Source organism: Trichosurus vulpecula, chromosome 2, assembly GCF_011100635.1.
Source record: "Trichosurus vulpecula isolate mTriVul1 chromosome 2, mTriVul1.pri, whole genome shotgun sequence".
Taxonomy (NCBI): Eukaryota; Metazoa; Chordata; class Mammalia; order Diprotodontia; family Phalangeridae; genus Trichosurus; species Trichosurus vulpecula.
This window is the reverse complement of record NC_050574.1, coordinates 347,751,441-347,864,574: the sequence shown is the minus strand read 5'-3', so window position 1 is coordinate 347,864,574 and position 113,134 is coordinate 347,751,441. Positions and strand designations below refer to the sequence as shown.

At 38.1% G+C, this 113,134-nt stretch overlaps 4 protein-coding genes across 6 annotated transcripts; 1 reads left to right on the top strand and 3 right to left on the bottom strand.

Annotated features, from left to right (window-relative positions):
* Nucleotides 1-28,321: 28,321 nt before the first annotated feature.
* ATG3 (autophagy related 3) lies at nt 28,322-54,218 on the bottom strand. Its single transcript, XM_036744268.1, has 12 exons — nt 53,731-54,218; nt 50,517-50,558; nt 45,241-45,290; nt 42,516-42,586; nt 40,713-40,820; nt 37,787-37,836; nt 35,694-35,772; nt 34,156-34,190; nt 33,697-33,852; nt 32,640-32,767; nt 30,200-30,268; nt 28,322-28,589 (listed from the first exon to the last, which is right to left on the bottom strand). The coding sequence occupies exons 1-12, from the start codon at nt 53,800-53,802 to the stop codon at nt 28,508-28,510; spliced, it is 942 nt and encodes a 313-aa protein (XP_036600163.1). The 5' UTR covers nt 53,803-54,218; the 3' UTR covers nt 28,322-28,507.
* Nucleotides 54,219-54,297: 79 nt separating this feature from the next.
* SLC35A5 (solute carrier family 35 member A5) lies at nt 54,298-96,992 on the top strand. Of its 3 annotated transcripts, none has more exons than XM_036744265.1 (7): nt 54,298-54,410; nt 69,023-69,184; nt 78,403-78,501; nt 83,010-83,143; nt 90,548-90,615; nt 93,839-94,622; nt 96,089-96,992. In XM_036744265.1, the coding sequence occupies exons 2-7, from the start codon at nt 69,055-69,057 to the stop codon at nt 96,155-96,157; spliced, it is 1,284 nt and encodes a 427-aa protein (XP_036600160.1). In that variant the 5' UTR covers nt 54,298-54,410; nt 69,023-69,054; the 3' UTR covers nt 96,158-96,992. The 3 variants fall into 3 exon arrangements, with proteins under 3 accessions (XP_036600160.1, XP_036600161.1, XP_036600162.1); XM_036744266.1 differs by having other exon boundaries at nt 54,332-54,677; XM_036744267.1 differs by lacking the exons at nt 54,298-54,410; nt 69,023-69,184; nt 78,403-78,501; nt 83,010-83,143 and adding an exon at nt 83,439-83,464.
* LOC118837407 (40S ribosomal protein S25-like) lies at nt 61,837-62,296 on the bottom strand. Its single transcript, XM_036744269.1, has one exon. It carries the CDS (start codon nt 62,240-62,242, stop codon nt 61,871-61,873), a length of 372 nt encoding a protein of 123 aa, XP_036600164.1. The 5' UTR covers nt 62,243-62,296; the 3' UTR covers nt 61,837-61,870.
* Nucleotides 96,993-102,784: 5,792 nt separating the features above from the next.
* On the bottom strand, nt 102,785-110,802 carry LOC118837149 (putative speedy protein-like protein 3). The gene is made up of 6 exons (XM_036744115.1): nt 110,794-110,802; nt 109,561-109,837; nt 108,729-108,787; nt 106,901-106,986; nt 105,833-106,007; nt 102,785-102,844 (listed from the first exon to the last, which is right to left on the bottom strand). Exons 1-6 carry the CDS (start codon nt 110,800-110,802, stop codon nt 102,785-102,787), a joined length of 666 nt encoding a protein of 221 aa, XP_036600010.1.
* Between the last annotated feature and the right edge of the window lie 2,332 nt (nt 110,803-113,134).

Sequence of the window (113,134 nt, the reverse complement as noted above, 5' to 3'; positions counted from 1 at the left end):
GAGTGTGTATAGTTATGTCCCTCCTCAGGTCAAATCCAATGAGAGCAAGATTCACTCATTCCCGCTCACCTGCCCACTCTTCCCTTCTTACAGAACTGCTTTTTCTTGCCACTTTTATGTGAGATAATTTACCCCATTCTATCTCTCTCTTTCTCCCTCTCTCAACATATCCCTATCTCATCCCTTAATTTGATTTTAGTTTTTTAGATATCATTCCTTCATATTCAACTCACCCTGTGCCCTCTGTCTATATACATATACATACATACATATATATATCTTTATATATATATATATATATATATATATATATATATATATATATATATTCCCTTCAGCTACCCTAATACTGAAGTCTCATGAATCATACACATCATCTTTCCATGTAGGAATGTAAACAAAACAGTTCAACTTTGGTAAGCTCCTTATGATTTCTCTTTCTTGTTTGCCTTCTCATGCTTCTCTTGATTCTTACGTTTGAAAGTCAAATTTTCTATTCAGCTCTGGTCTTTTCACTGAGCAAGCTTGAAAGGCCTCTATTTTATTGAAAATCCGTATTTTGCCTTGGAGCATGATGCTCAGTTTTGCTGGGTAGGTGATTCTTGGTTTTAATCCTAGCTCCATTGACCTCCAGAATATCCTATTCCAAGCCCTTCGATCCCTTAATGTAGAAGCTGCTAGATCTTGTATTATTCTGATTATGTTTCCACAATACTCAAATTGTTTCCTTCTGGCTGCTTGCAATATTTTCTCCTTGATCTGGGAGCTCTGGAATTTGGCAACAATATTCCTAGGAGTTTTCTTTTTGGGATCTTTTTGAGGACATGATCTGGGGATTCTTTCAATTTCTATTTTACCCTCTGGCTCTAGAATATCAGGGCAGTTCTCCTTGATAATTTCTTGAAAGAAGATATCTAAGCTCTTTTTTGGTCATGGCTTTCAGGTAGTCCAATAATTTTTAAATCATCTCTCCTGGATCTATGTTCCAGGTCAGTGGTTTTTCAAATGAGGTGGTTCATAGTGTCTCCCATGTTTTCATTCATTTGGTTCTATTTTATAATATTTTGATTTCCATAAAGTCACTAGCTTCCACTTGCTCTAATCTAATTTTTAAGGTGGTATTTTCTTCAGTCATCTTTTGGACCTCCTTTTCCATTTGGCTAATTCTGTCTTTCAAGGCATTCTTCCCCTCAATGGCTTTTTGGAGCTCTTTTGCCATTTGAGTTAGTCTATTATTTAAGGTGTTATTTTCTTCAGTATTTTTCTGGGTCTCCTTTAGCATGTAATTGACTTGTTTTTCATGGTTTTCTCACATCTTTCTCATTTCTCTTCCCAATTTTTCCTCTACTTCTCTAACTTGCTTTTCCAAATCCTTTTTGAGCTCTTCCATGGCCTGAGACCAGTTCATGTTTTTCTTGGAGGCTTTTGATGTAGGCTCTTCGACTTTGTTGATTTCTTCTGGCTGTATATTTTGGTCTTCTTTGTTACCAAAGAAAGATTCCAAAGTCTGAGACTCAATCTGAGTCCGTTTTTGCTGCCTGGCCATGTTCCCAGCCAACTACTTGACTCTTGAGTTTTTCAACCGAGTATGACTCCTTGTAGAGTAGAGAGTACTTTGTCCCAAGCTTGAGGGGATGCACTGTTGTTTTCAGAACTATTTCTATACAGCAAGCTCTGCCACACCAGCATTCCTCCTCCCCCAAGGACTGCCAACCTGGACTGGACTCAGATCTTATGCAGGCTCTGCACTCCTGCTCTGATCTGACACTTAATTCCTCCCACCAGGTGGGCCTGGGGCCAGAAGCAACTGCAGCTGCAGTTCTGTAGCTGCACCACCCCCGCTGCCTCTGAGGCAGTGACCGAACCACGGACTCCTTCACTCTGTCCCAACAGCTTTTCCCACTAACCTTCTCTGTTGTCCTTGGTGTTTGTGGGTTGAAAAGTCTGGTAACTGCCACAGCTCACTGATTCAGGGCACCAGGGACCGCTCCGCCCAGCCCCCAGCCTGGGCAGTTCCAGCGCAGCCCATGCTGGGCTCTGCTCCCCCCCACTCCCAGCACAGCATGATAAACCTTAGCCAGCAACCGTCCAGGCTGTCCTGGGCTGGAGCGCTGCTTCCCTCTGCTATTTCATGTGTTCTACAGTTCTTCTCTGTTGTCTTTGGTGTTTGTGGGTTGATAAGTCTGGTAACTGCCACAGCTCACTGATTCAGGACCCTAGGGCCTGTTCTGCCCAGTCCCCATTCTGGTTGGTCCAAGCATGGCTTATGCTGGGCTGTGCTCCACTCCACTCCCAGCTCCATGTGCAATAGACCTTACCCAGTGACCATCAAGGTGTCCTGGGCTGGAGCCCTGCTTCCCTCTGCTATTTTGTGGGTTCTGCAGTTCTAGAATTTGTTCAGAGTCATTTTTATAAGTTTTTGGAGGGATGTGGGGGGGAGCTCATGCAAGTCCCTGCTTTCCAGCCGCCATCTTGGCTTCACCCTCTAGCTTATCTTAAACATCAAATTAGGAGAACCAACATTTCGCTTGAAATGTAACTAGAATGAGTTCAATTGCCTAGATCTATGTTCTGAATGGTATTATACAGAGTCTGGGGTTAGGATTTTAATGTTGTCACACAAACCTTTTCTCTTTCTGTGACCCAGGAAAGGGTTAAGTGCTAGTCCTGTTCCAAAGTGCAGCCTTGAAACCTGCCTCTCTTTGATCAGTGAAGTGACCCTTTTTCTCTTAGATAAATCTAAGAGGAGAAATTCTACCTCCCTCTTTTTTTCTGTCTGTCCCTCCACATCTAGAACTTGGGCAGAGTCCAAGAATGGGGAGAGAGAGAAAGAGAGAAAGAGAGGGGGGGAACAGAGAGACAGAGACAGAGACAGGGAGACAGAGACAGAAAGTTTTTTTCAAAACAACTTTTCTATAAGAGGCACTCATCCAAGGGGCAGAGCCAAGACGGTGGCTGGAAAGCAGGGATATGCCTAAAGCCCTACCCCCAGGACCCACCAAACACCTATGAAAAACGGCTCTGAACAAATTCTAGAACTGCAGAACCCACGAAATAGCAGAGGGGAGCAGAGCTCCAGCTCAGGACAGACTGGATGGTAGCTGGGTAAGGTCTATCACACTGTGCTGGGTGTGGGGGAAGCAGAGCCCAGCGTGGGCCAGCTGGACCAACCAGACCAGGAGCCAGGCTAAACAGGCCTTAGTGCCCTGAATCAGTGAGCTGTGGCACTTACCAGACCTCTCAACCCACAAACACCAAAGACAACAGAGAAGGTTAGTGGGAAAAAACTGTGGGAACAGACTGAAAGGAGTTCCAGGTTATGCCACCGCCTCGGGGGCAGTGGAGGTGGTGCAGCTATGAGGCTGCTTCAAGAGCTACAGCTGCAGTTGCTTCTGGCCCCAGGCCCACCTGGTGGGAGGAAATAAGTGTCAGATCAGAGCAGGAGTGCAGAGCCTGCTTAAGATCTGACTCCAGTCCAGGTTGGCAGTCCTTGGGGGAGGAGGAGCGCTAGTGTGGCAGAGCTTGCTGTATAGAAATAGTTCTGGAAACAACAGTGCATCCCCTCAAGCTTGGGACAAAGTACTCTCTACTCTACAAGGAGTCATACCTTGATGAAAAACTCAAGGCTCAAGCAGTTGGCTGGGAACATGAACATGCAGTGAAAACAGTTTCAGATTCAGACTCAGACTTTGGAATCTTTCTTTGGTGACAAAGAAGACCAGAACATACAGCCAGAAGAAGTCAACAAAGTCAAAGAGCCTACATCAAAAGCCTCCAAGATAAACATGAACCGGTCTCAGGCCATGGAAGGGCTCAAAAAGGATTTGGAAAAGCAAGTTAGAGATTTAGAGGAAAAATTGGGAAGAGAAATGAGAAGGATGCAAGAAAATCATGAAAAGCAAGTCAAGGACTTGCTAAAGGAGACACAAAAAATACTGAAGAAAATAACACCTTAAAAAATAGACTAACCCAAATGACAAAAGAGCTCTAAAAAGCCATTGAGGGAAAGAATGTCTTCAAAAGCAGAATTAGCCAAATTGAAAACGAGGTCCAAAAGACGACTGAAGAAAATACCACCTTAAAAATTAGATTGGAGCAAGTGGAAGCTAGTGACTTTATGAGAAATCAAAATATTATAAAATAGGACCAAATGAATAAAAAAATGGGAGACACTATGAACTACCTCATTTGAAAAACCACTGACCTGGAACATAGATCCAGGAGAGATGATTTAAAAATTATTGGACTACCTGAAAGCCATGATCAAAAAAAGAGCCTAGATATCATCTTTCAAGAAATTATCAAGGAGAACTGCCCTGATATTCTAGAGCCAGAGGGTAAAATAGAAATTGAAAGAATCCCCAGATCATGTCCTCAAAAAGATCCCAAAAAGAAAACTCCTAGGAATATTGTTGCCAAATTCCAGAGCTCCCAGATCAAGGAGAAAATACTGCAAGCAGCCAGAAAGAAACAACTTGAGTGTTGTGGAAACGCAATTAGGATAATGCAAGATCTAGCAGCTTCTACATGAAGGGATGAAAGGGCTTGGAATATGATATTCCAGAGGTCAATGGAGCTAGGATTAAAACCAAGAATCACCTACCCAGCAAAACTGAGTATCATGCTCCAAGGCAATATATGGATTTTCAATAGAATAGAGGCCTTTCAAGCTTGCTCAGTGAAAAGACCAGAGCTGAATAGAAAATTTGACTTTCAAACACAACAATCAAGAGAAGCATGAGAAGCTAAACAAGAAAGAGAAATCATAAGGGACTTACTAAAGTTGAACTGTTCTGTTTACATTCCTACATGGAAAGATGATGTGTATAATTCATGAGACCTCAGTATTATGATAGCTGAAGGGAATATACATATATATATATATATGTATATATATATATATGTATAGATAGATATGTAGATAGATATGTGTGTGTGTATATATATATATATATATATATATATATAGAGAGAGAGAGAGAGAGAGAGAGAGAGAGAGAGAGAGAGAGAAGGCACAGGGTGAGTTGAATATGAAGGGATGATATCTAAAAAACTAAAATCAAATTAAGGGATGAGAGAGGGATATATTGAGAGAGGGAGAAAGGGAGAGATAGAATGGGGTAAATTATTTCACATAAAAGTGGCAAGAAAAAACAGTTCTGTAGGAAGGGAAGAGTGGGCAGGTGAGCGGGAATGAGTGAATCTTGCTCTCATTGGATTTGACCTGAGGAGGGAATACCATACACACTCAATTGGGTATCTTACCCCACAGGAAAGAAGGAGGAAGAAATAAAAAAAGGGGGGATGATAGAAAGGAAGGCAGATGGGGAAGGAGGTAATCAAAAGGAAACACTTTCAAAAAGGGACAGGGTCAAGGGAGAAAATTCAATAAAGGGGGATAGGTTAGGAAGGAGCAAAATATAGTTAGTCTTTCACAACATGAGTATCATGGAAGGGTTTTGCATAACTATACACATATGGCCTATGTTGAATTGCTTGCCTTCCTAGGGAGGGTGGGTGGAGAGGGAAGAGGGGAGAGAATTTGGAACTCAAAGTTTTAAAAGCAGGTGTTCAAAAAAAAGTTTTTACATGCAATTAGAAAATAAGATATACAGGCAATGGAGCATAGAAATCTATCTTGCCCTACAAGAAAGTAAGGCAAAAGGGGACGGTGGGAGTGGGGTGACAGAAGGGAGGGCTGTCTGGGGAATGGGCCAATAAGAATATACGCCATGTTGGAGTCGGGGAGGAGGGTAGAAATGGGGAGAAAATTTGTAATTCAAACTCTTGTGGAAATCAATGCTAAAAACTTAAAATATTAAATAAATAAATAATAATTTAAAAAAAGATAACCAAAGGTCAAATAAAAAAAGTAAAAGAAGTGATAATTCTATTTACAGCATAGTAGTTCACTATTTTACTGTAAATAATAAATTAATTGCTTTGCTAAGAATTTTAATGTACTAGTTACATCATGCTGATATTGTTTTACTTTCTTACATTTAAAATCATATTTGTAGGACCTTTACTAAATTATGAGCTGAATTTTAAGTAATCAGTCAACAAGCATTTATAATTCAGTGGCTATATTGTTACATTGAACATACGTTTGATTAAATTATCAGGACATAAATAATAAAAAAGGCATTCATCAATCTTTTCAGTCTAGCAACAGCCATCATAAGTTTTTCTTTTTTGGCTGGCTGTATTTTAAATTTTACAAGGTGGTAGACTTAGAGATTTTTACACAGATACAGAGCAGAGAAATACAAAAAGAAAGCACAGATAATGGTCACTTTTCTTGGTCTTCTAGATTATACTGAGACCAGTCTCTATCATAGTTCAGTAGTCCTGTGTGATGGGAGCTGGGACTGAATGTCAGCAAGCCTAAGGAAATGTCCCCTATAGCCACGTCCATCTCTTCAGTGGCATCCCACCTGAAGAATGAAGAAAAAATGAGTTCAGAAAGAACTCCTCTCAAAATTCACAAACAGAGCATATTCTGTTTAGGGAGAATTTGCTAGGCTGCAAGGTCCCCGGGAACTAGGGTCCAGATGATCCAATCAAGCTTTTGTAGGTGCTTGAAGGACCTCCCAGCTAAAAGAAGGGGAAAAGATAAGCTTACCTATGGATTAAAGGGTGTGCAAATCTGAGACTCTGCTACACATGGAGTGGCGTTCAGAGTCAGGTACTTGGCCCACCCAGGGATGGCAAAAACTGTTGTGGTTTAATGGTGTGTTGTGGTGGCACTGTCACAGACAGACCACCTCTAATCCAAGTACAGGCATTTATTGAGGATTGATGCCCCTCAGAAGTGGGATTGGTTCCAAGAGGAACTGCAACTTCAGTGAAAGCAAGATGGGTTTTTATAGGGTAAATATACAATTATGTAACAAAAATTATGAACATTTAAAAGGCAGAAGGGATTTCTTAAGGGATTAGGTAATAGGGGCAGGGTCTCTTCTATGACTCAGACATCCTGCTCATGCTGCTTTCTGACTGGTTGTCCATTATGGTCCTGTCTAGTCAAGATGGATAGTTAGGTATGGTGGTCCTGTTTTGGGGTAGATGGATAATGTGCTTGTGGTTGAGTACATGGACATACCTGTTTAAACATGAGAATTGGATCTGGGGGTAGTGACTCACTAGGGGCAGTGGCTACATTGATTCTGGGGGCAACTTTATTAGGGTTTCATCAATTGGGTTGGAATACTGTGGTGGTGTAGGAAATGATGAGCTGGTTGATTTAGAAAAGCATGGAACGACTGGGGCTTATGGAGGAAGATGTTGTCCACCTTCAGAGAAACAGATGGTAGGAGGAAATAAGCATAATACAGTCTTACATATATGTGTATGAGTGTACATGTGCATATATATCTCTATGTTTATAGATATCTATGTATATGTGTGTATATATATGTGTATATATTCACATATATATACATCCATACTTAATTGTAGCCTTCTTTAGGGTGGTGGGGGGAGGGAGGGGAAAAAATAAAGTAAAAAGTGCACGGCAGAGAACAAAAGAAAACCAATAAGGAAGGAAAGAAAAGCTAGGCACCTTTGAAAATAATGTGTAGTATTTATTATGTAGGTTTTCTTGGGAAATTTATTGTTTTATATTGAATACTCTCTTATGGTCTGCTGTGTGTGTGGCAAAATTTTTGTTTTCTTTTCTCCTCTTGTATTTCATAAATAAAAAAATTACCAAAATTATTAGCAAAAATATTAAAAAGAAAATACTAGAGGAAGTAACACAGCCATGCTAAGTCAATATTTCAACAATCTGGCTAGCAGCTGTTGTGGGGGTGAAAGACCAACACAAGCCCAACAACAGGCATGTTACCAGCACGCTGCAAAAGCCCAGGTTCTTTTGATCTTCTTTACTAAGGAAAGCAACGTTAAGGGGTTGACAAGTTTACTTTAATTCAGCATACAAATACCATTCACTTAGTTCAGGGGGAAAAGTCAGTACCCTGAACTTCGGAGCAAATACAAACAAATTACAAACATCGACAGACAGCCCAAATACAATTCATAGTTACCAACATCTAGATTCAGCCCAGGAGCTCATAACAAGGGCTGGCCCAGAGTCACGCATGCCACCATGGCTGTGGGCAAGAGCTCTGAAAAAGAGAAAACCAACCCCTGGTTTTATATCTTTTTCAGGGTCAAGGGTGAGTCACACATGCGACTCACCCACGTGACCTAAAATCATCACAAAGAGGCAACTTAAACCCACGTGGCCTAAAAGCCTCTGATGTCCCAAACATGTCACTCAAACTCATGTAAACTAGGCCCTCCCTTAGTTAGCTCCACCTGGGGCACCACCTTGGTTACCAATTCACACCCACATAGGTTTAGCACCTAATTGGGGTTTGGGCCTGGGGCTTAGCACCTAGTAAGACTCAAGGACATTTAATTAATCATTTTAAAACAGTAAGAAAGTCCCAACTTAATTGATATTGCAGTCAACTGCTGTATGGTAATGCTTTTAACTATTCTTTGACTGAGTCTTTAAGAGACTCTCCATATAGCATCTGTTCCAGGCCGCTTCTCTCCTCAAGTCAACTGTACTTTCTTCCTTCTCCATTTCAGAAGAGGAACTTCTCTCATATTTTACCGAAAAAATTGGAACTGTGCTACTTGGCCTCCATTTTCTGCTCAGTTCTAGACTTCAAAGCCACTTAATATCATGACCTAGTCTCTTTTTCTCTAGTATCAGAAGAAGTAGTCCTCCTTGCCAAGGACATCTCCCCTCCTTGTGCCCTTGATCCCATGCCCATTTCTCTTCTCCCCTTAAATTTTCCCCTCTCTCTTTCCCTAACTCTCATCTCTCCTTATGTATTGGTTTCTTCTGTGCGACTTACAAATAAGTCCAGATCTCTCCCCTCCTTAAACTACTTTCACTTCACCCTAAAGCTAACACCCTTTATCTCTCTTCCCTTTCACAGTTAAACTAAAAGGAAAAAAAAAGCTATCTATGCTCTTTGTCTCTAGTTTCTCACCAACTACTCACTTCTCAATCGTCTGGAGTCTGACTTATGTCTCCATCACTCTACTGAAACTGCTCTCTCCAAGATGATCAATGAGCTCCTTCTTGCCAATTCAATGGCCTTTTCTCAGTCCTCATCCTTCCTGACCCCTCCATGAAGTTTAGCTGTTGCCTTCCCTCTCCTGGACACTCTTCCTTCCCAGCGTTTTATTGACTCTGCTCTTTCATGGTTCCCCCCTATCTGTTTGATCAGTTCTTCTCAGTCACCCTTTGCAGCAGCATCATGCATATCCATACCATAAGGGCTCTTGTCGACTTTATTCAACCTCTATGCAAATCACTCCCAAATGTACATATCCAGCCTTCATCAGTCTTCTGAGCTCCAGTCTTGCATCTTTAATTGCCTATTGGACATTGCTAGCATGGAGTTCAATAGGCATCTCAATTTTGACATGTCTAAAATCAAATTCATTATGTTTTGCCAAAAAACTATCCCTATTCTGAAATGCCTGATTTATGTTGAAGGCACCATCATTTTCCTCTCACTCAGGCTCACAACCGAGGAATTGTATTCAACTCTTTATTCCTCATCCAAAATCTATCCGTTGCCAAATTTTGTCTGTTTTGCCTTTCCAACATCTCTTGCATATATGCCTTTTTTTCCACTCACACCACAACCATGATAATTCTGGCCTTCATCACCTCTTGCCTAGACTATTCCCATCCTAGCTGGTCTGCTTGCCTCTAGTCTCTCCCCTCTCCAATCTATCCTCCATCTAGCTATCAAAATGATATTCTTAAAGCCTACTTTTGACCATGTCACTCTCTGCTCAAGAAGCTTAAGTGACTCCTGATTTCCTCTAGGATAAAATCCAAACTCTCTGTCGTTTCAAATCCATCCCAGTTTCACTCCAAGCTGATTCTCAGGCTGATAACACTTTACTGTCCCTCATACATGTTGTATATTTCAGCCAAACCCACCTACTTATGGCCATGTGCCATTACATCATCCATCTCTGTGCTTTGTGTGAACTGTTTCTTTTGCCTGGAGGGCTCTCCCACCACACTTCCACTTCTTAGAATTGCCACCCTCCTTCAAGGGTCAGCTCAAGCATCATCTCCTACAAGAGACCTTATCTTGGTTCCCCCGGTTATTAGTCCCCTCCCACACCATAATCACTGTGGATACCTTGGTGATATTGTTGGTTTGGTTATAGACCATAACAATAAAGTAAACATTGTATCACATGAATTTTTTTGTTTCCCCTTGCATGTAAAAGTTATGTTTACACTACACTGTGGTCTAGTGTGCAGTAGTATTGTGTCTAAAAAAAAAAAGTATTTACTGGTAACCAAAAACATATCACAAGTCCATGAGATGTTGCTTTGACAAAAGATTTATTACAAGAGAAATGAATGTGCATGTGAAACCCAGATCCAGAGCAAAGGGTTCATAAATCATACAGAAGTTTACATATTTATAATAACATGACAAAAGTGGTACTAGAAATCCCTTCCTAAAGAGGAGTAGCATGGGAAGGGGGAAAGGTGCAGTAAAGGTGGAAAAAAGACCAAACAAGGTGATGAAAAAAGCAGCATTTTTTTCCCTTGGTAACTGCTAGATCATGAAGATAGGATGGTCTGCTTATCTACAAAGGTCCCAGTTACACAAGCAGTTTCTCAGTCTCGTGCAGACTGACTGGCACCTGTCTTGACTCTCAAGGATGCACAGGAAGTCCAGCTTGGGGTGCAAACAACAAATTATGTTAGCTCAGGGGAGGCTTCATCCTTGTCACATTCAAGGCCTCCTGCATACTCTGGGTCCAATGTTTCTGGAAACTATGGCAACTCAAAAGACAAGTTTAGGGGACCCTTAACATTCCTTAACAATACCTTAATTTAAAAATACTTTATTGAGAAAAAATGTTAACCATTATCTGAGCTTTCAGCAAATCATAATCTTTTTGCTGGTTAAGGGTCTTACCTTGATGTTGATGGCTGCTGACTGATCAGGGTGGTGGTTGCTAAAGACTGAGGTGACCATGGCAATTCTTAATATAAGGCAACAATGAAGTCTGCTACATCAAATGACTCTTCCTTTCATTCGAACACTTGGGGGCAGTGGTGGTATTCAGCAGGTTCACACTGGTTTGGGAACTGAGTTAGGCAAACTGGTTGTTAGCAGGGCCAGGGCCTGCACCTGCCATGTCAGCAGCAGTGGCAACGCCATGGCTAAGTTCCGTGGAGAACCAGTTGTTAATTTATTTGAATCCCACCACTGCTTAGAGGCCATTGTAGGGTTATTAATTAGCCAAATTCCAATATTGTTATGTTTCAGGGAATAGGGAGAGCTGAAGAGAGGGAAAGAGACTGGACAGGCAGGTGGTTGGGGCAGTCAGAACATGTAATACTTATCAATTAAATTAAGCAGGCATGGCTTGTTGCACACCAAAGTAACATCAAAGATCACTAATCACAGATCACTCTAACAGCTAAAATAATAAATAAAAAGTTTGAAATAGTGAGAGAATTACCAACGTGTGATACAGAGACATGATGTGAGCACATGCTGTTGGAAAAATGGAGCTGATAGACCTGCTCAATATATAGGGTTGCCACAAACCATCAATTTGTAAAAAATACACTATAATATCTGCAAAGCAAAATAAAGTGAAGTGCAATAAAAGGGGTATGTCTGTAATTTATTTGGCCCTGTGATTTCACTGGGCATATTAGCAAGGAAATAAACAAAACATCTATGATAATTGTGAATATGCCTATGTAATTCTGTATCGCAAAATATGAGAGACTCTCACTACAGACGGTAGAAAAAGTAAAACATTTATTCAGATATCAGAGAACCAAATCCCATGACCAATAAGTCCAACCTATCATAGCAGCAACCAACTCCCCAAATGAGTTAGCCCACTTTATCATAACAGCAAGGAACTTAAAACATGATATCAAAGCAGGGAGCTTCGCCATCCCATAATCTTCCCACCCCCTGCTTGGGTCTTCCCACAAATACACTCACAGCCACCACATCTGCTCTCTCCCTTAGCTCTAACTGCTCTATCTCCATTTCCTGTGACACACTTTCCTTTTCCTCTCAGTAAACTCCTCCTACCACATGTGACTTAAGCTTCCTGTGAAGTAAGCAGGTCACATGGCCTATTAATGGGTGAGAAAGATCTTCAAATCTAAGTTGTTATTACACCGGGGTAGGGAACATCTGGTGAATAATCTCCCTCTACCAAGAAACATTTACAACTGTTCTACAACTTGGGGTTTTAGAGAGTTTCCTGGGACAATGAGAGGATAAGTGCCTTACTCATGGTCAGATGGAAGTCTTAAATCAGTATCTTTCTCGCTCTTAGGCTGGTTCTATATTCTTAATTATTCAAATCTGCCTCATACAATTACACTGTCTAATTCAACTGTAATACTCTATACAACACAATACAATCCTGCCCATGTCCAATTCTACTTTATATATATTTTGTGATTATTTATCTGTGTACATACTGTTTTCTCCTATATAGAAGGTAAGTTTCTTGAGGTTATGTTCTGTTTGCTTTTTCTCTTTAGATTCCCAGACCAGCTTAGTACCTGACACACAAAGGACACAACAAGTATTTGTTGAATTGAATTGGATTGGACTAAAATAAGTAGCTTTGAATTAGAGACTGTGAAGTGCAGAAAGTGAAGGGGGGTGGACTAGGAAAATAAGGAGAAATGGAGTAAATTGAGAGCTCATTGAGGATAAACACGAGTTAAGGAAGGACTTGAAATTGATATCAGAGAGAATTTTAGAATTTGAGATCACAGAGGAATAAAAGTTAGGGGTGATGGTGAGATCGAAGGTGTGGCTAGCCCTGGTGAGTGGTTAAAGTAAAATGAAGATAGTACCATGGGAGTGAGGAGGGTGAGATCACAGTATTTTAAGGGGATTAAAAAGTGTTAAAGTCACTAAGGGTGAAGGCAAGGGTTGGTTGGGGTAGAAAGGAAGGCTATGAGCCAGGTACTAAATTCTTTGAAAAAGGCAAAGTTTCCACGAATTTCAGAAGATAAAATGTGTGCACATGGTCTAGGAAAAAGGAGAGTGCACTGATAATAGTGTGAGGAAATCCAAGGGTGCAATAAAAGAGGAAAGCAGAAAAGGATAGAAATTGAAGATGCACACGACTGAAATATATAGGTGTAGTGAAAGAGTGGTCCCCACATGTATAGTGAGGTCTTACATAGCAAGAAGGATGTCACTTTGTGGTTTGAGGAGAGGCAGAAGAGACATCTCAGTCTCTTCTCTAACAGAGACTTTAATTCTTGGGGAAGCAGGAAGTTGGGGCCAGTGGCTACCACCGTGAGTCCCATACCAATGGGCTTTGGGACAGGAATTATATATGGATGACACTTCTGATAGAAGTAGCAGAGGAATGGAAGCAGGTCTTTGCCCCTGAGAAAGTGACTCTGAACTACATGATTAGGGAAGAAGTAGAAAATTGTTACCCATACTACAGGAAAAGTCCCTGATGATCTAAGGGAGAGAAGGAAGGTTGAGAAGTGAATGATTGTTGATTAAAAGGACCAAATAATCAATCAAAGAATAATCATTTATTAAGAGCCTCTAATTTCAGGCAGCCCATAGTACAGGGTAGCAGGGATTCTGTTCTACTCAATGCGAGCAGCCATTACCTTCTTTTCATTGGGATGGAGAGAAGTTTCACTTATAGTTATCTTGATGAGAATTCCTGTAACATTCAGGGTATCATTTCTTTTTGTTGTTGTTGTTGTTTTATAAACAAGAGGCAAGAATTTAAAGAATTAAAGGTCATGTATGTGGGGTGGGGGGGATAGAGCTTTTTTTAAAAAAAATTATATATATATATGTATGTATAATATATATTGATCTAATCAATATAAGGAATTCCCAGTTTAAAAAAAAATCACCTTGTGCGAATTCAGGTCAACACCTGCTGCACAGTGCAATGTACAGTCATAGAGTTGCCTGGGGTACTAAGGTTAAGTGACTTCTCCTGGTTCACACAGCCTGTATATGTCAGAGTATCTAACTGTGAAGCCAGCTTTCTATCCACTCCACTACACACCTCAGGGGAAGAGCTATATGGGAAAAGTATGCTATTTTTACTTTTTTAAAAAACCACATTTATTATCAGAACATTATATGTCAGATTGAAGAGCACGGATACTACACTGCTGCCCTCTGCTGCACAAATTTTAAATTGTTAGGAAGCCCATTTAAATTGTTAGGAAGCAAAAATCTAGACAGGAGGATGCAACATCAGAACCTCAGGCACGAGGTCTATTTTGTGGCATAATGTGTTATAGTTTCACACCAGACTTCTCAGAGAGATACGTGTCCCATACAGCGAAGGAGGCAAGAACGACAAGATTGTAATACTGTGTTCAGGGAGGTTTTGGAAGATTTTACACAGCAGGAAATCACAGATATCTGGAGCAGGTTCACCTACAGAATGGGAGAATTGTTAATATCTTGGATGGTGAGAATCAGTGATGAAGGGACCACAGGAGTGTCTGTAGATACGGTGGATTGTATGAGATTCATAAGTATTAGTCAGAATTCTTTTGTAGAGCAAGCTTTTAGGGATTATAATTTGCAAAGAGGTAACCAAACAACCAATTTGTTGGCTTTGGCTGTGACAGTCTGTAAAGAAGAATATCCTGCTGATTCTATGTGGTCTATTCTATGTAGTCTTTCTGACTCCAGGCCTAGCCCTCTATCCACTGCACCACCTAGTTGCCTTAAAATGTGTAAAGACAAATTGATTAATATTAATAAACTGAACATGAAAGAATTGATTTGCTTTTCCCTATGTTTAGCAGATTGAGCAAATGATCATTTTTGAGGAAAGGGAAATAAAACCTCATTTGCCTAACAAGTCTAGGTTTCTGCATCTGTGGAACAAAAAGGTTCCCAGGACATTCATCCGTGCATTATTAAGACTTGCAAAAGAAATCAAACATACCGGCATGGGTAAACTGAACACATGGGAGGTGGTGGAAGGTAAGGGTGATTTTCGATGGTCACTGTTTTCTTCACATGATCTTGACTGATGTCTTCATACATATGTTCTACTGTTAAAGGTTGCCGTTGCTGAAGGCCCAGAGTATGTTTTGAAACTGCTTAGTATCCTTTAGTTTAAGGACTGCTATCTATGACAGGCTTAAAATTTTCCCGAATACTCTACAGTTTTCATTTCCCCTCCTTTAATCTCCAGATTCTGCTTTTGATAAATTTTATTCACCTATGATCAAAGAAAATGCCTTCAGAGCCAAGGAAAGTGACCGCAAAGGCTACCTTCGTGGAACTTAATATTCCAAAGATACAGGAGGCACATGATAATTCCTTACTTAACTTCAGCCAAAGCATAAGATTCTGCTCCAGCCCCTTGCCTTTACTCTGTGTGTCTCTGTGCTTCAAATGTGTTTCTTGTAAACAACACATTATAGAATTCTGTTTTTTAATACATTTTGCTATCTGCTTTTGTTTTATGGGCAAGTTCATCCCATTCACATTTACAGTTATGACTTGTTTATTCCCTCTCCCCTGTCCTATTTTCCCCTTGTTTATCCTCCTCACTCTCTAATCTTTCATCCTTCCCCTCCTCAAAATTGTTTTACTTCTGATAACCACCTCCCCCAATCTGCCCTCCTTTCTTTCAGTACCTCCCCCAACTTTTCTTATCCTTGTCCCCTTTTACATTCCTATACGGTAAGATAGATTTCTGTATTCAACTAATTGTGTATGTTATTCCCTATTTGAGCCAATTCTGATGAGAGTAAGGTTCAAGCATTGTCTGCCACTGCCCCACCATCTTCCCTTCCACTGTAATAACTCTTTTCCACATTTCATGTGAGATAATTTACCCCATTCATTCTCTCCCTTCCCTCTTCCCACAGTGTAATCTTTTTTATCTCTTAATTTTGGTTTTGTTTTTGTTTTTTGGATATCACTCCATCATAGTCAACTCACACCTGTACCCTCTATGTACACGCCTAATTGCCCTAATAGTGATAAAGTTGTTAAAAGTTATAAATATCTCGCCATGTAGGAATATAAACAATTTAACATTATTAAATCTTTGCTTTCTCTGGGCAGTTGAACCTTACTCTCATCTAAATTGGTTCAAAGAGCAAAGAATATATATACACGTTCAGTTGGGTATAGACATCTCATATTCAACAGGGAAGTAGGAGAAAAAGAGGGTAAGAAAAGGGGAATGGGGTGATAAACAGTAGGGGTGGATTAAGGGAGGCAGTGGTCAGAAACAAACAGACTTTTGAGGAAGGACAGGGTAAAAAGAGAGATGGATAAACAGAAGAAAATAGGAAACTTATCGTTCTGTCATTTCAATTGTGTCTAACTCTTCGTTTGACACCATTTGATGTTTCAAAGATACTGGGTGTTTTGCCATTTCCTTCTCTAGGTCATTTGACAGATGAGGAAACTGTGGCAAACAGGGGTGATTTACTTTCCCAAGGTCACAGAGCTAGTGTCCAAGGTCACATTTGAACTCAGATCTTCCTGACTCCAGGCCTGGTGCTCTTTCCGCTACACCACCAGTACAACACATATGGTTAGTAATAATAAATGTGAATGGGATGAACTCACCCATAAAATGGAAGTAGATAGCAGAATGGATTAGAAACCAAAATCCCAAAGTATGTTTACAAGAAACATATTTGAAGCGCACACACACACACACACACACACACACACACAGAGTAAAGGCAAGGGGCTAGAGCGGAATTTATTATGCTGCAGCTAAATAAAAAAGGTAGGAATCATGATCTTAAGCAAAGCAAAAGCAAAAGTAGACCTAATTAAAAGAAATAATCAGGGAAACTAGATTTTGATAAAAGGCATCATAGACAATGAAGTAATATCAAAAACTTTTACAATAAGTTTTTCTGATAAAGGCCTTGTTTCTCAAATACATAGGGAACTGAGTTAAATTTATAAAAATAAGAGCGATTTTCCAATTGATAAATGGTCAAAGGATATAAATAGAAGGTCTTCAGAAAAATCAAAGCTATTAATAGTCATATTAAAAAAATGCTCTAATCAGCACTTCTTAAACAGTTTAAGAAGCAATGAAGGGGTCATGAGTAGAAAAGGTTTAAGAAGACCTGCTCTAAATCACTATTGATTAGAGAAAGGCAAACTAAAACAACTCTGAGATACAACCTCACATATATGAGAAATGACAAATGCTGGAAGGGATGAGGGAAAATAAGTACACTAATAAACTGCTGGTGGAGTTGTAAATTGGTCCAATGATTCTGGAGAATGATTTGGAATTATGCCCAAAGGGCTATAAAACTGTGTATACACTTTGACCCAACAATAACATTACTAAGTCTGTACCCCAAACAGATTTTTTAAAAAAGGAAGAGTACCTATATGTACAAAAACTATTTGTAAGTTTTTTCTGTGCTGGTAAAAAGTTGGAAATTCACGAGGGGAGCAAAACCAGGAGAACATTATACATGATTACAGACACACAGTATCTCTGATGACTAACTTTGATAGACTTGGCTCTTCTCAACAATGCAAGGTTCTAAGACAGCTCCAAAAGACTCATGATGGAAAAAGAGATTCACATCCAGAGAGAGAATTACGTAGTCTAATGCAAATTGCAGCAAACTATTTACTCTCTTTTTTTGTTTGTTTCTTCTTTCTCGTGGTTCATTTCATTGGTTATAGTTCTTCTTTACAACTTGACTATTGTGAAAATATGTTTAGTGCGAAAGTATATGTGGAACCTATATCGGATTGCATACCATCTTGGGTGGGGAGGGGGGGAGGAGAGGAAGAGGGAGAAAATTTGAAACTCAAAAACTTGAGGAACTGAATGTTGTAAACTAAAACTAAATAAACTTTAAAAAAAGAATTGGAAAATCAGAGGATGCGTATCGATTGCGGAATGGCAGAAAAAGTTGTGGTAAATGATTAGGATGGAATACTATTGTGCTATAAGAAATGACAAGAGGGATGTTTTCAGAAAAACGTGGAAAGACCAATGTGAAGTGAAGAGAATCAGGTGATAATCATACACAGTAACAGCACCAGTGTAATGATGATTATCTAGTAAATACAACAATCAAAGATCATTCTGAAGGACTTGAAGATACTATCCACCTCCAGAGAGAAAACAGACGAACTGAGTACAAACTGAAGTATAATTTTCTCAATTTATTTTTCTTGCTTTTTTGTGATGTGGCTAGTATGGAAATGTTTTGAATGGTTTTACATATATAATTGATGTAATGTTGCTCACCTCTGTTGGTGGGAGAGGGGCTGGAAGGAGGGAAAGAATTTGGGACTCAAAAAACTTTTAAAAAGAATCTTAAAAATAAATTTAGTTTGAAAAACCAACTAAACCACCACCAAAAAAGGAACAAACAAACAAACAAACAAACAAAAAAACCCAACCATGCAATGGCCCAGGGTCAGGATCTGGAAAAATGGATGTTGGGGTAATTAAGGTAGGCATTGGCTGGATGAGATAGGCAAGTGCTTTTAGGATTATACTATTAAGTTACTGAACTAGCAGAATCAAGGCTTCCTAGGTGAAGTCTTTAACAAAAATAGTCTCTGCTGTTCTCCTGAATTTCTTGGCGCAGCAGATGAATAGGCCCAGATGGTCCAGGTATGAAGTCTCTTCAATTATTCATATATTCATTTACTCCAATATATTTAAATGATCAGTAATTTTGTAGCTATGAACACTGTTTCTGATGTGGACTGAAGCACTTCTATAACTTACATCAGTAGTATTTAAGAGTTACTATGGCCAAAAGACATCACCTGCTGGCCAACCTCTCCAGACAAATACAGGCAAGCTTTCCAACAACATGTATAATGTTCCATATCCATCATTCAGCATTATTTACCTGCCTTCCCGGTCTGGTAGGAAAGTCTCTGCTCTCCTGGCAGTGGGAGGAAGCATAATATAGTGGAAAATGCATTGGTTGTGTTGGTAAAAGCACTGGATTCAAATCTCTCCACTGATTATTATATGAATTTGAACAAGACACAACTTTCTAAGGCCTCAACTACCTCTCAGCTGTAATAGGATGAACCGGATGTCCTCTCAGGTCCCAAGGACTGGGATGAGAACACAGGGTCACTTGAAACAGTTTGACTTTAGGGTAAGTGAAAAATAGGAAGAGGTTTAAGGAAGTAAGAGTATTACCTATAGTTTCTTTTCCTCTACTTGGGCAGAAGTTAATGATAAAAGGCCATTTTGGCAGCTTTGTTTCTTTCCTTATTACAGGCAGAGGAGATCTTCCCACACCATTTTAAGCAGGACTTACTGGTCCAAGTTCATGTTGGTCAACAAAGGGTTTCACGTGAATCAACTCCTCAGCTCTAAACTATATTCTTAAATAACAGCTAACTTCTTTGTGAATGAGTTTCTTAGATTCATTTTGCTTTTTACTGACTTCCTTCAAAGCTCTCATACTTAACTTTTCTGGGGACATAGATTTAGTTATATAGATTGTATTATCTTTACATGAAATAGAATGCATTCAATGTTATTTATGATTACTAGGTGATCTATGCCATCTAGTGGGGACTAAAGGTAGGAGCTACATGTTTGATACCCAAATTTCAACTTATCTCTAAATCTTAAGAACTGAATAGTTGGTCAAATATGATCTTCAGAAATCATGAGATTAGAAGGATTTCTATACAAAATAACTAATTCTTGTTCTCACAACCTCATTGGTGTCTAGAAGCAACTAGTGGTGCAATGGTTAGAACACTAGATCTGGAGTCAGGAAGATGCGAATTCAAATCTGGCTTCAGACATATACTAGCTCTGTGACCCCAGGCAAGTCACTTAACTTCAGTTTAACCTCAACTGTAAAGTGGGAATAATAGCACCAACCTCCCAGGGTTGTTGTGATGATTAAATAAGGTAATATTTGTAAAGTGCTGAGTATAGTGCCTGGCAAACAGCAAGTGTTATATAAATTTCAGCTATTCTCATGATAATAATAATGATGATACTGGTTGACATCATTTTGAATTTACTTAAAAAGTGAAGTATAATGGATAGGGAGCTAACCTGAAAGCCAAGAATACCGGGGTTCACGTCCTGCCTTTGAGATACTAGCTGAGTGAGGAAAAAGTCATTTAACTCCTCAGTTCACTAAAACAATCTCTAAGACTCCAAGTTGCAGAGAAGGTTCCTCACGTCGGAATTCCCTATACCAGTGGTTCTCAAGGTATGGTCCTGAGACACTTGCAGGGAGCCTGGGAGGACAAAACCATTTTCATTATAATGCTAAGATATTTTAATTTCTAACATAGCATGTATCAATGGATATAACCCACATAAACAAAAGTTTTGTTGGGAAAAGTAAGGGAGGTCTTCAATAATTTTTAAGAATGTAAAGAAGGCATCCTGAGACCAAAAAGTTAGAGCACAGTTGCTTTATACCAAATGAGCCAGAGGTTCAGTCCCTCTCCCTAATAACCATCTCCAAAGGTTCTTCAGGATGTAGAAGTGGCCCTGGATTAGGACGAAGTGGAAAGGATCTATCAAGATATCTATTAAGAAACGCTTCTCTCAATCACTAAGTGAAAGGGAGCCACCGTATTACACATGATCTCAGAAAATGCTCTAATGGCTTCCTTGTGGTTGGAGACACCAAAGCAGAAAGATTAGAAGGGACCAGGAAGACAACTGTAGAGAAGAGGGAAAAGGCATATCTGAGTTGTAAAAGAAGCATGGAGGTTTGAGGATTACAATGGTTTTCTTCCACAATCACCTGTGCTACGGGCTAGGCAGATGAGACAAGCTTCATGCCCCTGCTTCGGATTGAATTTCCCCTTATTCTGATTCTGTATTTTCCTTAAAGAAACATCCACCTGCCCCAGGGGGTGGAGACAGTGGGCAAAACTCCAAAGAGCAGTTTCATGGAAACATAGATTATAGGCCCTTTTAGCCCCCAGATCTGACCTTTATTAATACCTGTGTACCTCCACTTAATTTCAACCTTGTTATTTTGTTTACAGATACATCTATGTACATGTAAATGCCTTAGTGGGTCTGAATTTGTGCTTCTCTTGGTATGGAGGACTAGGGAGGTGTAGTAACGATTGAGATTTGAAGATCTTTCCCACCCATTAATAGGGCATGTGACCTGCTTATGTCACAGGAAGCCTAAGTCACATATGGTGGGAGGAGCCTGCTGACAGAAAAAGGAAGTTATGTCACAGAAAATGAAAAAAAGAGACAGAGCAGTTATGGCTGCTAATGGCCACTGTTGTGATAGTTAGAACTGAACAGGCTGACTTAGCTGTACTGTGAGTTTGTTTTTGGGAAGACCCCAGCAGGGGGTCAGAGAGGTTTTGGGATGGCAAGGCTCTATGTTGTGATATTATGTATGGAATGTTTTGCTGTTCTGATAGATTGGATAACTGGCTTGTGGGTTATGGTTCTCTGCTGTCTGAATAAATGATTTATTTCTTCTACCATCTATGTAGAGAGTCTCACATACTTTGCAATAAAGAACTACGTAGGCATTTTGACAATTATCATCTATGTTGTTATTTTTGCCTTACTGATACATTATTTGGCATCACCAACAGGATCACAAGGTATAAGATCTCTATTTAGAGGTAGAAGGGCTTTGGAAGAAGAAATGGTTATCCCAGAATGGGAGGATGTAACTTATTGTTCCCTAACAAGGGAATGGTCTAAGGGCACTGGTCTCTGTGAAGACTGGAAACAGAGGCTACACAATGGAGGACCTAGAAATTTGGAGCAATGTCTCAGAGAGGGTACTGTTGAGCTAGGAATGGGCGTGCCAACAGAGATCTCTAGATGAGACTGGATTTTACTTACAGCCTATTGCATCGTATGTGAAAAGAGGGAGAGATTATTATGAGAGAGAACTCAGACTGAGACAGTTACTGAAACATTTGATAATACTTCTCCTATACCACAGCAAGATGGAGAATCTCAGGTGGTAGAACAATAGGAATCTACTAGCTTTGCTGTAAATTCAGCTAGAAGGAGCCAAGGAGGTCAACAGTGCACCTCAGTTCAGCTGAAGTCCAGTCTAGCAGCCAGTCCAGTTACCATGGTAATGGGAAGAAAATCTAGACAGGAGGATACAACATCAGAACCTCAGGCACCAGGTGTATTTTGTGGCATAATGCTACTTTTAAGCCACCATTGAGTGTTATAGTATCACACCAGACTCCTCAAAGAGATACGTGTCCCATACAGCGAAGGAGGCAAGAAAGACAGGATCGTAATACTGTGTTCAGGGAGGTTTTGGAAGATTTTACACAGCAGGAAATCACAGATATCTGGAGCAGGTTCGCCCACAGAATGGGAGAATTGTTAATATCTTGGATGGTGAGAATCAGTGACGAAGGGGCCACAGGAGTGTCTGTAGGTACTGTGGATTGTATGAGATTCATAAGTATTAGTCAGAATTCTTTTGTAGAGCAAACTTTTAGGGATTTTAATTTGCAAAGAGGTAACCAAACAACCAATTTGTTGGCTTTGGCTGCGATAGTCTGTAAAGAAGAATATCCTGCTGATTCTATGTGGCCTACTGCACATAGACCCTGATATTCAATTAGGGACTGTATGAGAAAGTTAAAGGAGGAGGTAATGAAGACTGTTATTATGTTAGGGAACGCCAAAGTTTATTATGAAACTCCCTTGGGAGTCTCTCATAGGAATTTGATCGTTAAGACACCAACCCCACTTACAAACATGTAATCCTGGCTCAGCTGATTGCAGAAGTAGGGAACCCTTTTTCAGAGGTGCTGGATAAGATTTGATAGTTCAGTGACTTAGGAGACTGTGGGAATAATAAATTTCTGAGAGAGAGAAGGGTAAATAGCAAGCGGATTCAGCGTGGAGTTACAAGAAGAGAAATGTTTACTGTTCTATTGAGAACAGGGGTAGATTTTAGAACAGATGGTATTCCAACTGATGAGTTATACAAAATGTACCAAGATAAGGGGCTTAATAGCAAATGGAATAGAGAAATAAGAACTGCCCCTACAAATCCTATAGATTTTGAACCCCTGTATCCAAGTGAGTCACACCTTCAAGGGGACGAGGGAATAGGCCGAGCCCCAGCTCAGATTAAAGAAACACACAGATGGGATTACAGACTCCATATTATTCTGAGTATATATTGGAAAAATGGATCATATACTATAACTAGGGCATTGATAGAGACTGGGGCAGAAGCCACCTTAATTTATGGAAACCCTGACAAATTTAAGCATGGAACTCCAATTACCATCACAGGACTAGGAAAGGCTAAAATATCAGCCAAACAAATCAAACTGATGATGAAAATTGAACAATTGCCCAAGAATATACCATGGTCATTGTACTCATTCCTGAATACATCATTGGAATAGATATATTCAAAGGCATGACTCTGAATTTGCCTGAGGAGAGATATCAATTTGCAGTAAGGAAGATAGGAATTAATACAGTTTTAGTGGGAAAAGTAAAGATGGACCCAATCACTTTACCTGAACTTTCTAAAGTAATTACTTTGAAGCAGTATTGTCTGCCAGGTGGGTAAGATGAAATTGCCAATACTATAAAGGTGTATGTTGACGCAGGAGTGTTAGTTCCTACAACCACTCAAGGGAATAATCCTGTATGGCCAGTATGAAAGTCAGATGGAATGTGGAGAATGACAGTGGATTATAGACAACTGAACAAAGTGACTCCTCTCTTGCATGCTGCTGTTCCAGATTCTGTTACCTTCATAGAAAGGATCCAGAAATATGATGGGACTTAGTACACAGTTATTGATTTGGCCAATGCTTTCTTTACGATCCCAATAGACTCCAAACAATGGAACCAGTTTGCTTTCACATGGCAGGGCTGACAATATACTTTTACCTGATTGCCGTAAGGATGTCTGCATAGCCCAACTATTTGTCATAGGATTGTGGCTGAACATTTTGGATGAATTGAAGTTACCTGATATACAGCTTACCCACTACAAAGATATTATGATACAGGGAGAAAATGTAAAAGACATGGAGAAGAGTTTGATACTTTTAATTGAGCATATAAAAAGCAAAGGATGGGACATTAACTCTGCAAAGATTGAAGGACCAGTCCAAACTGTAAAGTTTTGGAGCAAACAGTGAAATAAAGGACTATCGGAAATTCTCCCACAAGCATGACAGAAGATTCAAGATTTTCCTATCCCCACCAACAAGGAGGCCCAAAAGTGTATAGGACTGTCTGGATATTGAAGGCACCATACTCCACATCTCAGACAAATTTTGAAACTTTATATAAGCTTACTGGGAAAAAATATGAATTTGATTGGGGACTTGAACAGAGTAAAGCTTTTGAAGAAGTTAAAGCTGAGATACAATTGGCTCTGGATTTATGGCCTGTGCAAAGTGGACTGGTGGAATTACAAGTGACTATACAAGACTGTGAATTGGAGTTTATGGCAGAAACAACAAAGCCAAAATGTACCCTTAGGATTTTGGTCTAGGAAACTACCTTCATCTGGATTACAATATATACCTTTTGAAAAGCAGTTGTTAGCTGTGTACTGGGCTTGGGTAGAGATTGAACAACTGACTGGGCCACGAAGTGATGCTAAGGCCTGGAATCCCAATTATGACTTGGGTAATGAGTACCCCAGCATCTCACAGAATTGGACATGTGCAAGAGGCTAGCATAATTAAAAGGAAATGGTATATTCAGAATAGATTGAAGACAGGCAAAAGTGAAGTTTCTGCTCTACGTGAATCTATAGCAAGCATCGACATTGATGGAAATGACAAATGCTCTGAACCCAGGCCAACAATTGGTACAATCCTCGGTAAAGTGGAATGATGGATATGATGGACTAACTGAAGAACAGAAGAAACATGCATGGTTTACTGATGGGACAGCTAAATATTTGAGCCATAAATGCCATTGGAAACCAGTAGCCTATAACCCATGTACTAAGAGAACTTTGGAAAATACTGGGATAGGTGGAAGTAGTCAATATGCTGAACTTATGGCAGTACATCACCATATATTCACTGATTCGTGGGCACTAGCTAATGGGTTAGCTACATGGATGCCAACGTGCAAAAATCAAAATTGGGAAATTCACGGTAAGCAAGTTTGGGGCAAAGAACTATGGGAAGATATATGGGACATGTCTTTGGTTACTAATTTGTCAGTTTTTCATGTAGATCCTCATGTGGCCCTCACCACACCAGAACATGAGTACAATGCACATGCTGATCAACAAGCAAATATTGCTACTACACATATTGTCCCTACTCTGACACCAACTGATCATCCGGTACTAGCAAAATGGGTCCACCAAATGGCTGGACATTCAGGGGTCCAGGCCACAAACCGGTGGGCACAAGATCGAGGTATTAGTATCTCTTATTCACTGTTAAAGCAAGTAACAAAGGAATATATATGTATATATGTGTATATGTCAATTGGAAAAGGAACGAATTGTTTCTCAGGTAGTAACTGGAGAAATAGCAAGGGGAAAAGTTCCGGCCCAGATATCGCAGATAGATCATATTGGACCATCACCCCAAGGTAAAGGATACAAGTTTATACGTACTTTTGTTGACACCTAGTCAGGTGTACTAGTGGTTTGTCCTTATAAGAATGCAACCCAGAAAAACACTTGCAAAACTCCAGATATAATAAGTCTGTACTATGGAACCCCAATGCAGATTGAAATGGGTCACATTTCAAAGGTAATGAGATGAAGAGATATTGTGTATTGAACAATATAGAGTTGATATATCATATTCCAGATTATCTACAAGCATCTAGGTTGACAGAAAGAATGAATGGATTGATGAAAGTACAGTTAAGAAAGTTGTTCTAATAATTCGTATCAACATTGGAAGGATGATTTGTTCACTGCTTTATGTAATTTGAATAGACCATTAGAAGGAAGTACACCTCTAGCCAGAATGATGACCCCAAATCTGCAAATTAGAAAACATCAGACACAAAAGATCCAAATACTGAGTATTGGACTGAGGGAAGATGTACCACCACCGTATCCAGGAATACCTGGTTTGGCAGGATATTATTTGCATTATTTAAAGAACTTTTGGTTGGAGAGAAAAGAGATAAGAAAAATCTCTATTGGGATACGTACGAGAATCCTTAAGAATCATTTCGGACAGCTATTACCTAAACCAGGATTAGCAGCTCAAGGAACACATGTATTGGCTGCAGTGACAGATTCTAGAGAAGAAATTATTGTGACATTCCAGAACTTAGGTGAAGAACCTATACAGTTGTGTAAAAATGATAGAATAGTTCAACTGATTATTATTCCTGGTGAAACAATACCTCTTGTGAAAACTGACCTTCCTTCCAAAATAACTATCAGAGGAAAGGAAGGAATTGGTTCTACTGATAGAATAAAATTGGGAGCTAAATTACAGGTAAAATGGAAGCCAGACAATGTTCCAAGGGCTGCAGAAATTATAGCACATGGGAAAGACAACACTGTAGCAGTGGTTTATTCAGGAGAAAATGATTGACATTGTACCCTTGACTCATGTATTCTATCCTGAATGAGGCTATGATATTTGTTTCTTATTAGCTTTTGTCTGCTAAATTTGTTTGTGAGATTTGTTTCCTGCAGGCTTATTACCATCCACCTGCTGAAGCCTGATGACTTAAGCCAGATGTCACCCTCTCATGTACTCGGATGTCGCCTCTGGACCTGTTCATGACTGTAACGTGTCATCCCTGGACCTGGCATCAACTGAGTTCCAGATGCCAGTTTGCTAAAGAACTGACCTCTTCAAAAGGACTCAATCTCTTGCGGCAGGGACAGTTCTACGTCCAATTTCAGCAGGAAGAAGCTTTGGAGGATGAGACCTTCGTCCCTTACCCCAACATTTGAGCCCCATTCGTTTGAGGGGGGAATGACAACATTGTTTTACATGCTTATCTTGTTACCCCTGTTATATTGTTGTGTAAAGTTCTGTTGACATCAGTTATCCCAGAATTCCCATTGCCCCATGTAATGGATAAGAGAGATCTTGAGGCTGAATGTAGTAGCAATTTGGTTTTGAAGATCTTTCCCACCCATTATTAGGCCATGTGACCTGCTTACATCACAGGAAGCCTAAGTCACATGTGGTGGGAGAAGCTTCCCTACAGTAAAAGGATGTCACAAAAAATGCTGAGAGAGAGAACAGGCTTAGTGGTACCGTGAGTTTGTTTTTGAGAAGATCCAGTAGGAGGTTGGAGAGGTTTGGGGATGGCGAGGGCCCGGGTTGTGATATTGTGTATTGAAGTTTTACTGCTCTGATAGATTAGATAAATGGCTTGTGGGATGTGGTTCTCTGGTGTCTGAATAAATGGTTTACTTCTTCTACTTTCTATGTGGAGAGTCTCATATACTTTGCAACACAGAACTAAATAGGCATTTTGACAATTATCATCTATGTTGTTATTATTGCCTTACTGATACAGGAGGAAACTTCCCTGACCAGTGCAGATGGTTATCTGTTCTGCAATATAATGTATTAGAGTTCAAGGGGCATCATGGATAGTGGATTTACCTGAGCCTGACTCACTCCTCCAAAACTTACTGTATGACCCTGGGCAAGTCCCCTAACCTCTCCCAGCCTTAGTTTACTCATCTATAAAACAGAGATAAAAGAGCATCTTTTTCACAGAAGATAATGAAAGCACTTACCCCGTAGGATCAAATGAGATCTACTTAAAAGCACTTCTCAAATCTTAAAGGACAATATAATTACTAGCCATTATCATTAGAGAGAGCTTTGCCAGGAGGGGAGGAGGACACTGACAAATTAAGGGACTTGCTCATAGTAACAAAGCTAGTATATGTCAGAGGCAGAACTAGAATCCAGGTTTTTATCTTGAAGTTCAGGTTTCTATCCATTGTGCCATGCTGCCTCTTATTTTTATGTAATCCATATAAAATTATCAATGAAAACATATATTTTTACTACTTATTCAAGCAACACTTAAACTAGGTAGAACACCTAAATTTATTCTAGTAGTCATAGAAAAATTATAATCTTTTAAAAAAAAGGGTGCTTTATTTGCATTAAGACAGACAACTACTATTTAAAACTTTCTAAGTAAACCATAAGAGGTTTATAAACTAGAAAACCGTGTAGAGCAAGCGCATATAAGCTGCTCCTTATAGATCTGAGTATGAAAGTTATAATACTGTATCATCAGAAAGCCAGCATAAAAGGAAACATTTTATAAAGCAAGCAAGCTAAGTTAGTTTCTTTGCACACAGGTTTTTATTAAACAAGGCTGGTAATGGAACGTCTTTTTTTTTTTTGTTAAATGAATAAACATAAGTCCCTTTATTACAGAAATTGTATTCATTGGTGAGTATGGTCACATCTATGGGTTAAATCTTTTAAAATTAGAATCAATAATTAGCATAGAATTTATTATCTCTTCATTACATTGTGAAGTGTCTTGTGTAGTCATATTCTATTGTTGGAATGACAGCTTGTACAAATTTCAGGAAAATGAGAAGATACCTAAAGGAATTCAGCTAAGGAAAATAAGATCTATAAACAGGTTACTTGTTTTTAAGGCAATGATAGTAGTGGATTTAATAAACAGTACCATATTATAAGGACAACAGTTGGTTCTAAAAAGTAAATATTTTCACAAATACCAAATTGCTATATATTCACCTATTATTCCCTTATCTATCCTGAAACCGAGGATTCTATTGCTTTTAACATCTATGACCATTTGATCCCATTCAGTACCTTTAAGCTTTGAAAGGAACTAACTAGGTTCATAGTTTCTGTTTTTTAAATCTGAAGCAAGAACAAGGAAAAATCATTCCTTTAAAAAAAAGGAAGAAGATGGTCACTTAACTTCAGAAAACTAGAGGATAGACTTAAAATCTGAGATGGGAGGCTCACAGAAAAGGAGAATAGGAATTCGAAAATAAGGAGAAGCTGTGGGATATAAAAAGAACTGAAGCAATGAGAAAAGCAGTTAATTAAAAATATTTAAATAGAAGATTTCTAAGCTCAATGGCTTCAATGAAATCTAGCAGCCAACATGCAAACTCAAAAAACCATGTAAAACTTACTGACATTCGATGGTGTGACAGTTCTATCTAAAACACCAGGATGTGTTCAGCATCAGTTCAATATAAGGTTTTCCCAGAGGATCTATTTTACTAGCCAGGCCCAGGCTGTCTTCTGCCAAAATTCACTGGGAATATGGACTGACTTACTGGGATCTCCCCAATAGTAAAACAAACCAAACACTAGGTTTCATGGAGGTGGATACTAGGAAAGGCTGGCATCATAATTTAAACTAAGAAATTTGGAATACTACCTTTGAAGTTTGTATTACCATGAGGTCTCAAAGTAGGATGTGCAGTAAATAGTAATAATCAGAAATGAGTTAATATGTTTTGGCATCTCTATGTGCTGTACTCTCACTCAACAGCTTCAGGGCAATTTGTCACCACTCCCCTAACTTCTCCCCTCTTCTATCCTTCGGAGATTAACAGGACTAATTGGGGCTATCTCCAGTCATCCTGATCTTTATATTGCCACTGGGCTCAGATGGCTCCAGGGGAGATAGTGAAGCTGATGAATCTGCACAGGCCTGCCTCTTTTAAATCCAATTCACTTACAAGACATGGTCCTCTTCGGGAACAAAGGCCAAAAATAAAACAACAGTAAACTAATAAAGCATGGTTATACCAATATGCTAAATTGTAGGTACAGTTGATGGATAAAAGAAGTACTCTATAAGTTATCTTTTTTATATACAGATAATATTACTGATCCAACGATCATTCTTTGACCTCTTTTTTTTCTAGCATGAGCGAAAAGTTTGATGAGATATTCACATACATTTACTTATTCCTCTTGAACAAAAACACACATATCTAAAGTTAGAGGATCAGATCATGGCCATCAAACAAAGCAAAGTTTAACTCACTGCATATTCGAAATAAATTCTAAGATCTCTCATTAGGTCTTCAAGATATAAAGGGAAATTTCTAATAGAACAGGAACTTTGTAACTTTAAAGCTATAATGTCATATGCAAAAATAAATCCATAAGAACTATAAGTAATCTGCCAAAAATTAAAGACTTCTATTAGCCAAGGATACATGTGAACACCAAGTTCTCCTCCACCTTCTGCAACTGTCTCAATGATTTTTTTCATCACCTCAGCATGCCTGAAAAGCAAAGAAATAACAGATGGCAAGTATACCAAAGTGAAAAATGGCATTTTCTCAATGACACAAGAAAGAAATCTATTAGGCTTAAGCTTATGTTGTGGCTTTTTGTTTAACACATTGGGTCAGAATTACTGTTATTCACCTAGTTTGGTTTGGGAGGGAAAGGTTAGCCAAAAACAGCTAGGGACAGATACAGACATCACACACCTCCACTATAAAAAGGCAGAAAGGAACCAGAGGTGGAGAACACTCCAAAAGAAAGTATACTTCAGAAGAAATTAGTTTATTAACAGGTGACCTTGTCTGATATATCCAGAATCAGAACTGCTGAGCTGAAGCAAACTGTTGAGACACTATGGCTCTTAAAAGCAAAGATGGTCTCATATTGAAAAAAATAAATTTAACTGTATAAAAGCCAAGAATAATCTGAGATCAAGTGGGCCAAAGGAGATTGACTAAAAACAAATGCCAGAGTAGACTTATTGGACTCCTAGGTTTGTTTGTTGGTTTGATTTTTTTTTTTTTGGTACTCTCTTCTGTAAGTTATTTTACTGTACAATTCTTTTCTTATTGAAAATTACCTTTACTTTTGTGGTAAAGATTTATGCCTGTTCTCCTACCTAAAGAGGAGAACCAACATCAACTGGTGACAGCAATCAGAGGCAAATTCTACAGAAGAAACTAAAAGCACTTAGCATAGCACCCAGCACACAGTAGGTCCTTCGAAAATGTTTACTGACTGATGAATTAAAAGGACATGCCCACAAACCTCAAATCAAGAGGAAATCTCTTAGAATATTTACTTTTAGATAATTCAGGCCCAACAAGAGTTCTAAGTCACTAACATTAAAGAATTACCAATTTTTTTTTACCACTCTCCTGTTGTTCATAATGACCAAGCAACAGTGAGTTACCACTTTTTTTGGATACAAAAGTAATGGTAAATGAGAAGAACTTGCTACAAGAAAAACTTCTGAATAAATTAAAGAACTTTATTCTATTACAACTATGTATGATTTACTTGAATAAACCTCTGTAATTTGTGTGTAGATGTATTTTTTAAAGGAACACTTGTAGGAATCATTGAAAACAACTAATGACAAACTCACGAAAGCAAAGCTTACGTTTATGAAGCATACTCAATATGACTTTGGCAGCAAGTATGCTTAAATTATGCTTAGCATTTGTTTTCCTTGCTTATGCCTTGTTCTTACTTGTGTATCCTTTGATACACAAGTCTTGAAGCAGAAATTAGTATTCATTATATATTATTTTAATTAAAATCTTTTTATAGGAAAAGGATGACTCTTAGAGCATTGCTCTTTTTCCACCTCTTCAGACCTAAATTAAGTTTAACCACTGTTGAAACCAAGATGTAAAACAAAAACAAAAAACCAGGAGTGCCCCTGATACTCTAGCCTTCTATATCCTAACCAATTTTTGTGTCAAATATATCCACAATATATAAAAGGTAAGGTTTTTCACTCCTGTCTAAACTGATGTAATTTTATACCTACATCGGATCCCCCAGATCCTCAATGTTACAAATAGTTCCAAAGCAGCCTTACGGGGTTATTAACTAGGCGGCTTTGTCTGGGAATCTAAAGGTAGGGAAAGAGGTCTGACTGGTAACAATTAACTCTCACACCAGCCTGTTTTCTTCATGTATGCCAATTTAACAAGTAACTGATTAAAAATATTACAACTTTACATATTTTCTTTTATATGCCTCTACTAGAATAATCTAGACTGTTCCAAAATAATCGGGTTAAAAATAGTCATAAAATCTGAAAGTTCTTTTTGATTCTTTAGACACAAAAATGGTAGCTATGAAGCCTACAATTCAAGAGCCTAGTGAGATACCTGTGAGCTAGGACATATGCACAAACTAAGGGAAAGCCAAACAAAAATGTATAAATGTTCATTTGTTTCAGTCATGTCTGACTCCTTTGGGGTTTTCTTGGCAAACTGGAATTATCTGTCATTTCCTTCTCTAGCTCCTTTTACAGATGAGGAAACTGAGGCAAACAGGGTTAAGTGACTTGCCCAGGGTCACAGAGCTAGTAAGTGTCTGAGGCTGGATTTGAACTCAGGTCTTTCTGACTCCAGGCCTAGCCCTCTATCCACTTCACCACCTAGTTGCCCTAAAATGTGTAAAGACAAATTGATTAATATTAATAAACTGAACATGAAAGAATTGATTTGCTTTTCCCTATGTTTAGCAGATTAAACAAATGATCATTTTTGAGGAAAGGGAAATGAAACCTCATTTGTTTAACAAGTCTAGGTTTCTGCATCTGTGGAACAAAAAGGTTCCCAGGACATTCATCCGTGCATTATTAAGACTTGCAAAAGAAATCAAACATACCTGCATGGGTGAACTGAACACATGGGAGGTGGTGGAAGGTGAGGGTGATTTTCGATGGTCACTGTTTTCTTCACATGATCTTGACTGATGTCTTCATACATATGTTCTACTGTTAAAGGTTGCCGTTGCTGAAGGCCCAGAGTATGTTTTGAAACTGCTTAGTATCTTTTAGTTTAAGGACTGCTATCTATGACACGCTTAAAATTTTCCCAAATACTCTACAATTTTCATTTCCCCTCCCTTAATCTCCAGATTCTGCTTTTGATAAATTTTATTCACCTATGGTCAAAGAAAATGCCTTCAGAGCCAAGGAAAGTGACCACAAAGGCTACCTTCGTGGAACTTAACACCCCAAAGATACAGGAGGCTCATGTTAATTCCTTACCCCTAATTTATTTTGACTCACTACTTTGTCCTTGCTATTCCTTTGAGTGTATGTTGTGTTTTCTTTTATTTCATAAAGACAAATATTTAAGAAGGCTTGAACAAAAAAACCCAACCACATGACCATATGGAAAGGTACCTATGGTAGAGCAGGAAGCCCCAGAGTTGTCCTGGCTCTGTTACATACTGGGGATGTGAATGTGGGCAAGTTTCCTTAGCTCTCTGAGCTACAGCCTCCTCATCTGTAAATCTGGGGGCAACAAGACTTGTATTACCTTACACAGATGTTGTAAGGAAAGTTCTTTCAAAACTATAGGGTGCTATAAGGTTTTATGAGATTTCTCTTATTTTTAACACCAAATCTGGGGGAAAAACCTAACTCTGATTTTCTCTCAAATCTTGGAGATAAAAGTTCAAACATATAACATTAGAAGGAACCGAGGTGCTCAATGGTAATAAAATAGTGATCTTTATGTGTTTAAAACATTACTAATACAGTTCTATACAGCTGAATTTATAGTTCCTTCAAAATACAAACCTAAGTTCCAAAGCATTAGGTATAAAACCAAATCAGATTCATGAAATCATAAAAATTAGGCATATGAGAACAAAAAAAAAATCTACCATCAGTGCAAATTATTTTCATTTAAAAAATATTTCCTTATAGGTTTACCTCATCATAACCAAATAACCAGAGTCTTGGCGTCTGGTAATATTTGTCGTATGTGATATAAAGGTCATAAGTTCTGGTTTGTAAAATAGCATCTTCACCTCCAGCATCATTTTTAGCTTTGCTAGCTTCTACTATTTTTCTTGTGTCCAGAGTAGCCTGAAGTATAATGCCAAACAAACAAAAATAAATAAATAAATATGACATTAACAAATAAGATAACATGCTTTGAAAATTTAAAACATAAATGTTAGCCATCATTTATGACAAGTCCTAGAAATTGTTTCTGCTATCCTGTTTCTTTTACATTTAACTCATTTTCTCAAAGGGAAATGATTTAAATCAAAATTAAAACTTCTCATTAGAAATTTTAAAGGTTACAAGAATGTGGATTTATGAAAGATTCTTTGGAAGATGAACCGACCTACTAAAAAATACCAATCGAGAAGCCCATTAACGAACCTCATCTGTCTCCAAGAGTCCACTCTCTTCATACTCTGTTAGGAAACGCAAAATACAACTAATGAAAACAAGGAATAAAAATTTACCAAGTACAAAACAACACATTATCATTTCAATGTATCAAAGAAAAAACATGTTTTAGAAGACAGTAAAAAAAAATCCTCTCCAGAAGTTCCATTCCAATACCACACTGTAATGTGAAGTTAACCTGGGCCATTACAAGGTTGTCTGCAGAGCACAAGCTGATGTCCCTTCTACCAAGTTGGAAAAGCTCAATCACAGAACCTCTGAGCAGAATTTTTTTTTTCTAAAGGTAACTAGCTCATTTGGAGAGACTTGTTCACCAGAATTTTGGCCATGAGATACCGACTTTTTTTTAAGAGCCCAGCAACTAACAAACTACTAAAATACAGACTGCTGCAATCTGCATCACTGGAGAAAGTACTACTCCGATACAATCATAGATCTTCAAAGTATTGATGTAAACAGAAAAAGGATGGATTTATAACATAGCACTCTTACACAAATTTCATCTACCTGGTAAAAGACAGAATAAAACATCTGGAACCTTTTAGCCTGGTACAGATCATAGCTCGTTAAGAACAATCAGCATGACAAAGCTGGTCTTTCCCCACTGGTCATTACACTTAAGATATAATGTGAAAGTTCCAGAATCACAAAACAGGAAGATGTTTTCAGTCTTCTCTGTAAACTAGGAACAGATTATACAAGGTTTCTGACTAAAGAACACAAGTTTTAACCATGTGATTCTGCAAATAAGCAGACACCCCCATAAGTCAGTGAAGTATATAACATTATTTCTTTATGTAATAGCGGCAATTAATTTACTACATAAATAGTGTGTGTACACACACACACACACACACAGCTCTCATATAACATAAATTCACATTACACAAATTCAATTTTACATAAGGAATTCTGAAAGAAACACACATTCCTAAAAAACACCTGTGGTTACTTGACTGTACAGTACTGTGGTCTCTCTCTCTCTCTCTCCACTCTTGTCTCAGCTCAGTGCTCTGTGCTCATTCCCTTCCACTAAAAGATAAACAAAAACAAAAAAACCCTCCAACTGAAAGCAGAAGAACAGAGACATGGAGAGATACAAGACAAGAAGGAAGGGAGGCTTGGCTAAAGACCTCAGGCATTGAGAGAGGAGACCTTTGCCTGCTCCACCCACCTGCCTAAATGTCTCTTCCCCATCTGTTTTCCATCAATCCACACTGGGATACACCTGTCCCAGTGCTAAGTGTTCCCCCTCCTGCTCTTCCTTCTGTCCCCAGTCCCCACTTGGCCTTGAACCGTGTGCAGGCCCCTCCTCCTATAGCTCTGCAGCCCCTTTCCTGCTTCCTTCTCGTCCTTCCCCAGTCTGCAGGTAAATTCACATTACGTACCATTCTATACTTTATTATTTCAAGAATGTTATCTGGTTAAGGACTTTGCTACATCTATCACATACATCATTCTCAAATTAGTATTCTATAATGATTCAGTCAAATCCAAAGGAAAAATACCTTCCATATCTGCTGCTTCTCCCTCATCTTCCTCTTCTTCCTCATCACATAAAGCTGAGCAGTCTCGTTTTATACTATCCTTTGAAAATGACATTTAAAATCAATTATAGTATAATGTAAAAAAATCACTTAAAAACAGAGATTGTCAATAAAATAGAAAATATTTTCAGTTAATCTAGTCCCTCATGAGAAAAAAATGTTAAACTTTATCTCTGACATAATTTATCTCAGGGTGAAATAAATATCTTGTTCTATAAGTACTAAAAAATGTACTTACCTGCTAAATTCCCAACAATATCCTATTTCTAACTAAAGCAAAAATTATGCTTAATTGCAACACTTTAGATGCTTAAAGTCCTCAACTTAAGTCTTCCTAAATTAATTCTAGGATGCAACAATACTGTTTACCATGTAAACTACACCATGTATGGTTGAAGCTACATATATACTCCACAAAGAACCATCATTTTTACATGAGTGACATTCAGTAAATCTCAATTGAATATAATAAACACGATAAAATCTAAATCTATATTCATCTACCTTATCATTTTACCTATCCTGCTTGCCACTAAAACAAGTGCTATTATGCCATCTTTTAATGACAAAATATCTCAAACAGAAGTGAATCTGCAAATGAGGAAACATCTGGCAAATGATTACAACATGGGAGGTTTTATCCCATATGGTAGAAACAACATACAAACCTGGATGAAAGTGAAATAGCAACAGAAAGTGGAAATATTCATAGCAGCGGTCTACTCATGCCTGACAAATGTATTTGCTTGCAACAGCCAGGTGATAAATGACAGAAGTCGTTTGCCAAATGCAAAACAGAGATAGAAGCAAGGAAAGATTATCACAGTGAACAGAAACTGCTTCTAAAAAAGTAAAGTCATCAGAGTAAAGCTTTTAACTAGCCTTCATCACCTCTTTAAAAAGAAGTTTGTCAATGTTAGCCTCCATGAGTTACTTATCAATCAGTACAAAGCTTTATCCTAAGGGAAAACTAAAGTTTGTCATGCAGAAATTTAAAAATAAATTTTAACAAATTTTCTATTAAACCCAGCATAATACTCAAGAAATAATGGGAGATCAACATTACACCAAAATAAAGGAAATGTCTACTGCTTAACGTATGAGAATGAGTCATGACTTTTTGTCTACTATTATTAATTCAGATATTCTTATGTTCTTTTATCAAGTATCTCTAGTCATGTCAGAATAAATGAGCAACTTTCTCTCTCTATAATATGTATATATACATGCATGCATACATACATATACATGTACAGTAGGGGCTGTATAATTTTTTAAAGAGTGGTTTTTACATGGTTGAAAAAAAAATACTAAAATAACCACACACCTCTCTAATTTAGAGTTGGCTAGATAGTATAGCATATCCATTTATTAAGTAAAATCCTCAGCATAAGAAAACTATCTCCCTAATCTGAATATCCTTCCACCAAAAAATTTAATAGAAAAAACATATTTACCTTAAAGTAAAACCTCACTAATTTGAAGTAACTTCCTCATAATTTGTGATAATTTTTAACAACCACTAAGCTAAAGTGTCCTTTTTCAGTTTCTAGGAAGAAAATGCTTTCTAAATTAATACTACATAAAAAATTGCTGAGAGAATGTTTAAAGTACCTCGAGAAATACTGACCGGTACAATTTTCAAAAGCCAGTAAACATCTATTTACGTCTGCTTATCATTTGCTTTGCACATGCAATCTTATTTTTAAAGCAAGAAAATCCACCAATAATTTCTATTAGCTACTTGAACATGAAATTACTTTTATCTTAAAATAGTCTGTAATTCAGACTGAACTTGCCAATCTATACGAACCAGTGAGGTTTTCCCACATCTAGAATATCAAAAACCTCCTAAACAAGATAGATTTAGGAAAATAAGGAGAAAAGCTTAGGAGGAAACAATAAAAGTTTTATACAAGAAAAAAAATTACACAAAAAGCTGAATTTTGATAGTAGATTAGTCCAACATTTGAATTAGATAAATTGATGTGAGAATTTAACTTAAAAAAAAATTTAACATACTCTTCATATTAAATAAGAAATGAAACTAATACCTTGCTTTCCAGGGTAATCTCCTTAACTACTTCTGTCACTCCTGTAATACCTATAAAATTCAACAGGTCAGAATTACTAATATTAGATTAAAAATTCTCCATTATCTGGCATGAATATAGACTCTTTTGTTTAAGGGAGCCAATATATTTTAAAATGCTAATGAAATCCTCACAACTTGCTTAAAAATTAAGGAGGAGATAACTGCACTTTACAAATATAGGCACTGGAAGCCCAATGAAATTTCATATCTTATAATTAATAAAATTATGTCTATTCACTCATAGTCCTACACTTCAAGTTATATTATTTCTCAATTAGTTTTATGTGCTAAAATAACTTATTCTATTCATGGATATTTCTATTAACAGATTAAAGGTCTAAAAAATATTCATCTGTATCAAACTCATTTCCAAAAGATTTTCCCAACAAAACTTGAACTATTGCTTCAGAAGAATATAAATAATCCTAGATATGTGTAAAGAGAGATACTCTACAATCTCCAGGACCTAGATATCTTGAGAAGAATATACTATAAAAATGTTTATTTTTGAGCCAAAGAGCTGGCAGCAATAAACTATTCTATATTGCTTCCAAGTTAGAAATCTGCCAACACTTTGACTAGCTGCTTTGACAAGAATGGAAAGAAAATACACATTAGGGAACCAGAAGTCAACTGCCAACTGTCTTTAGTGCTTATACTATTTTTATAATACTTGGATATATCAATCCTCCAAATGCCTGCACTAAAGCCTAGGGGCATAACTCATACTACTCTAGAATAAAGATTCTACTGGCGGTTGGGTTTGTTAACAATGAAATAATGGCTACACCCAGATTCATTATAAAATTCATTATAAATGTTAAAATATTATGAAATGATTCTCAGAAATTATGCAAGAGCTAAATGTACTTTTATTCCCTTAAAAAAAGTGGTTCAATGTAAATACAATAGTAATCCCAATTCAATCAAAATTTCTTAGAAGCAGAACTACCACTGACAATGGCAGGAGAGAATAGGCTGAAATTACTCTTACATATAAGGTCACTTTCTCAAGGGCTGTTGGAAAAGCACATGGCATTAAAAAAATCAATTTTAGGATTTAAGGTCAAAGATATTTTTTCTAAGAATTAGTGTTTCCTATATACACAAAAATACATTATAATATAAACTGTGTAGCCTTTCACACACAAAAATTATGCTTTTGGACCATCACAACAGAATCTCAGAGCTGGAAGAGACCCAACAAATCATCTATCATGAAGCATGAACCATCTAAACAATAATCAGCTTCTGCTTGAAGGCATTTGGTGATGGGGAATTTACTACTTCCTGAATGGTTAGGTCATGCACTGAGCTGTCTTTTCTGGTAGAAGTGATGAGTGTGTTGATTCCACTCCTTTCTGCAACCAATGATATGCATTTGCAAGACAGCTGGCCTAGAACCTGGGTCCAGCTCATGGTAAGAGAATAAACTAAAACTAACTGGCTTACAAAGTGAATGAACTTAAAATCTCATTAACATTAACACAACTCTCTCACCAAAAGAAATAATCAGAGACCACAGAGCACCTTACAATACTTTCTCTTTGATATATCCTCTAGGCACAGTAAAATTCTAATATTACAAAACACAGTAGCTCAAAACTTTTGGGAAAGGTTAAGATAAAAGGAGCTCCAAATGCCTACCAGTGTGGGAAAGCGTCAATATATTTTAAATTTAAATGTAGCCGTGAACTTTGGGATTAGAGGTGCTATCCAACTAAGAAAATTTAATTTACCGATGACACACAGAATAGGTATGGAAAAGTAATCCCTTCCAACCTCCACCTCCCCAAACTTCCCTTTATACCCATTTTCTGAACACGGAGGAGATGACCAACCTAGAGAAGTACCTTCTCTTACGCAGATGGCGACATGTAGAGAGGTGCCTTCTCTTAAGGCAGATGTATGTAGAATTGAAGAAAGGTGCTTTTTCTCTTATGTAGACTTGGAGATGTAAAGAGCTGTCTTCTATTATGCAGAGGTGTAGAAAGCTAACAAGTTACTGAGTAGGAGGATATGTTCCTACTATTACAAGTTGGGACTCAAAATATATTCTTCCATAGAAACAGTGTTATAAATGGTAGCTAGATATAATTAAAATAATACTATTAGTACCATACTTTTGCTATACTACAGATAAAACAAGCTTAGCCATTTATAATGTTTCTATGGGAAAATGGAGTTCCAAATAACCAACTTACAACTTGTGGAAAGAGCACTGGATTTGTAGTCAGAAGACCTGGGTCCAAGTCCTGGCTCCACCACTTACTGGCTGTGTGACCAAATGAGACAATATATGTAAAGAGCTTTGTAACCATAAAGTGCTGAATAAATGTAAGCTATTATTATTTTTAAACTGTTTGCAAATGAACTGCTTATAATGTATAGAGACATAGGTCAAAGCAGAACAATCAGCTGAGAACCTTTTTAAGATTCATTCAAACATCCATCAAGTGCCTACTATTTGCAAGGTATTGGGGATGACATTTAAGATAAATAGAACATGAACCCTGACCTCAAGGAGGTTACATTCTAGGAAGTCAGCTGAGGGAGAAGTACAGAAAGGGAAACAAGTAAACTGCAGAACTGTTGTCACTGAATATGTAACTTAGCTATTTTTTAAAAAAATAAGAAAAGGGAAATGAAAGAAGAACTAATTCTAAAGAACAGCTGGGATTACAAGTTCTTTTGGAATCTAGTACTCTTTAGAGTAAAATTTTTATATCTTTTATTCCTATTTGCTTAAAAAAGTTCTTTGCAGGTAAAACTAAACCTCATGAAAAATTTTTGCTTAAAGAATGTTGTAAAAGATTATGAAGCTTGTTCAAATTTTATATACGCCACTCTGTTGCCCTTTACTAAACACCAATTTCTTTACTTACCTGAGTTGTGATACGTATCTACCCATCCCCCATCACCATCATCTTCTTCAATTATAGCTTCCAATTCATCTGAATATTCCATTTGTTTGCACCGCTTATAGCAAGGCACTAAAGAAAATTGACAAATGCAGTTATTAACTGATCCTTTAAGGAAAAAGGAGTTTTTTCCTGGTAAATCTTCAGTCCACAAAGGAAGAACACAAATACCTTCAACAGACACCATATTTAAAATGCTCCTAAAAAGGGATCTGAATCATTATCTATACTTATTTTGCTGCATAAAACTCTCTGACTGGCAAAACTGCCAGGAAAAGTGCTAGAAAGGTTTGATTTTTGGTGATGCCACTATCTTATCTGCCCAGACATGGAAGGAAGTGGGTTGACAAAAGAGGTGACATTGAGGCACTTGGCTGACATTGTACAAGGATGGCTCTAATGGTCCATACAGGGAAACAGGAGGCAGATGTGAAGAAAGAGAAAGGTACCATCTGCCAGTCAACAGGGTGGTAGAGGTGCCTTTCAGCTTGCTAGGTTGCTTTACAGAATCTCAAACTAGTTTTTTTTTTTTTTAATAATTTTACATTCATTTATTTAAAGGGAATAAAACTGATGAGGTTTGGGGGAGGAGATATTTGGGAGGTTCAGGGACCCCTCGAGGACCGGAGTACAGGAGAAAGTCATCTGGAATGAATTCACTGACTCAAGCATTCTTCAAATCAAGGTGGCAAAGATTGATAGTTACACTATTATAGAGGGCAGAGCTCCTTAAAGAACTTGCAACTTAACAGGAATGATGCTAAAGCTTATATAGGAAAAAGAGTGGATTATTTGGCAGATATGCTAATTAGGTGGTAACTTACAACCTTGGTCACAAGAGTCATTCACTACTGGAAACTAGGGGAAGGGGTTTCTCAGGGGTATACTTTTGGTCTGTTATGTCTGTAGTGCAATAGTTTTGAGAGTTGATATCTATAGTTTGACCTCTGGATTGAATATGATAACTTTGGGAATCAATACATGATAATTCTGTGGTTACAAGATAGCCCTGTTTTTACAAGAGAATTTCTTCAGAGGTCAGCTTGTTCTTGTGATGGGGAAAGATAGTTTGTTTTACTAGGGCCTGATTATGAGTAACTGTGGGGAAAGGTAGTTTGTCTTACTGGGGCCCACTCATGAGTTATTGCTAAGCATAGTGTCCTTGGGCTAGGGAGAAAACTGTCAGGGATAGTGTTTTGAGGCTAGGGAGAAATGTGATTTTTAAAACTGGGGTCCAAGCACAAGCACCCCATCAAAACTATGATAAAAGCACACTTAAAACTTCTAATGTATACTATTTCATGAATTCAGCTGTCTTGCTATCTGCTTTTTTTAATGTCAGTTAACAACTCTTAATCTTCTCTTTCTAAACTCTAAGTAAAGTGCAATTTACTCTGAATAGATGCAATGAACATCCAACTATCTTGTCAGTGTTATGCCGAAATTAAACTAGTTAAAGATGAGATGCAACACAGATTCTGATTTTTCATGGAATAAAGTAAGTGAAACTTTGGTGGAAAAAAAAAAGAGAAGCAATTAAGAAGACTTTCTAAAACTTCAGATAATCCATTTTTATAGTATATAATTTCACTAGTTTTCATAACTTTTCTCAGAGTTAAGAAGGCAAGTGTAATTGTATTACCAATCCATGTAGAATTAGCTTGATGACCACAAATTTTTTTTGTTTCTATGTTTTTGTGCAATTACATTTATCTGATAATTCCAGAAGATTTATACTATTTCATTAATATTTTAAAAAAAACTTACCATTTTTAGTTACCAAAAACTGTTTGCCAGTTGGTAGGTATGCCTTGACTTTCAATTCTTCCCCTGAAGCCCTTAAAAGAGTAAAAAGTAGCAAATAAATAAATCAAAATCAACATAAAAACAAATTACAAAGTATCATGTTTATAAGCCTGAAAATGAAGCACAGAGAACTCTTAAAAAATGGCCTAGTACAGTACCTTGCTGAACTAATATTATTAGCACTTTTCAGAGTATGTATAAAAGAGAAATATGGAAAACATGGAAGTGATTTGCTTAAACATTCAACAGATGATATTTATACTACGAACTACATAGGTATTTTATAATGACTAGATATGCATTAAGACATACCACAAAAGAAATATTTAAGAAAAGGGAGTGCAAATAAACATAAACATAGATATAATAGGATACAATAATATGGAACTACTTAGCAACTACTTTTGCTCTCAGAACAAAAATCATTACATCACCCATTCAGATTCCTTATCCTATTTGTTAACTTTTGAGAGAAAGGCAACATAAAAGGATATCTCGTGCCAAGTATAGTTTGGACAGTTCATCTCTACCAAATTTAAAATATATTAAGTCTCTGTCCATGGCCTTGCTTCTGAATTAAACATCAAATTAGTGGCTAGAGTCCCAGATAGGAAGCTATTCTGTTTGCTGGCATTCTAGCCTCTGATTAGTAGGTCTGTTTCATAAACACTTGTTAAAAATCTGTTGGGAGGTTGATCACTCACTGCAGTTGAGGTGGACAAGCATAATTATGGCTTATCTGCATCCCTGGCCCTTCCACATGCTGGACTCTATTACAGCAATGATACCAGCACCCTGTCAACCTCACCTTTCACCCTGTCCCCTCTCACCAAGCTTAAGAATCGATTATATTACTTTATCAGGTTCAATGCCAATCATATTGAAGTTAGAGCAAATGATCTAGGAGTAGCATATTCAAACACAAAACTTGTGTAAGCTAGTCCCATGCCTATTTAGGGATGTCAAGCAGAAGTGTGGATCAGGAATCAGGACTATGACTGAATTCAAAGCAGAAACAAAACAATTCTACACCACCAACTTTACTAAACATACTAATTAGCATTAAATGTACCAAAAAAAAAAAAAAAGAATAAATTCCATCTATGGATTAAATATAGGCTACCAACCCTTATATTAATCAAGGAATTTAAAATTTTGATCAGGCATTCTGATTATAAAGGAAATATAAAAGAACATTATCTTCACAATGGCAAGTATATCTAATGAAAATTTTAGATGCAAATAAAAGGGTTTACTGAACGTGTTTTCCGTGAAAATAAAAATTTTTTGACAAGTCAAACGGTCTTGAAAGCTACTTAAGGAATTACCACATGCTTGGTAATGGGTATAAGATAATTTTTTTCAAATTGCCAGATACCAAATCAGATGGCTTCTAAATATGAACTCAACTGTAAATTTAAAACATACATAAAGGCGGAAGAAAACAGTCATCAGAATGATCAGTAATGTGTTCCCTATTGAGCCTCAGGGAGGGAAAATCCCAAGAAGGTGGCAAATGTGATTGAAAAGTATGTAAGTGATCAAAGGTTCTAGTTTAAAAATCAAAACTAAGGTAAATGCAGAAATTTCCTATCCACAAGTGGTAGAGACCACAGTTGAGAGAAACTCATCTAAAACCCTTATCTAAAACTATTTAGTTAATTAAGCTTTGAGGATAGCATATAGCAAAACACAAATCAGGATCCTACAAATTTATGACCAGTAGACAGGAATTTATCTCCGTAAATTTACCTCAGGAATTTATCAGTGGAAAAGATTTTTGCTAGAAAAATATAGAATGTAAGAATAAGTACTGATATATTTCTCCACCTTTGGGAGACTATTCCAGTAGCATGCACTTTCACACAAAATATTAAGTACAAACGATCCTGATCCATGAAAGTGGTTCTTAGGAAAACTATTTTAGCCATTATAGATTGTTACTGTCTATACACTTAAAAATAATACTTTTTTCCTTTATATATTCTATTATTTATATTTGTCTTTCTTGAAATTTTACTTCAATTTATTGAGATTTTCCTGTTAATTACTTTTAAAAGCCTTGAAGTTAATAGACTCCACTTTATAATCACCAACTTACATCTGCAGACCAAAGTAGCCAAGATGTGTTTTAATGACTATTGCAGGTCTTTCAAAATATCAATTCCTGAAGAGGAAGTTGTACTTTTGAAACCGCTGAGCCAAATGTGTCCCTATCTTGAGTCTTAAATAAATTGAGGTATATAACTCAAAACTCTCTTTTTCCAAAAAATTATTCTGGGAATTAAAGGCACTACCTAAAACCTCGCTCTCTGATAAATGTTTTTAAATTCATTTTGAAAAAGAATAGTCATGTTTCAATGGCATTTGAGCTTTTAAAACAAAATAACCAAAAGCTGAGGTATACAAATTATTAACAAAGAAATTCAAGGAAGAAAAAGAAAAGGTTTTTATCTAAAAATCTAAAACCATTTCTGTTTTCAGAGTGAAACAAAACTAATTTTCACTTCCTTCTCTATTAACTACACTTTGAGAAATACTGAAACACTTTCAGTATCAAAAGCTCCTTGGTAAATACATCAAAACCCTAAAGCTGCATATTTTGCAATTGTGTAAAATTCAGCTTCCTATAATTTTCAAACCACAGCCTATGTCTAAACTTAAATCTCCACTGAAGTTTACTTACCATTGCCATGTTGGACAGTGATGGACTAAATGGTCTCCAGCTGCAACAAACTATTCAGAGTTTGTAGGAAAGATAAAAGAAAGAAGAGGAAAGGAGAAAAAAGGTTGAATATCATTGGATATCGTGTGGCAAAATGCCAATCTGATTACCCTAGGTAACCTTAGCAGTACATACAAATTTAAAATGCATTAAGACACTAAACCTGTTCTACCTGTCTTTAGACCTATCACTGATGATTATTAAATTTCAAGTGTTTAAACACTGAAAAAGGTTTAAACTAAATTCGGAAGTGAAATAAAATATGTGAGTTCACGATAACTATCACTGGATTACAAAACCACCATCTATGAAGATCAAAGCATATAGTAAATAAAGCTACAACTTAAAATGGTTATGAATGAGTAACCATGAGAAGCAATGTGGCATAATGGATAGAGCTAGCCTTAGAATCCAGAAGATCTGGGTTCAAGCACAGTACCAATAGATTATTTCCTGGGCGACTACTGTCAACTTCTCAGTGCCTTTTAGGGAACGCTAAGACTACAAGTTATAAAAGAGCTGTCTATATGAATCAGTGAACAGTTTCCACATTGGGAGTTTCTTACATTGATGCAATCACAAGTCCCCACATATATAAATATGAATTTATACATTTTGAGATATGGCATAAAATGCATTTATTGACAGTTGGGAAATTAGAATTTACTTAATTCAACTGCCTACCAAATTCAGAAATCTTTTCTATATTTGACAGGTGTTCATCTAACCGTTGCTTGGACACTTTTACTTTACATTCACTAAATCACAAACTTCCTAGACCTGAAAGAGTTTTCATTTATTCCACTGCTCCCAAGCAAGATCACATCTAACCTGTTATATGTATTCTAGTGTCTTATATTTGTTATTAGCTGAAAATTAATTAAGAAAAACTTACAGGGAAAATATTGAATTAAACTGATACTAGCTACACAAGAATTAAGTTTACATACATTGTAGTATGTGTTTTTCATTTCCAATGTGCTCAATTTTAAGAGTACATTCCAGTGTCCAGTGATGGACACACAAAGAAGAGATATATGGAGTAATAAGGTTTAAGACTTACTTTTGAAGTTTGAAGAACTTCTAGACATTGTATGAATCAGAATCCACCAACTACACAAACTGCATAATATGCAAAGGCAAACATGTATTTCTAAACCAAAATAGTATAACTTTTTAAAAGTGTCATACCTATTATTTTATTTTTCAGTCTGGTCAACAGATAGGCTCATCTTAATGTAAAATAGAGAACATATTCTTTAGACTAGTCTGATATCCTGACAAATATACTTTGTGGTGAGAACTAACTTGAGCAAGGGACATGCACATTTTCCCAACTACTACTAGTTCCCCAATCATTTATTGCTAAAGAGTATACTGCACTGAAAAAGAGACACATCTTCCATAAGCTTTCAATATTGTATAAAAAGAATTTCTTTTATGTCGATTCATTATGGATTAACATAATATTATCAAACACTTTGAGAATAACATTTTAAGAAAAGGATAACAGTAAGATAATTTTATACTCTTAAGCCTGGAAGGGATCTGAGGTCACCTAATCCAACAAAATTCATTTACAGATGAAGAACTTGTGGCTCAGAAAAAAGAAGCAATCACATAGCAAGTAGCAGTAGAATTGAGAATAGAATATCTTCTTAAAACGTTAATAGCGAAGTTGAGACACAAAATTTCAATATATCTATGTAGAATGCATAGCCAATATCATTGTATCTTCCTTTCCATAAGTGTCTCATAACAAGTTCTAAGGAAAGGTAATACCATAAAAAAGCTGAGATTTATCAGATAAATAGGGTACCTTTGCATTCTTACTTCCTACCATGAATGGCTTCATACCTCAGACATTAAATTTCAGTTACTGACTTGAATGCATCAATACTACTAAAACTTTAGCTTTTATTTAGTGACTTTTATGCAACATGCTATCAGTTCATAGTACTCAACAGAATCAATGCCACCTTACTCAATGATAGACAGAATTCATATTTAATCCTGTTTTGCTTTAAAAACATTTTTTTTTGCTCAAAATATTTTTAAGCTATAGTTCTCCCATCAATGTTCAAAGTATTTTTTTTACAGGCAGGTAAGTAATGCATATTTTTAATCTCTCTCCTCTACCATAATACCTCCACAATATGCAATTAGATGGAAAGAGTTAGAGATATTTTAGCCCAAGAGAGAGCAAGATAAAAGACACAATCCCATCACATCACAATTTTGCTGTTCCAACTTGCTTTCACTCAACCATATTAGAGAGCCACAGAGTAAGGAAGCATTTGCTCATAGCAGCATCCCCTTTGTAAGCTAGGAGGTTTCAGGGACTTTATGTCCCCCCTCTATTCCAGTTACAGGTCTAACCTCACTCCTATAATTGCACCCTCTTCATCCAAAAATCACTTAACATTTGTATAGTTGCTACCAGCTGACCTGGTTAAGCCTTTTATAAAAGAGAGCACTTTAGGAAACAAGCTTTTATTAGATGTTTTAGTGAATGGTACCAAGGCCATGAGCTCAGCCCCTGATGTCAAACAGCTAGAAAGACAGTGGAAAGTTGGGCTTGAAATCTAGGATGTCTGGGCTCAATTCCCACCTGACATTTCATGACCATGGGCAAGTCACTTACTTTCTCTCAACTTCAGTTTCCTCAACTATAAGATGGAGATTATACTGACACTATCTATCAAGTACAGCTCTTGTGAGGAAAGTGCTTTATCAACTTTAAAGCACTATATAAATGTGAGCTATCATTCAAACTGTTCAATAGCCCTTAACTACAAATGTCTTATAAATGAGCAAACACCCAGCCATAAGAAAGACCAGATAAAGCTGCGCGCACTGGCTTAGCATAGTCCATCTACACTACAATCATTTGTAGTAAAATAGAGGAAAAGGAGAGGGTAGGCAATAAAAACAATCATATAACTGTACCATGTTATCTTAGACAGTGAAACTTGTCTGGGAGACCACCTATATTAGAAAAATATCTGCTCTATCAACCAGTGAATGGACAAGTTGTAGTAACTGCATGTAATGGACAATAACTACACTATAGGAATATGGAGCATGGGAAAAATCATATGAAGCGAGCATAACTGGAAAATAATATATACAACACTTACAAAAATGTTAATAGAAAAAACTGTGGGGGGGGGGGGCGGAGAACTGATCTCTAAATAATTACAATGATTTCGTTTGGTAGTGAAGAAAAAACATGACAAAATGTACCTCCCTCTTTCATAGAGGTGGAAGGCTATGGTGTGGAAGAATGCATATACTCTCAGACTTGGTTAGTGTGTTGCCTTGATGTGCTGAACTAACTTTTATCGTGTACTCTTTGTTATAGAGGATGGTTCTCTTGGTGGAGGAGGAGGGGAAGGACAAATATACATATATACATATATATATATATATATATATATATATATATACATGCACACACATATATGTATACGTGTGTGTGTGTGTATGTGTGTATACGCATACACACATATGGAAATGAAAGTGATGTAAAAAAAGATATCAACAGAGTTTTGTTTTTTTTTTTTTTAAAGAAATCTATCTTCCCCAAACTCAATTTTCTTAGCATGGATTTTAGGCTTTCGACTCTTTAGAACCACAGTCAAAAAATCATGCCTAAATACATTTTTTGTACGTGTGTAAAAGTGAACTGTATTAAAATTAAAATTTTATTAGCTTTTCTCAAAGGTTGGTCAAGAAATTAAAAATATATCATTGCCTTCTTGGCACTCACACTTTCTTACTGTGTTAAGCATGGTACTACTCTTCTAGAAGAACCAATTCTCTCACTGAAGTCTGCCATGCTCATAAAATTATCCAACACAATTCATTTTAAAAAGTGACAAACTAGTTTTTTTCCTTCAAAGTAACAAAGTTACATTGTCAAACTGCTTATGACAGTTTTTTTCTCTTTTGGAAGGAAAGCCAATTGGGAGAAGCTTAAATAACAAAAGACCTCAAGATCTGTACTACTTCGAAGAATATTTTTAAAAAAGAACCAGATGTAACTTTTTCAACTGTTCATAAAACCTGATATATGGGTCAATGGTATCTAAAAGAATCAAAGAATAAAACTGATACATGCTTATAAAATTAAATCATATGCTTATGTAAATGGTAAATTTAGATTGCAAATGGACCAAGACTTGTTCCACCCCTCATTTGCTCCCCCAATAGACTAAGAGACCGTCAAAGAAATGATATTCAGATAGGTAGGAGACATACTAAAGCACACAGGGTATATGAGGGCAGCTATATAACAGGCTACCACCCTCTGCAATGGCTTTTATGACTTCTTGGTCTAATTTTTAGGCTCTTAAGCATTACAGTATCAGCTTAATCAGGACATATGCCTATAGTAAGAGACAAACAAAAGCAAACTGTCTAGAATTTAACAGAAACTCACTATTACACAGATTTTTGGAATGTACTGTAGGTGGATTCATATTCCTTATAACACAGCCTCATCATAAAAAAACCTAATAGAATATCACTATATAGTCTGTAGCATGTATATTACCTTCTATTCCCTTAGTCCATCATTAAAGGGGTTCCACTTTATTTGTTAAGAGTGAATACTGAAAGGGTGCAACTATTCAGTATAATAAATAGAAATATTCAATTTAAACATTTAAGCAGTGCCTAACATTGTAGCTTGCACACAGTAGAAGCTTTATACTTGTTGAACAGAATTTTGGAACATTTTTAGAAAAGCTTAAGAAAATGTAAACGTTGTAGAACAGTCTCTAAAAAGGGGATGTGAAAACATGCTGCTTTGCACAGGTAAAGGTAAATCAAGCATCAGTGCCACATAAACCTGAAAAGAGCTTGGATGACCTGATTTTCTACATATGCAAAGAGGAACTATAAAGAAATTTGGTAAAGTAGAAAAAGAGGAAGAATTAACTCCTTCTACAGAAATAGTCCTAAGCTGTACATTTTTGTAAAATCAGTAATCAATGGAGGAAAGGGATGAATCTTACTCCAAGCAAGGTAAGTATTCAGGATATTTTTAACATGAGAAGGGAATACAACCAATAATTTACTACAATTAGGGCTTATGATTCAAATGGATCATGATCTTATTGATGAGGACAACCCCTTCAATGGTACAGAACTGCAGAATTTATCAAACTATGAAAATCAGAGCTAAATACTACAAATCTTCTACAAATAAATCTAAAAGAAATTAAACTTACCTCTTCTGGGGTGATCACACCTGTTTCCTTAAATTTTGATTCCTAAAATAAACCAAAAAAAGAGTTCACTTTGACATAGCATAAAACTAGAGCTCTTTATACACAATAAGCCTTACAAATTCACTATGTTTACTACACAAGCAAGTGAAATGGTATCAAAGGCATTTAGAGATCTTTAAAAGTACTAAAATCTTATCTAATTTCTCCTCAATTAGATTCTGGAAAAATCTTAGTAATGGAATTCAGAAACTTAGTACTATTTTCAACCTTCCTTGACAACAATCAAATTGCTCAGAAATAACTTTCCTGCTGATGATGTGAAGTCTACACTAGTTTACTATCACTTTACTATCAATTCTGTTTAGCCTAAATTAAAGGATTTTAATTTAATATTAAAAGTCTCAAAGTAATTCATTAAAAGTTTTACTCGAGTTTTCCAACTAAACGAAGTTTTTTGCTTAATTTTCAAAATTTATTATTCATTTTATACAGAGTTGGAAGTTTACAATCCCCTAAAAAAATTAGACCCAGAAAAGTGACTTAGCCAAAGTTAGACAACTAGCTAATTATACAGAGTTGGGCCCAAGAAGCCAAATAGATGTTCTATGCCCTAATCTACTTGCTTTCCTAAATAACATGTAATTTAATATTTTAAAGATTCTTATTGTTAACTTTAAAAGTAAAGAATTTCTTTCCCCCCAAAAAAATCCAAAGTTACATTTTATTTGTGATTCTCAACTGATTTTCTACAGGCCTATGGTCTTTCACAGAAAAAGGCGTCCTCATTTGTGTTTACTGCATTTCTAACAGTATACGCCATACACAATAGCAACTCCCATTCGACTCAACTAAGTTACCTCATTTTTCTTTACTTTCAAGGCAAAGGTTCCTTCTAAATGCTTGGTTCAACACATCTGTATTTTAAATAGTTAAAATTATATGCAAAAGCAGTATTTGTTTTTGACATAGGTGCAAACTATTATTCTCATTTTTTAGATAATTTAATGATTTGCTAGACGTCATACCGCACAGAAAATTCAAAGCTGAGCAAGAATTTAAATTCTAAGTCCTAGGTTAAAAAAAAAGTTTTAGGCAAAAGAAACATAAGCTCGAAAGAAACTTGTAAATGAGTATGAAAATACAGCCCAACAAACATTTTCCCTCCATGATGACCTAATGTTCTGAGCTATAGCTATGGACTTAAATTGTTTCTGGCTTGCCAGGTATAGCTTTCTATTTGTCTTAAATAAACTAGGTCTTAGATATTTTCAAAGAAGTTTAAATTCTCACTAAGAATTTTAACATATTTCTTAAAAATAAGACTAAAGGAAAGTCAGATACCCCTAATGACCATTATTTGTTCTTCAGTGGGAATATACAAAAAGCCATTACACAATTCTAATGGCATATAAGGTACAAAAGCAGGAAGCAGCCTCATTATCTACAAATTTGTTTTCTAAAAAGGTAATGAGAAAACAATTTTTATAATTCCTGCAATATGCATTATAATGCAGTTAATATTTTTCATTAGAAAAACTATCAATAATTTAAGAGGGCTAATTTTACATCTGTTCCTACTAAAGTCCACAAGATTACATCTGGTGCTAATTATATTAACCAGAAATAGCTAGCTGAGGAAAAGAAAAAAACAATTTAGAGTATTTGTTATCTTAAGTCAGTTTAGGGTCATGTTTCCCAAAAACCTGTCTTCTGAACAACTCTGGTGACTTAAGGTGAAATGATAAAGGGATATACTGCATAGAAAAGTTTTCCTCTCTATTCACTAAGGCTGTAATGCTGAGGGGTCAAACCCCAGCAGCAAAATTCCCAAGTGCAGCCCCAACCAGATTAAAATGTTGTGCACTCAAAGTACTTATTGTATTTATGAAGTACAAACAACAATTTGTCAGTGAGTGGCAGCAGGGACATAGTAGATAAAGAAAAGGGCCTCCACAATACCAGCCGTACAAACCTGGGCAAGTCACAACTTCTTAATCCGCCTTGCCTTCCCTCTCCCCCCACCCCCAACTCTCTAACACTAAATTTCAGAGGGAATGCTCATATAGATTGGCAGAGGGAATTTCACAGCCTTATACAACTAAAATCAAAAGTCCAGTAAATACTTTTTCAGCATGAAAATAGGTTTAAATTTCTCTACTTTGCTCCAAAACTTCCTTGACCCCTTTTAATCCTAGCAGTCCATACCCTTAGATACCACATCTACACTACCCAACAACTTGTGAGTTCAATCAATGTATTTCAAGTTAAGTCAAGAAACTTTATTCTAAACTATTCCCAATATGACCGTTTTAAGCTCTAAGTTTCTGAGTCAACAGCCCTGCCATCCATTACAGAATCTCAGTACCTCAAAGCAGAGGTGTCAAACTCAGGTAGCAAAACTTCCAAGTACTGTCAGGAGCACATTAAAACGTAACTGGGAAATGTTTTACAAAATAAATCAAAAACATAATACAACACAATGTTAATTTTGTGGTTTTCTAACTCAATATGTGGCCAGCAGGGATCGGTTTTCTATTTGGGTTTGACACCGCCGCTGCAAGGACCTCAAAAGTTGGCTAGTTTCAAGTGGTACCTAAGGAATTCCCAAGCCTCTGACGTTGGGCATTAATGGTCATGAAGACCTCCAGAAAGAGATGAAGTACACACTTACTTTCCAAGGCACCCCATCCCATCTTTTGATACGACTAGTTTTCTGGACGTTTTTCCTTACAGGATGCCAAAATCTGCCCCTCTGCAACCCTCACCCACATTTGCTCCTGGCTCTGCGGTCAGACGACCACGTAATCCCATTATACGCTTAAGCACTGAAGTAAGGACTGGAACAAGGAACATAATAGAGGCCAAGAAAACCTAAAAATAATAGTGTGAACAGCAACGGGAGCAGGGAAGAGTGGAAGGAGAGAAGGGAGTCTGGCAGCAGCAGCAGGTCCTAAGGAAATCCTTTTGAGGGAGGGTCGCCCGGGTAACAGGAACCATGGCTTTCCCTAGTCCTGACTTCCCGGCGGCATCCAGGCAGTTCCCTAGCATCAGCTCAAGGGTCGCACACCGACTTGTGCAGTCTCTACCAAGTGTCCCCTTCGGGGGCAGCGGGTCAATGGATCCCCATCCCCCATCCCACCAGCTCTCCCGGGCGGGGGCGGCGGGACAGGAGTCCCGGTTAGTCGCCCTCTAAGCCGGGGCCGAGGCCGGTTACCTTAAGCACGGGGGTCAGGTACTCGGCCACTTCCAGCGCCTTCCCTTTCACCGTGTTAATCACGTTCTGCATCCCGGGGCCGGGGCCGATGGCGCGGGGTGCGGGCCGCGCACTGGGCTCCGGGAGCTCGGGGCGGGAGGTGGGGGAGGGGAGCGATGGGATGGGACCGGAACCAGAGCGGATCGGGGTGTCCTGCCCGCCGCGGACGCCTCACACCCCACAAGCGGCCCCGGCGGGGGATGGGCAGCCGGCTCCCGGCGCGAGAGCGCGCTACCTCACACCGCACCGGCCGCCAGGAGTTAAACCAGAGGAAAGTTGGGGGAAGAGAAGCGGTCGAGCGCGGCGGCGCACCCCTCCCTCCAGCGCGCGCCTTCTTCCTGCTTCTCACGGGCTAGCACCCCTTCCTTCCTTCCCTCTCTCGCCGTAGTTTAGAACCCCACAGCCATCGGAGGGCTCACATGACCCCGGACTCCTCCTGCACGTGATGCGAGGAGGGAAGGGGCGGAGCCACATGGCCCTCCCTCAGCTCTCTCCTCCCAGTTCACAAACACCCCCCCTCCACATAAAGCGCCTGCGCAGTGGGTCCCTTTAGCGGCTCATTTCCTGACTGGTATGTTCTCGTACCAATTCTTCCGGCACTTCAAGAAGCTGAGCCTTAGGGAACAGAAACGATCTTATCGGTCCGTTTCTTCCCCCTTAACCCTTCCCTCCCCACCACTCCCTTATCCTTCTTCGACAATTCTCAAAATCTACGGCTGCTACACCTTGCCCGTCACTCCCCAGCCTGACATGTACCGCCAGGCCAGGATGGGCTTCTTTCTACGCAGGTGTACCCAGCACCAGGGATAGGTAACAGCGCCCAGCGCATTGGAAACCGCGCATGCGTAGGCAGAGGCGCCCACTGAGGGTTGAGACTTTATGAACCCACTGCGCATGTGTAAGAAGAGGTTTGTTGGGTGTTTTCTTTCCTCTTGGTTAGTGGAGGAGGCGAAGGGGGGTGGGGCGGTGTCCTTGCCACGTGATGCTGGGCGGAGCTTGTCGGTCCCTCGAACGCGCTTGCACATTTGGGAGCTGTCATTTGGAGCTGGTGGATGAGTGGTGCTGCTTTGCAGCTCTGGGGAAAAGCAGGTGTAGGCGGGGCGAGCTTGAGGGGCTGTAAGGAGGTACTCACAGCCCAAGTGGTTCAGGTGTAAGGGCCCAGGAGTCACCTCAGGCCTTTCTGCCTCCATCTGGAGCTGAATCCACTCTGGACTTTGGACTTAAGAAGAAAAAGCATTTACTTTTTTTTTTCTCCGTTTTAAAAAAAAATACCTGTTAGCCACGCATTTTTTCCCCCTCCCCTTCATTTTGGCGTCTGGCTGGGGTATCTCTCAGACCCTTTTGTGGGGGGCTACAGTCACAACAGGTGATCATCGACAATAAGAATGCGATTCTTGTGTTCCCTCCCCTCCCCACCTGGGGTTTCTGTTTATTTAAATATGTTATACCATCCTAACGGATTTTGTGGAAACATTAAAGTGCCCTTGCTTTAGTCTGAGAGGAGAGATAGAAGAAAGGGAGACAAATCCGCACAGACTTGGGGGTTTCTGCTTCTTAGGTGGTGGTTCCCTTTGATGGCAGGCAGCAAAATTCATTTCTTAGCGTCATTCTTAAAATTCATGTGGCGGAACTGAAGTGCTATCAGAATATTTTTTTCTGCTAAGGCCACCTTTCTAAGGGATGGCAGGACTGTAGCCCTGAAGTTATCCTTTCACTAAAAGGCCTGCTCTGACATCCCATCAGCTCCTACGTCTGTGCCCATAGTAGGTGATTTATAAATAAATGAAATTACGAATTGAAATGAATCATAGTTTTTAAGCCTCTGGGTTCTTGGAGGCTACACTATCACCTGTCCTGTAGAGTACCAGTGTCTAAACTTTATCTTGCACTGACATCAGTAAAACAGTTTTTAAGCAAGCATGTTCAGTATGTAAGGTATTTCACTGCATAATCATTGCCCCCTGGGTGGTTTTTTTTTTTTAGTCGAAAAGTTGATTTATAACCTTTCATCTTATAATCATCGCATGGTATAATTCTGTTTGTCCTGCTGCTTAAAAGGTAAACAGAGTAGCAATGTATATTTACCAGTGGCGTATGGGTAGGCATTTATCTCTTGCACATTGCATACTGTGAGCCTAGAATTCTCAGAGCATGCACATTGTCATCATCCCATTTTATCATATATTCACAGGTATTCCATTCATCCTAATCTTGCACCAAAGGCAGTTTAGTAATAAATAATTTTTAAGTAATACCAGCACAATTTTTTTAAAGTTTCACATAATGGTCGCACCCCACCATTTACAAAATTGCCATAAAATCTGCAATAATTATGCAGTGAAATATGGTATATGCTTTTTTATAAATTACATACAGGTACAATTTTGCTAGTAATTTTGTATGTCATAAAGCTTAAACAAAAAAATAAAAAGTAATATTTCATCCTAGAGTCAATAGGGAGTCACTGGAACTTATTGAGCAGGAGAGTGGCATGGTCAGCTGAGAACTAGGAAAATCACTTTGTCAGGTGCTACCACATAGAAAGCACTTAATAAAGCAATTTTTAGGCACTTGATAAAGCACCAATAAAAAAGTTGATTGGGAATGGATTAGAGAAAGGGGAGAGATGAGTCTGGGAGACCAGTTAGGGGGCTATAGAATAGTGCAGGTGGAAGATGACCTAATGTGGTGGCTGTGGTACTAGAGAAAAGGGGACAGATGAAGTAAATGTGAAAGAAGAAACAATACTTGACGATTGATTATGTGGGGTGAGATCTTTATGTTGAAACCTATTTATGTCTGTGTATCCTGTGCAATTTACCCATCCAGAACAAAAAGAGGGAAGGTCTTAGTCCCAAATGTCATTTCATTGTCCCAAATGCAAAGCCTGCTCTTGGAGGGTTATCTATCACAGTCATGAGGTGAGCTGGGGTCAGGGAGTGGATATATGGGAGTAGAGAGGGGAGGCTGAGTTTTCAAATGGCACCTGCTATTTAGTTACAACTGCCCTGAAGGGCTGAGGTCCAGTTCAGAATGGGGGAGGTGATTTAGTGAGGGAATCTTGGGGAGGTGTGGTTGTACTGCAGAGACAAACTTTATGATTGACTATCACAGAGATGATGGGATTTGACCCTTATGATCAGGACACTACACCCTTCTCCTCAGTGGACACCAGCTCCTACAAAGAGCCAGGTCTATCTTGACTTCATTGATGCAGTAGGCCACAAATTACATCAGCCGCTGGATGACTACAGTGTGCTGGAATGAAAAGAATATTTGACTTGGAGTCAGAAGACCTGGGTTAAAATTCTGAATCTGCCACATTTTACCCACCTTGTCCTCTGAGCTTTTCTTTTCTTGTCTGTAAAATCATAAAGTTGGACTAAATTACCTCAAGAGTTATTTTAGCTCTAATTCCTGTTTCTATGACCTAGGGGTATTATCTGGGTAAGACTACTGTATGGGGGTGGGAGGGTAAGTTGGAGGGAAGGCATTAGTACAGTACAGCACATCATTGGAGGTAATACTATCAATGAAATGACAGATCCTTGAAACATTGACTAATTTGCTTTTTAGTATCATAAGGGATAGTCCTGAGGGACTCAGACTTCAGTAATATTTTTTTCCATGTTTTCTGTGGCCTTGGAATTTATAAGCAATGTTTTCTTAAGGCTTAGTAAAGTAAAACAAATCGTCTCCACAATGTAGAAACTACTATTTCTATTAAAGAACAGGGAACAAAAGGCAAGAAGAGATTAAATTAATCATTGAAACTAATTAATGTATTTCATTCAATAAGCAGGTTCTTCTTTAATTTTTAACTAAAAGTAGGAAGTAACACTTCATACAAAAAATAAAGACTAGATTTTTTTAAGTATAGCACTTTATTCAGAATTCTCAAGGATTAATAATATGCTTATAAAGAAAACTGAGTTGAATCATGAATTATTCTATTATTAAAAATTTAAATCAGGTATTTACTATTTAGTAAGTATAAATAGATATAATTGTCAACAAAATGTAATAATTCCTGAGATAACCTATATTAATAACAGGTTTTCTTAAATAATAAATGGAATAATAAAAGTTCAAAAGTAGTCCTCAGTCTCTCTGGAACAATGAGCTCAGCCATTCTCTCATAAGCTAAAAGCAGCTTATAATATAGTGAATATTGCTTAGCTTTTTCAGCAACATCGTTATGAATATTAGCAACTGAATAAAGTGCTGTAGAAGTAGTTGAAGTTGCACTGTAGGTGCTCTGCTTGGAGCTGAATATTTACACTGGCCTATACCTTCTCCTTCAAGAGGCAAAACTCAGAGTACCTTCTTACTTGGTGGTGAAAACAGGGGAGTAAACCCACGTAAGAGACAAACCAACCAGCAAATTACAGATGGGAGTGGTACTGATAAAGCAAAAAAATGAAAGCCAAACAAATGTTTGGGCTCCCTTGGCTTCAGTAATAGTATTTGCTTTAGGACACTGCAGAAATTTAAGAAGGGGAAACTAGGAAAATTCTTTCTATATTCAATATTGTTGAGGTCCTTTATTGTAATAAATGTAATAATTTTTTGTTTCCATAGCTGGAATGTAATATAAATATAATATAATGGAAAGAGTGCCAGAGAGAGTCAAGAAATCTGGATTCTAGTCCTTGCTGTGCCACTGACCAGCTGTATAACTTTGGATAAATTCTTTACGTTTTTAGTCTTCAGTAAATGTTGGTTTAGCCCTAACAGTCTTATTATAAGAAATGCACAGCAGGTATTAAAAAGTTCGTTGTTCTACCAGGTACTGGCAGCTGTCCTTACCTTCTCAAGTATATCCTGAACGACGTACCCTCCATAATTAGCAGTGGTGGGCAATGCTCTAGAGGGTATATATAATTTGGGGTTGGGGTGATATCATCAGTCATTTTATTAAGCACCAACAGGGTGCCAGGCCCATTGGGGGTACAAAGATAAAAATGAAATAGTGCCTGCCCTCAGAAAACTCACATTTTGTCAGGGTAGAAAACATGAAAAATATACATGTATATAAAATAAGTACAAAATTGTTTTTCAGGGGGAGGACATCAGCAACTGGGGAAATCTGGAAAGGCCTCTTGTTGAAGGAGCACCTGAACTGAGTTTTGAAGGAAACAAAAGATTTTAAGGCGCATATAAGTGAGGAGGAATGTAGAGTGCGGTGGCCTTTTGAGCCTTATAATAAGCCTGTGAGGTAGATCCTCAGGTTTAATGACCTGAGAAACAGAAAAGTTGAGAGACTTGCCCATGGTCAGTTTTCTCTTTTCATTCTCAATCTGTGATCTTATCACCTCCATGAGATCAATTACCACTTCTGTATTTGATTCCCTATTTATCCAACCCTAGTGTCTCTCTTCAGCACTAGCCCAGCATCACCAACTGCCTGCTGGACATTTCAGACTTGATGACACATAAGTATCTCAAACTCAAGAGGTCCAAAACATTATTCATTACCTTTACCTTCAAATTCTTCATTTACAAAATTTCCCTATTATTGCCTAGAGGATGACCATCCTCCCAGACATCCAGATTTGCAACCTCAACTCTTCTTTCAATTACTCCACATATCTAATCAATTGTCTAATCTTGTAATTTCTCCCTCCATAACTCTTTTTTTTAAAGACATTCCCCTTGTAGAGCCACCATCTTCATTCAGGCCTTCATCACCTCAGGTGTGGACCACTGCAATAGCTTTCTAATTGCTCTCCATGCCTCAAATCTTTCTCATCTCAAATTCATCCCCGAATAGCTACCAAAGTGATTTTCTTAAAGCATAGCATCTTCCTACTCAATAAACTCCATTGACTCCCTATTACTTACAAGATCAAATATAGAGATCGTTGTTTGACATTTAAAACTCTTCACAACTTGTCCTTTTCCTACTTTTCCAACCTTCTTGCATTCTGCTACTTTCTATGAATAATACAGTGCAGGCATGATGGTGCTTGTCCATGATACTCCATCTCCTATTCCTTGCCTTTGCCCTTGCTATCTATGCCTTGAACGTCCTCCCTCCCATTGTTTGATTCTTGGATTCCTTCCCTTCCTGTAAGAATCAACTCAATTGCAACCTTCTCCAGGAGGCCTTTCCTAGTCCTCCTATCTATTAGTGCCATTTTGCATGTTCTAATTTATATACATTGCCTAAACTATTAGAATGTAAACTCCTTAAAGACCAGAACTGTTTGGTTTTGCTTCTTCCTTTTATATCCTTAGCTCTTGGTACAATGCCTGGCAGGTAATAAATGCTCATTGACTCCAAGCATGTGACTGGATATCAAAAGGACACAAGTGGGAGATGGAATGCTGTGTTTGAAGAACGAGAAGGCCAATGTGGTCACACCGTAGAGTTTGGGAAAGGCCGTATAATAAAGCCAAAGAGATAGCTTGGGTCAGGGCTATAAAAATTATGTTTGATTTTAGATGCAGCAAGAAGCCATTGGAGTTTTTATTTTAAATAGTATCCTATTTTTCCCCAGGTGCATGTCAAGAAAATTTTTAGCATTCGGTTTTACAAAATTTTGAGTTCCAAATTTTTCTCCCTCTCTCCCCTCTTCTGAAAATGGTAGACAGTTTGATATAGTTTATACATGTGCTATCATGTAAAAATATTTCCATATTATTCACAGTTGTGAAAGAAGAAAGAGATCATAAGGAAAAAAACACAAGAAAGAATAAGTGAAAGAAATATGCTTTAATCTGCATTTAGAGTCTATTAGTTCTTTATCTGGATATCTTCCTTCCTAAATTCTCTCTACTTGTCTTGGATCATTCTGCTGCTGAGAAGAGCTGAGTCATTCATAGTTGATCGTCATACGATGTTGCTGATACTGTGTATAATGTTTTCCTGGTTCTGCTCATCAGTTCATACAAGTCTTTCTAGGTTTTTCCGAAATCTGTCTGTTCATTTCTTATTGCACAATAGTATTCCATTACTTCATTTACCACAGCTTTTTCAACCATTCTCCAATTGATGGGCATCCCTTCAATTTGCAATATTTTGCTACCACAAAAAGCCCTTTTCCCTTTTTTATGATCTCTTTGGGATATAAATCTAGTAGTGGTATTGCTGGATCAAAGGGTATACACAATTTGATTGTCCTTTAGGTATAGTTCCAAATCACTCTCCAGAATGGTTGGATCAGTTTAGAGTTCCACCAGCAGTGCATTAGTGTCCCAATTTTCCCACATCTCCAGCATTTATCATTTTTCTTTTCTCTCGTATTAGCCAATCTGATAGGAGTGATGTGATACCTCAGAGTTCTTTTAATTTGCATTTCTCTAATCAAAATGATTTGGAGCACTTCTTCATATACATATAGATAGCTTTGATTTCTTCATCTGAAAACTGCCTGTTCATATCCTTTGCCCACTTATCAAGTGGGGAATGGCTTCTAGTCTTGTAAATTTGACGCAGTTCTCTATATGTTTGAGAAATGAAGCCTTTATCAGAGATACCTGCTACAAAGATAGATTCCCATCTTTCTGCTTTCCTTCTAATCTTGGTTGCATTGGTTTTGTTTGTGCAAAAGCTTTTTCATTTAATATAATCAAAATTATCTGTTTTATATTTTATAATGCTTTCTATCTCTTATTTGGTCATGAATTTTTCCCCTACCCATAGATCTGACAGGTAGACTATTCCCTGCTCTTCTAATTTGCTTATGGTGTCACCTTTTATGTCTAAATCATGCCAAAGATCTGTCATATCTAATTTTTCTAATATTCTATTTACCTCCTTAGTTTCTTGTTCATTTTTTGGTTGGATTTATTGAGTTCTGAGGGGGAACAGTTGAGGTCCCCCACTGGAATAGTTTTGCTGTCTATTTCTTCCTGTAACTCATTTAATTTCTCCTTTAAGAATTTGGATGCTATACCAGTTGGTGCATATATGTTTAGTACTGATATTGCTTCATTGTCTATGGTACCTTTTAACAAAATGTAGTTTCTTTACTTATCTCTTTTAATTGGATTTGTTTTTGCTTTTACTATGTCTGAGATTAGGATTGCTATCCCTGCTTTTTTTTTAGTCCAATAAGTTTATTTTTGAAAATATACACAAAAATGTTGAACCATTTTATGCATCTTCAGCAGCTAGAGCATCTCCACCCTTGGTGTTCCTGGTATATATCACTTGTGCTCTGTGTTTGGAAACCAACTTAATCAGACCTTTACTAAGCAGTTCCTGGAGGGCTGCTCGGGCTAGAGAACCCCGGATCTTCAGTCTCTCTGAGACTACTGCAGGGGTGATGAGTTTATAGTTGGGGACCTCCTTGCAGAGTTTGTCATATGTTGCTTTGTCAAACAGAACCAGATTGTTGAGCTTGTCTCGAACTTTTCCCTTGGACCACTTCTTGTTAGCTTTGCCCCCAGACTTGTTCACGGGATCTTTGTCCTTCTTGCCCGATTTCCCGGCATCTTTCTTCTTCTTATCGTCCTTGGGCGGCATGGTGAGGCTTCAAGGAACTCCTGGTGCTGCCGCCTCCAAGCTAAGATGTCGGACAGAAAGCATCCCTGCCTTTTTTACTTCAGCTGAAGCATAATAGATTCAGCTCTGGCCCCCTACCTTTATTCTGCGTGTGTGTCTCTCTGCTTCAAGTGTGTTTCTTGTAAACAGCATATTGTAGCATTCTAGTTTTTGATCCACTCTGCTAACTGCTTCTGTTTTTTGGGGAGAGTTCATCCCATTCACGTTACAGTTATGATTACTACCCGTGTATTTCCTTCCATCCTATTCTTCCTCTTGTCTGTCCTGTCTCTCCTTTCACCCTTCCCCTTTTCACCAGTGTTTTGCCTGTCTACCACCTATCCTGATCTGCCCTCCCTTCTGTTGGTTTCCCGCCCCCCCCCCCCCCCACCTCTTTACTTGATCTCCTTACCTCCCACTTCCCTGTAGGGTGAGATAGATTTCTATATTCAACTGATTGTGTATATGATTCCCTCTGAGCCAGTACTGATGAGAATAAAGTTCAAGCAATGCTCATCTCCCACCCTCCCACCTTCCCCTCCACTGTAATAGTTCTTTTGTGCCTCTTTATGTGAAATAGTTTACCCCATTCTACTTCTTTTCTTCTGCAGCCTTTGTACTCCTCTTTCTCGTCCCTTAATTTCTTTTATGCCATTTCCTCAAATTCACCTTATACCCGCACCCTCTGTCTATGTAGTACTATTAGCGATAGTTTAAGACTTACAAATATCATCAGTTACAAGAATTACAAACATCATGTAGGTATGTAAATAGTTTAGCTCTATTGAAGGCCTTATGTTTTCTCTTCCCTTTTGACCTGTTTATGCATCTCTTTGGTCTTGATATTGGAGGTCAGATTTTTTGGTTTACTTCTGGTCTTCATCTTATAAAAGCTTGAAACCCTTCTATTTTGTTGAATGACCATTTTCCACCACTTGATATAATATATTTAATTTTGCTGAGTAAGTGATTCTTGGTTGTAGTCCTAGCTCCTTTGCCTTCCGGAATGTCATGTTCCATGACTTCCAATCCTTTTAATGTTACAGCTGCCAAGTCCTGTGCAATCTTGATTGTAACTCCCTGATATTTGAATGATTTCTTTCTGGCCACTTGTAGTATTTTTTCCTTGACTTGTTAGTTCTGAAATTTGGCTATAATGTTCCTTGGAGTTTTTATTTTTGGAATCTCTTTCCTGAGGTGATTGGTAGATCCTTTAAATGCCTATTTTGTCTTCCGGTTCCCAGAGATCAGGGCAGTTTTCCATGATAATTTCTTGAAAGATGCTTTCCAGGTGCTCCTTTTCATTTTGGCTTGCAAGTAGTCCAATGATTATGACATTGTCTCTCCTGGATCTATTTTTCTAGGTCAGTTGTTTTTCCCATGAGGGACTTTACATTTTCTTCCACTTTTTAATTCTTTTGAATTTGATTGATTCTCTATGTCTCATAGAGTGATTAGCTTCCACTTGCCCAATTCTAACTTTAAATGTGTTCTTTTCTTCAGTTAGCTTTTGTACTTTCTTTTCCATTTGGGCAATTATAATCTTTAAGGAGCTGTTTTCTTCAATGGATTTTTGTATTTCCTTTTCCATTTGACGAATTCTATTTTTTAAACAGTTCTAGTTTATCTTACATTTCAGGACTTTTTAAGTGGCCCTTACTTAACATAGTCTACTATGGCTTCTAACTCCTGTTGAAGCCAGAGAATTCCCTGGTTAGAAATATTGGCTTTAAGAGGAATGTCAGAAGCCTCCATAATCTCCTGAAGGAACACCTCCACATTACCTGTAATATGTAAGGTAGAAGTCAGTAGTCCTTGAAGACCAAGCGGGCCCAGGTCTGTTCACGTTTGGACTAAAACCCTTGTCCATGGTTAAATCAATGTGGTAACATTGTCAACAAGAACACTGATTGAAAAACAAAATACTACCAAGCACTAAACTCTTCTTCATAGCTGAACTCTAACCTCCTACAAATAGATTAATCTCAGATAAACTACGTCCTGAAACTGTAATACTCTATCTTAGAAAGCAAATAAATGTATGCCTCCTTTAATAGCTCTAAAATTTTTAAATTTTCAAATCAATGAAGGTTTTATTTGAGGGGAATCTATAACATTGGCCAATGTGAGAATGGTAAATTATGTAACAGAGCAGTGGGGTACAATGTATAGAGTGCTTTGGGGATCATGACCACTTGGGTTCAAATCTTTTCTGTTGCCTCTGACCCTTATTAGCTATGTGACCAAGGGCAAGTGGCTCAACTTCTCTGTTCCTCAGATTATAATACTTTTGGTCCTGCCTCCCAAGCTTATGAGGTTCAAATAAGGGGTCATCTACATAAAGCATACTCTGCAAACTTCAAAGCGCGTAAAAAAGTTGCGTGATAGAAGTGTAGGAGAAACCTGGCTAGGAAGAAGTTGGTGAATGTGGTCTAACTAGACCAATTGAATTAGCATTGATTGTAAAACTACTCAGAAAATAGACTATGATCAGAAATGAATTATCTGGAAAAAGTGGCAAAATGGAATCTTTAAAAAAAAACAACTAGATAATTGAATCAGGTTTATAGTCATATTTATCCTTCACCATAGAAAAATACATAGAGTTCTTTGCTTGCTCATAAAAATCCTTTGCCCTTTCAGTTTTTATTTGAGCTATGATAGAGGTGCCCCTGGATTTTTAACTTCAGTAAACTTGGTTATCTAAATAATAAAACAAAGTCTTTTGTCCTCCTAGGCCTTCTTGATTTCTTGTACATTCTATTGTACATGTTGGGACCTCTATTCTATTTTGAACTAACTCTTTATTATACTACAATGAATGCCACCAGACTATTCAGACTATCTGTCCTACCCTGAGCTATACTTAGCAATTTTTTTTTACCTGGTGCAAAGAATGAGGGATGAATTTCAAAAGACAATCTGACATCACATGGAGCTGTTCTGAGAAAGAAGGTAGTCTGTCCCTTTGCCTCAGGCGGTTTGGAAAGAAGGTGGGCTTGATAGAGAAGTAAGAGGAGCCCCGTGGCAATGGGATCCTGAACTGTGAGTGAGCTGGTGAAACGAAAACCCTGAGACAGTGATCACCACAAGGAAGAAGTGCCCTATGTCTTCCCACAATTTCCATGACCTCAAAGCCCATTTACTCAATACTAGTTATAGCTTTAGATACTACTACCTGCTGTCAAAGAACTCACTTAATTCAGAAATACTGTCTCAATTGAGCATATTACTGCATATAATGCAGTAATATAATATAACATAAATACATACAATACTTAATATTTGTTGAATTGTTTGTTTTATGAGACCATGGAAATGAATTAGGACTTAGATTATCCTTTCACCAAGTGCCTCCAGAGACTGCTTAACTATGTTGGTTTATTTTCATCATAGCGATGTATAGGTATTGAAAGATATTGGGCTGGCCATGGTAGCATGCAGTTGTAATCTGTACTGCTAGGGGAGGCTGAGGCTGATGGATTCCTTGAGTTCATGAGTTCTGAGCTGCAATAGGGTTAAGCTGATCAGGTATCCATGCTAAGTTTGGCAGTAATAGGAAGAGCCGATGGGAACAACTGACCAGACTTAGTGAAGCGTTGCTTTATGTGTCTTCCTAGCATTCACCATGAAAGAGAGAAATAGAGAATAGGGACTGAACCTATTATTTCAATGATTTAGGTCACTCTCAGAGAAGGGGACTCCTTTACCAATGCAAATCACCTTCTTTGTTGCCTGGAGCACTGAGAGGTTAAGTTACTTGCTCAGGGTCACACGGAATGTGTTAGAGGTATAACTTGAACCTAGGACTTCCTGGCTTTAAGGCCAGCTCTCTGTTATGCTTCAGCGTATCATCAAAGATGCTAACTATAAATAAAGTTAAAGCAGTAGGTATTCTTATAGGGTTTTTAGAATTACTGTTATTTAGGCTAGATGAAGAACCTCCATTGGATGCTTCATTGTGACCTCGAAGTGAATGTGGACTCTCACAAGCCATTCTAGTAGAGCACAAACTCTGGTAGGCCCTACCCAGGTGGAAATGCTTTGAGGCCAAAGGATGGACTCCATCATCTGAGGGACCAGCCCATTTAAATCCTGAGACCCTCATTATTAGGAAGTTGGCTATCAGGCAGCATATTTGTTAGTTATAGCAACTCATGAATATGATCTGCTAAAGCGTAGAGGGGTTGTGTGATCTGTATCAGTGTAGAGTATGAAATCATGGAGCCTTAAAGTGAGTAAATAAAGGATACAAATATTACCTTTTAGCTTGATAGTTAACTTCTTCAAACTTGTATCACTGAAGTAATTTAAAATGGAAATACTATTGTAGTTGAACTTACTCTGGTAGTTTTGATAATTTAATAAGTTTCAATTTTATTTCAGTTCAAGAAGCACTTATTATACTCCAAACCGTGTACTAGACACTAGGGATACAAAAGCAAAAATAGTGAAACAGTCTTATTGTACACAGATAAGTAATAAGTGAGGTAGACAGGAAAGACCTATAGAGGGGTAGTACCTGAGGTAAGTTTCAAGGAAACCAAGGGATCCAAGGGTAGAGGTGAAGAGGGAGAGCATTCCAGGCACGGGACACAACCTACGCAAAGGAACAGAAGTGGGAGATGGCATGTCATATACGGGCAACTTCAAATTGAGAATGTCAGGGGAAGCAATGGATAATAAGCCTTCTCAAAGTGCCATCGGTGGGGCAAGGACTGGTTTACCTGTCAGATTTATGGAGAACGGAAGAATTTATGACCAAACAAGAGATAGAGAACATTATGAAATGCAAAATGGATAATTTTGATTGCATTAAATTGAAGAGTTTTTGTACAAATAAAGCCAGTGCAACCAAGATTTGTAGGGAAGCAAAAAACTGAGAAAAAAATTTATAACCTCATTTCTCAAATATATAGAAAACTGAGTCAAATTTATAAGAATACAAGTCATTCCCCAATTGATAAATGGTCAAAGGATGTGAATAGGTAGTTTTCAGATGAAGAAATTAAAACTATGGGAATATGAAAAAAAATGCCCTAAATCACTATTGATTAGAGACATGCAAATCAAAACAACTCTGAGGTGGTACCACATCACTCCTATCAGATTGGCTAACAGGACAAAACAGGAAAATGATAAAGATGTGGGAAAACTGGAACACTAATGCATTGTTGGTGGAGCTGTAAACTGATCCAACCATTCTGGAGAGCAATTTGTAACTATGCCCAAAGGGCTATAAAACTGTGCATACCCTTTGACCCAGCAATACCACTTCTAGGTCTATACGCCAGAGAGATCATAAAAATGGGGAAAGGACCCACATGTATAAAAATATTTATAGTGGCTCTTTTTGTGGTGGCAAAGAATTGGAAATTGAAGGGATGTCCATCAATTGGGTAATAGCTGAACAAGTTGTGGTATATAAATGTAATGGAATACTATTGCGCTATAAGAAATGATGAGCAGGTAGACTTCAGAAAAATCTGGAAAGACTTATATTAACTAAAGATGAGTGAAGTGAGCAGAACCAGGAGAACATTGTACACAGAAACAGCCACACTATGCAATGACTAACTTTGACAGACTTATCTCTTCTTAACAATGCAAGGACCTAAGACACTCCAAAAGACTCATGATGGAAAATGCAGTTCACGTCCAGAAAAAGAACTGTGAACATTGAAGCATATTATTTTCTCTCTTTCTCTCTTTTTTGAAATTTTGTTTCTTCTTTCTTGTGGTTCCTCCCATTGGTTCTAATTCTTTACAATGTGACTAGTGTGGAAATAGGTGTAATATTGTGAGAAATAATCATCTTACCAAGAACTCCACCTGGCCATTAGTGAATTTAGAAGGAAAAAAATTTTATTTCTTGTCATTTTGGATGGGTGACTCCTAGGAAAGTCATGCCCTTTCCGACAAGGATAAAATCTTTTATTTCCTAATCTGATTTGCATTTCCCTCCTCTGTATCCCATTGGCCAGGCATTTCAGGGTTCATAGCCTATCTGAAAACCCCACCCCTATGTGGTTCTACACCCCAGCTTACATCTCTCTTTTCCATATTTCAATTACCCCCACCCCTTTCATCCTCATTCTCTTTATGCTTTATTTAGTAAAGGAATAACAAGCCATAAATAATCTTAATCTCATCCCTGGATGTCTGCATCACTCAGATTTTATGATCTCCATAGCATGAGAAAGGAATTTTCTCAATTGCAAATAGAGTTGACAAAGGTGTGAGTTGAAGATTCAACCCAAGGATTCAACCCAGAAAAGTCTCATTATCTAAGACAGCATATGGGTTAATGGGCCTCATCCTTGGTGAGCTTCAGCTGGCTTGGCAGTTTTTGATACACAGGAAAAAGGCCTTCTCAGAACAAAAGAGAGTGTCTGCACTCAACTTCTGGGCTACATCCCCCACTGCTTTCTACTACAATCAGTTTATCGTTTACATTAGCCTTAAGTATATCTCCTTAGGTTTCACAAATTATATTTCATATAATTTCTGTGGAAACAAAATTCAGTCATCCCTTATAATATGAATGTATATGTTGAGCCTATATCAATTTACACACCATCATGGGATGAGGGGAGGGGAGAGATGGGGAGAAAATTTGGGTCTCAAAATTTTATGGAAGTGAATATTGAAAACTAAAAATGAATAAATAAAAAGAAAAGTGCCATCAGTTATGCCAAATGCCAATGCTTGCCCCTTTTCTAACACTGAACTTTTGCTTATGAAGGTTTTGCTTTGTTAAAGGCTACGAACAATCAGACAGTTCAGACGTTGGAATGGAAGGCAAGTGCTGCAGTCAGGCTGGACCATGGATTACATCAACAGCTTCCACAGGTCTTCTGGGGACCATGTTTGTGGCTTTAAGTTCAAGTCGTATTTTGTTGATGAAATTCTCAGCCAATGAAGGTATGTTAATATCTGCACTGTAATTCTAGAAACCTACGTAATGTTCCTCGTGCTGCGTGACTCAGTTTCAGCATGAATTGTATCTGTCTCTTAGTTTATTTATGTGAAATGTAAGACTGAAATTATCCCCTACAAAGTGCAATTGGTGAATATAGGCAATGAAGTGTATTCATATTAAAATTTTTTTCACCTTATTAAGCAATATGTCTTATTCTGTTGTAGGGTCCCTGGTTAATTGGGTTAATTGTCAAATAGGGGACAATAACCAATTTGTGTGGACCATTTTGCTAACATCTGAAATTTTTTAAAAAAAATTATTCTGAATTTGAATACCAAAATTTTTTTTCATTAATACAGCATAACACAATAAGAGGATTCTTTATGAAACCATGAATCTCTATTTCACAGAGATATTACTTGCCTAAAAAAAACCCAAAAGTATATAATGAATTTTACACCGTATTTTCAAAATTGTCCTATTTGTTTTTCCTTCTAAACTACCTTCTGTTTCCTTCTTTGCATTATAAAAAGGTTACTATGTTTCTTGGGATGGGGCTGGGGTGGGAATCACTATTGCTAATTATCCTTCCTCCTATACCCTCCTAATTAAAAGTTGAAAGAGAGAAGGTGGGAATAGCCTTGTAACAAAGCATAGTTAAGCAAAACAATTCCACAAAGTGATGTTGTCCAAAAATGTAGACCTCTTTCTGTACCGTGTGCCCCTCACCTCTCTGTCAGGAGGTGAGTAACATGCCTCATCATGGATTTTAGGGAGACATGGTTGGCTATGGAATTAATCAGAGTACTTAAGCCTTTCAAAGTTGTTTTTCTTTGCAGTATTGCTATCTTTGTGTAAATTATTCTCCTGGTCCTACCCTCTTCATTCTGTTTCATTCCATACTACCTAGGATTCTTTAAAATCATCTTTTTTCATTTCTTACAACATAATACTACCCTGTTATATTCATATACCAGGATTTGTTCAGCCATTCCTCCCATCATAGGGCCATCTTGGCCAGAAGTCTATTTTTTCAATCATGGGCTCCTCACTGCCCTACCAGATAAGCTAGAGACTACTTAATAATAGGCTGTATCTGTCTCTGCACTTAGTATTTGGTGCTTACTACTTCATTAATGTTCCTAAAGTGGCTGTCTAGCTTGCATAATCCATGGATATTGATGGTCATGTACATGGGAGAAATTTCCTGTCTTTGATAAGAGATTTGTTTTCACAGATGTTGATAGGTATCTTTCTTTAAAATTTCCATTTGCCATCTCTTTCTCCAAGCTTATAGCATAAGAAACAAGAAAACAATAGGCTCATTGCTTGGGGAAGATGGTTTTTTAACAATTGACAGAGAAAGAGAAAGCAAAACTACTTAATTCTAATGCATCCATTTTCCTAGCAAGGAAAAGCCATTAAACTGAAAGGATAGAAAAAAATATTAAGAGGGATTTGAAGGTCCGGCTAGGAGAGAGGCTAGTAAGAGGGCTTGTAGCCACTTCAGTGAGACTCTCTAGACTCAGATTATTTTCCAGGATACTAATGAGCTTAGAGATGTGATTATGGGATTATTATTAATGATCTTTATGACATAATGAAGAATGGGACACTTGCCAATAGGCTGTAGACAAGGAAATGTCATTCTAGTTATTTAATAAGGGGAAAGGTGGGATTCTAGACTCTGCAGATAAATATGATGCCAATCTTCAGCAGAATTTTTAAAATAGATTATTTGAATAAGGAGTGTGTAATCACCTAAAATAAGGTAGTAGCTGAAATACAACATGGGCTTATTAAGAAAAAAAAATCATGCAAAATTGACCCCATTTCTTTTTTTGATCAGTTTACTAGGCTGGAGGCAGTCTGGCATAAAAGGCAGTGCTGGACTTAAGAGTCAGGAAAACCACCTCCACTTGCTGAGTCAAATGAGCAAAACCAGGAGAACTTTGTGCACAGTAATAGCAATATTTTGCTATGACCAACTTTTTTTTAGAATTTAATATTTTATTCTTCCCCAAATACGTGTAGAAACAATTTTAACCTTCTCTTTTTTTAAATGCTGAGTTCCAAATTTTCTTCCTCCTCACCCCCCACATTGGGAAAGCAAGCAATTTAACATAGGTTATACATGTGTAGTCATGCAAAACACATTGCCACGTAAGTCACGCTGTAAAAAAAAACAAAAACATACAGACAAAGAGACCCAAGAAAAATAAAGAACGTAAAGGAAAAGTAATATGTTTTCAGGCCCCAACAGTTCTTTCTCTGGAGATGGACAGTACTCTTCATCATAAGTCCTTCAGAATTATCTTGGCCCATTGTATTGCTGAGAATAGCTAAGTTATTCACAGTTGATCATCATACAATGTATAGTGTTTTCCTAGTTCTGCTCATTTCACTTTGCATCAGTTTATGTAAGTCTTTTCAAGCTTTTCTGAGAGCATCTTGCTCATCATTCTTTTTAGCACAATAGTATTCCATCACAATCATATACCACAACTTTTTTAGCCATTCCCCAGTTGATTGGCATTCCCTCAATTTTCAATTCTTTGCCATCACTAAAAGAGCTGCTATAAATATTTTTTTACATATTGATCTTTTCCTTAATTTTCTTTTTTAAAATTCTAACCCCAGTTACATGTAAAAACAATTTTTACCATTAATTTAGAAAAGTTTGATGATGATTTTTATGTTTTTAGATATTATCCCTTTTTATTCAACACACATCTGTGCTCTCTATCTATATATACTCCTTCCAACTGCCCTAATAATGAGAAAGATCTCATGAGTTACGAATATCATCTTCCTATGTAGGAATGGGAACAATTTAACTTTATTAAGTCCCTTATAATTTCCCTTCCCTATTTGCTTTCTTATGCTTCTCTTTAGTCTTGTATTTGAAAGTTAAGTTTTCTATTCAGCTCTGGTGTTTTCATCAAGAATACTTGAAAATCCTTTATCACATTGAATGTTTATTTTTCCCCTGAAGGATTATACTCAGTTTTTCTGGGTAGGTGATTCTTAGTTGTAATCCTATCTCCTTTGCTCTCCAGAATATCATATTCCAAGCCCTCTGTTCCTTTAACATGGAAATCGCTAAATCTTATGTTATTCTGATTGTGGCTCCACCATACTTGAATTATTTCTTTCTGGCTTCTTGCAATATTTTCTTCTTGACCTGGGAACTCTGGAATTTGGCTATAATATTCCTGGCAGTTTTCATTTGGGGATCTCCTTCAAGGGGTGATCAGTGGATTCTTTCAATTTGTATTTTACCCTCTGGTTCTAGAATATCAAAGCAGTTTTCCTTGATAATTTCTTGAAAGATGATGTCTAGACTCTTTTCTTGATCATGGCTTTCAGGTAGTCCAATAATTCTTAAAATATCTCTCCTCCAGGTCAGTTGTTTTTCCAATGAGATAGTTCACATTGTCTTCCATTTTTTTTTCATTTTTGATTTTGTTTTATTGTTTCTTGATTTCTCATAGTCATTAGCTTCCACTTGCTCCATTCTAATTTTTAAGGAATTATTTTCTTCAGTGAGCCTTTGGACCTCCTTTTCCATTTGGCCAGTTCTGCTTTTTAAGGCATTCTTCTCCTCATTGGCTTTTTGGACCTCTTTTACCATTTGGCCTAGTCTGTTTTTTAAGGTATTAGTTTCTTCAGTATATTTTTTTGTGTCTCTTTTACCAAGCTGTTGACTTGTTTTTTATGATTTTCTTGCATCACTCTCATTACTTTTCTCAATTTTTCTCCTATCTTACTTGATTTTCAGAATACTTTTTGAGCTCTTCCATGGCCTGAGACCAATTCATATTTTTCTTGGAGGCTTTGGATGTAGGAGCTTTGACTTTGTTGTCTTCTTCTGAGTGTGTGTTTTGATCTTCCTTGTCACCATAGTAACTTTCTATAGTCAGAGTTTTTTCCACTGTTTGTTCATTGTCCCAGCCTATTACTTGACTTTTAACTATTTGTTAAAGTAGGGCTCTGCTTCCAGGGTAGAAGGCACACTGTCATAGTCTTCAGGGGTTTTATGCAGCTATTGTCAGAGAGACTTCAAGGCACCTGTAAGTTTTCAGTTCTTCCAAGATGGTATGATCTTAGGAGAGGTGTTTACTCCTCTCCTGGCCTGTGCTCTGGTCTGTGAGTAACCATGAGCACTCCTTTCTGCCCTGGAACTGTGAGGAGGGTACCTCTCCCACAAACTCTGCTATGCTAGTGCTCCTCCTCACCCTGGGACTGCCTCGTAGGACTGTAACCTGGGATCTGAGTATGGGCAAAGCAACAGAGTCCTGCCTTAGTGCTAACAAAAAGACCCCTGTAATCTCCTTCTGACCAGTTGTTTGACTTCCTTACCATCTATGGATCAAAAGCTCCTGAAGCAGCCGCTGGTGCTGCTAACTCAGTCACTCCCAATACCTGCTCCTGGTTTTCTGGGGCCAAAACTGTGCCAGTGCAGACTGTGCTGGTGTAGCCTGCGCTGGACTGCACTCTACTCTCACCCAGGTGTGACAGACCTTTCCTACTGACCTTCTAAGTTGTCTTTGGCATCTGTGGGCTGCGAGGTCTGGAAACCACCACTGGTGCCAGTGATTCAGTTGCCTTGAGGCCTGCTCCTAGTTTGCTGGGGCCCTGCCTGCACTGAACTGTGCTCCTTTCTCACCCTGGTGCAACACACTTTTCCTGCTGATCTTTTAAGTTGTCTTGGGCTGGTAATTTGTTTCACTCCATCTTTTTGTGGGTTCTACTGCTCTAGAATTTGTTTAGAGTCATTTTTAAAAAGTATTTGGAGGGTTTTGGGAGAGAGCTCAGGCAAGTTCCTGCCTTTATTCTGCCATCTTGGCTCTGCCTCTCCTGGACTTAGCTCTTCTCAGCAATACAGTGATATAAGACAATTCCAAAAGACTCATGATGGAAAATTCTATCCACATCCAGAGAAAGAACTGATGGAGTCTGACTGAAGATCGGAGCATTCTGTTTTCTCTTTTTTTTCTTTCTCATGGTTTTTCCCTTTTTGTCTTATTCTTCTTTCGCAACATAACTAACGTGGAAATATGTTTAATATGATTGTACATGTATCGCTTACATCAGATTGCATGCTGTTGTGGGGAAGGGGGAGTGTAGGGAGGGAGAAAAAAATTTGAAACTCAAAATCCTATAAAAGTGAATGTTGAAAACTATCTTTACATATAATTGGAAAAAATAAAATACTTATGAAGTGGGGGAAGAACATTAGGAGGGTTATTGGATAGAGATTACATAAAGCCTTTTCTAAATGTAGCATTCTGTGATTTATTAGATTTTTGTATAAACCACTGTGCTGGCTTTTGGAATGAATACATACACACACATATGTATGTATATATATATATACATATATATGTGTATATATATAATTATATATGTATAAATACGTAGACACATGTACATATATACATATAATGTGGCATGATCTCTGCTGATAAGACATATATGATTCATAAAGAAGACATTTTAAATTGATTAGAACATGACTGAGACCAGTTTTCAAAAGATTTACAGAAAAACAAAATAGAGCACAACAAAAGGAGGAATAAATTTAGGTGAATGGTAGCTGAAGAGTATAGAAAGAGGAAATAGGCATGTGAAAATAATGAATTAGTGACTGCAAAATTCTTTAGAGTGTGCACCTGTGTAGATCTCTACTGGTTCAGGTTTTATCACTTTATATTGCTCACTTCTCTGGACTTTCGGTTAGAATATAGCAGTGTTGTGGTATTATAATTATAATAATATCACATATGTATATATAATTTTAATGCATTAATATTGAAAAATTCTCATGATAATACTAAGAGGTAAGTGCAATAGGTTTTATTATCCTTGACTTACAGGCGGGGAAACTGAGTCTCAAAGAAGTGATTTACTTGTCTGTCATGACCTAGCTAATAAATGTGAAAGGTAGAATTAGAATCCAGTCATTTCTGACTTTTTCCCACTACCATTCTGCTTCCCTGAATAAGCAATGGACTAGGGGCTGAAACCTAGCTTTTCTGACACTAAACCCAAGCGAGAAAAGGCATTGACCAGGAATCAGGAGGCCCTGAATTTTATTCCCAGCTCTGGTTTTTAACTCTCTCTGTGATATGAATACAAGGGTGTTGTGAGACTCAAGCAAGATAATGGATTTAAAGCACTTTGGAAATCTTAAAGTGCTATATAAATGCCAACTTCTGTAATTATTATTAGTAGCTTACAGTCTCCAGACTTTCAGTGTGGTAATGACTTTATTCCCTGAGCCTTCAACTGCATTCCTGCTGAGCTCAAGCAATGTTTATTGAGCAATATAGGGGTATGGTGGCAACAGGCTCTCTGGGGGGAAAAATGTATGCATGAAAACTTTTAAGTTTATTTGTTATTAGCAACACTTTCTTAAGTCTCTAGACAATCAACAAAACAATAAATCAAGCCCTGATTTGTAACAATTGTAGATTTCTGAAGTATCACAGTGAAAATTAAACATTTGACTTGCTGGTTAGACCTGGCGCTAGCACACCCTTCCATGGACAAGTCATTTGATCTCGCCATACCTGCTAGCTGTCATTTTATATCTCTTTTCTCCTTCATGGCTAACCTCCTTGAGAAAGCCATCCACATTAAAGGCCTTTGCTACTTCTTTCACTCATTTATAATTCCCTTACATTCTGGCTTCTAGCCTTATCATTCATCTGAAAATGCTCTCTCCTAAGTTGTAAGTGATCTCTTAATTGTCAAATCTAATGGCCATTTCTCAGCCATCATCTTTCTTGACCTCTCTGCAGCTTTTAACACTGTCAATCACCCTCTCCTTCTGGACACTGTCTCCTCTCTTAGGTTTTTGTGAAATTACCTAGTTCTTGCCCTACTTTTCTGATTGTTCCATCTTAGTGTCCTTTTTTGGATCTTCATCAAGGTCATGCCTGTAACTGTGGACAGTAGTCAGTGAATAAACATTTATTAAATGCCTGTTATGTGCCAGCCACTGTGCCAGGCATTGAAAACAAAAAAAAAGGTAAAAGTCAGTCCTTCCCCACAAAGAGCTCCTCATAGAGGAGACGATGTGCAAACAACCATGTAAAGCAATCTATATATAGCATGAACAAGACATGATCAACAGAGGGAAGGCACTAGAATTAAGAGGGATTAAGAAAGACTTCTGATAGGTGGGATTTTAGCTAGGTCTTGAAGGAAGCTAGTGGAGCTGGAGGCAGAGATGAAAAGGGCCGGGGATAGCCAATGAAAATGTTTAGTCGGGAAATGGATTGTGTATTGTATTGTGTGAGGAACAGGAAGAGTCCAGTGTTAATGGATCTCAGAGTACATGGGAAGGGAAGTAGGAGGGGAAGGTGTAGAAGCCTAGAGCAATGGGGCCGGAGGATGTCTGAGTGGTAGGCCATGATAGACTCTTAATGCCAAACAGAATTTTATATCTGATCCTAGAAATAATAGGGAGTCACTATAGTTTATTGAATTGGGTGGGGCGAGGGAGGGGGGGCATTTTCAGATCTGCACTTTAGGATGACAAGGCTATGCCCTAGCCTTTCTTCTTTTCTCCATCCTGTGTCATTTGTTGGTCTTATCAGTTCCCTGAGTTGGCTTGTCATTTCTATTTATCCAGCCCTGACCTGTCTCCTAAGCGAAAATCTTACATCATCATCTGCCTCCTGGACATCCTGAATAGGATGTCCTGTAGAAACTTTAAACTCAACATATCCAAAACAGAACTAATTATCTTTCCCCTCAAACCTTCCTCTGTCCCAAACTCCCCTGTTACCTTTTTTTTTTGAAGGTAAATCATCTATTAAGCTCTTACCATATGCCAGGTATTGTGCTAAATTCTGGAGATACAAATGCAAGAAAATAAGATAGTCTTGCTATCAAGGAGCTCGTAGTATAATCGGGGAAGATGGTCCATAAAAGGGAACTGGAAAGCAGGGGGAGGGGGCTCAAATCTGCCAAGCAGGTAAAGCTAGTATGTCTGGGGCCACTCTGAAAAACAACGGTCCTGGCCCGGGACACAGCAAACAGGTGAGCAGGCCTCACGCTGCAGCATCCTGAGGTGAAGATGAGGGTGATGAGCAGGTAGTGCAGTCTAGGGAGGGAGTGACCTGGGAATCCCCCCTCTCTGCTGAGGGCACCACCGTCCTTCCAGAAACACGGACTCACATCACAGCCTTGGTGCCATCCTCAGCTCCTTACTCCCACCTACCTCATATATCTACCAGTTGCCAAATCTTGTCACTTTAACCTTCATGACAGTTATTGTATAGGTTCCCTTCTCTTCACTCACACAGCCATCACCGTGGTACAAGCCCTTCTCCCCTCACACCTAGACTATTACAATAACTTCTCGGTGGTCTCCTTGTCTCACACCTCTCCCCACTCCAGTCCATCCTTTATCCAAGCTACCTCCGCTATCAAAAAGATTTTCCTAAAGCATGGGTCTGACCATGTACCTCCCTTCTCAACATACTGCATTGGTTCCCTGTCACTTCTGGTATCAACTATAAAATGCTATCTTTGGCATTTTATAGCCTGTGCTTTTCTTACCTTTTCAGTCATCTTACACTTTACTTCTTTCTGCAAATGTTACAATCTAGTTATACTTTTCTTTGGACAGGACAGCCCATCTCCTGACTGTGTCTTTTCCCTGGCTGTCCACCCATGCCCTCACTTCTGCCTCCTGGCTTCCCTGGCTTCCACCAAAGTTAAGCTTAAATCCCACTTTTGGTGGAGATGTTTCCTATTCTTCTTCTCCGCCTTCCCCACCCCCAATAATATCACCTCTCTGAGATCACCTTTCACTTAGACTGTATTTGTGTGCGTATTTTTGTGTATCATTTCCTTCTCCTCAGAATGTGAGCCCCTTGGCAGTGTAGATAATGTTTTTACTTTTGTTGTCTGCCCAGTGCTTTGCACTGTGCCTGGCACATAATAGGATCTTAATAAATGGTTGTTGATGATTAAGCCTCAGTTTCTTCATCTATAAATGGGGCTATTTATACTCTCTAATTCACAGAGTTTTCATGAGGAAATGCTATGTGAATGCCCTGATATATTCCAGTTCTACAAATTGTCTATAAAACAGTGTTGTGCTAGAAGTACATTGATAATAAATGCTTCATAAAACATTTACCAAATTAATGACTATATTAATGCCAGATAGAGTAACAAATTCCTCTCTATTCCCTTTCAGAGAATAAATATGATTATCTTCCTACAACTGTCAACATGTGTTCAGAACTTGTGAAGCTGATCTTTTGTGTGGCTGTGGCAATCTGGGTTGTGAAGAAAGGTAAGGGAGGCCCATCCCTCAGAGTCTCTTCATCAAATTAGAATTGTAGGTGGCACAGTAGATAGAGTGCCGGGCCTGAAGTCAGGAAGATTCCTCTTCATGAGTTCAAATCTGGCCTCACACACACAGCTGTGTGACCCTGGGCAAGTCACTTAACCATGTTTACCTCAGTTTCCTCATCTGTAAAATGAGCTGGAGAATGAAATGACAACCATTCCAGTATCTGTGCCAAGAAAACCCCAAATGGGGTCACAAAGAGTCAGACGCAACTGAAACAACTGAACAAAAACATTAGCATTCTAGAGCTTGAAAGGACCCTGTAAATCATCTTATCCAAGTTCTTTCTACAAATGGGGAAACTGAGGCCCAGGGGAAGTTGGTCACACACTCTGTTAAATAAGCATTTAGTTCAAATTCACCAAGTATTTATGAAGTATCCACTGGGTGGACAAAGTCAAAAATGAAAAAATGACTCCCTTCAGTCAGGCAGCTTGCTTTATGCTAGGAGGAGACAAGTACATAAATACTATAAATATAAAATATCTATGAAGAAACTGAAAAATAGTTTTTTTAGGGTGGGGAGGGTAATGTTAAAAATTGAGGGTATGGGGGAAGGCCTCATATAGAAGATGGAACTTGAAACAAGCTTTGAAGGAACTAGAAATCCAAGACTCTTTGGTGTTTTCTTGGCAAAAATACTGGAATGGTTTGCCATTTCCTATTCTGGCTCATTTTACAGATGAGAATACTGAAGCAAATAGGGTTAATTGACTTTCCCAGGGTCACATAGCTCAGAAGTGTCTGAGACCAGATTTGAACTCAGGTCCTCCTGACTCCAGTGTCAGCACTCTTTTCGTTGAGCCACTTAGCTGCCCCAGTAGCTATATAAATGTAAGCAATCATTTTTAACAACTTGTTTTTCTCATGTCTTTCTGTTAGTTATGGGACAAGTCAATGTCTTACTATTATTCTTCTATATTTGATGTTCTGTCTACAATATCAGAGGTGTGGGAAGTTACTGCTTTTTGGAGTTTAATAAAAGTATTTTTAGTTTGTAAGCTTACCCTCTTTATGCTTACTGAAAGCATCCTTGGTACAACTTTGGTAGCAGATGGGACAGCAGGAATGATATGGACCTCTTCCTGTTCCCATATCATTTTTGTTTTCTCTACTAGGTCTATATATTTTGCAAACTTTTCATTTATTAAGTTTGGAGAATGTAAAATTTGGTTTGGTAACCATCTGAAATGTTACTCTTAAATTTCTTTGGATCAGTGTTATTTCTGGGTAAATGTGGGCAACAGTTCAGTCTGTGATAATGGTTCATTTTCCAATGAGGATATTTTGAAATCTATATTGGACTTTGGGGATTTGTAATCTGTCAGTCAATAAAAGATTACCATATATAATTTTAGCAGCTATGTATATTCTAGTATTCCAATATATTCTAGATATTTGATAGGTGCTACATTTTTTAAGATTGTAGTGATGTGCTACACAATTTTACTATTTCTTTCCATAATCAACATTAATCACTAAGTCTAGACTCCTTAAGGACAACCTTTTTATAATGTCTGGTAGCAAATGCCTGGCACTGAATTGCCATCATAAACAAAAATCTGCAAGACCCATCCATTTGTTTGATGTTTATTTGTCAACGTATTGTCATCCAAGTTCATGCAGATGTTGCCCAAAGAAGGCTTTTTGACTTCATTCTTGAGTTTTAGCCATTTTAAAGGCTCTCAGAGCTAAATCATTTTTAGGTTACTTTCCACAAATCCAGTGGATTTGTACTTATTATTCAGCTTTTACTGTTGCTCAGTAAAGCAATGTCTGCTTATTCCAAAATTATTTCTCTTGATTATTGATCTGCTTATCATGTTCTCTAAGAATGTCTATCAAAATGCTTCTTACTTTTTGGTAAGGAATTATTCAATTTTTTTTAGTAGTTTTAAGGTGATAGACACTGTTTTTTTTAATATTGTGTGGATTTTTGTTGTGGTGCAGTTTGCAGCTACATAAGTGTACATATATTTATATATTTTGTTTTTACATCACCTTCATTTCTGAATATGTTCCTCTTCCTCAGAAAGTCATCCCTTATAACAAAGGATTTTTCAAAGAGGAGGGGAGGGAGAAGGAAGATCAGCAAAACTCACCAGTTTCTCAGCTGATGCTGATTGTGTGATCTCTGTCAAGAAGCGGGAAGGTGCATTTTCTCCCAGGGCCAAGCTTATGTCACAGTCAGTTTCTTTTGTTGTTGTTCCTGTTTACATTGTTACAGTCAGGAGATATAACGGCGAGAGTGCTGCATGGGGAGTCAGGAAGACCTGGTTTCAGATAGCACCCTAGAGAGTAACTGGCTGTGTATGCATCGCAAGTCCCTTAACCTTTGTCAGTCCCCATTTCCTCATCTGTTAGGTGCAGAGAATAATAGCGCCCACCTCAGAAGGTAGTTCTAGGTAGGGATCAAGTGAGATAGCATGTATAAAGTGTTTTTTTTACCAACCTCACAACATTATGTAAATATTAACTATTAGTGTAGACATCATTTATGTTGTTTTTTTGATTCTCTGTATCAGTTCATATAAGTCTTCCCATGTTTCTCGGAGTTCTTCATATTCTTTGTTTCTTATAGTCCATGAGTATTCCATTACATTTGAGTACCATAGTTTGTAGAGCTGTTACTCAGTTGGTGGCCATTGGCTCGGTTACAAACTCTTAAAAAGATGCATTCTGCTTGTAATTTAGAATCTTGGGTTATTTGCATATAATCCTGAGTTAATTTGTAAATATATGTTTGCACGTTGTCTCCCCTTTAGTAATTTCCTTTTGAGTACTGTTTCATTTTTGTCTTTGTATGCCCAACATCTCTTGATCTACAATCAAGCTTGTAGATTCTGAGTTACATCTATTAGAAAAAAATGTCCTTTATAAAATTCTCAGTTGAACTTTTTTTAGTCATGAAACATGTGTTTTGAACTTGTAAGTGTTCTGTTAATGCGTGTAATAAACCATATTTTGAAACTTGTTGGACAGAATGAAAACTTAGCCATAACAATAAAAATGGCATACTGATTGTAAAATCTGAAATAATAACATTTTGGTACCTTTCATAATCTTTCTAATGTAACAGTCATTATCTTTCCTAATAAGATCTCCTTAAAAGTATACTTCCGTAATATTAAAGTTACACCTTTTTCATCTTACTGTTTCTTAATCTGATGTTGGTTAAAAATAGCCAAACCACAAGGCATTAGTTTCTTTGTTTCTTGGTATTAAATTTGCTGTTGAAATAATACCCTCCAGTTTATTTGATAATAAAAAAATTAAACAAATGACTAAGCAGGCACTTAATAAATACTTATTGATTGAATCCTGTTACTTAATTATGTTTCCTGAGCTATTTATATTGTAGATAAATGTTGTATTACAAAATACTATATATTTTCTGCATAGTATTGGCTCTGAAAAAGCATTAGTGAATAGTTCTAGTCTTGGAGTCAAGATTCAAATCCTGCTTCTAACACTTATTAGCTCTGTGACCATAGACTGGTCATTTAACCTCTTTGTCCCTCAAAAACTCCCTAGGATTTTATTTTGTCTTTGTTGGGGGAGGGACATCTCATTCTGATGAATTCATGAATCATTAGAAAATCATGTTATCGAACCTGTTCTCCTGCATCTAGTAAACTTTTACTGTGAGGTTTAATATAAACAAGCAATTTCTAAGAGCTAGCCTAGGAAGAGAAGCTCTAGCAGTTTACTACATTTATTTCATATTAGTATTTTCATATTACTACATTATTTCATATTAGACTGAGTCTCTTAATCTAAACCTAAATAGACCAAGTTTCTTAATCTAAAATTCTGGCTGGGAAACATTGAAAGATGGATGAAACTAGGGCATTTTTATGCTTTGTTTGAAATTTGCACCATTGGTCTTTCTACCCTTTTCCTTCTATCTGTGGCATGACTTCTACTAGAGTTTTTTTGAAACCAGGATATATTCAGATTATTCAGTTGAAGGCTAAAATTTTCTTTAGTGCCACAGAGGTGAGTTCAAATTTGAAGTCTAATCCATCTTTTTAAGACCACAATGAGAAAATACTACTGTCAATATCTGACTGTTTCTTCTAGCTTATTGCCTTATTCTTCCTTCTTAGTCTTATGCCAATAGATGTAAAGCAAAATCATGTACATTTTCCTGGACCTCCTCAGTTGTTACTTCCAGATCTCAAGTAAATAGAAATCAAGGTCATCACTTTCACCGTGTTTCCCAAGGGCAGAGAAGAGGTACATCAACAATATATAAAACATTTATATTCTTGGCTATATTCATTATTATCCTTTATTTTCTAAGGCTATTGAACATTCATCTAGACAGATCCATAAATTCCTTCTTAAGGAAGTATTTTTAGAAATGGAATCTAGTTTTGTCTTTTCATCTGAAAGTTTGATCATTTTCACCAATACCAGTTCCATATCCATTTTATCTTTTCCTGTAGAGGACTATCATTGTAAAGATTTTGGATGTGCCTCTTGGAGAGAACTCTGCCATTATATGAAGTGGTCCATTCCTGCCTTCCTTTACTTTCTGGATAACCTGATTGTCTTCTATGTCCTGTCCTATCTTCAGCCTGTAAGTAAACTTGACGAAAAGAAAAAAAACACCGTTGAAGCAATACGAGAAAAAATCCCTGAGCTTTTCTTTTATTATTACGTTTGTTGGCTTTGGTTGTCTTATATTGAAATTGGCATTGGTGCTATTTATTCCTATTATTGGCCGTCTTGGGTCAGCATGGTCTTTTTTTTTTTTAAGTTCTAGACTATAACTTTTATAGTAGAGTTATTTAGAACAGCTTATAATCTTGGCAAATTGTGAGAGACCACCCTGGATTGACACGGTTCCTGTGTTAGACGAAGGAGGCCTTTGGTGGGAGACTACCAGTCCTGGTCAACTGTGAGTGCCTTCAAACCAATCTCCCTTCCTTTAATCTAATCCATCCTCCACACAAGTATTAAAATGATTTTCTTAAAGCCCAAGTCTGATCATGTCTTTCCCACCTCCACTTACTCACAAAACTCCAGTGATTCCTTAATACCCTCAGTCCTTATAACTTGGCCCCATCCTACCTTCCTAGCAGTCTTAAGCATTACTCGTCTCCACACACTCTTTGGGCCAATCTTGTTGGCTCAGTTTCTGTTCCTCACACATAAAATCCCATCTCTTACCTTTTCACTGGCTGTGTTCCAGCCTTGCAATATTCTCCCTCCTCACCTTTGTCTCATATGATCCCTGCCTTCCTTCAGCTCAGCTTCCTTGACTTAAATGTCTCCTTCCACAGTGGGCCTTTACTGCTCTCCCCACATGCTAGAGCCTTCTCCTTTAAGATTACCTTCCATCTAATCTGTATATATTTTGTGTGTACCTATTTATATAATTGTTTACTTCCATATCAGGATGTAAACTCTTTGAGGGAAGGGACTATTTCTGCTTTTTCTTTGTATCTCCAGTGCTTAAAAAATGCCTGCTAATTATGTAGACACCATTTAATAAAATGCTTGTTGATTCATTGATTGAATTCAACCAACATTTATTAAGCACTGATTTTCTGGAAGAGCCTGGGCCCTTGAAATGTTTTCTACCAGTTACCAATCATCTGGGGCTGAGTGGAGGTGAGATTAATAGAGAAAGTTAAAAAGGGGACACTCCCCTGGAGACATCAGCAGAAGTGTTAGTCTAGGTAGAACCTTGGGTTGATTTAACTTAGAGACTTCTTCATACTTGGTACACATCCTATTCCATTGCTAGTGAATTTCTACTTTCTATTCATGTATTTCTTGTGATTCAGAAATAACTGTCTGCTGAGGCAAAATTGCTTTTTCCTTCCTGCCTCTCCTTGTGCTCTTAACCCTTTTCAGCTCAACCTGACTGCTTCCTGATCCCTCTCCTCTTCTGTCTTTTCCCTGCATTCAGCCCTCAGGAAATCCCACACTGTTATTAATATAATGCCCTTCATCCTCAATTTCTTCCTTGCCCTTCTTACATCTTCTGGCAATTCCTCTTTTGAAGATATCTTATCCCCTGCCACCCTTTCTTTTGAGGGTGCATACAAGAGCCAGCTAGACTAGTCAGCATCTAAATACTCCTGACATACTTCCCATTCATACTTTTGCCACCATCACTCACTGGTCTCTCTCCCTTTGAGATTCACTTCATATATGGAATATTAAAAAAAATTTAATTAACAGAAATTTATTTTCTCTTCTCACCCCACCCCCACCCCACAGGAAAAACAAAACAAAACAAGTACCTTTTAACAGATACACATAGTCAAGCAAAACAAACTCCCCCAGTGACTATCTGAAAAATATGTCTGATTCTGTGCTCTGTATTTATCATCTCTTAGCTTTATCAGATTTGTTTATGCAAAATCTTTTAAATTTTATGTAATCAAAACTATTTTATTTTCTGTGATTCTCTTTGTCCTTTGTTTGGTCATGAATGTTTCTTTTCCCCATAGATCTGATAGGTAATTTTTTTTTCATATTTCTTTAATTTGTTTGTAATGTGACCTTTTATATCTAGATCACATAGATGTTTGGAGCTTATCTTGGTATGAAGTATGAGCTGTTGGCATAAATCTAATTTATTCGATATACTACTGTCCAGTTTTCCCAGCAGTTTTTATCAAATAGTCATTTCTTACCCCAGTAGCTGGAGTCTCTTTGCTTATTGAACACAAGGCTACTAGATGCATTTGCTTCTATATGTTGTATACCTAATCTGTTCCACTGAGCAGTCTATTTTTTAACCAGTACAAAATCGTTTTGAGAATTACTGCTTCATAGTCTAGTTTGAGATCTGGTACCACCAGGCCTTTAGGTCACCTTCATTCCAACTTCTTCATCATTTCCCTTGAGATCTTTACCTTTTTTGCCTCCATATGAATTTCATTACTATTTTTTCTAGTTCTATAAAGTAATACTTTGGCAGCTTGATATGGCTCTGAATGAGTAAATTAATTTAGGTGGTATCATTTTTATTATTTTGACTAATTTTATCATGAGCAATATCTATTTCTTCAATTATTTAGGTCTATGCAGTATTCAGATCCTTATTGCCTTCATCTACTTCTCAATAAATCTTTAGTACCTGACTTACAGTCATCTCCACCCTAACCCTTGTCCATATTCTTGGGGACTTAATTCTTTGGGTTGATGACTCCCACAACCACTTCATAAAGTTTATCAGTCTCCTCAGTTCTGGTTTCTCTCTACAATGTGGCTTAGTAGCTGACAAGGACAGTCACCCTAAATCCTACTATCATCCCAGGCTGATCCAGAACTCAAAAAATCCTTCTCAAATCATTATTTCCTGGTATTTTTCTTACTCTTTCCCACAGTCTTCTTCCACTTAATCTTTCCTTTCCTGTATACTCTCAGCCTTCTTGTTTTCTTCATCCATCACTCCTGTTCTGGCTTTACTTCTCTCCTTTCACAGTCTGGAACCTAGATTTAACCTGTTTTAAAAAAAAATACACTGTTCATAGTCCTTACACGCCTCTATCCTCTGCCCTTAAACTTTTTAAACCCTGCTAATGCTTGGATTTTAGAGTTATAATAGAAAGGGACCCTTGCACCTGTCTTCTCCAGCCCTCCTGTCTTGTAGAAGAGAACACTGAGGTCACTTGCCCAAGTTCACACAGAGAGTGTGGCAGGACTGGACCTTGGACCAATCCCCCTGCCTCCAAAGGCAGCAACACTGTTTGCTTTGCACTATTTTGCCATCTTTGGTCCTACCCCTGAGGTAAAAAATACTGCTGGAAGAAGTCACAAAATCAAACTGATTGGACCCACTGCAAATCCACATTGTCTAACTTCATCAGAGCTCTCACAGCAATCATTTTATTCACTTCTTCTATTACTTTTTTAAAAAGTTAACAAAAGGAAGTTTACTTAGCCATAACATGGAAGGGCTACGCATGCCTATAGTCACTGATTCACTTAAGTACAGTTTACCTGCGTCTGGTTTGACCATGCTAATGTGTAAGTCAGAAGCCCAAGGGAAGAGCTTCTGACTCCTCATGGGCTGCCTATGTACTTAGGTCAAATAATCCCTCCTGTTTGTTCTATGTGTTTACCTTTCTATGCTTTCTCTTGATTCATTTGTTTGTATTTCAGAGTATCTACTCAGCTTGGGTCTCTTCATCAGAAATACTTGGAAGTCCTCTATTTCATTAAAGAGCCATTTTCCCCTTGTAAGATTATACTTAGTTTTGTCAGATGAGTTATTCTTGGTCTTAAGGCTCTATCTTTTTGCCCTTTGGAATATTATATTCAAAGCTTTCCTCTTCTGGGCACTCAGTGGTATGAGATCCAGATGATCTAAATGCTCAATACTTGCCTTTCTGGTTGTTTTAATTACTCAGCCAGGCTATTCATATTGGGGGATGTGTTAACCTGATCTAAAGGAGCTCAAACAGTTCTTTAACCAAATTGCCCTTTCGCTAGACTGTTCTATACTTATTAACTTAAAAATTCAACTCTCCCAGGAAGGCTTTTGTTAGTAACTTGGCAAACACTTTACCTCCTCAACCACTTCATTGTCCTGATAGCACCTCAACTTCTTTGTATGTATGTTGTTAGAGGTACACGAATCTATGTGTTCACATTGTACCTGTGATTTTCAGACTTATCTTTACAGAAGACAGGAGACTTCTTAGCAGTAGCTGGGTGATACAGTGGATAGACTAGGAGACTGAGAGTTAGGAAGTCCTGAATTCAAATCCTCACTCACAGTTAATAGCTCTGTGACCTTGCACAAGTCATTAAGTGACTTTCTCAGTCTCAGTTTCCTCATCCGTAAAATGTGGATAAATAATAGCACTTACCCCTCAGGGTTGTAAGAATCGGATGAGATAATGCCTAAAGACCTTTGCAAAACCTTGAAGTGCTATATAAATGTTAGTCATTGCTATTACCATTTAACTTTTATTTCACCTAACCAAAACTATATGCAGGGTATCCCAAAGGTCTTAGTGTAGTTTTAAGCTTTAATAGCTTTAAAGTTCCCTAAAACTTCTAGGACAGTGTATTTGAACTGCGTCTAGAACAGTGAGTGCTATCTGCCCTGAAGGTGCACAATAAATAAAGGATCATGAACATATTTCACAGTCTATATTTTCTAGCTGTATTAGGGGAGGCAGTGGTTATGAAAAAATGACCTTTGCATTTCTACATTTCCTTTATTAGTCAACATTTGTGTAATTTTTTTACCAGTAATTTAGCTCAACTCAAGAGATATTTATTGTGTCCATATTTGGGAGGTACTGAGGATTCAAAGGTAAAAATAAAACAATCCATTTCAGGAGAGAAGGAAAACTCTACAAATTGCAGTGGATCAGTAGTGGCTTCACATAGGAAGTGGTACCTGAATTAAACCCTGAATGAAACCAGGCAGCAAGAGGCAGAATTGAAGAGAAAAAAGCCCGTACATGGGGGCTAGCTCATATAAATTTGAAAGTCAGATTTGAAGAATAGCTACTAGGCCAATTTAGCTGGAAGGTAAAGTAGTGGGGCCAGGGGAGGAGGGGAAGATGGGAACTAATAAGAAAGAAGTCTGAAAACTTAGATTAATAGTCAATGTTATTGATAATAATATTGACCTAATATTAAGTGCCTACTATGTGCCAGGCATTGTACTAAACCTTGGGGATACAAAGAAAGGCAAAAGAAGGTCCCTACCATAGAGGAGCTCACAATCTCATGGGATTGCGATAAGGACTTTAAATGCTAGGTTAAGAAAGTTAAATTTATCTATAATCATCCATCCTCAAAAATTTAGATCTGGAAGCAACCTCAAAAGCCATGTAGTCTAACCCTCTCATTTTACTGTTAAAGAAACTGAGACCCAGAGGGATTAAGTAATAACATAGGAAGCCAATGAAGATTTTTGAGTAGTTCGTGTTTGGCATGACTAGACAAGACGAGAAGAAATTCAAGGGTAAAGGAGAGTGTATAATTGAATTGAACAATCCTAGGATCAAGCCTAAAAGGAAAAGAGTAGGGCCATAGCAGGGGTGATGGTTTAGAAAAGAGGCAGGAAGGAGCGATTAAGTCCCTGGTAAGAAGGAAGAATAAAAGATAAAAGGATAGGAGGAATTTCAAAGTTCTGTATTTTCAACAAAATACATATGGTTGACCAAGGGTTTCACTGTCCTGTGTCTAACTGAGGTGGAGTTGAATGTATAATTGTAGATATAAAGAAGTTAGTGATGCGAATGTGTGTATATTGAAGCCCCAAGTACAAGAACAGGGGGTGAGGTGAAGAGAGTATTGTGAGCCAAGTATTGAACTTGTTGAGAGAAGAGGGTAATGAATTGAATGCCAGTAGACGACTGCAGTAGGAATCAAGACTAGATGGATGAATTGAACTTCAGGGGAGAGGTTGTTGAGGAATGGTGATGAAAGAGTTGATGTGGATGTGGCCATGAGGAGTGAGGGGTAAGGAGTATGGCAATTCCTCCTGGCCTTGTGTCTTTTGGTGCATGAGAAGGCATTGCCAGGCCTATCTATGAGAATCCTGACAGAACTTCACAATTATTCAACATGTTGACAATTGGTAATGGGTGTTTGGTGAGGAAAATAAACTTGTGATTTAAGTTATACAGTAGCCAGTTAGAACTGCTTCCTTTTTTGGAGGGGGTCTTCATAAGAGTTTAGAGAAAATAATAGGCTTGGTAAAGTCTGTTATTCATATTTATGTAAAATATTGCTCATTTTGAAAACCAAGATCTTTAAAAATTGAAGATTAACTAGTTTCTAAATAACTAAAATCATATTTTATAAGATCTTAGATTTCAGACTGGAAGGAACCTTGGAAGCCATCTAGTCCAACCCCCTCATTTTATAGATAAGGAAACTGAGGTACAGTGACTTTCCCAAGGTCACAAAGATATAGACATAGGATTTGAACCCAGGCACTCCAACTCAAGAGAGCCAGTACTCTTTCCACAGAACCATATTTATTCAAAATAAGGGGAAAATAAGTGGAATCCAAAGGAAGTCAGCATGTAATTTTGAGGAAGGACTGAGAATTTAGTGAATTACAATTCTGAAAATTTGGCTCAGTCCCTTATTTTATTAATTTATTAAGTTAGGAAGTTTATTAACTTCCTAACTAGCCTTGTTGTTGTTCAGTTGCTTCAGTCATGTCTGACTCCTCTTGACCCTATTTGGGGTTTTCTTGGCAGAAAAACAGGAGTGATTTGCCGTTCCCTTCTCCAGCTTATTTTACAGATGAAGAAACTGAGGCAAACAGTGAGGTGACTTACCCAGGGTCACACAGCTAGCGAGTGTCTGAGGCTGGATTTGAACTCACGCAGATATGGCACCAAAGAAGTAAATTAATTTAGATAGTGTCATTTTTATTATGTTGACTAATTTTACCATGAGTAATGTGTATTTCTTCAATTATTTAGGTCTGTGCGGTGTTCAGATAGATCCCTGTTGGCTTCATCTGCTTCTCAGTACATCTTGATTCCAAGCCCAGTGCTCTATCCTCTGCTACCTAGCTTCCTCTAACTACCTTAGAAGGAGATAATTTATTGCTCACCTGTTTGGGGTGCAGAATAGCAATTGACCTCTCCCTGCCTATCTCATAGAAATCGATGAAAAGTCTCAAAGAAACACTTTGAGAACTTATGCATTGCAAATATGAAATTTGATGAAAATTGCTATCTTACTGCTCACTTAGCTTCCAAAACCAAACCTTTAGAATTTATGTCTATCTCTGAATCTGCACATGCAGATTGTTTACATGAGCAGTCCCCACAGGGAAGCAGAGATTTTCAGGGTCTGCCTAATATTTGATTATATCTGCATAAATTTACCCAGCAATTACAATGAAACTTAATCCTCTAGTGAAAGAGCTGCCCTAATAACCTCTATATTTTGACCAGAAAGCCTTTTTGTCAAGTTGAGAGATTTCTGAGGTCATTACTTTGTTTCCATTGTAACCCTATCTTCTGTTTCTTTCTAGGCCATGGCTGTGCTCTTCTCAAATTTTAGCATTATAACAACAGCTCTTCTATTCAGGATAGTGCTAAAGTAAGTAACTTACTGTGAAAGCATATATCATACTTTAAAACTGCCTCACCCTGTTTCAGATGATATACCCTGAACACCATAATCTCAGAGTCCAATTTGGATTTTATTCCTAGCTGTCTTTGTTGTATTGGGCAAGTTACTTAACCCATCTGCACAGAACAGGCAAACTCAAGTCACAGCTCTGTGAAAATTTGACCAAATCCCTTTGATAAGGTATATTAAGTAGTTTGAGCTCTTCTAAAGAAAGATAAATGCAAAATAAAAAGGTATTGTTAGTTTTTTTTTTTTATTTTTGAGGCTCTGGCTTTCTGCAATTAGTTCATAAGAATCCTTGTATCCTTAAGGCTTCTGGGCCTTTCCACTCATCTTTCCTCCCTGTCCTCCCATTCCCCCAATTAGAGCGTGGGCTTCTTAAGATCAGGGACTGTCTTGATTTCCCTGTTTGTATCCTCAAGCTTCACTAGCACTGAGCTCAACACACACAAGCACTTAATAATTGCTTTTTCATTCATTAATCCTCCCAAAGCCTCATGTGAAAATGTGGAAAGCTGTGAGTTTCCTGATATGTTTTTCGTTTGGGAAAGAGGGCTACAAAATGCCTTATGTAATATATTAAAGTATTTTTTTAATTGTTGCTTTTCTCATTTTAAAAATAGCTCTTAAGACAAGGAATTTGGTATGTTACAAATAGACTTAAACTTTTCACAGTATGATAGAACTATCTTTCAGATTCCTGTGGAACAAATTATTTCGTTCTAAGCTAGTCAGAAAGTTAACAAACTATAAAAGGAATTGAACCAAATTTTCAGTCTTTAATGGGGAACTAATCTCTGCATCATATTTTAATAATAATAATTTAAAATTAAGGTCATTAGGTGTTGTAAACTTTGATAATTAGGCACTATTTCAAAGTATAGTAAATGAAGTACCCTAAATTAAGATGGTGATCAGCTTACATTTATCTATTGCTTTTACTTTGTCAAATGCTCTATATTCATTGTCTCTTTTGAGGATCACAGCAAACTTATAAGGAAGGTAGAGGAGGTATTATTTTCCCTCTTTCATATATTAGAGGGTTGTATGACTTGCCTAAGCTCAGAGAACTAGCAAATTGAAGAGATGAGACTCCGGTTGAGATCTTTTGGGTGCCAAGTTTAGTCTTTTTTTTCTAACATACCACACTGCCTCCATTTGAAGCTTATGGTTCTCCATGTCTTTAATCCTCCTTATTTCTAATCAAATGACGTATTAGTTGCTTGTCCTTTTTTGTTTTAACATGGCATTCTTTTTTTTCATTTGTCATTCTTCAAACTGCAAATCACATCTATATGAGACTATGACTAATCAGTTATGATATACAATTATCAGACTTTTATCTGTTCAAAGAATGATAAATAATATGGCACCTTCAGCAACTCTCTAAGTCCAAGGAACTCCTTGGGGATTTTTCCTTTGCTCAGAGGAAATTTTCTTTTATTATCCTTAAGCGGGGGGCTGGGGAGCTTCATTAAAACTCTTCTCATCCAAATTAGTATAGTGCTAACTTTTTTAGTACTATACTGCTAAGCATTCAAACTTTGCTTCAGAGAGTGCAACTCTGATAGGCTGGCCACCTTGTTTGAATGCAAAACATACACTTGCCAAAAGGACTGTTCTGTGGAGAACTCACAGGGCAGGCGTTCACAGGGTGATCAGAAGAAGCCATACAAAGACACTCTCGAGGTCTCTCTTAAGAACTTTGTAAATGATTGTATGACATGGGAGACAATGGCACAGGACTACTCAGCATGGCATGCCCACATCAGGGAAGGTTCTGTGCTCTGTGAGCAAAGCAGAATTGAAACAGCTTGAAGGAAACTCAGGATGTACAAGTTTAGAGTATCCACCCCAAATGTTCACACGGACTATTTGTGCCCAACCTGTGGTAGATCATTCTGAGGTCATGTTGGTCTGATCAGCCACAGTCGGGCACATTGAAACTTGAGTGTAGCATAGTAATGTCATTTTGGTCCTCTTCAAGAAGAAGGACAACAACCAACCAACCAGCACTTTCTAAGTACTTAGTACTTTCTAAGTGCTTTCTAGGACTTTCTAAGACTTTATATATATTTATTTATGAATTATGAAACTGAAGTTCTTAGCTACCTAGGTAGCTCAAGGAGCTTTTGAAAAATATATTTTGAAGTATTTGCAAATTACATTCAATTTTGTGAATAAGTATACAGTACTTCTTAAACTGTGGGTTGTGACCCCAAAGTGCTGAAGAGGTCTTGAGTGAAAAAAGTTTAAGAAGCCCTGTTCTAGAAGATAGCTTTGTCAGTCAAGCAAATGTCTGTGGATGCAATAGTATTTTCCTATCAATTCCCATTATAAAATTGGATATATATTCCTCTGGTGTGTGGGGGAAGGAAATAGGATCCCAAGCCATAATGAAAATCACACTTAATGCGATAAACTTTTTTTTAACATCACAATTTGTCAAGTTAAAAACCATTTTATGATAACATTTTAGGCAATATCCAGTAATTAAACACAGAAATATAAATAGAAGACTCAGAACTTCATTTTCATTTTGGATCAGACCACTTGAAAGAAATATGCCCTGCCTTTTGTCTGGTGGCCTTTTGATCACTAGTGTATTCTCTAACCCACAGCAACTATTTCCTTCCCTGTCGTCAAGTGTTTAGATGTTTATGTTAAGGAATTTAATCTGACATTTAGTTGTGCAAATCTATCCATGCTATAATATTTCTTTTACAACAATTTTTAATACTTAAAGATATGTTTATTTTCTTACTAATCTGTTATGAATCTGATGCTTTCCCAAGATTATGATGCAGTGATCTGTGAGTACAGCTGACAAGAACCCTATCACTGTATGTCAAGGATGTGGCCAACAAAACAGTAGACAAGAAAGCCAGTCTGAACCTTTAAAACATGATAATTAGACATAGAAATTAGAAGAAAAGGTTCTGAAACAAGTTTCAGTGTGGGATGACTCAGTGACCTGAAGGGAAGGATGTCCTATAAATGTTAATTAAAAGCTTAATTTTAAGACCCAGAAACATCAATTTCCTTTGAACTCAGGCAGCAGGGGATTATTTGAGAGCAGTGCAGGATTTAGTAATACAAATAATAATGAGTTGATTTTAATGATAAGCATGAAAGATATAGGGTAAAATATACCAAATCAATATGGTCTTATTTTTTCGTTTGTGAATAGGCGACATCTCACCTGGATACAATGGGCTTCTCTGCTGATTCTCTTTTTGTCAATTGTGGCCTTGACTATAGGGACTGAAAATACACACTTGACAAGACATAGATTTCATCACGATGCCTTTTTCAGCTCATCCAACTCTTGCCTCCTCCTCACAAGGCCGCTGAGTGAGTGCCATGGAAAAGACAATTGCACAGCAAAGCCATGGACTCTTCCTGAAGTCAAATGGAATACTACTGCCAGGACTTTCAATCGTATCCGCCTGGGCCTGGGTCACGGGCTTGTGATAGTTCAGTGTTTTATTTCCTCGATGGCCAACATCTATAATGAAAAGATATTCAAGGAAGGGGACCAGCTCACTGAAAATATCTTCATACAAAATAGCAAACTCTATGCCTTTGGAGTGTTTTTCAATGGACTGACCCTAAGCCTTCAGATCACTAACCATGGCCAGATGGAAAATTGTGGGATTTTTTATGGCCACAATGCATTTTCAGTAGCACTTATTTTTGTCACTGCTTTCCAGGGTCTCTCAGTAGCCTTTATTTTGAAATTCCTGGATAATATGTTCCATGTTCTGATGGCTCAAGTCACAACAGTTATAATTACTACAATATCTGTCCTGGTCTTTGACTTCAAACCAGCTTTGGAATTCTTTTTGGAAGCCCCAACAGTCCTTCTTTCTATATTTATTTATAACTCTAGTAAATCTAGAAGCCTGGTATATGCTCCTATGCAAGAGAGGACCAAAGATCTAAGTGGCAATCTCTGGGAAAGGTCAAGTGGGGTGAGTTCCTAGAATGTTACTTTCTGTCCCCTCCACTAGGATTTTAGGGGTGATTATTAAAATAAAAAGATGAGAGTTAATTTCTTGAATCTCTGAAAAATTTTAGGTAAGCAAATATTTATTGCATGTCTGGACAAGATGCCAGATGCTATATGGGCTACACAAAAAATGTGACCCAAAATCCTAGCATCACGATCTAGTTGAGGAAATAACATTTAAACATGAAAAGGTAAGTAATAATACATAAATAAACCTAGTCGATCTCCTTAATTTTCCCTTTATTCATGAATAATAATAGCAATATAGTGCTTACTATGTACCAGTCACTGTGCTAAGGGCTTTGCAACTATTATCTTATTTGATCTTCACAACAGCCTTGTAAGATAGGTGCTTTTATCATAATTTTACAGATGAGGAAACTGAGGCAAACAGAGGTTAAGTGACTTGCCCTAGGTCACACAGTTAGTAAATGTCTAAGGCCAGATTCCATATGTCTGCAATATGGTACTACGGTTCGGTCATACATCATATGACCAAATTGTTTTTAGTAGGGAAAAACTTTTGTAGACAAAATAGATGTTTGCTTTGAATATCAGTTGATTGTGGTAGACAGGAGTCTTGATCATCTTAATGGGGTGAATGAGAGTGAGAGTCAGTTGGTTATTTAAACAAAATGCATAAGCCTTTTTGAGGACGGTAACTCCTTATCCTTGTATCAGGCCTAGCACCCCATACGGTGCGTTAAACACAGTAGTTGTGTAATAAATGTTTATTGGATGAATAAAATATATCCTATGCTTTAGCCATAGATGAACCATTTCTTCATATATACATACGTACTTTTAAATATTTCAAATAATTAGCATTTCACTCTTCCTTTGGAAAATGTGTCCATAGCTCTGTAAGCTCCCTGTACAGAGGTTTTCCTTCAGTGTTGTGCATCTGTATTCTTGGTGATAGAGCTATTGCTTGGCAGAAAAAGAGAATCAATTTTCTGCCCAAGTGAAAGATGCCAATGTTTTGCTCTACCTCTTAGCTGAATAACAAGTATTTATTGTCCTTATTATCTAAAAGATATAGCCAGCGCCTTTCAAGGACCTTTGAAAAGGATAACTCCTGGGGGGACAAGGGGGAGGGAGGAAGGGTTAGGAGGGAAGAATGTTGGGTTTTTTGTTTTTGTCTATAGCCATTACTGGTAACGACCAGCAGAGTGTGCTATCTACATTTTTTTAAACCATGGCCTCACAAACATCAGGGTGGTTTTAACTTTGCAGCATATCTCCATTATAAAATGAGTTTTATAAGATCTTTGGTAGCTGGTTTTACAAGCTATAAATATGCCTTTTTTATCTGACAGCAAGAGCTTAGCAAAACAAAACTAATTTCCCTCCCTTCAGGAGCCTTTGAAAATTATAATTATAGTTCATTGTTTTAATGTATTATTGATTTCCACCTATTTCCTTTAGGATGGAGAAGAACTGGAACTTCTGACTAAACCCAGCAGTGACAATGAATCAGAAGATGATGCTTTCTAGTTGACACCCAAACAAGTGGCAGTACTCAAGAATCAGCTGTTAGTTTTGGATATTTTCCTTTTCACTTATTGCTTTGATACAGAATACCACTGCAAGACCAGAGGCTCCAAGAAATAACTATGGGATTGGGGCACAGTAGCACTAGCCCTACACTTTATAATACAGCGTGAAATATTTACAGGGTATCCTCAACGTGCCAAAAAAATGCAGTATACACTTTAGCTAACCCTCTAAACTTGTGGGAAAAACTCACGGGGTCCATCAAGGACTTGTAATTTCATCAGTGTGGCAACTCCTTCTAATGAATATAAATTACAACCTGTCCCTAGTTTGTAGTTTCAGAATTTCCTAAGGTTTGGAGAAGTTAAGATTCGCCTTGCCAAAAATGAATGTCATGGCCCTCCTGCCCCTGAGGGAAAGAGAAGTCTTTTACTTTTCTCTCTAAAGACATCAATATTACCTGAGTAACTCCCTTACATTTTGAAGGTGCAGCTATCTCTTCATTTTTCACTTAAGGGATATGGAGACCCTTAATCAAATTTTTGCTTTAAAGGATCCAAACTTCTGACGACTCAGCAGAATGTGGGATTCATATATTATCTTTTCTTTTGCCAAAGAATTAATTTCTTTTTTCTAAAACCGAATGTCCAAATTTGAATTTTATGGGATTCATGAGCAATAAGATTTTAGTGATTCTTGTATAAACTTCTTAAGTGAACAACAATTTAAATGAAAGTGGAATTTAACAAGCTGGAGCATATTTCTCCATTAAAAAAGCTCAAAAAAAATCTCAAGTTCATTATTTTTGAATACAATTAAATTTCAATGAATAATATTTTATTAATATGTTTGTGAATTATTAAGCAATGTTTGTGACAGGTGTGTGTGTGTCTGCATCTTGTAGCATATTTTTTCAGAGAGTTGAGAATAGATTCAAAGTTAGAACAGTGTGAATGCAGCTCCAATGCCTGAATGAGAGTTCTTCAAATAAAGGACTCTGAAAACAAGTATTAGTATCATACAGATGTGAATGAATTATTTTAAAACAGGAAGACTTAAAAAATAAAACATTTTACAATAATTTGTATCGCTTTTATCTTTTTCAGAGTGTTTTCACACATAGTGGTTTACTTATTTGAATAATAATGGTTACTTACTATTATTTGAATAATAAGTAATAGCACTGTACAATAAATAGGGTGGGTGGAATGTTTTTTCCATTTTCCAGATTAAGAAATTGAACCAAAAAGAAGGTTAATTTGTCTAACCTCACATAACAGTATGATAGAGGGGGCTCTAAAACTGAAGTCTCTTGATCACAGATGAGTACTATTTCTAGCACCATGATACAAGAAGGTGGACCTACTGTATGAAAGTTCATCTGGTCTTACCTTCCTAGATTCCTACTTTGGGATGGAAGCTGGACCAGAAGGCCTCTGAAGTTCTGTAAAATTCTATGATTATAAATGGTTAACAACCTACAACCAGTAGACTGAATCTGGTTTCTTCATTGATTCTAAATAGCCTATAATTTGATTCTGACCTCAGACCATGTCAAGTATATTAGTAATAATTTTATGAACTCAGCTGTCTTTCTGGCCTGGTTACTTCTCTTTCAAGAAGGTGATCAGGCTTTGAGCTAAGTCAGGCACATAGCCACCACTACCGTGATCCTCCTCAACTGTCAGCCTGGTTTCACCAGAATATCCCTCATTTGGGCAGCTTGGTGGCACAGTGGATACAATGCTGGCCTGGAGTCAGGAGGACCTATGTTCAAATCTAGCTAGAGATACTAGCTGTGTGACCCTGGGCAAATCACTTAACCTTGTTTGCCTTAGTTTCCTCATCTGTAAAATGAGCCAAGAAAGAAATGGCAAACCATTCCAGTATCTTTGGAAAGAAAATCCCAAATGGGGTTTCTCCCCAAATGGAGAGTTAGACATGGCAAACAACAACAAAATTCCCTGGTTCAGATGTCTGTGGCATTGGCCCAGATCTTATAGCCACAGGGAAGTCTGGCCGTCTGTGCCAAAGTTGCCAATGATTTTTTTCCCCTTAGAAACTACCTATAGGTAGATATATCAATGACTTCAAGTTAATTTAACAATATTTATTAAACACCTACTGTGTGTAGTGCAATGCCTGCAAAGAGCTTACTTTCTACTGGGAAACACATGAGTGCAGTTAAACACAAGGAAAATTGAAAGTAGAATGAGAACGATTAACTAGGACTTCCATGTTCATCTATTTCCCCATCCTTAATTAAGATCAAGACAAACCCATGGATAACTATGAAACTGGTTTTCTTCCCTCCCCCAAATCCTGCTTTCAGGTCTCATGGTTCTCACCACTTACAGCTTCCTCTCCCTTTTCTGCCATGGCACCATGTTTTGTGTTTTGTTTTTTTCCCATGTTCAGGCGAAGAATCCTCCATGCCTATTTTGGAATAGGTTTTCCCTGCCAGGCTCCATTCTTAGTTGTTTCTCATTCCAGAAAGAAAAAAAAATCTGTGTTAATCAGTCAAAAAACCTTAAGGACTTAAGTTACACAAACTCCAAGGTGTATCCGCACCCCTCTGACGTCACATAGTAATTTGTATTTCTCTACCATCCTCAGGTATTTATTGTATTTTTTTTTAATCTGAATGGACCTGTGATTTCTTTGACGACAATTCCTAGTGAGGAAACTCCTTCTAATAATACAGATCAACAACTGTCTTGCAATTTAGGATCTTAGAAAGTTGCCTTTCCATATATGTTATATGTTTCATTTCCCATAGTAGACTTGAATTCCCTAGGGGAAGAAACTATGCCTTGTCTAAATCTTGTATCTCACTGAGTGCCTAGCACAGTGATGAATATTTGGTATATTTAATTGAATTCTCTACTAATGTTCTATGCACATACAGGTATGTCTGCCACCAACTTTTTGTGATAGACTGGTAAAACAATTAAATTCATTCAACAAACATTGATTTTCATTGCTAAAGTGTGCAAGGCACTCAGGCTACGAAGACAAAAACAATACAGGCTCTACCCTTGGGGAGTTACATTGTGTTACAGAAACAACATGTACGCAGATAAGTAAATATAAGGTTTTGAGGAAGAGAAAACACTCGTGTGACTTAGATTCCTCCTCCCACAAACATGGTCCCCTGAAAACTAAACCCAGATTCAAACCATGCTGTGGGTCAATATCCAAGCCCATAAATCCCTATTTGCACCTTCTTTTGTCTAGCTAACTTTAAAATAATAACTCAAAGCAAAATCATTTAACATAATAGCAAAGTAAATAACAAAGGGATACTCACATACACATCGCTATACACACATGGACATGCTCTCCCATACATTGGGAATTGGGAGGGAAATAAAAAGTAGCCCAGACAACTCATTATCCCAGTGCCAACCCCTTATTGAAACACCTCTCTGAAACTGCTGGATGTTCCCCAAAAGGCTGGTGATGTTTGGTGGTTATCCACTGACCTGTTACTGCCAAACTCAGGATGACTTAGAGCTGCTATGTGACCACTTCACCACAGGACAGGGATAGGAGCCCTTCTGAGAAATTATTCATAGCCCCAAGGTTATTTGTTTTTTTTTTTAAATAAATTTCTATCGATAATGTACTTTTTTTTAAACATCACTGTATTTTCCCCAATATCTCTCATGTAACTCCTTCCCCTCCCAGAAACCCATCTCATTTAACAAATAGTATTTTTAAGAACAAAAAAAGAAGAAAGAATAATCTGAAAAGAAGTGCAATGTGCAGCATTTGTGGACCTCTGACCACTGTAAAGAGGTAGGGTGGGCATGTTTTCCTCATATCTCTTCTTTTAAGGTATGCTTGTTCTTTATAATTTTTCAGCATTTAGTTTTGATTTGTGTGTGTGGTTCTTTTCATTTATGTTGTGGTCATTATGTATCTTGTTTTCCATATTTGTATAGACCTTTCCATGTTTCTTTGTATTTGTCATTTCTTACAGCATGTTAATATTCCATTATATTCATGTACCATAATTTATTTAGACATTCCCCAATTGATGGGTATTCACTTTGTTTCCAGTTCTTTGCTATCACAAAAAGTGCTGTTGTCAATATTTAGGTATATATAGGGACTTTTTTTCTTATCAATGACTTCCTTAGGGTACAAGACGAATAATGGAATTTCTAGGTCTGAGGATGTGGACATTTTAAGTCACTTTATTTGTATAATTTCACAGTGGTTTCCAAAATAGTTGTACTGATTCACAGCTCTACCTAGTGCCTATGTTCTCACACTCTCTCCAACATTAACTATTCCCATTTTTGTCATCTTTGCCAATTTATAAGATTTAAGGTGAAATCTCAGAGTTGTTTTGATTTGCATTTCTCTCATTATTAGTGATTTAGAGCATTCTTTCATGTGGTTAATAGTATGCAATTCTTTTGAGAATTTTTTCTGTATCCTTTGACCATTTATCTATTGGGGAATGGCTTTTGTGTGTGTATGTGTATATAAAATAATTAACATATATTAATTATGTGTCTAGGTATATATGCAGTTAAAGGATATATGTGTATATAAATCTTTATATACATATATATTATATATACATATATACACATATACATAGAGATATGTGTTATCTATTCATTGTTTATTGTTTATTCATCTTGATTACCAAACTCCTCTCGATGCAAAGATTTTCTCCCATTTTACCACTTCCCATTTTATCCAAGGTCCATTTATTTTGTTTGTGCAGAAACTTTAAAGTTTCATGTAATGTAATCAGCGTTATCCACTCGTATCATAATTGCCTCTATCCCCCATTTCATCAAGAGTAACATCTCCTCTCTGTAGCTGTGAGAGGCATATGACCTGCTTCTCTTCTATTTTTTTAAATAGTATGATCTTTAATATTAAAGGAACATATCTAGAATGTATTGTGGAATATGGTATAAGGTGTTAGTCTAAGCCTAATTTCTGCCTGAAGGCTACTTCAACTAACAAGGAGAGAGTCTTTCCCTGTGCTTCCACCCAAAGTCATTCCCTCAGGCCAACCCAGTATTTGTGTAAGGCTGAGTAGATTCCTTTCAGCCTAGGTCTATAACAGATTACCTTGGAGCTTCACTTGCCAAGACTGGAGTAGGTAAGGTAGAACTGGTAGTCTTTGTTCTACATTCCTTTTATTTTTCTTTGAAGCTAGATGGCTATCTCAGCTGGATGATGCCACGCACAGGCTAGACCCCACTGCTAAACTGCACGGAAGCTTTGATGTGTTCTATTTAAAATCTGAGCCGGTTTTCCCCTTGTCAGGCAGCCTGGTGGCTCTGCACTCTCAAGCAGTCACCATATGTGCCAAACTTAGCACCAGTGCTTAGAGTATTTAGCCCCCATTGCAGCTCAGAATTCCCAAGCTCAAGCAATTCCCCAGCCTTAGCTTCCCTATCAGCAGGAATTAAAGGTGTGTATACAACTATGCCTGTTTCCTCTGATCTTCCTTCCTATAGCTACACCAAACTCACTTCTCTCCCTATGCTAATGACCTGGGGAACTGGAAGGCTTTGCTGAGATGATGACCTAGCTGAATATTGAAGAAAGATGATTCTGAGAAGTGAAGGCAGAGTGCATTCTATATTTAGAGACCAGCTTGTGTGAAGGCACAGAAACTGAAAATATAATATCAAGTTCAGGGAATAATTTACTCAATTTGTCTGAAATATACAAGTGTGTGAAGGAGAATAATATGAAATATCTGGAAAAGTAGGTTGGACTTTAATCATGGAGGGCTTTAAAAGTCAAGCTGAGGTCTTTGTATTTTATCCCAAAGTCAATGTGAAGCTGCAATCTCCTTCTAGGAAAGTCAGTCCAACAGCTCTCTGCTGATTAGCCGAAGCCCTTGCCTTATTTATTCAGAAGGATTTGGGTCTGACCTATGATCTATCCATTTTCTTATAACCTCCCACTTTTAAGTACTTACAGATTGGACCAGAAAACATTCTTCTTGAGTGATTATGATTCTTTTAGCAGAGGGCTAAGCTGAATTCCAGGTTTCTCTTTAGGTTGTCCCACCTGGATAGTTTAGCCACACAACTTCCCTTACAATTTTAAACCACTCTCATGACTCTGAAAAAAAATCATATTCCAATTCCTTCCAAAAGTAGGATGACTCATACCTTATTCAGCCTTGGGATCCATTTCAATATTGAGCTTAGAGCATAGCTCACTGAGAAATCACACATAAGGTGTCTTTGGTATGTTAGCATAGTTGATCTCCATCGTGTTCTTGTCTGGCTCAGAAAGAGTATAAACAAATTACTTGTGATTATCAGACAAGTGGTACCCATTTGGATCCCAAATAGACACATTTCTTGGGACATGCCATCGTCATTGGTAAGGTCACTTTTCTAATGGGTACATCTAGAAATAATACGCCTCAGAAGCCCTGTTTCCAAATGAAACATGGCGATATCCTAAAATTAAATTCCTACAGGAAGCAGGCAACCGATTATTACAAAGATGCTCTGTCCTTAGTGAGCCTGAGCAAGAGAGTGGAGCTACCAGGCATGGGTACTCACCTGGGATGGTTGGAACGTTGGTATCATCCATTCTATTCCCTCCATCGCACCCTCCAAGAACTGGAGTCTAAGTGAGGAGGTCTCGGTCCCTGTCCCAGACCCAGTGTGTAGGGGCCTGGGCTTGGATCTAAAAGCAAATTAGATAAAAAGGTAAGAAGTTTTTGTGACATGTCCCCTTCAATCTTATGTTGTGTCCTTTCCAACATTAGTTAAATCCAATGTTTGTCATTGACCATACACAAAAATCCTTTGATTAGACCTTAGTCACACTGTATTCTGTGCCTGCCTTAACCATCCTTCCTCTCTCAGGCATTCCTTCCTGTCCATCCTGGCAATGTAGTATAGTGGATAACAATGCCACTACTACATTACCACAGAGTAAGGAAAATCTGAGTTCAAATCCCATTTCAGACATCTACTAGCTGTGTGATCCTAGTAACTTAATTTCTCTGGGCCTCAGTTTCTTCATCTGTAAAATGAGGGGAGGAGGGTGCACTCAAGAACATCTAAAGTCTCAGCTTTAAATCTATGATCCCTTCCCTCATATTTTTAATCTATATTTTTATCTACATCTACAGCCACATCTAATTTATTATCTACATTTTCGTCTGCATTTTACCTACATCTGTTCCTCATCACCCTATTCCTTGAGGGTAAATCAAGACACTTTATCTTAATTTTCATGGTTTTTATGTCAATTGGCTCCAGCCTTTCTCACACCTTGCACCTCCTCAATACCTAACTTTTATCTATTTTTCCTACATTCACTCATATCTGCACTCTATTCTATTTTCCCTACAGCCATTCATATCTGCACCCAATTCTTCCTCTACTCCTCCAGGTATGATGGAAGAGAGCACCAGTCTTGGAGTCAAAAGACCTAAGTTCAATCCTGGCAATAACACTTTTTAGTGGCACAGCTCCTCGATTGGTTAAGCTACCTCTCTATGCCTGTGAAATGGAGACCATTCTTAAAGGCTATTGACAGAAATGCTCTCTATAAACCTAAAAAAAGTGCCACATAAATGTTTATTATCATTTTATCCCATTACCAGTCCTTTCCTCCTTCTTCCTTCAGAAAAAAATCCTGAAATCGCTCCTTTAAATCTCCTACTTTCCTGGTCAAATGAAAATAAAGGTTTGACACTCACCTTCTGTGCATAAATAATAACATTATACAGCACTCCCAGGTTTACAGAGTATTTTTACATGCATTATTGCATTGGACCCTCACAACCCTGAGAAATCATGATGACAGATGTGATTATCCTCATTTTACAGATAAGCAAAAGGGGCCTGGGAACAAAAGTGACTTTCCAGGGGTCACATACCTAGTGTTAAAGACGAGAGTCAAACCGAGGTTTCTCCTGACTTCATGTGCTGCACTGACGCTGTCTCCCTGAGCCTAACTTTGATTCTGCAACTGTGTTTACCCTTGAAGAAGTGTCCCAGACCTCGGACCTTCTTAGGATTTTAAAGGTGGAAGGGATTTTAAGAAATCACGGTCACCTTTATTTCCATATGAGCAAACCCTGAGAGGTTGAGCAATTGCCCAAGGTGGCAGAAGAAGTAAATAAAGCCAGGAGGTAGTAAACAGTAGAGTTCAAATCCTCTGACTGTTTTTGCCATACCATTTCCCCATTTAAAAGATTCATATTTTCACCGCTGTGTGTAATCCCTCCACTAAGGCAGACCTCAACTCCTCTGTCTTTGTGTGCCTTAGGAGGCAGCTTAACTGAGGAATCAGAAAAAGAATTTGGTGAAGGACAAGACACAGCCTCCCATATTAAAACCAAGTGCTACATGCAGAAACTGTAGTTAGAAAGGTTATCATGAGACCGTGAATAGCAACCTAGCTTTCGAGTCAGAATGTCTCAGCTTATGCATTGATTCTGCCACTTTGGGCAAACCACCTTTCCTCTCTAAAGTGTAATCTTCTTGTCTTCAAAAAAAATGAAATAGTGAAACCTACATACATCAAGGTGTTTGTCAGTCAATAAACAATAAATACCTACTATGTGCCAGGCACTGTTCTGAACACTGAGTAGTCGAAGAAAGGTAAAAGACAGTCCCTGCTCTTGGGGAGCTCAGTCTAATAGTAGAGAAACATATAAATAACTATGTACAAATATGCTATGTACAGGATAAATTGAAAATGATAGAGGAAAGGTGGTAGAATTGAGAGAGCAGGAAAGACTTCCTGTGGAAGGTAGGGTTTTAGCTGGGACTTGATGAAAGCCAGAGAAGCTAATAGGCAGTGAAGAGGAGGGAGGGCATTCCAGGTATCAGAGACAGCCAAAGAAAATGTCCAGAACTGAGAGATGAAGTATCTTGTTTGAGGAACAGCAGATGTCAGTGTCACAGGGTGGAAGAGTGTACTTAGTAATGGTGTATAAGAAGACTAGAAATGAAGGGGGGGACTAGGTTATAATGGCATCATTTGGATGCCAGAGGAGTTTATATCTGATCCTGGAAATGATAGGGAGCCACTGGAGTTTCTTGGGGAAGGGAGGGTGGAGTGTCATAGTCAGACTAGTACTTTAGAAAGATTACTTTGACAGCTGAGTGCAGAATGGCCTGGAGTTCAAGAGATTTGTGTCTGGAAGACCAACCACTAGGCTATTATAATGATCTCTGTAATCACACACATTCACATATGAAGGTTAGTAAAGTCCTAGCTTCAGCATTGTGAAGTGCCACAAAATATACATGGCAAAAGGAAAAGAGCACTAGATTTGTAATTAGAGGACCTGGGTTCAAATTCTGTGCCTGCCACTCACAACCTCTGTGGCCTTGGGTAAGTCACCCTACCTCTTTAGACTTGTTTCCTTTATCTGCCAGATAAAGGAATTGGACTCACGAACCCTGAGGTCCCTTCTAGCTCTTCATCTTTGATCACATGCTCCTTCTCTTGTTTTTGTCTTCTGCTATTCTCCCTGAGTGGGCAGTGACATTTCTGTGTCTTGCTTATTTTAGGTTTGCCTATTTTCTTTTAATGAAAACTTTTAGAAGATGAGGACTAGAGCATGAACAGTCTTTCTTCTTTTGAGTTCTGATCATCCCCTGTGTCAATGTCACAGTCTTCCAGTGAAGCCACCCACCACCAGGTACTCACTTCATCACAGATCTGGCAAGTGACAAGAACTCTCCAGTTCATCGCAACAATAAATTGTCTCTGTATCCGCCGGAAATCATGGTAGAGATTACGCCACAGTCTCTTTCCAAAAAGGGCAGGCATCATATTGAATTTAGATTTCATGTCATCCTCCTCAATTTGATTGGCAATGAACCTGCCACAAGGGAAGGGGAAGCATTAAGCAGGTGCCTAGTAATGACAGACCACTCAGAACCAGTAAAATGTGGCAGTGGAGAACTAAGAAAAAAGCACCCAAAATAACCCAGGTAATACATAGGTTAGGAACTAATAACAGCTTTACTCCAAACAAATCTTATCAGACTAATCTGATTTCCTTCTATTTTCAATCAACAGGCCCTAGAAAGTCTATATTAGAAGAAACAAGAGAAAGGGTCTAGAACAAGGATTCTTAACCTGGGGTCCACAGAGATTTCAGGGAGTCCATGAACTTGGAACTTATAATATTTTTATGGTTGTATTTCAATACAATTGGTTTCCTCCATAAACCTATGCATTTTATTTTATGCATTGAAAAGCATTGTTTGGAGATGAGATCCATAGTCTTCACTTCATTGCCAGAGCAGTCCATGACACACAAATAAAGATCAAGAACCCCTGGTCTACAATTTGGTGAGTCATCAGGTATGGTCGAATTGGAATAATGCAATGAACATCCATACTTAAGGATGAGTGTTCTCCAAAGTAGGGAAGGTGAGTCATTAGTAGTCCATTCAAAGTTTCTGCTGGCCTTCACAAAGTCCCTCAAATCTTAATTTTCCTTCCTCCATCATTCTGTATGCTCTAAACTAGGACTCCAAGACCAGACTCAGTCCTAGATTTATTTCCTTCGCCTTCTATATATCCACAATGCAGATAAATCAGCAGTCTCTATTGTCTAGGTCAGATTAGGGAATTGTTGGAATGGAAGGGATTTCATTGGCCCCCATCACACCTAAAGTAGTGATCCACCTGGCTGGGAGACCCTGTGACTTTCAATGTTTGTCTAGATAGAGGGGAGGAAAGTTCTGACTCTTGAGAAATACTCACAGTGCCACAAAAAAATGGATCCGGTTATAGGTATAAGCAGGAAGTCTCACCCGGCCAAAGTATTCTACAACTATGGAGAGCAGGTACTGACAAAAGAGAGGGAGATGGTCAATGAGGCAAACTCAGGAGATTATAGAATCCAAGAGTTGAAAAAGACTTCAGAGGCCCTCCGGTATAACTGTAACCCCCCATTCTATAGATCAAGAGGCTGAGGTCCAGAGAAATTGTAATTTTCTCAGGAAAACTGGCATTTATGTCAGCAGTAGATAAAGCAGTTGTCTATGTGGTTTGAGGAGCTCCCCCTACCCAAAACAGGGCCCCAGCATGATCTACCAATGTCTGGAGTCCTTAATTGGTTAGACAAAGAAAGGCAAGGCCATTGTCTCCAGAAGGTCCTTGAAAGGGCCTGTTACCACCCTTTCCAGCCTTATCTCCTATATATAACTCCTATCTCCTTTTGTATAACTTTAAAACAGTCAAGCTGCACTACTGACTATTCCCTAAACGCATCCTAGATTTTCCTATCTCTGTGCTTTTGGCAAAGGTGTTCCTTACACCCAGAATGCCCTATCCTTTTATCTTTGATACTTGAAATCATATCCAACTTTTAAAGTTCAGCTTAAATGCTAAGGTGCCAAGAAGTGTAAAAGCAATAAATTCTGGGGCACCTTGGCATGGAGAAAAGAGTAAGAACTAGATAGGAGGAGTGGGGAGGGGGCGGGGAGGCCTAAGAGAATGCATTGAAGGGGAGTTTACCATAAAGAGCAAACTACTTCAGCGCAGGGAATTGTTGGAATGGAAGGGGTAGCATAGGCCCCCACCACACATAAAGCAATAATCCATCTGGCCAGGAGAGTCTGTGAACTTCAATGTTTATTTAGATAGGTGGAGGGCATGAGGGAGTTAGGTGGCACAATGGTTGGACCTGAAATTGGAGGACGTGAGTTGAAATCTGGCCTCAGATACTTCCTAGCTGTGTGACCTTGGGTAAGTAATTTAATCTCTGCCTGCCTCTATTTCCTTATTTGTAAAATGGAAATAAATATAGCACCTACTTCCTACAGTTGTTGTGAGGATAAAATGAGATATTTGTAAAGTACTTTGCAAATCATAAAACATTATTTATATAGAATTTTATTTATATAAATAAAACATATTTACTTATATATTTTATTTAAATGCAATTTGCATAGTGTTTATAGGCTATGTTATAAAAAGAAAAGTTGCAGTCATCTTTGCCCAGCATTTTCTCTATGGCTAGCATCCTTGTGTGATCATTTTAATGGAAAGGAGCTCAGCTATGGCTTGGGCTAAGCCAAAAGTAAGAAATAATTTCCTCTTTCCACATCACCATCAACATCATTAATGCCTAGCCTTTCTATAGTGCTTGGAGATTTATGTTATCTCATTTGATCCCATGAGGGAACTTTAGTACCTACCAGCACAAAGGCTAAATACTTAGAAAATTTAGGGGACCCTTCTGCCCAGAAGCTTAGTCTTGAAGGAGTGGTGAGGCAAAGTTTCCTTGACTGAACATCAAGGGTGTCACTGAGATACAAGGGAACCACATGGTAGGGGCCACTGTTCCCTACCGTTCCACTACTGGCCATGCCTCCAGAAGGCCCTTGAATGCCTATGCTGTGGCACAGCCTAGAGTTGATGGAACATTCAACCCAAAGCATGGAGCAGAGCTTGGGTTTGAGAACACTTTGCCTCAATTTCCCCAATACAAAGACTCAAACCTCTGAACCCATCTCCTCTAAAGTCTCAGGTAGATATGCAGTGAAAACAAATCCCACAGAGAAGTGTCCAGGGGAGATGCAGATACCTTATCGGCCACTTTGAAATGGCTGTCGGAGTCCAAGAATTTCCTAATGACTGGGTCTTCTGTGGAGGAGAAAGGCTGCATCAGAACAGGGTGAGGAAATCATGAACACTCCAACCCCAGAGGAGAGCTCTGGGCACGGGTACAAAAGCCAGGACAACTTGAAGTTGGGCTTTTGGTGCCCTTCTTCTCATAGAAGCAGGAACCATGAACTAGATTGCTCTCCAGCCTTGTCCCCGTTGGCCTCTGCTAGAGGATGTGATATTTTGTCATACCATGATCACCACTCCATCCTAAGTCAGGCAAGTAGCTAGAATCAGAGAATCATAGATTTGGAGTTGAAAAAGAATCTCAAACCCTACCTGATGTATGAATCCTCAACAAGTGGTCCTCCAGCCTCAATTTGAAGACTACCGGTGACTGATGGAGCAATGCATTCCATTTGGAGACAGATCTAATTGTCGGGAAGCTTTGCTTTTAGAGCTGAGATCTGTCTCTTTGTGGCACTAGGTCATTGATCCTAATTCTACCTTTTGGACAGTCCCCTTTTTCTGGGAATCTCCTTTCCCTTTGAGGAGTGGACTAAAGGGTCTTGGGTTTGCACCTAGGCAAGAATTCTAGGTAGGAAACGGAGTCCCCTGCCCACCTCAACTCCAAGTTGATTAAATGATTACTGCTGTTAGGCACTTTATACTTGTTGAATTAATTTGAATTTGACCTTCCTGAGGTTTAGGTTCCTGGGTATTATGCTCATTGTTAGCAGATTTGGCTCTGAACATTGGGAATGTAGCTGGGCAAATATGAAACAGGAGTTCCCAGTATCAGTGTCTCTTACCCAGGAGCCTGAAGAAAGCCTCTAAGTCTTCTGGGCGGAAGTCAGCAATTTTTCTCCTTTTCAGAACAAGCTTTGTGTCTGTTGACTCAATCACTGACCATATCTTCCTCTTTCTTTTCTGTCTACTCTCATTCCTTTCTTCTGACAGAGATGGAAACTGTGTGAGGTCCCCTGAGGTTGAGGGTATATAAGTCTCTATTGTGACCTTGGGGGTGACCAGCAAGGAAGCTACTGAGGAAAAAATCAGAATCAGTGAAAGAAGGCACCAGAGAGGGTCCTCATTGCCTCATCTGGTGCTCACAACTGCGGTGAGTGGCCTGCATTGAAGGTGTTTTTATGGATGAGGAAGCTGAGGCTCAGAGATATTAATACACTTGTCCCTCCCTAGCCAGCCACATTACTAGTAAGTAGGAGCACTGAGACTTGAACCCAGATCTTCTGACCAAGTTCAGTGCTCTTCCAAGATGTCTATGTAACAGGCCCAAATGGTAGGAACACAAAAGGAGCATGGTTGAATCATGTGGTGGTTAGTGCATCAGACAGACAGAGGGATCACTACCTCCTGAAGTTCCTGAGACTCAACTCTAAATCATTTCGCAGGATTGCCTTGTGCCCTGATCCCTTAGGCTTAATCCCATAGGCCACTAGTGGACTACCGCCTATTAACAACTGACTAGAATCACTGGATTACCCATGTAGTGTTGTTCTGAGTTCTCTGCCACCTGGATAGCTAGGATAGAGAGCAGTTCCTGCAATCAAGAAGCCCTGAATTCAAATCCTGCTTCAGACACACCCTTGGCTGTGTGATCCTGGGCAAGTCACTTAAATTCTGTTCCCCTCTTCTATAAAATGGGGATAAGAGCCCCTACCCCACAGGGTTGTTGAATGGATCAGAGGAGATATTTGTAAGGCATTTTGCAAGCCTCAAATCACCTATAAATTCTAGCTAATTCTACCACTGCCACCTCCCTAGGCCTGCTGATCATCCTTGTTTTCCCACAGTTTGGGCTCATTGTCATCCTTTCCCACCTACATCCCCACCCCCGATCAACTTTGACACCACTCAAATTTTCACCAAGGAGACAACAAACTGGGCCACTATTGTGTGTTTTCTCCAATATGTCCCCTGCTTTTCTGCCTCCAAATCTTTGCTTACGCTATCCTTGATAATCTCTCTGCTGTTTCCACTTACTGAAATCCCACCCATCCCTCAAGGACTAGCTTGAATCTCACCTCCTTCATGAAGTCGTCCCTGATCAATCCCAACTGGAAGGGATGGCTTTCTTTCCCTTGAAGGCACTTAGCTCCTAGGGTACCTTTCTTGGGCACTGATCATGGTCTGTTTTGTTTGATGGCTATGTGTGCATCATCTCCTTTATTATCTTTGTAAACTCCTTAAGAGCACAGACCACTTCTTATTCAGTTTTATATGTCCCTTTTCATAGAGCATATATCTAATAAATCTCTATTACATTCAAGTAAGGAAGACTTGGAAAAAAAGAGTGAAAAACGGGGGGATAATATCTAATAATGGGAAGATTTATATGGAGATTCGATTCACTTATCACGCTTTCAAAAATGGCCTACATGAGAGTAGCAATGATAGCTAATTGCATAGTTTTCTAAGGTTCCTAAAACACTTTTTACATAGATTATTGTATGTAATATTCACAGCAGCTTTGTGTAGTAAATAGCACAGTTATTACTATCTCCACTTTATAGATAAGGCACCAGGGGATTCAATTAGTTGATTTGCCCTGACTTCCACAACAGTGCACTGCCTAGATAAAGAGGATATAGGATAGGTCGGGGGTGGGGGGAGCCAAAGACAAGCTTAACTTACTTTATAGAACCATAGACTCTGTGAACTAGAAGGAAACCCACTCCAACACCTCTCATTTTACAGGTGAGGAAAGGCAAGCACAGAGAAGTGTGGTAAGTACTTAAATGTCACATAGCTAGATAGCAACAAAGTCAGGATTCGAACCCAAATATCCTGTCCCCCAGGACATCACTGTGACATCATACTGCCATTTTCCTAGCGCCACCCCATGTCCTTAAAACTCATGCTACCTTTGGCTGATGTGCTATAGGCCAGGGTTCTTTAACCTGGAGTCCATGAATTTGTTTGCTTTTAAGATTTTGATCATTGTATTTTTAATATAATTGGTTTTCTTTAATCCTGTGTATTTTATGCACTTAAAAACATTATTCTGAGATGGGGTCCACAGATCTTACCACACTGCCAAAGGGGTCTCTGTGCAAAAATAGTTAAGAACCCCTATTATAAGTGTTTATCCCATATCTTAGGGATGAGGGACCATTCACTGTCATCCTTGAGGAAGGAGCCAAGGCTAGAGATCTTTTCTGCTTGTATAGTTTGTGCAAAGATCTGATTGTCTAGGATATTACAGAATTATCTCACATGTAACCATACTAGAGGGACATTTTAAAAATACTCCCAGGAGCCCAAACCACTCCCAGCCGCTCACACCCCTCCTTGCCTCCTCACCCACCTGAACTTTCCATGGCAGCTCTAGCCTATCTAATAAAAACTTCTGGGAGCTTTCTGAGATGGAAGTGACAGCCCCACTCAAAGCAGACCCCAAGATGACTGGGTTTTTCCAGTTCTCTGTGTCACTTGGAGTCCACTGTCCCCATCAATTGTCTTTCTCTTTGCCAAAGGTGATAATGAGCAGGCAGCACTGACTGAGCACTGAGCTTAGTTGAACGTTTGGATCCAAATGGACCTAAAGGTTCTGGGGTATGCATGAGACTTGGATTCTCGGGTGACATCAGACAATTCCACATGGGAACTGGCAACACGGCTCAAATTCAAATGGGCACATGGAACCTCCAGGGCCCATTATTCTGACATGCTGGGCAGAGTGGCTGGAAGAAGGAGTTGGAGTGAGGAAAAAGGAAGAAGATTATTTTGGTGGGATCAATGAGGGTGAGCCAATAGGATATTCATCTCAGGAAAGCTAGGATTTGCCTGGTGTTCCCAGAAAATTATCACCTTTCTCACTTACACAGAGGTCAGATCTTACAACAACATCCAGGCTCATGGTTCTCCAACATGGGGTCTCCTGAGTATGTTTTCCTTTCTGAGATGTCCAAAAGCTGAGGAGCATGGAGGATGCCAGATCGTTTACGAAAGTTCCATTTTCCCCAAGGAGGCCTGAGCCTTCTACCTGAGAGATCAGGGATGTATCTTCCCAATGAATAATATCATGAAGCAGTCTCAGCTTCAGACAGACCACCCCACCCCCTTTCACTGCTGCCTGGGGAATGTGCTGGGGAGAGCTGGTGGAATGAAATCACCTTAATGCCAAGGACTAGAGAAATCATTCCCCACAGGAATCACCCCAGCTTCCATTGCAACAATCTTCCAGGCCTTGCAATCAGCCTTGGACCCATGATTGTACCACCTCCATGATCTGAGAGTGCTCCTCTTCAATAACAATCTCCTTTAATTTCTTCTGAGATGAAACCTGGGTGCCTGTGAGGTGGTGCAATGAATAGAATGCTGGAGCTCACATCAGGAAGACCTGAGTTCAAATCCAGCCTTAGA

Bases quoted from the DNA above. Each gene is read 5' to 3' on its own strand.
- ATG3 (XM_036744268.1), bottom strand. From the start codon at position 53,802: ATGCAGAACGTGATTAACACGGTGAAAGGGAAGGCGCTGGAAGTGGCC. The intron at 50,559-53,730 runs GTAACCGGCCTC...GGTTTATTTTAG, and splicing joins ACCTGACCCCCGTGCTTAAG to GAATCAAAATTTAAGGAAAC. The intron at 45,291-50,516 runs GTAAGTTTAATT...AACTCTGAATAG, and splicing joins GTGTGATCACCCCAGAAGAG to TTTGTTGCAGCTGGAGACCA.
- LOC118837407 (XM_036744269.1), bottom strand. From the start codon at position 62,242: ATGCCGCCCAAGGACGATAAGAAGAAGAAAGATGCCGGGAAATCGGGC.
- SLC35A5 (XM_036744265.1), top strand. From the start codon at position 69,055: ATGGAAGGCAAGTGCTGCAGTCAGGCTGGACCATGGATTACATCAACA. The intron at 83,144-90,547 runs GTAAGTAAACTT...GTTTCTTTCTAG, and splicing joins TCCTGTCCTATCTTCAGCCT to GCCATGGCTGTGCTCTTCTC. The intron at 90,616-93,838 runs GTAAGTAACTTA...GTTTGTGAATAG, and splicing joins CTATTCAGGATAGTGCTAAA to GCGACATCTCACCTGGATAC.
- LOC118837149 (XM_036744115.1), bottom strand. The intron at 106,987-108,728 runs GTATCTGCATCT...CTCTTTTGTCAG, and splicing joins ATTTCAAAGTGGCCGATAAG to TACCTGCTCTCCATAGTTGT. The intron at 106,008-106,900 runs GTGAGTATTTCT...CCCTTGTGGCAG, and splicing joins ATCCATTTTTTTGTGGCACT to GTTCATTGCCAATCAAATTG.